The 112,952-nt window shown below is 40.7% G+C and overlaps 8 protein-coding genes across 15 annotated transcripts; 5 read left to right on the forward strand and 3 right to left on the reverse strand.

The window, feature by feature from the left end:
* The first annotated feature begins 210 nt into the window (after positions 1-210).
* Positions 211-25,026, forward strand: boc (BOC cell adhesion associated, oncogene regulated). The gene is made up of 18 exons (XM_004081272.5): positions 211-684; positions 12,501-12,629; positions 14,378-14,650; positions 17,461-17,607; positions 18,142-18,285; positions 18,556-18,849; positions 19,360-19,632; positions 19,716-19,984; positions 20,067-20,232; positions 21,152-21,220; positions 21,509-21,718; positions 22,053-22,228; positions 22,304-22,526; positions 22,629-22,814; positions 22,907-23,118; positions 23,195-23,283; positions 23,462-23,607; positions 23,990-25,026. The coding sequence occupies exons 2-18, from the start codon at positions 12,518-12,520 to the stop codon at positions 24,154-24,156; spliced, it is 3,156 nt and encodes a 1,051-aa protein (XP_004081320.1). The 5' UTR covers positions 211-684; positions 12,501-12,517; the 3' UTR covers positions 24,157-25,026.
* Positions 25,027-27,715: 2,689 nt separating this feature from the next.
* usf3 (upstream transcription factor family member 3) lies at positions 27,716-36,881 on the reverse strand. The gene is made up of 7 exons (XM_011488939.4): positions 36,745-36,881; positions 36,223-36,350; positions 36,067-36,098; positions 35,880-35,962; positions 35,447-35,543; positions 30,291-35,128; positions 27,716-29,915 (listed from the first exon to the last, which is right to left on the reverse strand). Exons 2-7 carry the CDS (start codon positions 36,267-36,269, stop codon positions 28,104-28,106), a joined length of 6,909 nt encoding a protein of 2,302 aa, XP_011487241.1. The 5' UTR covers positions 36,270-36,350; positions 36,745-36,881; the 3' UTR covers positions 27,716-28,103.
* A 175-nt stretch (positions 36,882-37,056) lies between these two features.
* On the reverse strand, positions 37,057-41,940 carry naa50 (N-alpha-acetyltransferase 50, NatE catalytic subunit). 3 transcript variants are annotated; one of them, XM_011488941.4, is made up of 5 exons: positions 41,739-41,940; positions 40,041-40,174; positions 38,699-38,818; positions 38,546-38,612; positions 37,057-38,353 (listed from the first exon to the last, which is right to left on the reverse strand). In XM_011488941.4, exons 1-5 carry the CDS (start codon positions 41,744-41,746, stop codon positions 38,176-38,178), a joined length of 507 nt encoding a protein of 168 aa, XP_011487243.1. In that variant the 5' UTR covers positions 41,747-41,940; the 3' UTR covers positions 37,057-38,175. The 3 variants fall into 3 exon arrangements, with proteins under 3 accessions (XP_011487243.1, XP_004081108.1, XP_078794362.1); XM_004081060.4 differs by having other exon boundaries at positions 40,041-40,177; XM_078938236.1 differs by lacking the exon at positions 41,739-41,940 and adding an exon at positions 40,990-41,126 and having other exon boundaries at positions 40,041-40,177.
* An 835-nt stretch (positions 41,941-42,775) lies between these two features.
* atp6v1ab (ATPase H+ transporting V1 subunit Ab) lies at positions 42,776-51,510 on the forward strand. The gene is made up of 15 exons (XM_023950213.2): positions 42,776-42,951; positions 44,930-45,032; positions 45,923-46,051; positions 46,200-46,414; positions 46,499-46,636; positions 46,717-46,868; positions 46,950-47,112; positions 47,187-47,295; positions 47,410-47,532; positions 48,029-48,143; positions 48,227-48,290; positions 49,891-50,094; positions 50,188-50,282; positions 50,439-50,610; positions 50,837-51,510. The coding sequence occupies exons 2-15, from the start codon at positions 44,951-44,953 to the stop codon at positions 50,927-50,929; spliced, it is 1,854 nt and encodes a 617-aa protein (XP_023805981.1). The 5' UTR covers positions 42,776-42,951; positions 44,930-44,950; the 3' UTR covers positions 50,930-51,510.
* A 387-nt stretch (positions 51,511-51,897) lies between these two features.
* Positions 51,898-70,316, forward strand: gramd1c (GRAM domain containing 1c). Of its 3 annotated transcripts, XM_078938231.1 has the most exons (19): positions 51,971-52,083; positions 52,903-52,963; positions 53,070-53,163; positions 53,617-53,740; positions 53,978-54,078; positions 54,330-54,425; positions 54,529-54,609; positions 64,475-64,593; positions 64,667-64,826; positions 64,903-65,062; positions 65,134-65,274; positions 65,358-65,476; positions 65,573-65,715; positions 65,789-65,892; positions 67,707-67,877; positions 68,356-68,413; positions 68,561-68,680; positions 68,903-69,008; positions 69,441-70,316. In XM_078938231.1, exons 3-19 carry the CDS (start codon positions 53,083-53,085, stop codon positions 69,507-69,509), a joined length of 1,953 nt encoding a protein of 650 aa, XP_078794357.1. In that variant the 5' UTR covers positions 51,971-52,083; positions 52,903-52,963; positions 53,070-53,082; the 3' UTR covers positions 69,510-70,316. The 3 variants fall into 3 exon arrangements, with proteins under 3 accessions (XP_023805980.1, XP_078794358.1, XP_078794357.1); XM_023950212.2 differs by lacking the exon at positions 52,903-52,963 and having other exon boundaries at positions 51,898-52,083; XM_078938232.1 differs by lacking the exon at positions 52,903-52,963 and having other exon boundaries at positions 51,920-52,083; positions 53,067-53,163.
* A 3,783-nt stretch (positions 70,317-74,099) lies between these two features.
* Positions 74,100-80,987, forward strand: zdhhc23b (zDHHC palmitoyltransferase 23b). 3 transcript variants are annotated; one of them, XM_078938235.1, is made up of 7 exons: positions 74,100-74,315; positions 75,477-75,631; positions 76,452-77,138; positions 77,409-77,576; positions 79,174-79,408; positions 80,142-80,329; positions 80,420-80,657. In XM_078938235.1, exons 2-6 carry the CDS (start codon positions 75,486-75,488, stop codon positions 80,289-80,291), a joined length of 1,386 nt encoding a protein of 461 aa, XP_078794361.1. In that variant the 5' UTR covers positions 74,100-74,315; positions 75,477-75,485; the 3' UTR covers positions 80,292-80,329; positions 80,420-80,657. The 3 variants fall into 3 exon arrangements, with proteins under 3 accessions (XP_078794361.1, XP_023805857.2, XP_078794360.1); XM_023950089.2 differs by having other exon boundaries at positions 80,142-80,987; XM_078938234.1 differs by having other exon boundaries at positions 74,304-74,448; positions 80,142-80,987.
* Positions 80,988-86,931: 5,944 nt separating this feature from the next.
* ccdc191 (coiled-coil domain containing 191) lies at positions 86,932-96,812 on the reverse strand. Its single transcript, XM_078938233.1, has 11 exons — positions 96,584-96,812; positions 95,857-95,898; positions 95,650-95,785; positions 94,867-95,019; positions 94,444-94,616; positions 94,108-94,331; positions 90,172-90,307; positions 89,375-89,565; positions 88,863-89,112; positions 87,932-88,311; positions 86,932-87,095 (listed from the first exon to the last, which is right to left on the reverse strand). Exons 1-11 carry the CDS (start codon positions 96,644-96,646, stop codon positions 87,062-87,064), a joined length of 1,782 nt encoding a protein of 593 aa, XP_078794359.1. The 5' UTR covers positions 96,647-96,812; the 3' UTR covers positions 86,932-87,061.
* A 311-nt stretch (positions 96,813-97,123) lies between these two features.
* qtrt2 (queuine tRNA-ribosyltransferase accessory subunit 2) lies at positions 97,124-112,167 on the forward strand. 2 transcript variants are annotated; one of them, XM_004081062.5, is made up of 9 exons: positions 97,124-97,330; positions 97,416-97,621; positions 98,217-98,272; positions 99,318-99,394; positions 99,590-99,799; positions 100,072-100,271; positions 102,344-102,513; positions 111,450-111,567; positions 111,705-112,167. In XM_004081062.5, the coding sequence occupies exons 2-9, from the start codon at positions 97,419-97,421 to the stop codon at positions 111,940-111,942; spliced, it is 1,272 nt and encodes a 423-aa protein (XP_004081110.1). In that variant the 5' UTR covers positions 97,124-97,330; positions 97,416-97,418; the 3' UTR covers positions 111,943-112,167. The 2 variants fall into 2 exon arrangements, with proteins under 2 accessions (XP_004081110.1, XP_020568044.1); XM_020712385.3 differs by having other exon boundaries at positions 102,344-102,495.
* Positions 112,168-112,952: the final 785 nt, after the last annotated feature.

The following is a 112,952-nucleotide window of genomic DNA, read 5'->3' on the forward strand; positions in this document are numbered from 1 at the left end:
TTAAAATGTGCCGATTGAAGTGAAGAGAATTCCAGGGTGTCCTATATTGGGGGGGGGGGTCCAAGCTGTGGTGGTTGTGCTGTGGTCCTGACTGGGTCGGTCCCAACCACAACAGCACGACGCACAGCTGCGCTGGAGGGCCTGCAGACCTCAATGGACGGGGGTCAATACAAACTCCTGTGGGGACCAGTGCATACCAAATCAAGGGGAACAGAGTCGGGGGAGGGGGAGGGGGCGCACTTTTCTCCTCCAGATCCAATCAGTTCAGAGGAATTTTAGTTTCAGGAACTTTTTGAAGTGTCAGTTTTGGATCTGAAACTCTAATTTGTGGAAAAAAGGTATCTCCCAAAAAGTCTTCTTGAAGGAGGAAAACGGCTCAAAACTGTTGACAGTTCCCAGCTCTGGGATTTTGGGAGCCAGTCCCTTTTGTTCAGATCCCTCCTCCTCCTTGGGAAGTGGGAGGACCCAAAAAGGCTTCGCAAAAGGGAGAATTGTTTGAGAGCTCAGTCATCCAAAAACGGCCTTTCAATGTGAGAAGTTGAGGAGCCGAAGAAAATGTCGGTGGCATCGCAGTAAATTACTAAAGCAGCGAGGCTTTAGAGGGAGAAACCAGAAGCGAAAACAAAGTTTGGAGGAGAAGAAGAGAGGCGAGAGGAAGAGCGTGCGAAGAAGAGCGAGCCTTTGGTGAGTTGAACTTTTACGCACGTCTCGTTGTTGCGGCGCTTTACTCAGTCATTCTTGTATTTTATTCTAATACACGATTATGCATCCACGCTTCACGTTCACGTTGGTGCCTGTTTGCTGGTCATCTGAACGTTTCCATGACTATTTTAGTGGTAATAAAGGGATTAACATTCAGTTCATAGTCATACGGCTGACTCCGAAAACCGCAGTTGTTTTTCCTTATTTTTCCTCTTTTTCTTCCACTTTAAGCTGTAAAAGTTCAGTTTTACGCATACTCGCGCTGGGTTTTGAACGCAAATCGCGCGTTCTGCTCCGCGTTTTCGGCTGTTTGTTATAAGAAGAGTTAACTTTGTTGTCGGACTTAGCCTGCTGCTGATTGGATGAACTCTTAGTCCATATTTCCCCAAACTTTTCCTTAATCTCCCGCACGTATCTGAGATCTGCTACAGGTCAACGGGCTATAAGTGAGTGTTTGGAGCCGTGCGTAAAGCCGCAGAGACTACTAGCTGGGATTATAGACGTTTTAATGCCTCTAAAGGGGATGATGCCTCCGGGTTTTACAGGCCTCAGCCTATAGCTGCTCCCATAGGGTAGGAGAAGGTTGACATGCTCCATAGGATAATGGGGGAGCACAACAAAGATAAGTTAGTCTGTTTTTGTAAGGCTTTTAAAAATATTTTGCATCTAAAAATACATGATTAAGATATTGGCAGTGTTTGTTGTTAAGTTTCTATCCACACAGAGCTACCTTATAACACCCCCATTGCCCCAAACTGAAGGTTTGGGGTCAGATTGTGCCCATTAAAGTGACAGCTGCAGGAGCATCCTTACAGAGAAGTATGTAAGTCATTCTCTTTCGAGGGGATGCCTGCTTGCCAGTCCCTTGGCTGTTAATGAGAGTTGGCCGGGTATCCTCTTGGAGGAGGCCTGCAGGAACAGCCGTTGGGGCTCAAGTTTCCAACCCCAGGTGTTGTTTAGTGATTTGGATTACATTTAGCCTCCGCTGCCTCCTCGCATGAAGGAACCTCAGCAATTCAGTGACAGACATGGCATCAGACAAGAGGAGCTGATTGTTCTCGCTGAATCAATGTCACTTGGATTAAAAGTCGAAACGAATGGCCTTGGCCTCCCCCAATTAGGCGCACAGCCTATATGCGAATTAATTGGTCTCAGTAAGAAGGAGCCTTGTTGTTCGGTTGTTGTTTTTGTTAATCATCTTTGACAGGCGGGCGGATCAAAGTTCAACTAAATGATTCCAGTCTGATTATCTCCTTGTTTCTCACTCAGCTTTGGCCTCTTTTAATTACATGAAGGGTTGAAAACCACAAGTTTATTGGCAAATTGGATGTTAAGTAATGTCCCTGTTTAAAGCTGAGTCCAAACTAACTGAGGTTAGGAAATGTTAAAAAAAAGTGCACCTTTTCTTACGTATATATAAACACTGTGATTTTCCCAGACTTTTTCAAACAATCGATTTGAAAGTTCAAGTTTCTCAAATGTGAAGATTAATCACGTTTTGTTCAGCTGTTCAGCTCTTTCTTAAACGGCACCATCAGGGACTTTGATCATTTTTCGCAGCTTTAGTCAACTAGTATCACATATTCAGAAATATTATTCACTCAAATTGGACTCAGTTAAGAATTAAAACCAAGTTTCACATTTAGACCTTCTTCAGGATCATAGAAACTTTTTTGCCAAAGGGTTAAGATTGCAAGAGGTTTGACTGACAAGAGTGTATTCAATTACTGAAAAACCCTGCGAGGCGTTTTGGGGCTATTACTGAGATCCTGCAGATCATGACAGGAAGCTGCTTTTATAGTATTTTCGTTCTAGTCTGGTGTGACATTTGCCAGCAGGACCTTTAAAACAGAGCTCTGAAATTAAATTTCATTGATCCTAATGATCGGCCAGGCAGACTGAGCACATTTTCCAGTGTCTTTCTTATGGCTACTTGGATTTTTTTTTTTTTTTCCATTTTCCTAAAGGGGCTGAATTTTCACTTATATCATAGCCAATAAAGAAACTACAGTGTGTTTTTGGGTCCTCAGCCAAAAAAAGGAGAGTTTTCTATTTAAATGATAAAAAAGTTGAAGGTTAAAAGAAAGATGAAGGAACTTACTCTACATATGGGAGTAAATCAAATTCTGCTGGGTTCTTTCAATGATTAGAAACAGCCAGCAGATTCATAAGGTCTCCAGTTGTTGCTTGAGTCTCGCTTATAGAAAGGCAACAGTTATGACTGTGGGGCTGGAAAGCAGCATTGTTATTGTAGTGGGTGTAACATTGGCGTTAATTGACAAAGGAAGAAAAAAAAACCTCCTTCCTGAGGGCACGCTTTCATCTCTCTGACAGCGGGTAGACTCATGCAGTCATAACAGCCTGCAGACAGAATCTGAGAGTCTTGGCTGCAAATGTGTGTGTTGTCAAATCAAGATCATCTCTCTGAGCTGGAATGCATCACTTGTCATTTGGGTCCATGAGTGGCCTCATCTGTGTGATTTTGGAATATTTCCATGAGCTCAAATTTGTAAAGCTACTTCATGATATCATGCACTTTTAGTTTTTTGGAGTTGACAGACTTTGACACAAAAAAAAAAACAGGTCACCAAATAAGCTTGCTTTATTTTCCAGCGTTGGACGTTATGGGTGTGTTGACATACGATGCATTAGCCCTCTGGCGTTGACAGATTGGAGGCCGGAGCTTGGGCTGTCGTGCCCCTATGGGGAGTTTCTGTGTCCAGTCAGACATCGGAGAACCAAAGAGGGCCACCTGGATTGGCAGGTGGCCAGGGTCCAAACCCCCTCCCCGGGGGCCGCATACCTCTCTTCCCCTGATCCTCCCAGGAGGAAAACAGAGGAATGCAGTATGCCCCCCCAAAACTGGGAAAAACTAAAGGAGAAAGTTCAGAAGCAAAGTGTTTAATGGATAAATGAAATAAATTCAGTGCTTTCACCAACATGTTTTGCCAGCTAATAGGAGTTATCTGAAGCAACTGGATTGATTTGTTCCATGAATTAAAACTTAAGAAGCTGCTGATTGGATAATGGAGTTCCTCCAGCCTTCCTTACTTACCTCCCTTTCGTTCAGACATGCAGACTTTCTGAGCATCATTAGGTCATTTATCAACTCCAGAGTGGAGTAGGAGAGTGAAGTGTGTGTCGACAAATAGTCTCGCGTGTGCAGAGCAAATTTGGACAAGATTAGGGGTTGTTTTCCTGAGCCAAAGGCAACCCCGATGCTCTAATAGATCATTCGTTTGCAGGCTAAAGATTGCATTCTGATTTTTTTTCTAGCCTTTATCCATCCCCTCATGCTTGTAAAAAATAAAATAAAAAAATTAACTCATTGTGGCTGGTTTTATGTGTGGCTACAAACCGTCCTGCAGTGTTTTCTGACTGCACATTGGTTTTGTTCTCCAACATGTGTGAGAGAAACAATAATGGCAGTCAAAAGACGTGTCAGGGAATCTGGGTCGTGTTCCAGGGCTGGAACCAGTAATCAGATTTATTATGTTTCACTCAAGAGAGAAAACTAATCATTGAAGAATGCCAGACTGGCAGCAGAAGACAGGATTCAACAGAATAAATCACTGGGCACCTGATTAGTACGTTATTAGGCCCCTGAGGTTATCAGAGCTGGAATTTTCCATCAACAGAGCGTCTCTGTTTGCCGTCCAAGTCATATCACCATGAAGTCTTATTTTATGATAATTCATGGCAGGATCATGCACATCTGTGGCTGTGAGTGACAGGGCAAATGGTAGCTGTGCAATGTGTCACAAGTCCAGCTCCTCAGACTGATTGCTCCCTTTGAAAGCGGCCTCCGCCAGCTGTTTCTTCTCTTAAGAAACTTTCATACCCAGCAGCTTTCACTTCAAACCAGCAGCTGGAGCTCCAACTTGAACATGCCTGACGCCCCACGGCCTCTCGGTTCAATTTCCTGCCTTTCTCGCCTCTGTTTTTGCTATTACTCCCCTTTTGGCTGTTCTATTTCGGTTTACAGCCTATCTTCATTCCATCATTTCTCTTCCTGTCTGCCTTATCTCCTTTTTTTCCAAATGCCTTCTTATGTCTGTTTTTCTTATAATCTTCCACTTGCTTTGCCCCCCCCCCCCCCCATCAGCTCCCACTGAGAGTTGCAGGGCCAGGTAGCCTCCTGCTCCCCCCGCTTTTATTTTTTTCCTCTGGGTTCCTGCTGAATAATGGGGAGAAATTGCTCTTGATTTATAATTGGTTCCATTCACTCTGATGCATGGGCTGCCAAAAGAGTTTGGGGGCCCCTTTAACCCACCCCACACACATATCCCCGGGTCTCAACCCTCCCTCCCAGTTAACACACAAGAGGCAGTAGTATACAGTATATATGTTGGCATGGGTAAAAGCTGTGGTACATGTACGGTATTCATTCTCTTTAGTTAGGGGGGGAAGGGGGGGGGGGAGAGTGGTAGCCGGTTTTCAAACCTGTTGGCATCTGTTTTGGAAAAACTTCCTGAGGTCTGCATATTTCTGTGCCTTTGTGAGTATACTTTCACAATCTTACAGGACTTTGTGGGATTGCCTGCTTTAATGTGTGTGTGTGTGTGTGTGTGTGTGTGTGTGTGTGCGGTCAAAGCATGGTTGTGGGTTGACGAAATATGTAACGGTGCTAATGTGAGTGCGTCTTTAAAGTTTACAGGCTTTCGGAAATCCTAAATATTGGTTTTCCAGACAATCTATGGAAATCTTTTAACCTAACAGAACTGCTTGGTGTATAGAAATCCATTTAACATGCAAATATTTAATGTTGCTAATGTTGCCATGGCAATGACTTCCTATAAAAGAGTCGAAATCAACGTTTTCCTCTTTTAGTAGGACATTTAAAGGACCTCCTCCAATAAAGATAGTTATTTTGGTGTTTTTTATACATTCTTGTAGCATTTTTTCTCATGATGGAGGGCATATATATATATAGAAAAAGTAAACCTAAATTTGTATTTCTGAGTATTCCTTTATTCAAATTTTTGTGAATCAGAAGCAGACAAAAAAGGTGTTTTAAAGAGCTTAGTTGTTACTTAAAATCTACAATCGGCAGGCCACAAGATCCATACTCCACTCAATTCTGATGCATTCACTTACATACAAATAACTCCATGTACGTCTTTGTTTTCCTCGTAATTCCTAATAATTTACAGTCCACTGGGAACGCTTTGATTGAGGTGGAACTTTAAAGACTTAAATCCATTATTTTTCTGCCAGTCACTAACTTATGCATGATATTGAATTTATGCTAAAATGCCAATATCAATATTTCATGCTTAAATCTTTGTTTTCATTTTAGTCAAGACAACTCAAATAAATCTGAATTTACTCTCACGGATGATGAAAAGTTCCCTTCCAGTCAACAACTCTTAAAATGGTCTTTATCTTTCTTAGTTTTTTCTTCTTTGCCTTTTTCCTTCCATCAACTAAACCCGATCCCAATTGCCTTTTTCCTTTTCTTTGGTTTCATGCCTTTTATCCTTTCATCCCTCTCCCTCCATCCTCCCATCTTCTCAGGTGCTCCTCTTTCCCCCAACGGCCTCAGTGATCCGGTTCTGTTCCCATGGCCAGGTGGATGGCATCCCAAGGAAGGAATGTGGGTGGATGTGTTCACCATAATTAGCTCTCTGTGGTTAATTCAGCTTCGTTATCTAAATTATGCAAATGCCATGGTGCCTAATTGATTAGACCCCCCCCCCCCCCCCCTCTAGATGGCAGGCCTGTCCAGATCCCTCTTGTTAATCCTCGAGACGCTCTGTAGCTCGTTAGTGCCGGGGTTTCGGGGAGTTTGAAGGAGGGCTTGGAGCTCGTTAATACTTGTGTGCGTGTGTGTGTTTGTGTGGGAGAGTATTATGAGGGAGGGATGGGGGGGGGGGGTTTGGATTCTCAGCCTCGTTAAGGATGCTTAGATGCTTTTGATGTGTGATTTTATGGCATGAGAACTAGTGATGTTTTGAGAGGAGGGTTGGGATCGGTCCACTCTCCACCTGTTAAGCGGGATTTTCGGACAAATAGTCTCTCTTCTTGTTCAGTGTGAGAGCTGCTGTGTGCCAAGATTTTTAAGTGTTTAAAGTAGAACTGAAAGGTCCTGAGACTGTCCCTGTCAACCTAAGCGGATGCTGACTTTCTCCATAGAGAATTCTGTCCATTTTGACTCTGAAACAGTAAATTGTTATCATGGATATTTAGCAAAAGTAACTACTAGTTTTAATTGCATTTCAGTAAATATAAAGGTGTCAATATTTTTTCTCTGAATTGCATTTTTGAACATTTCCTGGTGAACTGAACTGTGCACCGTGTTTTAGTTTTGCATACATCTCCAATTCAGCTGTTGTACTCATAGAGGGAATAAAATCTTCATTTCTTTTTAATTACCTGTTTTCCTTAAATTTGTATTAGTTATTGACAATCTTCTTGTGTAATAGTGTTTTCTCTGCTTAATAGTTTTACCATTTTCAAAAACTCCCACTCCAATATATTTTGGAGTTTTGCTTTGTTGTAATTTAGGACTAAGGTTTGGCGTTCACTCTCTATTCTGTTTATTTTATAATAGATTGATGATTGCTGATGGAAAAAATAAGGGTTCAGGTTAAATTTCCCAATATTTTTCTGCTGTTATGTTGATTTCTCATGCATTTTCCAACACGGCCACTAGGTGTCACTTATATAGAAAAAAATAATTAGTAGAACTACTGGTTTGGAGCAAATCTAAGAGATTTCTATTATTTTGTAAGGAATTCTGAGTGCAGTGTGTCGGCTGCTTTTGCCCATCCTAAAAACAGTTGGTAAAGGTTGTGAACCAGCGTCATATGATGATGTTACAGCTTAAGGACACAAACTTTAGTCAAAAATCAAGAGGGACCTGGCTGCAGACAAGATGGCGCCTGACATCATCAGCCGGAAGCGGAAATTATGCAAGTTGCCCTAACCCAAAAGAGTTCAGAATTACAGAATTTATTTTTATTAAAGCTTAAATGGGAAAAACTGTAACTGTCCAGGTTGCCAGTTTTGAGGGATATGGGGGGACCTCCAGTTCTGGTTGAGGACTTCCGATTCTGGATGTTGATGCTTTTTACATTTTTAGAGTTAAAAATCTGAAGGATATTTTTCTCAAATATATTGATCCAAAAATAAACACCTTTAGGTCTTGAATTTTTAAATTGACCAAAACAAAACTTCAAATGTGCTCAGTATTGTTGAATATTTGGCAACCTCCAGGTAAAATAGTTTCTTTGACGTCTGGATGCTGTGTTGTGCTGCTGATGCTGGCATAGTGAAGTGGATGTGGTTAGTGAAGCAGCCTCAGCTCTGTCCTCATCCAGCTCCACTCAGCAGAAAACCCCTAAGCCAGGCCAAGAGGCCATCCAGCAGATTGACGGAGTGAGGGCAAAATGTGTTGGAACATTCAGGGGCGCTCTCCCAAACACTCCCCTCGGTGAGGAGGCTCTGCTCTCTCCTCCTGCTCGCCTGCCAGTTGACATCCTCTTTATTAATCTGAGTCGCTGTTCAGCTTTCACAGTCAACTCTTCACTCCCGCCTCCTCCAGCTCCCGGCACAAACCCCAGTCGCTCATCTCACATCAATCTATAAAGGCCTTCTCCCCCCTTGCCTCCACAAGCTCTCTTCTCCCAAACCTCTTGGTCATTGAGCCCCCCCCCTCTTCTCTCTGGTCATTGAGCAGGGCCCATCAGCTCTTCCCCGGGCCCTTCAGAGTAGCGTCTCCCTTTTCTCCAAGGGTCTGCGGGGTCTTTGTCCGTGCAGCGGCTCACTGCTTTACAATGACTCTCCACTCTATTAAGGTGCGTTCTGCCTGTTAGCGTCGCCAGGGGCAACCGGCCTCCCGCATGGCAGCTATGCGGCACAGCATTGTGGGCTTCGGGCTGGAGCGGGGCAGTTGAACCCCCGGCACTCCTCACACTTGACACCACATGTGTTTATCTAAAGGGGGGGCTTTGTGGTGTTTGGAGGGCCTTGATTGAGGGAGGGGGGTGTAAAAAGACGTAAAACTGGAGGGAGGGCAGCGAAGAGGGGAATTTGGGGAGGTGATAAATATTCAACAGCTCAGCTCCTCTGAAGGAGTTGCTGCCCTGCGAGCCCTCCACCACGTCCTCCCTCTTGTGTGTCTTCTCCGTGCCAGAAAGCAGATGGAATGTGAGAGCTCGGGGAGGAGGCTCCATCCTAGTTTTATCCAATTAGCAGGGTTGTCAAAATGAATTTATCCACGGACACAGGGAGACAATGGGACTAGCAGTGGCCCGAAAAGACAGGGGCTTTGGTGTCTTTACTTTTACACGCTCACAATAAACTTCTGTCAAGTGACTCTCGCTCGCTGCGCATCGACACTCGCACTGCATGCCTGCACACAACCAACACAACCTCATGTTTGCTGTTCCTTCCTCACTGCCATTCCAGGGAGACCTCAGATACACCCCAAACACCTGCGTTCAGGTCTGTGGGGCCGTCTTTGAGCTGGATCCAGGTCAAGTCACAGGTCGTTCCGAACAAGTCTTAAGTTCCCAAAGAAGGGACCACAAGAAAAGGGAAGCCAAGATGGTTTCAAGCCTCTCCATCGAGACCATTTAATTAAGCCACTGAGACTACAGTTATCCTTTGAAGGATGTGCACTAAGCACAAATCCCTAAACTCCAAAGGTTTAGCTGACTAAATACTTTGTACTGAACTTGTTTTTTAATTTCTCAAACATTCAAGAAGCTTTTAAAAGGTTCCCGTGACTTAAAGTCCCACACCGATTATCTATGGCTCTTTATGATTATGCTGTTTTTAGCCAAAATGAAAAAAAAAAACATAGGACATAGTTTCTGCAGAGCGGCAGTAGTTGATTAGAAGTTCACACCTGTAGGTGGGGATTGTTGGAGCGATCCCGCCTCCCCTTCCCCTCCCTGTTGCTGAGAACTAAGAACAGGGAGCTTGTGGCCCGCCCAGTGTATTTTCTGCATCACAAAAAAGCTCTTTTCGAACAGCATTTTTTTATCTGCTCCTGATTCAGAATGATAAAGAAATACCCAGAAATGCAATTTTGAGCTTATTTTTCTTCATATATGTCCTCCATCATTAGAAAAATAGCTCAAAAACATGTTGAAGACACCCAAAATACAATTTTCATCAGAGTGGATCTTTAATGGACGCTTCTAGCCTTCTAACATTTATAACATCCTTTTTTTCAAATGTTGTGTGACACAAAAGTCAAAAAGCATCTTTTATTCCCCAAAAGTTAATAAAGCATCTTAGAAAATAAAAAAAACAGTTTTTCTTGTTTTTTTATTGTAACAAAAGTTTAATCTAAGTAAAAAAGATTATGAAGTTATGAGGAGGCTGAAGTACTGCCAGATTTGGAATGCCTAAAAGATTTCCGCAGGGTTTCAAGTTCGCACACAGACACACCGGCCTCTGGCAATTTAGGGTGGCTGTCTTGTTGCTGCTCTGTTTTTTATCAGCCTCGCTGATGCGTGGGAGGCTCTTCTCTCTACTCCTGTGGCTTCTCCGGGCAGGATGGATGGAAAAAGTTAGACGTAGATGTCAGGCCAACTTTTCATCTTGAGGCAGCGTGTCTGCAAAGCAAACAGGACCCGGCTGACCAATGAATCAGGCAGACAGGTTTGGAGGAGTAAAGCTGTTTTTTAGGGATAAATGATGCATGACGGGGGCAAGCTCATACAACCTCTCTCCTTATCTATTCCTCCTGTGTGCTTTGCAGAACCGGACAGGTATGAGGTAGCACTGACCGACTGGTGTGGTTTATGGGTAGCGACTCTCGCAGTTGGAGACAGGTGTTTGGGCACACGTGTGTTTTTTACGGGCAGCTGTCCTGGGTTGTGTCCATACGTCAAGCAGCCACAAAAGCCACAGACCTTCAGCTCTTCGGCTCCTGGAACCCCACAAGCCGACTGTTTGTTTACAGTGTGGGCCCGCTACTGATAGGCCAGTCTGTTTAGACCAGGGAGTAAATCAAACTGTACATGTCTGCAAGGCTCCTGCTAGAGCTGATATCCACAGTTTGCAACTTAATCATGCTATCTCTGCGAGTTTGTAAACGGACTAAGAAAAGTAGAAGACGTAAACATTAAAGAACTTAAAGTCTATTAAAAAAAAAGATCCTTCTTGACTGTGGATGGGTGTGTTTTGTGTATTCAAGCCCTTTGTTTTGGCTTTTGGGACTGTTACTTTTGGCTTCAGCTTGCACAGATTTTTTTTTTGTCCTGAATTGGAGATTTGGGATATTTATCAGCCTGAATGGTTAAAAAGCTCCCTTTTTTTTAGTCATAAATGGCAAAAATAAATAAAAGCTGCTTCAGCTCTGCTGATTGTTTAGTTTATCCCTAGGATATACTCCTGGTAAAAGCCTCCCTATGAGCTACACATCTCAGGTTCCCTGCTCTCCTCTGGTTAAATGCATATTGGCGTGCTGCAGAATCTTTCTAGGATTGATTGGCAGAGATACTCAACGTGAGACCGGTCTCTGCTGGCTTGTGTCTGTGTGACTCCGTCCAATATTCCAAGTTTTCTTCCCTCCTTGTATTTCCAGCTTCTGAACTGATCAGAACCCCCCCCCCCCTTTTTTTTTTTCAAAGCAGGCTCTTTTCAATTGATCCAATTAGTTATCCCTATGTTGGGTTTTTAAGCAAGAATTGCTTTAATGTCTTCAGAATTCATCATCTAAACTGTTTATGCAATCATAAATGCAATTAAAATGTGGTACAGCGATGTGTGGTCTTGTTTCACAGTTGCAGACGTTTTTCCATTAGCCTACTCCTTTACTCATTTTCAATAACTGTGCCAGGCAGCTAAACAAATTTTACTGCTGCTATTAGATGATGAAGGTGCGCTGTAAGAGTTTCCATTCTCTTTCTGTCCTGCTTCAGCCCTCCTGTGTGTGTGTGTGTTTATGTGCATGCGAGGGCGCTGCATTAATCATTCCTCTGAGCCATAATCGGGTCAGGACAAACATGTCTGTGAAAAAGCTGTGTTCTGGTTCCACATTTACACCACAGTCCATGCAGGACAGTTGAGCAGTGACAGGCCCGGCGTGCGTGAGAGAAAAGTGGGGGGTTCAGAATTTGCAGAACCGTCCTCCCCATCCTGAAGGGAAGTTGTTAGTTTAACCTGACAGGAAAGAATTCGGGAAACTTGGCGGCGAGAGACGAAGGAAAGAAAAACTCCCCCTCTCTGCATTAACTGTTAATATTCTGACCATCGTCTTCTCCTACAAAGGAGCTCCTCTCCTCTCTGCTGTGATATCCACTCCCCCCCCTCGGTTGTACTCTTTGTCCCATGTCTTGAATACAACCTCTTCTTCTCCCCCTTCCTCTTTTCCTCTCTGTACCTGTATCAGTTACACCTGAGCGGGAAAGCGGAGGGCTCAGGTTGCGGCCCGCAGAATGAGGGCGCCCCTTTGATGGGTGCGGATGTAGGCAGAGGGGATCAGTTCTGTGGGGAGATGGGGGCTGAGAGAAAAGAAAGGCTTTGTTTGTGCCAGGGGTTTGGCTGCTGAGGGTGCTGCAGAGCGCGTCACCTCACCTGGGTTGCGTTAATGGCGGTCTGTTTGCGCTCGTGTGCATGCATGCTGGATTAAAGCAGATGGCGAGGGGCTCCTGTGACTCTGGCTCTCACCTCTCGGCTGAAAGTTGCAGGCTTTCAAGTTGAGTTTGGACAGTTTTGTCATCCCTTCAAGTTTCGCTGTTTTTCTTTGAGTCAGTCAGCACAACCTCGCTGGTGCTGTTTGTTTTGAGAGCGCCAAACATGGTAATGACTCTCTAACCGTGTTCTGTTGTGTTTTTCAGGGGTTAGTGAATGGAAGATGTCTGGAAAGCGCTACTGGACTCCGTGGATGAGAAAGAAAAGGACTACAGTGGTTTTTGCACTGGGTGCAGTACTGTTGCTCTGCCTGCAGGGTGGCGCTTCACCCACTGGTGAGTAGACATCACAACATACCAGATTCATGCCATAATTGTCTTTTTAAATTGTATTTTCTAGTTTTATGGCCATTTTCCCCCCATATATTTGAAAGTCTGATTAAAAAAAAAAGTCTTGGCGTCAAAAAGGGCCTTTTTTTTAATCAATTTTTGTGGACACCTGGAGCAGAATAAATCCTGCCAGGGTCAATATAATGTGGGTCCAACACAGAAAGCGAAGTGTTTGGATGTCTGGCAGCAGTCTCTGCAGTTTGTTTGAAATAAATTTGAAGAAGTGAGCTGTTTGGATGAGCCATAGCTGCAGATGCACCGTGGGTGAACTGGAAAAGAATAGAAGCCTTGTTTGGGGAATTGCTGTAATGTACCAATTAATTCATTAATGAACTCATTGAAATAAAGGATTTAGGAGATAAATTTGCTTTAGACGAATTTGTGCAACATATTTCTTCATCCCTTTAAGACAGCAGTTGTCACCAATGACGCCTAAATCACACACACTCTTTGACTCTCCGACCGTTTACACAATCAACATAAACACGGCTTTTCATAACGCTTTGCAGCAAAATGCAACACATCACGATTGGCGCAAAGCCGCTTTTCTCCGCGGAAGAATCAGCTGATTTGCGGTGATTGTGTAAGCCCTTCACAACTGTAGAGTGTTGCATGTCAGCACAAGGCTGTTTTTCTGCGCTTCAGAATCCGCTGGAACTGCGTAAACGGTTGAAGAGTTACAGTAGTCGAAAGAATGTCAACACTGGGGCTAAAGCTTTGGTGTTAAACTGTCGATCCATGACTAGGGATTTATTTGTATCTTTTATCTTCTTTTATGAACATTTGTTGGCCTTTTACTATGTAAAGAAAATGAAAATAAAACATCCAGTGGTCTAGGCCTGCACAATAAATCGCAAATTTATCGTTATCGCGATATCAGACTGTGCAATACGCATATCGCAGAAGTCGCCAAAAATTGCAATAAATGGTAACCTTAGATGTGCTCAAACAATCTTATGGCAGTTTGAAGTATTTAACGAATCAAATAAATCACTTTATGGATTTGACCAATCAGATGGAGCCCTTCACGTTGCTGACCAATCGGGTGGACTCCTATTATGTTAGATGTTCTGTTATGTAGACAAAGGTCATTTGGAGTATAAATTAAGTTATGTTGACTCTTATTTAAATTAAGCTGTTGCAGTTAAATGGAGATTATGTACCGTATTTAGCTGTTTTGTTATTTGTTCATGTATCACAAGTTATATTATCATCGCAAAATTGATCCCTAATATTGCATATTGTGAGTTTTCCTCATATCATCGTACAGTGGTCTAAATTTCACCTCTGATCAACTATCAAACAGTTGATCAGACTGTTGGATACATGTAAATTCATTAAAAAAAAAAGATTAAAAAAAAGAAAATCAAAGGAATGCAGAAAGTTTGTGACTATTTTTTTGGTCAGCGGTTATTTTGGGGTAATAGCACCCCCGAATGAGATGGTGCTGTAACTACAGGGCATTTTCAGGGGGAAGTGTTCCCATCCAGTGCAGTGTGAAAGAAGACTAAACCAAATAAAAGTGTAAATAATTAGGTGCCATCTACCCTTTTGATTGATTATGAAAGAGAGCTTAGTTTCATGGAAAGTTGTTAAGATAGAATCATTAGATTCTTGTACTTAGGTCATAAAATAGCGATACAGTAAAGATCCTTTTAATTATTAAGCTGTCTAACTGTAACTCTCCTCCTCAGATGAAGTGCCATTTTTCGACGAAGAGCCTCAGTCTGTGGTGCAGAAGTTAGGAGGCGGCGTCACCTTACACTGCAGCGCCAGACCTGCCTCCGCCAAAGTCAGCTGGCGCCTCAACGGCGAGCCGTTGGCGAACGGAGACCTGGGCGTAGTGGTTGGCCACAACAGCCTGTTCATCCCCGCTCTCTCCAACCTAACGCTGGGCAGATACCAGTGTGTGGCCAGCACCGGTGCCGGAGCTTTGGCCAGTGTTCCTGCAAACGTCACCGCTGCCAGTGAGTAGCCACCCACACAAAGCTGTGACAAGTAAACACAAACACACAGACCTCTTTAAAGCCTTCGCTGGTTTGTCAGGAGATCCAAAGAGCGACTTGGTTTCATTTTCCTCAAGGGGAACAAAGACAATGAAGGGGTGGTATTTGTTTGCTTCGACTCTTTACCAATACAACACTGTAAACCTTGTAATTTTCCACTGCTTGCGGTTAGTCTGAATATAATTTCACAAAAGGCCCAGACCAGCTACAGTTTTGGTTCCTGCAGTGAGAATCTGCTGCACATTACTGGGAAGTGCAATAAGCAATTAGTGCTTGCAGACAAACAAAACAGCAATTTTTCTGCTGCGTCTTGTCGGTCTAATAGAGTTCATATCGACGACTCCTCATGCTGACACTTTTAGAGCTTTGCTGCTCTGTCTGTTATACTTGATACGCATCAAGGGACTGAAAGGGGGGCCCGAAACCGTGAAACCTGAGCTCCAGGAATGGAGTAGACCCAAGGGCCGGAGGCCAGCATGAGCGGGGAAGGAAGGACACCACCCCTTCGCCACCTACATTGGCCCCTCTGCTCCCCACAACACCACATTCCAATCCTTAGGGCCCGACAGCAGGGCCTGCCAAAAATTACGACCCCATTATTGGGTAGAGGGCTGAGGGGGAGATAAGGGTGTTGTGTGTCTGCGTGGGGGTGGATAGAGTGTATGGGTGGAGGCAACAGCAGAACATGCCATTAGGTGAGAAAAAAGCGTCTGTTGACAGTATTGTTTTACACGCAGTGATTTGATTGATGTATGAGGCTTTCTTCACCGGAGGAGCTGGAGGTGTTTTTAGGCCAGTTGGGACAAGATCCCCCCCCACAAGATGAGACGTGATGTCACATTCTCCTTCAGGCCCTGCGTAACCTCGCACTCACATCATTTTTTTCCCTTCACTTTCTCTCGACTTCTTTTTTGCCGTCTCCATTTTTCCCGCCCATTGGGCAGAGAGGCATGCTGAGATAACAAAATGCTCCTCTTCTTTAAAAAACATCTTTGATTTAATAATGGTTTCTCTCCGGCCACCCTGAAATTGCCTAAGGAATCACTCCGCTGGGAGTGTGTACGTGCTTGCGTTTCACGATCGGGGGATATGTTGATCAAAGCCCCTCCACACTATCTGACTGTGAAGTATCTGCGCTTTTTTGGCACCGAGTTAAAAAAGCTTCCTGCTTGAATTCCCGCACTGACAGTTGCCCTCCTGCGTATCGTAGCTGCACAGACTCGCCACGATTTGGAATAAGGCTCTCGAGCTGGGCTCTCCTACTGCTGCACATAAAGATGATGAATGCGTCATCTTCCTTGAAGCGGCGTGCTGCCCCAGTGCTCGGCTTTATGTGTTCAATCCGTTCCCCGTCCGCGTGGGACACACAAAGTGCGCACCTGAGAGGCGCACGTCCCACGCAGACGGAGATCGCACACACATTGTTGTGAAGAATGCGGGACATGGGGACTCTTGTGTATGTGTTAGGGCGGAGTTTGGAAGAGGGTTGTCTGTAAAAACACCACCTGATTGATTTAGCAAATGGAGCGCCAACGAGTCTCTTACACACACCACTAAAGCTTGACATGTCCTGGCTGGGATTCCCATCTTTCAAGCATCCGAGTCTGAGACGGAGTCATGTTGGGCGTCTGCACATGTGTGTGCGTGCTCCCCTTCTTCCCTGTTTCTCCCATCAACGCTCCTCCAGATGCAGACAGAGAGACTGATCCAGAGCTTGCGGGTGAATTAATCAGTGCTTTGAGTAAATTACTCCGGTGTCCCTATCGGAGGATAGAATGACGGAACTTTGCTTGTTGAATTAGATCTGTATACAAAGCCTAATCAGCTGACCGAATGTAAAAGCAGCGCGGTTTCTCTCTTTTTGTGCTGAACAGCGCTACCGTTCCAAGAAAAATACAGCAGTTGTAGCACCTCCTGAAAGAATGGAGGCTCTGTATTTGCTAAGAGTAAATCAACAAAAGCTGGTAGACGTTTATTGCGTTCCTGGAGAAGTTTTATTTATCTTTCATTTCACTCTTGGACTTCTACATGACGAATTTTTCAATTTCTCCCTCGCTGTTTTTCTTCCCTCACTCTCATTTCAGTTTCCTTCTGCTTCATATTAAGAAAATGACAACGTCTCTCCTGCTAAGGTTTTTTTTTTTAATGGGTTTTTTTGGTTTTTATTTTGGCCCCTCCGGCCTCCTATTTGAGAAGGGTTTTGCTGCTTCCTCTCAAAGCCGAACTGGATATCTTTCTCTGAAACCCCATCGGATGCTGCGCTCTCACCTTTAACCCGGAGCTCGGGCCTCTGGGCCGCTCATTCGAGGGGTTTAGGGGAAGTCAGAGGTCAGGTGAGAGTCGCTGCTCCGCAGACTCCATGTCTGCAGGACGCAGTTGGATCACATGGCCCCGGCAATCCCACTCCTCCGTTTCCCACAGACTCAACTGGATCCCAGTATAATGTTAGCAGGATTAATGACTTATTGCCAAACATTAAGGATAGCATATTTCCCACAGAGACATGAACAAAAAATAACTTAATTTTTTTTAAATCGATAAGCAGAAAGTTGACTTATGAGAAAACATTAGCGACACAGCGGAAATGTGGTTGCAACACAGCAGAGACAGGCTGATAGGAGGGAGGGTTGTTATCCATGTGTGGTATTATTGCTCAGAATATTGTGGTTTTCTTCTTGTAAACTTGAGAACTGGCTGTGTACTCGAGCACTCAGATGTGATTTATGCTGAATAAAGCTGCAGTTATGTGACAAATTTACTGTGTTTTTCAGAACTGCGAGACTTTGAGCCTGACGACCAGCAGGAAATCGAAGTGGATGAAGGCAACACGGCCGTCATTGAGTGTCACCTCCCTGAGAGTCAACCCAAGGCGCAGGTCCGCTACAGCGTCAAGCAGGAATGGCTGGAAACGTCAAAAGGTAGTGCTCTGCTGCCGAGGTCCATTTGGATCTAAAGATACCCAATCTCACCCTCATTGCTCTCCTAATTCCCGTATTATCTTCATAATTTACCGGAATGCTACAATCCTGTTATCTGAGTCTTCATAAAACTGGTGATAAGGCTATTATCTGGAGAATGTTGAAACATGGGAATGCGGTTGTTTATTTTTCAAAGTATTTACTTCCAAGTTGCCTGGAAGAGAAGAAAAGCTCCAGTGGTTTGTGGCCGGTATGTTGATGATGCCTGGGAGCTGTAGGTACGGCTATCTGCTGCTTATCTGTGAGGAAATGACCAGTGTTGGCTGAGCATGCTCAATCAGCCTCAAGAGCGCCACTCTGTGGCTCCTCCTGACTGCGCAGCCAACTGTTGAAATGGCAGATAGAGCTCGGATTACAAAGTCTTTCACAATACATTCTTCTTTTTTTGTCCAGCTCTTATTTTTCTGGGCAGTGTTTCCTAATATTTTCTCAACAATTCCTTGACTTTTTTTTCTTCTAATTTCTCATCTGTAGGAAACTACCTCATCATGCCATCAGGGAACCTGCAGATCGCTAATGCCACACAGGAAGATGAGGGACCGTATAAATGTGCTGCTTACAACCCCATCACTCAGGAGGTCAAAACCTCCATATCCACAGACCGTCTACGCATACGCCGTGAGTCTTTTGCTACTTTATTTTATTGTTTGTTGTAAATTAATAATACATTTTTTTAAGTACATTTGAGCTGCAACTGACATGTTTGGATATTCTATCATAGTTTGAATCATAAAACTGAGCATAAAGACTCGCTGATGTTTCTGCAGAACCTTGTGTTGCACATGTGAGATCTTCATCCCGCTCGCACGTTAACACGAATGCATTCCTCATCATCAAAGTCAGAGCATCCAGGCTTCATATTTTGGGTAACGTCCTCCTCTACTTCAGGTTCCACTTCCGAAGCGGCTCGAATCATTTACCCGCCGGCGCAGCGTTCCATCATGGTGACCAAAGGCCAGCGGCTCGTCCTGGAGTGCGTCGCCAGCGGCATCCCCACTCCGCAGGTGACGTGGACCAAGGATGACCATGACTTGCGCTCCCACAACAACACACACTTCCTGCTCAGCAACCTGCTAATCGACGCTGTGGATGAAGGAGACTCTGGCGTCTACATCTGCAAAGCGGGCAACATCATCAACTTTGACAGCCCTGCCACTGTGCGCTACGATGTGCACGTGTATGGTAAGGTGGTCGTTGTCTGTAAACACTTTTGCTAACTAAAATATTTGTTCATTTGAGTCAGTTTGGAGCAATTTTTTTTTTTTTTTCATGGGTTTTACAACCTTTCTGACTCCTGGTATAAGACAGGACTGCATGTGTGCAAAAGCATAGAGACAGAGATTTCTGTTACACACTAGCACTTGATTGAATGTGTCTAAGTAATGGATGACTGTTTTTACAGTGATTTTGTGTGCGTGTGCATGTGTGTGTATGAATACTCTGTCTCTCTGCAGCTGGCTCTAATTAAAGTCAGCCCGCTGCTGTAGCTTTAATGAGTTCTGTCTTTTCCCTCATTCACAAGCAGCCAACCATCAACTAGCTGGCCTGTCTGACTCTGCCCTCCTCCCCCCGTGTCAAATATCCTTGTGCACGCCTCTGTTTTTTTAAACTGAGATGACTCAATGCCTAAAAAGTAAGTCTGGTAATTGGGGGTCAGCTCATCTGCAGCCTCTTGGTTTCTTCGTCTTGCAGAGCCTCCTCGGGTGACAGTGGAGCTGCAGCAGCAAGAAGTTGTCTATGGAAGCACGGTGCGTTTCACCTGCGATGCCAGAGGTAAACCCACCCCTTCCGTGATGTGGCTCCACAATGCCCGACCGCTCAGCCCATCTCTTCGCCACCGCCTGACCTCGAATAAGCTGCGCGTTTCCAACGTGGGGTCTCAGGATGAAGGCCTGTACCAGTGTATGGTGGAGAATGGCGTGGGCAGCGCACAGGCCTTTGCTCGCCTCATCACTGTATCAACTGGTGAGTAGATTAGGTCTGGTGATACCTCTCTGATTTGATTTCTTTTTAATGACATTTAGATTTGGCCATTGATGTCTTTGTAGGGATTTTGTCTCGGGGGCGACTGCCGTCAATCTATCGTCCACTCAGTCCAGACAAAGTCCTGAGAGAGCAGCCTCCGATAAAGCCCGGGGTCTCTGGGGCCATGCTGCCTCTGGACTGCTCTGAGCTTACAGGACAGCTGGTGCCCGCAGAAGCCCCCATCATCCTCAGTCAGCCACGCACAGGCAAGGCCGACCACTACGATCTCATCTGGAGGCCACGGCACGAACACACCCCTCCTGTGCTGGAGTATGTGATTAAATACAAAAAGGTAAAACTGACACCTTTTGTTTTGCGACTGATAGAGTATGATTTTTACTTCTTGGTGCTGAGTTAACCTCTTTCTCCTTTAGGTGGGAGACGGTCTTGCGGACTGGACATCGAGGAGTATCTCCGGCTCTCTTCAGAAGCTGACTCTGGCTAAGCTGCAGCCAGACAGTCTGTATGAAGTGGAGATGACCGCTAAGAACTGCGCCGGTCTGGGACAGCCGGCCATGATGACCTTCAGGACGGGAAAAGGTACAACACTAATGCTGCGTTCATTCGCAGGGCAAATTTGCATCCGCTGCCTCTGGCTCAAATTTGCTACTGTCCAAAGTTTTCATATACAATGCGTGGAAGAAACAAATGATGTTGTGAGATCAGGTTTATTTATTTTAGAGATCTCTGAAAAAGCATTGGTAATAAAGTCTCCATGTCTGGGATAATTCAGAGACTCTCCCCATCTAGGTTCACCATTGACTGCAGGAGCTGTGTCTGAATGACTGCCACTTTCAGCAATACTTCTGTCTCTCTGTGACCCAGTTTGAGGACTTGCTGTCCTGCATTAGTCCAAGGAGGCAAAAAAATAAAAACAAGAATAAAATGAGAGGAACCTTTTATCAGTGTTGCATTACCATTAAGAGATTCTTGGTTTTGGACTCCACCCGCTGATCACATCAGCAACACATCATGGGCCAAAGCTCAGTCCCTGATTGGTTGATGTAACATAATTTCTTCACCAAAGTGCAGATATTTGAACTAGCATGGGCGTCAGAATTTTCGCGGTCTAAAAGGCATTGCTATCAAACTGCCACACTGTGACTGACAGTCAAATCGCGCCGCAGGACCTCTGATTGCATCTGTATGTTGACATTGAAACTGGATGCCCCTTCTGAGCCATACACATCTGATTTGCCCTCCTGAGAGTGAAACTCTCCTCAGTTTGTTGTGTGAAGATAGGACAACAAATCTTACACAAAGACCAAAGTCAGTTTTGAACGGCTGTCATCAAATTCAATATGGCTTTGCATTTGTGTAAGGTTGCCATTTATTTTTATTAGATGTGGATCCACAGTTAGTTGGTTTTCTCCAAGTAGCAGAAAAATGCTCAGAGATAACACCATTGTGTTTTCTTCTGGATAAACTTAAATGTGTTTTTGTTTTTTCCTGTCTCCAGGTCGGAAAGGTCCCAGTGGAGCAATCGATCCACCTAAGACTCCGGCTGTTCCTTCTCCAAGCCTCTCTCGTAAGCCCCCCTCCCCATCCCTGCTGGAACAGATCACCCTCTGATTAACCAAAACTAATAACACCTGAGCAATGATTAAGATGTCTACAGGATAGCAGTGTCCACCTCTTACAGTATGCTTACATTTCTGACTAACACTTCTCACTCTCTTTTGCATTTCTGTCTCTGAAGGATGAGCTAGCAGTAAGTGGTGAATGCGATGTGACTCGCTGAGATTTAGATGTCGGCAGCTGTGAGTTATGTCCGTGTTTGGCTGACACCATTCCTCCTCCTCTTCCTCTTCCGCAGCTCCCGAAGCTCCCGATAAGCCCACGGTCTCTACAGCCACAGAGACTTCGGCGTATGTGACTTGGATTCCTCGTGGCAATCGCGGCTTCCCCATCCAGTCATTTCGGGTGGAGTACAAGAAGGTGAAGAGGGCAGGCGAGGACTGGGTGACGGCGGTGGAGAACATTCCCCCGTCTAGGCTGTCCGTGGAAATCACAGGCCTGGAAAAAGGTCGGTCAACAAAACACACACAGTTTAAACTATTTTTTTTCCTTTTTTTCCAAGGGGGGGGGGGGTTGTAGAATGTCCCATATAATTGCAATGAAGATAACATGCATAATTACGTTCTCACGGTCTTTAAATTTATCACCATAATGAGTGTTGTTAGTCATTCCAGTGATTGCTGCCGTTCATCAAAACCATAACTGGGTCACAATTAACAAAACATTTGTTCAGAAAAGGAAGACGTAAAACAACATCATTACTCAACCTTTAAAATAGAACTGAGGGGGGGAGTTGACTGACCAGAAAGACGAGTCAAGCTAATTTTTTTCCCCCTCTGCAGGTACATCCTATAAGTTTCGGGTGGTGGCCGTGAACGTGATCGGCTCAAGCCCGCCCAGTGCGCCCTCAAAGGCCTACACGGTGGTGGGGGGCAGAACGCACGAGCGTCCCATCGATGGGCCCTACATCACTTACAACGAAGCAATCAACGAAACCACTATTATTCTGAAATGGACCGTGAGTGTTCTGAAAACAGAACTGCTTTTTTGTCAAGAGGATCCTATTTTAAGCTCCCTGTTTGTCCCTCAACAGTACACCCCTGTAAACAACACACCCATCTACGGTTTCTACATCTACTACCGCCCCACTGACAGTGATAATGACAGTGACTACAAGAAGGATGTGGTGGAGGGGGACCGTTACTGGCACTCCATCACTGACCTGCAGCCGGAGACGGCTTACGATATCAAGATGCAGAGTTTCAACGAGAAGGGAGAAAGCGAATTTGGCAATGTGGTGATCCTGGAAACGAAAGGTGAGGTCACTCTTCTGCAGCATTGGCGTATAGATGATTGATTTCTTTTTTTTATTTGGGCGTGGCAGAATCTCTCATTAGCTTACCTTTTGGTTTTCTCAGCTCGGCCCCACCATCCCAGACCTGTCCCGTCAGAGTCCCCAGACCCAGATCAGACGGCGCCCAGCAGGCTGGTGCCTAGACCCGGCGACCTGCCCTACCGCATAGTTTGTATCGTCCTTGGAGCATTCGTCTTCATCATTGTTGTCTTCATCTCTTTTTGCCTCTGGAGAGCGTGGGCCAAACAGAGTACGTGTCCTTCTCTGCTGTTTAAGCCTCTCCAAAAAAGTCTAGACTTTTTCCTGTCACACTTGTGATTCCTTTCTCTCTGTTTTCCATAGAACAAACATCCGATCTGTGTTTTCCTGCTGTGGTGACTCCGGTATCTTCATGTCAGTACACAATGGTTCCGCTTCAGGGGCTTGCTCTGGTGGGACACTGTCCGCTGGACGCCCACATGGCAGCTCAACACGGTGTTTACCCGGCTAATGGCGAGTTCCCTCAAAACGGCAAAGTTCAACACCCAAAACACTGTCTGCCAGGAATACAGCAGGTATAAGAAATCGCAGACTAATCCAAACTTTTAATTTCCTAGAGTTATTTTTGTAATGTTTCAATTTGCTTTACAGGATGAGGTGGACTGTGAATTGGAGTGCAACACATTGCTGCCACAGACACCATCAAATGGGCATTTGCCTGTCTACCAGCTCTCCAGCAGGTGTGGTTTAGATATATTATTCTTATCTAAAAACAAAAACTTTAAGAAACAAAAAAAGTATATTTTAGATCATCTTAATATCATTACTTTTTGTTTTGTCATTTTTTAGAAAAAAACCTCTAAAAAAATCAGGATTCTTTCACATTTTTATCATTAAATATGCCTTTTATTTTTGTAGCCCTGATCATCACGAGCAGACATGCTGTTTTCCTGACAGCTCCACCCATCAGCTCCTGGCATGCTCCCATCAACTCGTCAGCCCACAGGAAGCGGGAGGCAACTGCAGCTTGTGTGGTGGAGACGGAGCAGCGGAGTCTGCCCCGAGTATGTATAGAACAAGCACTAAAGATCTCTATAGAAAGAGCCAAATAAGGAAGTTGATTTTAAAGGGGTTTTTTTCCAAGCAAAAGGTGAATCTAAAAGTAAAAGACCTTGTTTAAAGAAAGTCTTTTTTTTTCTTGCAAGAAAAAAATTCTTATCAATCTTAGTTTGAGAAAACTGACCAGTTTTTTATTTCTTAAAATAAGAATTCTTGATGAGACCTTTTTTTCTTACCCCATTGTTAGACTATTTTTTTTTGCATATTTAAAGAAAATCGGCCAGTAGGTCAATAGTTTTTTGCTTGTTGTGAAGAGGTCTGTTTTTGAAGTGTTTCTGCTAAAGAAATATATTCCTGAGTAAGATTTCCTCCATTCTTACCCTCCAGAGCCAGCATCTCTGTATCTTCTGTCACTTGAAGATCAAGAAACCGTCTCTGCACAGTCTTCAGCAGCTGGAACACAACAATCCCAAGATACAATACAAGAAGAGGACATCATGTTGAATGAAGTGTCTCCAGAAAGCAAAGGGACATCTGACTCTACAGACGCATAAAAGACTGACAAAAACAAGAGAAAATATTTATTTTTGTATGACAGATATTTATATATTTATGGCTTTGTACATAGGTGTCTGATTATACTGTATATATGGTTATTTTCATATTGAAAAAAAGACTATTCCTCTTTCAGCTCACTTCACAGACTAAGGGAGTTGTGGCACTAAACTCTGCTCCCCTGGAGGGGCATTAAAACATCTCTCCTTCTCAGTTCAGCACTTCCCGTTTTGACTCTCTCCTCCTATTTTTTTCTTTTTGCTCCCCCTAAAACAAAACAAAACAAAAAAATCCCCTTAGGTACTTGTTTTTGGACACACAACAGAAATAAAGGGGCCACGCTAATCATTCTGATGCGGTTATCATGAGGTGCTCTCCTGCTCTTATCTCTGTTGTGTTTCCTCCGCATGAACTGTCATTTGTATAGCAGTAACACAAATGTATTATGCATTTCTCATCATTAACAAGCTATTAACAAAGTGTATGCAACATAAACCTTTTCAGTAGCATCCAAGAGATTATATATTGTATAGTTATTTATTTTTTTCTGTTTTTTTTTTTTAAATCACTGAATGGGAGAGATTCTGGAAAATAACTCAGTCATGGATAAGCTCGACTTACACTGCAGCCACTTCTATGTTTACCTATTTGCTGGTTACCAAATGACTGTCAGGATGAGGGTGCTGTGACAAGAGTGTCAGTATTATTCCTTCTTCACTGCTCAGCGCAAAAGTATTAGTCTTCAACAGAGACGTTTGTGATCAAAATGAAGGACATCTTGAATCTACACTCCCTGAAAAGTGCAGGCATGTCGCGCGGCTGAACATGCTGGAGCACTATTGCATGTAAATAAAAGCTTATGAAATCGATTTGCGTGTAATTTGTCTTTGTAAGACGTAAGTTAATTCTGTGTACAGTGGGGCAAAAAAGTATTTGGTCAGCCACCAATTGTACAAGTTCTTCCACTTAAAAAGTGATGTTTTGGTGCTATCGCTGGGACACAGAATTTCAACTCCGAAGGTTTTCTATGGGGTTGAGATCTGGAGACTGGCTAGGCCACTCCAGGACCCAGGCCCAGATGGAGGGAGATTATCATTGTGCTTGTATGTCTATCATTTCCTAATAATTGCTCCCGCAGTTGATTTCTTCACATCAAGCTGCTTACCTATTGCAGATTCAGTCTTCCCAGCCTGGTGCAGGTCAACAATTTGGTTTCTGGTGTCCTTAGACAGCTGTTTGGTCTTGGCCATAGTAGAGTTTGGAGTGTGACTGTATGAGGTTGTGAACAGGTGTCATTTATATAGATAACCAGTTCAAACAGGTTCAATTAATACAGAGGATCCTCTTACAGAAGACGTTACAGGTTTGTGAGAACCAGAAATCTTACTTGTTTGTAGGTGACCAAATACTTATCCACCATAATTTACAAATAAATTAATTAAAAATCAGACTCTTTGATTTTTTGGAATTGTTTTTTAATCTTGTCTCTCATAGTTAGCTATGATGAAAATTATAGGCCTCTCTCATCTTTTTAAGTGGGAGAACTTGCACAATTAGTGACTGAATAAATACTTTTTTGCCCAACTGTATTTACTCTAAACGTTTCATTAATGTTGCTATGGTAGTTTTTTTTTTTAATAAAATACAACTTTTAAGATTTTTTTAAAGATGCTAAATTGTTTGAGTTTTTGATTTAACCCTTGTGCTATCCCATGGGGTCAAGATGACCATTGACGTGTTATCCCTACCATGACAAAGGTGGAGAGGATTTCATGTAATCCATGGACACCAATGAGGATCACGAATCATTGAAGAAAAAAGTTCAGAGCACTGTCTAGTGGGTCTAGATGACCTCGCTCCCAATGTCAACACAAGGGATAACACAAGGGTTAAAGGTTTGACTGCAATAAGTGTCATATTTTCTATTTGTATGTAGAAACGCAAACAAATCTGGTATCAATTTCAATGGCACGCTTACCAGATGGAGGGGCAAAAAAGCCAAATATTTGTTCTCAAAGTACAGAACAATTCTGATTTTACTAAAAACTCTTGGAGACAAAACAAAAAAACAATCAAGTTAAAAAAAAGGAAAAATAAAAGCAAATCTGTGCTTAAAGTCTTTACGAAACAAAGCATAACTCCTATTACTTGAAAATGGGAGTTTCCACAATATCAGATTTTTGTTAGTATCGACACATCAATGTTTGTGTGGTTCTGCATCCTTTAATAAAATGCTTTTTTTTATTGTGTAAGCATTTGGACCTCTAGCATGTAATAAAATTTCTATTGTATTGCATATTTATTCGATTCTATTTCATTCCAAATGCTATGAATATTACAAACAAATTGACAACCAGACCATCCGATAATAATCGGATTACAAATTGGGTAACATTTTAACTAACCTAAATTGTTTTGAATAGCTAAATTAATCGATGTCAAGTAATCCCATTACACTATAAGTAATCTTATTAAAATGTAATTGTCATTGTTTTATTTAGTGACTTGGTTGCAGTCTGATGACATTTTAGGCAGTATAATGGCTAACAAAATTTAAAAGCAAGAAAAAGGTATGTATTATTTTTATCTTTTTCGGAAAAAAAAATGTCTGTGTTTTGACATTTTTCAGTGTTTACTTGATCTGTGAGCAAAAATCTTTTAACCCCACCCCCCAAAAAAAAACAACCCTTATCTTTTATGTTCATAGGAATAACTTAACCCTTGTGCAATCTTAGGCACTTTGCACACATTGGGAGTTGGGTCATCTAGACCCACTAGACAGTGCTCTGAGCCTTTTTTCTTCAATGATTTGTGATCTTCACTGGTGTCCATGGATTACATGAAATATTTCCACCTTTATCCACCTTTGTCATGGTAGAGATAACATGTCAATGTAAGGGTGGGGTCTTCTAAGATAGCACAAGGGGTTAATTGATGTATTGTGTTTTTGATAACCTCCATGTTATTTTTTGTAATCTTGTCAGAAAATCAAGGTTAGATATGCAGCAAGACTGGAGGATTAGTAGAAATCAAGACATATTTTTGTGACACTACTTTTTTATTGACAAATATATGTCAAGTAAAAGCTATATATTGTATTAAATTAAATTTTAAACTGAAAAGAGATATGTCAGGCATCCTTTATTTCTCTGTTAGATTGCAAGTAAATTATTATTTTTTTGGCGTTTCTTTGAAATAATACTGTATGTTTGTGTATACCTAAATAGAAATTAAACATGGCTTATGTTCTTTTTGCTAGCATGTATTTGCAAAGTCATTTTATAGCTTTCATCTTTTATAAACCAATTTAAGGGAATTTCTCTGGAAGCAATATCTGATCTACCAAAGAATCATTTTTCAGCTGTTATATTAGGATAGTATATAATCTTTTCATAATCTTATGGTTTCTTTAGCTGACTGGTTATGTATTTTGTTTATTTTTGTGTTGCTGCAATAACATGTAAAGCCCATCTGAGTGTTTGAGAGAATGTCACTACTGCTTCATAAGAATTAACTTATGCATGTTTTTTTATCTGGACAAAAACAATCCACCAGGTATAAGAAAAAGTCTCCTTATAAACTTTATCAATCAAATTTGTATTTACAAATAGATACACAATCTAACACATTTCATATGAAACATTGGTATTTACAAAATAGCTCTTGGGGGGAAAATGATTCTGTACAGTACGACCTGATAAGTTAGTAAATTTACATTAGCAACTGTGCAGCAGGCTTTCAGATGACCATACCAAAAATGTTCTAAACCTTCATCTTTATTACTTGTTGGTTTATAACCAACAATTCAACATATATTTTTTCTCCTTAGAAAAAAAATTACTTTTTAGTCACATTAAACTACATATTTTTAATTAAAAAGCTGCATCAAGTTCACCTGCTTTTTTCATGTAAAGGAATCCCTTAATTTCTGACAGAGGAGCAGGTCTCATATGGCTGAGCTGCCGTCATGGCCCAGAATGTGACTGATGTTATGAGCCGGGCGATTGGGCTGCTTGCTGGAATCAGCAGAGGAGGTGTTGGACAGAGACAGCAGAGGAGACATCGGCATGGCCGAGCCATCGGTGGACACGCCAGAGGCAATTTCAGGAAACAGAGAGGTGAAACTGAAGTTGGAGATGTGAGGGGTGATGGAGGAAGAATTGGCAATGGGCATGGGGGGGATGTCTGGAAGCAAAGGGAAGCTGGCCTGAGCAAAGCCAACAGGGCGGGGTGGGGAGAGGATGGAGCTGAAGCGGTTGTTGAGTGGAGGAGCGCTGCCCTTGTCAGCACTTGGACTTGTAAACATTTGGTTAGGAAAGTACTGCAGAGTGACGTCGCTGGAGAGGCTAGGGTGAGCAGCCGGAGAATAGGAGGGATAGAAAGAAGGTAGAGTGTTTTGGGGCTCCACCGGGAGAAGAGATGGTGTCCGGGAGGTGTTTGACTGGCTCACAGGAGGGATGAAAGTGGAGTTTGCATTGATGGGGGGCGGAGGATTCATGACTCCTTCATGTATGAGTGGGAAACCAAAGTTTTGTGCTAAATGTTGGTCAGCAACTAAATTGTTGTCGCTGGGAACCTGTGCTCCATCCGGCATAAAACGTACAATAGTGCTGCGGCGTGCTTCTCCTCCAGATTGAGAACGACTCAGCAGCACCCCGCCCCCAGAAGGCAGAGGGAGGTGGCTTTCTGGCTCAAAGGGGTTGGTGGATCTGAGAGGAGCCGATCGAAGCCTCTCCCCAGGTCTGGGTTTGGTAGACTGAGTGTCCCTGGTGATATGGCGAGATTGCTGGCTGACAGCGGTGAGCGGTCTGGAAGAAGCCGAGGATCGGCCGGGTTCAGAGCTGCTGTGCGGGGCTGAAGGGTGGGGGAGACCTGCTCGCACACCTGGTCCAGCGTGCAAATTACCACTGACCTGAGGAATGTGGCCTTTGTGGCCCTCTGCAAGCCGCATACCTGGAGCCTTCTGAGAGTGGGGAACGCTGGGGCTGGAAGCCTTGGCCTGAATGTCTCTTGAAGAGCTTCCGGGCACACAGCTATACTCCATGCTAACAGGCGGACAGCACTGCACTGTTCGTTGGTGGTTGGTCTGCTCAGGAAGGTGGGGGGACAGGAGGCTCTGCATAAAGCTCTGATGACAGCTTTCCTGCTCACGTGGCGCCGTCGCTCCAACTTGAATTCCCTGCGTCCCGAGATGAGACCCGTTGTAGCCACCACGATTTCTGCCATCTCCCGCAGGCCCAACACTCATCCTGAAGCCCCCTTGCTGTTGCCCTTGAGGGCCTCTCTGGGAGGGGGGAACAGACTTGGATGCCATCTCATTCCCACGAGACACCTGGGCCTCAAAACCACCAAGCTGATGTGTTCCTCCAGCCCCCATAACCTTAAAGGGCGGACACTCAGAAACACGCTGAACATCAGTGGGGCCTTGATGGTCAGATGGAAGGCGGTTCTGAGGATTGTGGGGGATGCTGGTCTTCCCTCTGGATGTGTCCAAGTAACCGCGGAGGTCTGGCTGCTCCTGACTGCCGCTGCGACCAGGCTGAAGATGGAGAGCCATTCGCTGCTGCTCACCGCTTGTGGATGTTTTACCAATGAGTGCCTCGGCGGAGTAGTTGGACACGCGATGGCGCTCCTGGCGAGATGAAGCACAGGCCAGATCAGATGAACGGGACACGGGATTGCTGGGAGAAGAAATAAGCTGCTGCTCCAGGCTCCTGGAATTCATCATCCTCTGCAAAGCATTATGGTCCTGGCCGGGCTGAGGAAGCACAAAGTTCAAATGTACACCATTAACACAAAAGTACAATGAAAAAGACAAACTATTTGATTAAAGTCTAATAAAAGATGTGTTCAAAACCAGGTTGGAAATATTAATTATGAATTATCAAAAAATCTATGTAAAAAAGAAAGCTGAACTGGTTGATTCTGACCTGATAAGTTATTTAAAAATGAAGTGTTTGATCAAAACAATTCAGAAAACTACAAATATTTCTCTACTAAAATGAAATTATGTGCAAGTCCCAAATGATTTCTGATAAGTACGGTTTTAGGTTATAAACTTTCTTTTAAATTATTTTATGGAGAGGGATTTAGAGGGTATATCATTTAAAAATGTAGTTTAGGCACAACCAACCTTCAGGTGTTCCTGCTGAGCCAGGTGGCTGCTGTGGTGGGCCCTGGATCCAGCTGCTTGGACTTCACAGCTCTTCTCTTGGTGTCTGAAGTGCTGCTGCTGCTGCTGCTGCTGGATCTGCTGCTGCAGGTGCTGCGAGTGTCTGGAGTGGGAGTTCTGCTGCTGCTGCTGTTGTTGTTGTTGGTGCTGCTGATGCTGCGCTTGAGGAGCTTGTTGGTGTCCCTGCGGCTGGTGCTGCTGGTGTTGAGGAGGCTGTTGGTGTTGGGTTGGTTGTTGATGCTGTTGTGATTGTTGGTGTGACTGCTGTTGCAGTTGCTGCGTCTGCGCGTGCTGTTGATGCTGAATCTGTTGCTGCTGTTGATGCGAGTGCTGCGCGACTCCAGACTTTTCCAGATGATGTTGCTTCTGCTGCTGCTGCTGCAGGCCAGCCGGTGAGCCAGTCTGATTGCCTCGTACGATTCCCCGCTTTTTCTGGACGTGCTGCTGCTGCTGCTCTTGCTGCTGTAGCACCCTCTGGTGTAGTGAGAGGCGCTGTGCAGGGTCTGGTTGTGTCAGCTGGTGTTGCAAATGATACAGATGGTGTCTTTGCTGTTCATGCTGCTGTTTCACGTAAAGGTTCCCTCCCAGGTGTTGACTCTGCTGGTTTCCTGTGTGCTGTGGATGACTCTGAGCCACATGAAGTACTGACTGGCTCTGGTCAGCAGATCCTTGCGGGGGACAGTGGCCGTCCGCGGGACGACCTGAGGGACTTGTGAATGGATTTGAGGAGAAAAGCGGGCCTCCACTTTCTGAAATAATCCTCGGCGTGACAGCGGCTGAAGTGGATGGCAGCTGGCCCATCATCTGATTGTGGTCTGACGCTTTCCCATCAATGTGATTTACTGCATTGCCAGGAGGAGGGCAAGGCTTTGGCCTTTTCCCAGTGTTTAACATGACCTCTTCTTGGGCCTGCCGCTTTGATATGATCTTCACCTGCCGCTCGACCATGCCCACTCCAGGCTGTGCTCTCATTAAAGTATTTTTTTTGTATTCATTGTCCTGGGAAGCCCCTGAACATGGCGATATGGCGTTGTTTATGGGTTGGGATATGTGGGCCGTGGTTGCCAGAGGAGATGGAACTGAACCCTGATGGCCAAGAATACTAGGAGAGCCAGGATAGCCCTGATGGCTGGATCTGATCAGATTGTTAATGCTAAGACTAGCTCCAGTTTCACTCTGGGATGAACTTTGGGTCTGGGCTTGAGGGAGAGATGGTGAGTGTGAGTATGCAACATTTTGTAGATGTCTACCACCATTTGGCACGCCGACAGCCCCCTCTATGATCTGTCCCCTGACATGCATGTCAGCAACAGGTTTATTTATTCCTGGATCCACAGATTTATTTGTTTTAGTCTGCTGCTCACCTAAACTCTGTTCTTTGCTGGTAGACGTTGAGAGAGTTTTAGTTGGATCCCATGAGACTGTGGTGGGGGTTGTTGAAGAGGTGTTGTCCCCAGAGCATCCACTAGTCCTCTTCCCAGAGTTGTCCTGCTCCAATATAGCCAAAGCCAGCATTTCAGCCTGCTCAGAAGTGAATGTAAATGGACCAAAGGAGCTTGTTGAGGCACCAAGACTGTGGCCCTGGGGAAGCATTGATGCCACAGAGAACACTCTGCCACCTCCAGAGCCCGTGGACAGGGGAGAATCTGTCTGTCTGTTGGACGACATGGGATGTTCAATAGCCTGTTCATCCAAGTTAGTGTACAGCTGTTCAGACAGGGCAAAGTCTTTTTTAGGAATAGCAGAAGTCACTGGAGCCAAAACGTCTTTCTCTACAGTAGAAGACAGTCTCCCTGCATGACTTTCTCTTTCACTTCTATTGGCCAGCGGTAGCTTCACTTCATCAGGTCGGCATGGTGGGGTGGGTATAGTCTCCTCATCTTGCTGTAATGGCGCTCTTGGAGCAGTGGACCTCTTCCTAAACTCTGCATTTGTTGCTGAGGCAGTAACAGTGCTGTGGGCAGCAGAGCACAATGAGGCCGAAGATGACAATCCTGCCCCTGTAGACCCAGAGGAACAAGTGGTGGACTGAGGTTTAGCACATGTTACTGGATCGGGGACTTCAGATCCTTGAGACGGACATGGATACACTGTTAGGGTAGTTGGATTTAAATAAATAGAAGCAGTTGCTGTAAGACCAGTCACAGAGACAGGAGTCGAACACGCGACTGAATCTGCAGCAGATGTGCACCCAGCCGCACCAGCAGCTGCAGAAGTATCTACTGAACTGTTTTGTTTCGAAACAGGAGTGGTGGTGGCTGACTCGTGCTGTAATGTGCAAACTGCTGCACTGGCAGTGACCTGTTTACTGTCTGGAACAGAGAGTTTGTTGGCAGCCAAGTTAGCGGTAGAACAAACAGGTGTTTCACTCTGAAATGCTATAGTCTCACTCCCTGAAGTCCTGACTAATGTTGCACTAACAGTGGTAGCTGTAGTTTTGATGGTACTGATGTCTTTTTGAGTAAATGTTGAGTCACTCTGAGATGAAGTGACAGAACTTTTCTCATGTGGAGGAGATGGGCTCAATATAACCACATTTTCTGATGAGCTGCACACTATTGTGTTCTGAGCTAAAGTAACAGCTTCCCTGCTACTACTAGTTGTGGAAACTGTTGTAGATACGGATAAATTGTCAGTTACTTTGAGAGCAGTGGACTGTATAACTTCAGGTTTTGCAGTCTGAGCCGCTTGGGACTCTCCTGCGACACACAGCTGTGCCTGATTAAGCTCTTTTCTCTTAACAGGTTTAGTCCTTTTAGCTGTTGCTCTCTTTGCATTTAAAGCTGTACGAAGTCTCTTTCCAGAAGGCTTTGGGGAAATACCCACAATCCCTGGTGTGACAGGCTTCATACAAGAGACCTGTAGCTTTTGGGGAGGTTGTTGATGTCCAGATCCAGAACTTGGCGCTGCAGCAAGAGGCTTTGGTTGTTGCTTCTGCTGCACTACTGCTAAGGAAGCCGGTGGAAGCTGACAACTGCTTTGGCTAGAAATGCTAAGAGGAAGACCCTGAGAGATGCTCTGGTTGAGACTGCAAAGGGCGCCTAAACTTTTAAGAGCCACATTAGTAGTTGGTTCCTCAGTGGTGGTTGGCTGGACAAGTTGGAGGGTACCTTGCCCACTCTGGGAGCTAGCTTTGTCAGAACACTTCATGGGCTGCAGGGCAAATACCTGACCATTAACAGTGATGGTCTGTGGGGTTGTAGAAACAGGCAGAGAAGAGGAAGTCTGGGTGGCCTGAGGCTGGGCAGGACGAGGCAGAATGTGCACAAGTTGCTTTCCTCCAACGCTCGGTAGGGTAGTGGTAGATGCAGAGCTGCTGATTGTGGATGTTTGAGTGGAGGCAGCAGGTACAGCAGTCGGCGCAATGCCGATTTGAGGATTCTGGGTTCCAGACGGAGCCTGATTAGGTGCTTGGATGATAACTATGTGTTGACATGGCGTTTGATTATTCAAGTCGTCTCTGAGAACTGGCTGGGAAGGACAAGCACCCGCCTGCTGCAGGATTACAACACTTGCATTGTTTGTGTTTTGAGATGCCGTTACTCGAGATGCTGGTGATCCAGAAGGATTGACCTGCAGCACCTGCATGGTTTGGAGAAGAGGGAGAACTGTGGCCTGTGGCTGCTGCACCAAGGTTGGTTGAGGGAGAGGCTGTGGCTGCGGTATAAGAGTCGCTGGAGGATGAGGGACAACTGAAGCTGGTTGAAGAACAGTAGGCTGGACCTGTGACACAACAGCTGGATGAGCGATCACTGCTGGCTGTGGTACTATGGCTGACTGGGGAAGAAGAGCGCATTGAGGTTGGGGGGATAGAACAGATTGAGACTGCGCCTGGTTTAGAACAGCTGCTTGCGATTGTGGTGTTTTTGGAAAAGACTGTGCTTGAGGGTGAGCTGTGATGGGTGCTTGCTGTATTCGCTGCATTTGAATCTGAATGGGATGAACTGATGGATTGCCATTCGCTGGACATGCAGTCACCTGCTGGACAGCCTTGGTGTTAGCACTGACCTCTGGAAATGTTAGACTCTGACAGACTGGTTGCACTGTATTTCCTGCCATCTGCAATGTTGTCCATGTAGTCTGGGTGCTGCCTGCAGCCCCTGTCCTAAGAAGAGCCTGGCTGCTTGGAACAGCAGAGTAACCTACAGTCCTGATGGAAGTGTCCTGTGTTGCTGAAGAGCAAACCTCTGAAGTAACCGTCTGCAATGGTGTAAGCAGTGCAGGGCTTTCAACGGGAAGCTGAGGGGCTGAAGTAGCTGCTATAGAAAGAGTCTGAAGGGCAGCAGGCTGCGTTTGCTGTGGCAGAGCCGTGGTGGCAGCAGGGATCTGGAGAGTGATGTAAGACACAGAAGGTGGTAGAGTGGGGCCTCCAGTTGCTCCCTCAACCACACATTGCTCTATCACTCTCAAACCTGGAGTAGACTGAGTGGGTGTGGCAGCTGATCCAGGGAGAAGTGCAGGAGTGGAAGAAGATGCGTCGACTTGCAGCAGAGTTCCATTAACCCTCAATCTGGCCTCAACTGCTGGCTGTACAATTAATGTTTCAGACGGGTGCTTTCTGAGACCAGTCTGTTTTCCTGGTAGGCACATTGCGTTGCCATTGGAATAGACAACAATCCCTTTATGGAGCTTGTGAGTGGGGGTCACTTTCGTCAATTTGGCACAGCGCTGCTTGCCTTTCCAGTGAATAGTAGGGTCCTCTAAAAAATCTATATCATGAGCTTTGAGAAGGTCGATGTAGTGAGCACTCTTCTTCCTCAGTTCCTCCAACTGACGCCTCAGTCGACGAATCTCTTCCGCTGCACAAACAGACACCATCATCAATCAATGCAATACAAAACATCTTGGCTACAACTGGATTTTTTTGAAATATATTTCATTTATGAAAAAAAATTATATTATCATCAAAAATGTGTTGTGTAAATACCTCCCTACCATTTTATAGCCACTACATAAAAAACACAGTGGCTGATGTTAGAATAATTTTGTAAACTCTTTTCAAAACTGACTGTATTATATATTATAAAAGTAAAAAGTACATTTTATATTGCTAGCAAGAACAAGGAAGGTTATTAACATGAACTACAACAACAAAGTCCTCGATATGAAAACTATACCTTGGGCTTTATCTCCACCTTCCAGTAGCATTGCATCATTTTGCTTCTTCAGTTCAGTGATGTAGCGAAAAGCTTGATCCAATATCATGTTCTTACTCTGTAGATGAAACAAAATTTTTTTTTTAAATAACTCATCAAAAAAAAAATGGAATTCTGGTTGTCAAAGTCCCACTCGATCATCTTTTGAGCTTTTGTAAAAATGTATGCCGTTTTTAGACAACATCCTAAAATTCTATGTCGTTTTCAAGGACATAGTTTCTGCAGAGAGGCAGGGGATAAATTCACCTCTGACTTGTAGACGGGACTGTTGTGCCACGCACTCTTCCATTTTCTTAAGCTTAATATTTTTTATGAATGTCCTTAATCATGACAAAAAATTCTATTTTCCTCAGAGTGGGTCTTTAACAAGGGGTAAAAGTGGACTATTTCTTACCTGTTTAAGTGACTGGCAACAAGGCAAGAGGTTTCCAATACGATTAATACCAGCATTAATTTTCTCCTTTCTGTGTCTTTCATCTGCAAACACAAACATTTAGAAATCAAATGTTTTCATTCAGTTGGAATTGATTTTTCTGTAATAATGTAATGTAACGCTGAAGAGAGGGATATATTTTTTTTACCTGCATTGTGAGATTCTTTGTTTTTCTTCCTTCTAAGAAACAAACGATTTACAATAACGAACATTTACAATTAAAAAGAAAATAGACATATTTACTAACCCCATGTCCAATTCTAATACCTCGGTAAAAGACACATATGAAGAAGACCTTTCTTACTTTGGTTTATGACCAAGTCGTGTTTGTGTTTCGGTCATCTCTGGCATCCAGTCCTAACAGTTGCCCTCATGAATAGCGACCGTGCAACACATTCAACAGCTGGACCTTGAACCCCTGCTGCACCCGTCCTGCAAACAAAAATTCCCAACATGTCCTTAAAATAAATGAGTGAAATATAAACAGACTACTACTACTATGCTAAACAACTACAGCACATTAACCTAGCAATAGTCACCCTCGAGCTAATAACCCTAAATTTAAGTTTATAATAGTGCAAACTAGATAAATTGCACTTGTACTAATTGGTTTTACATTTAAATTGAAGTGTCGATAGTAAAAGATTACATATCGCCTAAAAGGAAGAATTTATCCATCTAGCACATACCTAGCTAGGCAGCTAGCTTACTGTTAGCCAAAAACTAGCTTAGCACAGCATAAACTACTTTACTATTCACATAAACCGGGGTGTGATTTACGTACGCTATCTTAAAACATTGTAAATAGAAAGCAGTTTCTTCTAACCTTTCGTTGTGGCATTTTGAAGAATGCTGGGTCAAAAAAGTACTTAGACATTTGTAGCTAACTATTAGCTAGCAGAGCCCTCAACTCATCTCTCAAAACAATCCAAACCCGTGCAGAAAGGGGTGGGCTTTGCGTAGATATTAGCCAATAGGATTCTTGAATTTCAGATCCCAGCCAATCATAGAACAGCTAAGCTCAGTCAATGGGTGTTTAAGACAAAATGCACCCACAGCCACTGAGATTATAGGCAGAACTGTACATTTCCAACATGTTTGACATAAACACGAGGCAAAAAAAATAAATAAAAGAACATACTGCAAATAGTAATTTATTTAGACGTTAAAAAGTCTTACAATATAGAGCTCCAGAAAAGATAAAATTTGTCAAAGAAAAGAAAACATGCTGTATACTACAATGGAGAAGACATCTCTCCTATCATGCAGAGGGTTGGAGCTTCCTCTGGGTAACACCTGTAAGAAATGTCACCAAATTTTAATTGGTTCAGGTGACCTTAAAGAGAGAAATTAACCGATTACACTTTTTGGTAAAATGGCTACATGTGCACAAAAAGTGGTTCCATTTTTCTTTCTGAACCCTTTGTTTAGGTTTTCACAATTACACTCGGTAAATTACCACCCCAGAAGCCTAAATCCAATCTGTTTAGCCAATCAACTCATTTTGAATTCATATTTGAAAATTTCAAGTCTAAATAAATATTTTTGTTCCATCAATTAGTAGTGCACCCAGGAGAACCTCAAAACCCTTTTTCTTCCCAATGCAAAAAATAAAAACAGTTGAAGGGAATTAAATTAACAGACCAAAACCCAACATAATCTGAAAAACTAAATGGTGCCAACACATCACCTCCGATAAACCGTTCCACCTTACGTACGTCAATACTCTGGAGACATTTCTGGACTTCCATAGTGGAGATAAACTTGCCAAACTCAAATCCCATTCAAATAAAACTCGTTTCATTCAGGGAACAATTCCAATTACCACTCCAAGCTGGTCAGCTATGACTAGATCTTTCAAAGCAAAAAATGTCACCCCTTATAATAACCTTTCATTGAAGACATGTCCTTTTTCAGGTTTTAACTGCATAAAAACTACTCGAACAAAACATTATGATTTGAAACATCACATTCTTATCCTCCAATTCATCTACATCTGCCTGGTTTTGGCCTTTGCCATTGGGGGTAATTTAGGATACTGAGCTTGTTGGAATTTATAATTCCCTATGAGAAAGGGGAGAAGTAAAATAAGGAGAAGTTGCCTTTGAAACAAAATGCAGCAATTTTTTTATCATCAAAATGTGTTGTCTTTTTGTGTCCTTTGAAGAAACTTTTATATGCTTTGGCCACGGGGCGTTTGTCACAGTTCTGTTTCTGTGCTGGAGGGCACATTTGGGTCTTTCACAATCTTGTGCCCCTACTCGGTCTTCTGAAGCTCTCCGCTGGGTTGTGCACATGGGGAGCGCAGACTCTTCTGCAACACATGGGCATCTGCTGGCTCTATCCTTTTGTAGTAATTCTTTTTTGTCTCGATGATCTCAAAGCCAAACTTCTGGTAAAAGTCAATGGCTGATTCATTGCTGATTTGCACGTGACTGGGAAACAAGAGAGGAGAGCAAACATTTTGTTAGTTTAAATATCAATAAAATAATTGAAAAAAATATCCAACAAATCCATTCAAAATACACCAAAAAGAAAAAAAATCAAATTAAAGATGTATACAAATATAAGTTTAATTAAAAATATAAAAAAATGAAACTCTAAATGCTTTGGATAAAAATACTTACAGGTAAATGTTGTCAAATGTGCCATCCTTCTCGCATATGTTTAGCACATGGTTCAGCATCTTTGTACCTGCGGCAAAACAGAGCAACATTTTAAAAACAAGGCATCATTAAATTCCCCCAGAATCTATTCGGCAGAAAATAAACATAATTTACCAATTCCGAGTCTACGGTAGGGGGCTAGACACCCAAGTGTCATGATGTACAGTCTTTTCTGGTTCTGAGAGTGATCCACTCTGCAGCACACAGCCCCAACTGCAATGTCGTTAAAGTATGCTGCAAGAAATAAAAAGAGATCCTTACAGAATGAAAGGGATTTCTTACCTTAACCCTTCTATACATTATTTTGACTATCCTAACTCTTTAACTGTTGACGTAAATAATGCTATTCCGGCAGTTTCCGAAGCAGGGAAAAGCAGTGTCATGCTGATTTGAAACACTTTACAGTGGTGAAGTGCTTACGCAATCAATGGAAATCAGCCGATTCTATTGCGGAGAAAAAAGACTTGCGCCGATATCGGTACAAAACCGACTAAAGTATTGCGTCTCGGTGCAAAGCCGATATAAAAAGCTGCTTTTCTCCACATCAGAATCGGCCAATTCATGTCGATCAGGTAAACGGTCCAAGATTTAAGGTATGTCACAGAGCATGTTATTTAGGCGTCACCACAACAAATCTAGCGTTAAGAGTTAAATTATCAAAACAAGACATTAACTACTTTTAAATTTCTTCTATTTTTTTTCTGTATGCATCAGAATTTTCTTTAATAAGAAAAGCACTTTTTTAAAATTATCCAACTGTAATTTTTTGGGATTCTGTTCAGGAGTTGAACTGAGGTCTTAGAGAGATAAAAAGGATTTCTAGCTGGTTGTTGTATAGAAATATTTGCTAAACTGGATTGCTTTTTGCTTATTTATAGCTTAACTGCTGAGCTAACTTTGCCTCCAATCCTTTTTTAAATATTGTATTTTTATATTTCTAATTGTCAAAACTGAATTAGATGCATTCGTTTACCATTATCTTAATTTATAATTGTTTAAACAAAGGCAAAAGCAAAGAAAATATCAAAATATGATGTTAAAAATACCATGTCAAGTCCATTGACTATTTAAGAATCCAATAACTTGCTTGTACCCTTACAACAACAACAACATCTGTGCTTTAATTTCCAATGCAGAGCATAAATGTTATGAAGGATGTAAAACAGTGCCGATTTTTAAAGATGAATCCACATCCATCTTTGAAACAACCTGTAGGTTGTTTCAAATGCCCAATAATTAATTGGTTTTCCTTAATTTTTTTAATGATTTCATGTTGGCAAATTCAGTCATACATTTTGAAATTCTTATCTAAGGATAAGTGATAAATTCTTATCACTTATCCTATACTCTAGTTGCATCATGCTCCACATGATCCGTTTAAAATAAACTTCAGCAATGACTTGATGTTGTTTTAAGTTCTGAGTTGTGTTAAGTTACTACATGAGTCATCTCTCACCTAGCTTTGCAAGCTCTCCAACTTCCAGAACATCTTTGTAAAACTTGTCGTTGTAGCTGACAGGGAAGATGACTTGATTCAGCCGTTTCAACTGCTTAATGTTGTGAGGCGTAACGTCCCCCAACTCGATCCGGCTACTGGAACAAGAGCAAAACGGTCAAATCACAGACAAACAGGACAACTAAGCTAAACAAGCTACAAAATTAGATCAACTGAATAAGTTACGTAGTTTAAAAGTTATACTGTTTAGAATGCTGGACAAATAAAGAGGCTTTGGTAAAATAAGTACATACCGTATATTATTTTATGTACATTATAAAAATGCAATTTTTGACTCACCAAAGCCAAAAATGGCTTTTATTAAAGTAATTTATTTTATATTATACAAAGCCAAAAAAATATCAATAAAGAAATAATTCCAATTTAATTAATGAAGTTTCATCCCTATTCAGTTTAAAGGATAAAATATGTAATACTTTTTTTTCAACTTTTTTTACCACTTGATCAAAAGCCTGTATTTTAACAAAAAGTACAAAAGTTAAATGTTTCCTTACTACAACAAAAAATGGTAAAATACTGAAATTGAAGTTAAAAAAAAAGAACTGATTTGCGCAACAACTGAACACAAAGAAATCACTCTTCATTCAACATTTCCTCATTATTTCCTCTATTTTTTGGCATTCGATGCATTCATATTTTACATTATTTAAACAAAGGTAAATGCAAAAGCAAAGAAAATACTAAAATATCATGGAAAAAATACTAAGTCAAATAGAATATTTGTCATGAACGTCTACTGATTATTCACAGCTTTAAGAATTACAAAAATATTTCCAAAAGAAAATGTTTTAAAATAATATTTTCCATCTAAAAAGAGAAACCATGTTAAACTTTAAAAGCTTCAGCGTTACTAAGATTAAAATAAATTAATTTTATGTTCAAAACTTACATTAAAAGAAAAAATAGTCCTAATACAAAAGTCAACTTGACCTTTTGATGCGTTTCAAGAAGTATAAATAGGACAGCCAAGTGTCCACAAACAGCGGACAGACACGTGTGTTGCATTTCCAAGTACTATGTACAGTAACGTCTGAGTCTGAAATGCGTATTATTACTCAACTACGTATAAATTGAGAAGGTATCCAGACGCACATTTTCAAAAAACGCAGAGTGCTGCTGCATAACTGGCGGCGGTACTTTGACAGATCCAGTTGAGCCAAGCTCCTAAAGTTGCTGTTATGGCTGCTATGCTATCATTATGAACTTTTGACACAAAGCACAGACATGGGCTTATTTATCACGATAATGGTTGAATAATTAAAAGAAATTATACACAACGTAATTAAATTAAATGTATTCACAAGCACAACCAGAGATATCCTTGGTATATCTACTAAGGTTAGCTAAACTGAGTTTACTGACTCAGCTCAGTACTAGCAGCTAGCTGGTTAGCTTAGCTTTTAAGCCACAAATGAGCCGAAAGCGGCGAGGAGCAAAAGTAACAGTACTGACAGTGTTTTTCAAGTATAAATTTTTTTCTTCAATATATATAAACTTTTAGATAAATACGAAAATTAAGTAGCTTGGCACAATAACTAGCCCCGTCGTCCCCTCATCTTCTCCCCAACACAGTCAAGAAACTTTAGTCGTGCTAGTATTGCTACGCTACATTTTTGTGACCTAAAATACTACACTCACCCTTTCATTTTAAACAAATGGTGTCCCCTATTTTCGAGTAAGGTCTATCGTTCAGTCAGGTATAAGCTATGTCTATTAAAAGAGTTGGTATTCGGGATGCCTCCCGTTTTACTCTCCACATGTAGCTAGTTGCGGCAATTAAAGTTAGCTTAACCGCCACACTTCTACCACGATTGTGAGCGTCAACTCTGACCCCCGCATGCGCACAAACGCCATTATGCAGACTCAATAATTTTTCCTGAATTTTGCCTTTCAGGATTATAGTTGGTTTCTGTCATAAAAGATGTGTCAATGAGCCTGAGTAAATGAATAGTTGATTTGAGTTAAGTAATCAATAACGGTTTACGTAGACAAACTGGATTAAGCATCGTTAATGTTATTTCAACACGACTCACATGAGTAGATGGTCAATGATCTACGATAGTTGACTGACTACCTGTCGATACATGTTTCTTTAAACAAACGGCACGAAATATCGCATAAATAATTTAATTAATATGAAAACGTTTTATTTCAAGTTCAATTGCATACTTTTTCTTTTATCTCGATTTCTTTTTATTTTAAAAATATTTTTTTATCCTGTCTGTACATTGTGTCCCATTGTTTGTTTATTTTCTGTACATTGACTTATTGTTGATTGCCATTATTAATTTATTTTTTAAAGTTCTTATGTTGCAATAAAAAGAATGAAAAAAGTTACACTTTGTGGTTTCAGCCTAAACTGTATTTAAATTATTATTTTATCTTTTATTTTGTTTTTAATTATACTTATCTGTTTACCTTAAAAGGTTGTATTATACTGCTTTTCCGAACTTGCATTTGTTCTGGTATAATTCTATTAGTTCTATATTTTAGAAGCTAAATTAAGTCTTCTTTTAATGACAAAAAATATCCCAATGTTTTCAAAATCTCCATATTTTCTTTTTTTTAACTAAAACTTAATTAAGACTCATTTTTAAATTACCACGACGATTACACAAACAATATCAAGTGGGTTCGCAACATTTGTGGTGTGGTCGATCACTCTCTCTAACGATCTTTGCAGAAATCCCTGGGTAGACCCAAAATGGCGGCAGTTGCAAGGGCCCAGCAGTAAAACTGAAGCTGCGCGAGTGAATGAAGTCAGCTGACCTCAGCCTCCTGTCACGCACCGCACAATCTTGCGTTTTCTCGTTCGAGGAAAGACAGGGAACGGACACCTTACGACCAGACGGTAGGACCATTTATTATCCCACCGTGTTTAGTTGTTTTTAACGGCGATTTGCTCGCGAGCTGGAAATGAAAAGCGCTTACTTAGCAAGCTTTCTTGTGTTGCGGTAAAAATTATTGCAATTTCGGAACCAGGCCGAATGAACAGTCGTTTCCACGAAACAGACTTCCCTTCCCAGCCATCTTACGTTTTCTACATTGTGATGGATAAATGTTTAATTCCAGAAATGTAAATATACGCGCGATTTAGCAACAATAAATCAATATTAACTTAAGCTAGCTAGTTTTTCAATGTCAAAGAAATCTCTCTTAGCATTGACACTAGTATCGGTACAAATCCGTAGCTATCTTAATCGGACTGCCAACCTCACTCATCTGTCGTTACGTCTTCCTTAACGGTATTAAAGGTTTTGTCTTTTAAAAACAACATTCCTCATATATCTTATCTGGGCTCACGGGGTCTGCAGTTAGCATCAGCCCGTCAGGGGGGTTTGCTTGGTCATCTCACGAACATGCAACATTTTTTGTTGTTGCTTGTTTTTGTTCTCAGGGCATCTGCTGCCTCTCAAACCAGATTAGGAACCTCCAGTTATGCTACTTAAAGTGTTCTGGCTCATCCACAAACTCGTCCCCCCTTTTTTCTTTTTCGATTTTTCGAAAAGAGTGAGAAGCAGTTCATCGAAGATCTTTACTGCCGTCTCAAACGATCATTATCTGTAAACTGAAATAATCTTTGGTGGCTCGTGCTCTGTCTGTGGGTAGGTGGGATACCTATTCCACATTTTTTCCACATATATATTTTCACACTCATTTTTTTCTTTGTACTTCCCAGTTTTGCACCATGCCGCTTTTCCACTTCCTTAAAGATAGAGTTATGCCATTCAGTCATGTGCTACGATCATATGACCAAGCGTCCGAAACTTCATCAGAAGTTGTAATAAAATGTTCAGTTATTATATTCTAATGTCATTATTATAAAAGCGTATTTTGTAATATTGAGATGCCATAATGCCTTTTTAAAATAAACGATTTATTGGAGATGTTGGTTTCATCACTCTAATGCCTACCAATAAACCTTAATTTCTAACAATTCACATTATGTTGCTTAAAAACCCATAAAAAAGCCAACGTTAAAAAAAAATAACAGCTAAAAAGCCAAAAACGTTTTAATGAATTTCGTTCTGCAGTTCCTCCCTTGGCCACTAGATGGTTGCTTTACTAAAGCACACTTGTTTTGAGCGCAAACAGGAAGATTTCTACATCCGGGGGAAGGGCAAAAAAGGACACGCAGAGAATAAAAATAAACAAACGTGAAGATTGTATTTTGCACACAGTGGAGTTTTGTGTTTGGTATTTTGTATGTGCAATATATTGTTAATAAAGTTTATTTAAAAAAATAGAATAAAAATAAAGGTTGGAGGACCGTGTTGCAATATTTTCTAAATCTGCTGGGACTTCTGCATGCTGTTTGCCTTCATCTCTATGGGGGAAGAGGACACCAAAAAATGACAGCAGGAGCTTCAAGCGCAAAGCTTCTACACAACATAACCTAGCACGCAGGCAGATACATTTTTGGTTAGTAGCAGGGGTGGAAATGGTTAAATAGAAAGGCAATTTGCAGTTATAAATGAATATTTTGATTGAATGTTTTGCACTAGTAGAGTCAGATGTGTGCAAATCTGAAGGATGAGATGACAGATTGTTTACCCTTGAGAAATGAGGAGTAATGGCAATCTTTGTTTTAGAGAAAGAAGCAATAATTGAGGCTTACTAGTGTCAAACAAATATATATATTTTTATTTTAATTTATGTATTACTTGCTTTAAAAGAAGGGAAATACACTTGTTTACTATTATAACAGCTAATACTTCCCAGAATCATTGTTGAATCATTGAACTTGTGATTCAGCTGGAGCATAAATCTCAAGGTCTTTTTATGTTTCACTGAGTTCCTCACGCTTTTCTTTTCTTCTCTTCTTCCAGTTGGACTGCTAACCCGTAAAGATGGACATGTCCAAGCTGCCGAAAATCAGGGATGAGTACAGAGAGAGCGAGTTTGGATACGTTCATGGCGTCTCTGGACCAGGTCGGCCTTGGTCATGTGCACAAAAACACACGCATGAAAATATGTTTCTCACAGGAGAAATAAACATAAAAATACACAATTTCTGTCATAATAATATTAAGCAAAAATAACATTTTAGCAAGTCTAAATTAAAACTTTGTTGTATTTGTGTTGATTTTTGTAGCTGAAGTCTAATTTATTTTGAAAGACAGACTTTTTTTTAAAGAAAGATTGAAGAATCTGATTGTATTGGATTGATTGTGTTGGTTAAATGTCAGTAGCAGAACTCACATGAATTCACAATACTTTATACAACCGAGTTTGCCTTTTATGAGCAATTATATTCTTCCTGTTGCCAGTAAACATGCAACAACATATTTTCCCTACTTCCAGCATATTACATCTCAAACAGAAAAACAACCAGTTCTTTTCTTTTTTTTTTACAAAATTTGGTTGCTAGACCATTAAAGATCATCTTTTGAAGTTTATTTTAAAAGTGTTTTCAGTGGTCTTATAATTATGATTATGCCATTTATGCCCTTTATGCCATGTCCGTTTTCTAGGACATAGTATTTGCAGAGCGGCAGTTGTGGACGTTGGCGTGTAGAAGCCACACTCCCTCCCCTCATTGTTGAGAGCTCTCTGTTTACACTCTCCTGCTCGCTTACAACTCCCTAACCTAACATTAGTGGTGCAATAAAGATGGCAAGCAATACGATCTTTTTATGATTATTCAGAAATACTCAGAAATGCAATTTTAAGAACGTGTCAAAAACACATTTTTCAGTGGGTCTTTAATGAGTCTGCTGGTGTCACAAACAAAGGGAAGGGTCCACTATCTGTACGTAAGCGGCGAATACTGTCATGTAAACATGTGGTTTAGTGTGATTGTCTTCCGTTTGTGTTTTCAGTGGTGACAGCCACGGCCATGGCCGGAGCTGCCATGTACGAGCTGGTCCGTGTCGGCCACAGTGAGCTGGTGGGAGAGATCATCAGGCTGGAGGGAGACATGGCCACCATTCAGGTCTACGAGGAGACGTGTATCCTTACTGTGGAAAGGCCCGTTGAGACGATTGCTGCTATAGGACACTTTTGACGATAAAGCTTTTTAAAATCCCTCATAACAAGCTCACGCTATGAAGTGTTGCTCCATGAAACGTTGGTGGGTTTTCCTGACTACCGCTTCAGCTGGTGTGTCGGTGGGAGACCCCGTGCTCCGGACTGGAAAACCTCTCTCCGTGGAGCTGGGCCCAGGAATTATGGGATCCATTTTTGACGGGATCCAGCGACCCCTGAAGGACATCAATGATATCACACAGAGCATCTACATCCCCAGAGGAGTGAACATTGGAGCCCTCAACCGAGACTCCAAGTGGGAGTTTACCCCCATCAAGAGCCTGCGGGTATAAGCCGGTGCCAGCTTGATATGATGATCATCTTTTTTTTAAATGAAGTTTAATTTCTTTTATCATTGTCTTTCCCGTTAGGTCGGCAGTCACATTACAGGAGGGGACATCTATGGTATGGTGTTTGAAAACTCGCTCATAAAGCACAAAATCATGCTCCCTCCAAAGAACCGAGGCACGGTGACCTACGTGGCTCCGCCCGGAAACTACGACATCAGCGTGAGTTTGACGGCCTCCCGCTGCGGCCGCGCTTTCGGACAGCTGTTGTCCTGTGTTGACGCTGTGTCCTTCTGCGTCAGGATGTGGTGATGGAGCTGGAGTTTGAGGGTGTGAAGGAGAAATTCACCATGGTGCAGGTGTGGCCTGTCAGACAGGTGCGACCTGTCACGGAGAAGCTGCCTTCCAATCACCCGCTGCTGACAGGGCAAAGAGTGCTGGATGCCCTTTTCCCGTGAGTCTTGCGTCCTCCCTTTAACCTTTTCATCCAAAAACTTTGCAAAACATAGCGTCGGGGTTTTTTTTCTGTGTGAAGCTGCGTGCAAGGAGGAACCACCGCCATCCCAGGAGCTTTCGGCTGTGGGAAGACGGTCATCTCTCAGTCTCTGTCCAAGTACTCAAACAGTGACGTCATCATCTACGTGGGCTGTGGAGAGCGTGGAAATGAAATGTCTGAAGTACTGCGAGACTTCCCAGAGGTGAGTTTCCAGGAGCTGTGACGAAACTCCAACTGCTTCCTGGATCGGCTGACGGCCTTTTTTATCCTCATCAGCTGACGATGGAAGTGGACGGAAAGACTGAGAGCATCATGAAGAGAACGGCGCTGGTGGCCAATACCTCCAACATGCCTGTTGCTGCTAGAGAGGCCTCCATCTATACAGGTAAGCTGCACTGAATCTACCTTTCATCATGGCTAAGCATTGAGGAATAAACAACGAGTGCTTTCGTTAATCTCAATCTCGTCACCAGATCTCATAAATGTCTTTTTTCGACAGGAATTACACTATCTGAGTATTTCAGAGACATGGGATACAATGTGAGCATGATGGCTGACTCCACTTCCCGTTGGGCCGAGGCTCTCAGGGAGATTTCCGGACGTTTGGCTGAAATGCCTGCTGGTGAGTTAGCATTTGTAACGACTTTACAGTAAAAAGGTAAACTTTTGTTGTTCCTATAAATTATTCTGTCCATTAGGGATTTATATTATCATATGCTATATAGACTAGATCACTTTTTTAAATGCATTTGTTTATTTGAGTTCTCAGGACATTTATATCACACTTTCTGCCAACATTGTTGAAAACAGATTGAATTGGCAAAAACGGTTTTCTAATTGTGTCCTGAAGTACTACAAATTGATATTAGATTACCTCCTTTTTTTGTGTTTTCACCTTTGAAAGCTCTGAAATCCTTCTAATCGCATCATTTCTTTGACAAAACCGTTGAGGTTTTATTGTCATAAAATGGTTCAATTTTTATTTTTTTAATGTTTTTATTTTTATTTTATATGCACTGGATTGAAGTTTAAATGGAGGCTTTTTGTCTAATCCAAGCATATGAGTGTTTAAAGCAGTGACTCATAGGTGCAAATGCTTTTTTTTAATCTGCACACAGACAGCGGTTATCCTGCCTACCTGGGTGCCCGACTTGCCTCCTTTTATGAGCGTGCGGGACGAGTGAAATGTCTGGGAAACCCTGAAAGGGAGGGAAGCGTCAGCATCGTTGGAGCGTAAGTAGCCTTCTGCCACTAGAGGGAGACTTTACATATCCCTGTTTTTCTTCTTGTTTTACAATAAAACTGTTTCTTTGCAGTGTTTCGCCTCCTGGTGGTGACTTCTCTGATCCAGTTACCTCAGCCACACTCGGTATTGTTCAGGTAAAGTTCTCGTCCGGCTGATGCGCTTAACATTTATGTTTGGTTTAGTCTATTTTGTGGCGGATGTGTTCTTCGACATCTCCCTCCTGCGATAACGACTACCACCCGATTGCTCTCACCCCCATTCTCATGAAGTGCTTTGAGCGGCTAGTCATGCATCACATCAAGTCTACCCCCCCCCCCCCCCCACTCTGGATCCCTACCAGTTACCAGTTTGCATATCGGTCTAACTGATCAACCGATGATGCCATCTCCACAGCCCTCCATTCAGCCCTCACCCGCCTGGAAACAAAAGATTCTCATGTCAGAATGCTGTTCATCGACTTCAGCTCCGCCTTCAATACCGTCATCCACAAGCTGGACCAACTTGGACTCAACACCTCCCTGTGTAACTGGCTGCTGGACTTTCTGACAGGGAGACCACAGGGAGTTCGTGTCTGCAACAACACCTGCAGCACCATCACAATTAACACAGGGGTCCCCCAAGGATGTGTGCTGAGCCCCCTTCTCTTCCCTCTGCTGACTCAAGACTGCACCCCAACATCAAGCTCCAACCTCTTCATCAAGTTTGTGGATCACACAACAGTGGTGGGTCTCATCAACAACAACAATGAGACCACCTACAGAAGTGAGGTGAGCAGGCTGGCTCTGTGGTGCAAAGACAGCAATCTCCACCTGAATGTGGAGAAGACAAAGGAGATGGTTGTGGACTTCAGGAGAACTCCCACCCAGCACGCTCCACTGATCGTCAATGGTGCTGCTGTGGAAAGGGTGAGCTGCACCAAGTTCCTGGGGGTGCACATCTCTGACGACCTGTCTTGGAACCACAACATTGCATCCCTGGCCAAGAAAGCCCAACAACGCCTGTACTTCCTCCGCAAACTCAAGAGGGCCAGAGCGCCTCCCCCCCATCAGGCAGACTTTTCTACAGGGGCGCCATCGAGAGCATCCTGACCAGCTGCACCACTGTGTGTTACAGAGCCTGCACCACGTCCTGCCGGAAGACTCTGCAGCACATTGTGAAAACAGCTGAGAAGATCATCAGTGTCCCTCTCGCTGGCCTCTCGGACATTTATCACTCCGCCTCACCCGCAAAGCCATGAGGACTGCAGGGGACCCCTCCCACCCATCCCAGAGACACTTCCTCCTGCTGCCATCAGGGAGGAGACCGCAAAGTCTCCAGCCCAGAACCAGCAGACTCAAGGACAGTTTCCTCCACCAGGCAATAAGGAAGCTCAACTCCCCCCCCCTGTCCTACCCCCTCTGCCCCCACCACTCCCTGCTACAAACTCACACTGAAAAACGTTCACACCTGTTCAGAACATCATCTTCACCAAAGACTGCCATCACTGACTCATCTACTTACTGTTCTTAGCACTGTTGTCACTTTAAACTGTCACTTTAAGCATCTCATTGCTCTTTTGCACCGTTTAGATTGCTGTTATTCTTATTATTATTACTGTCATTTTATCTATTTTATTTTATTATTTTATCAGCTGCTTGCACTGTGGGGCGAGAGGAAAGGAATTTCATCTGTGCTCTATGTCTTGTGTATGCAGTACATTTGACAATAAAGCTGACTTTGACTTCGTTCCTTCAGGTCTTCTGGGGTCTGGATAAAAAACTGGCTCAGAGGAAGCACTTCCCTTCGGTCAACTGGCTGATCAGCTACAGTAAATACACCCGGGCTCTGGATGAGTACTACGACAAGCACTTCCCTGAGTTTGTGCCCCTGCGCACCAAGGCGAAGGAGATCCTTCAGGAGGAGGAGGACCTGGCTGAGATTGTGCAGCTTGTGGGAAAGGCAAGTGAGCGGTTGACACAAACATCCTGACAAAGGGTTAAAAAAAGAATCCCACATTTTCTATAAATAAACCTATATTTATCACCCTGACAGGCTTCATTAGCAGAAACTGATAAAATCACTCTGGAGGTTGCAAAATTGATTAAAGACGACTTCCTGCAGCAGAACGGCTACACTCCGTATGACAGGTAAATTACAGCCGACATGGCAGGTACTCCACCGCTTTACTAATCAGATTAAGGTTTTTGATTCTTTGTGAAAATTAAACCTGTATATTTTGGAGGAATTCATCTAATAAACAGTATTACTGTATCACTTTATGGTCATTTAATTCTTCTTCCCAGGTTTTGCCCTTTCTACAAGACGGTGGGCATACTGTCCAACATGATAGCCTTTTATGACATGGCACGGCATGCGGTGGAGACCACAGCTCAGAGTGACAATAAGATCACCTGGGCCATGATCAGAGAGCACATGGGAGAAATCCTCTACAGGATCAGCTCAATGAAATTCAAGGTTTGTTAGAAAACATCTTCAAAATGAGATTCCATTTGTGTTTCTGGGTATATAGTTAGTTTACCCTAACAGAATGGTGCTAAACGGTAAGTATTTGAAAAAGTTTTAGTCAGTTTTATGGGCCAAAACTTCTCTATTTGTGTGTCCAATATATAACTCTAAATGTATATACTGTATGTTTAGTTTTTTTCTGCAGTTTCTTTTACACATATATGTGTGTTTTTAGGACCCCGTGAAGGACGGCGAGGCCAAAATAAAGGCCGATTACGCCCAGCTGCTGGAGGACATGCAGAACGGTTTCCGTACCCTGGAGGAATAGGCCTCCACTTCCTTTCACTTTCCTTCTCTTGTCTCCCTCCAGTGCAGGATCACATTCCATGTATTCTTTGTGTGCTCCCGTGCTCCTTTGAGTGATTTTGTGCGAGTGCGTAAAAATAATGTGGAGGGGAAAGAGAAAGATGTACTGTACTCATTTTTTTTGTTGCCTCACGTAGGCATCCTCTCAATCCTCTGCATGGTCACCAATCGTATGTGTGCGTGCGTCCTGACAGATGGATGTCACCGGCCCCTTTGTTCCTTTCTCTGTTGACATGATTTCTGTGTGCAGCCGTGTTGCTCTTCCTAAAGAGGATTGTTCAGTTGATGTATTGTAATTCACAGCCCATCTGTACAGAAGAGTATTGAATATAAATTTAATAAGATCAGTCTATTTATTGCCAGCATTTTGATGTAGAGGCTTTCTGTTTGTTTTTATGGTCGTGTTTCATGCTGTTGCAGTGTTGTGCAGTTTGCTGTGTGAATGTATAAGAGTCAAACTCTTGACGCTTTCGCTGTCCAGCTGTTTCATCATGTTACTCCCAAAAATATAAAATAAAAAACGGGCAGAAAAAACAACAACAATGTGATGTGGGATTTTTTTCTTTGCTTTCTTATCCTCATTTTGTCTAATTAATGCTGCAGTTAATGCTGTTGAACTGGTCTCTCTGCATGTCAGTAACATCCGGTCCATTCTATATAACTTTTTGTCCCTTCAAAATAAAAGCTTCATTTTGTTCATTATTTGCATAAAAGAATCAAAGCATCAACTTTTATATTTAAGATTTTTAACGCCCCTATTTGATATACCTTTGTACAGAAAATGCATGAATTTCACTATTATTGGGGGTTCAAATACAGTTCATACTACAGAGGAAAAAAACCTTATTCATCCCCACATCCTGTTCAGGGCTGCTAAGTATAGATCAATTTCGAAGAAGGCCAATAGGCGTCATCAATGAAGTGACAACTCCCAACAGGTATGTTCCCCTACCGGATGAGAAGCACCTGCGACAATAAAGGCGCCGGAGGAGCGCGCCAACTCCTCAGCTGAGCGTCAGGGCTGTCTCCAAGAACAAGGGCTTCTTTGGGCCTTCATTCTGTTTTTATCTTAACTGTTGGACACAGAGCAGACACCCTGGGTCCTCTCCGTGAAAGGTGAGTGCCTGATAACTAACTTCACATCGGATAACTGAGGATGGGAATATTAAAACGCGTCTGTGCGTAATGTTTTTTTTTCTCCTTTTTTGACGCTCAGCCTGATTAGATTAATGACAACTGGTGGTTCTTATCATAAAACTTATCATTTCAGCAAACTAAAATGATAAAAATGTGTTTTATTACTTTCTTTAAGATAAAAGCAAACAAATTGGCTCCAGCGTGCTGTGCTTGACCAGACATATTTGTGCACATACTAATATAGCTCTCCAGTCAAACCAGTTCCTTTGCTGAACCCATTGTGAGACTTAATTCATAAAGAAGTAACACTGCAAGTTTCAAATCAAGCTTTTCAAGTTCCCCAAAGGAATTCTTGTTTTTATTTAAAAAAAAAAATGTTTTCAGGCCTAAACCTTTTTATAAATAAAGTCTAAGTGTGAGAACTGTCTGAGCTAATCCTGACAGAAAATCTTTGATCTCACTCATTCGTGTGGAAACACTAAAGGACATTCCTGCAGTTTATTGTCTTTCGTTTGGAAAGTAAAACTCTCCATCCTGCATATTGAAAGTGAGATGCTGCATAATTACTTTTCTGTTTTAAAAAGAAAGGATGACTTTTGACTTGATTTGAACATTTTATAAAAAGGTCAAACAGTCTGTTTCTCACTGAGGGGTTTTCAGGTGGCTGTGAACATAACTATTTAGATTATGGTATGATTGATGGCAAAAATACAACAATTTTTGGCCGGCAAACACAGGATATAATTCCAACCTTCCTGTAAACAGTGTAAGCTAAGATCTGGAACATGCTGATTGCAGGTCCACAGTAGTCTGAGTTTAAGAAGAATGTGAAAGTCTCCAAGATACAGACTTCGAAGGGGTGCAGATGATTTTCTTTTATTTGTAACTTTTCCTTGTCTTTTTTTTACCTTTTACCTTCATTTCTTGCTGTTTTCCAAAGTCTTAACCTGCTTGTTTCTAAGCAGCACAGCAGAGCCGATGGACCAGGTGACCAATGGAAGTGATGATGTTGCAGATGAAACAGAATCCCTGGACATCAAATTGAGCTCTGAAGAGGAGGTATCTTTATCAAACTTCAAACACGTCTCAGCTCAATCTAGGCTGTTTCATGATTCTTAATCTTGTGTATGCATTTTCTACCATCTCTTTTGATCCAACTGCGCAGCTCCATTACCATAAAAATGACCATAAATGCATCATTTTTAATGCCCTTGAGATAAGGCCAGGAAAGGATTCTCCATCTAAATGTAGTTAGCTGCTTTTTATTCTGTAAAAATATAAATGTGGTCATTTTACATTTGTTTGATCACTAAAATAGAAATTTAGATTATTCTCGTTTCTAAATCATTAACTTCAAGTCAGTTTATCATTTTCAATAAACTTTTTTTTTATTCAGGAAAAAACATCTAGAATCACTATAATTGAATGCAGCATCTTTTTCTTTTGTTCTGTTTTTAAACAAAAGACAACAACTGAAAAGCTAATATCTGGCTGTATAATGTCTTCTGGCAGATCCTTGACCCTCAGGGTCTGTTTATTGCAGCACCACAGACTCCTCTGTGGAACTACAAACAGAGGCTGGATGAATTTAAGAAGCTGTTCAGAGAGTTGCCTGAAACAGAGATACTTATAGTTGGTGAGTAGTGAAGCGTATAACTCTGTTCATGTTCAGCCACGAAGTCCTCTCAAAAAAACAAATTCTGGATCCCTCCAAAATGAAGTACTAAATTTATAAAACTAGCAGGATATAAATAAATAAAAACTTTATTTCCTTATTATTTGCATATGTTTATTTTCAGTCAATGCTGTAAACTGAAAGGTGCTGAATCACATTTCTGTGTGGAGGAGTTACCTGCTTTGTGTTTCTTGATAGACTATCCCTGCGCTCTCCAGAGGGACATCCTCCTGCAGGGACGCCTCTACCTCTCAGAGAACTGGATCTGTTTCCACAGCAATGTGTTTCGAGGCACAAAGGTAACGAATGTGTGTGGAAGGAAGGCACAGAGGAGGAGCAGTACACTGTGGAATCCCACGTAGATGCACATCAACTCACAAAAACAATGTGGGACACATATATGGGACAGCATTGAAAGTTAGTTTTTCAGCTGTTGAGTATTTTGCTACAGATATTGATATAATCCGATTCATTTCCAAATCCCAATGATTTAAAAAAAAAAGAATTCCAGTGTAAAGCAAATAATTTTTACATTTTTATCTGTTTTCAGATAATGCTGACTCTCAAAGACGTCATAACCATGAGCCGAGAGAAAACGGCTCGACTGATCCCCAATGCTATACAGATCTGCACAAGCACTGAAAAGGTATCTGGGCTTAAAAAGGAGAAATCCATCAGAATTTTTCTTTTTTGTGTGTTTAATCAACACAGAATCACAAATGTATTCCTCTTTTCTTTGCATCCCTCAGTTCTTCTTCACTTCCTTCTCTGCGAGAGAAAAAAGTTACATGGATGTCTTCCGGATGTGGCAAAACACGCTGATGGACAATGTAAGGCCCTACAGTAGTTTGTGGTTGAAAAAAAAAAAAGTATTTTTGAGGGGTAAAGATCACGCTGTTGGGGCTTGTTTACTTTTCTACAACATGTTTGAAATAATTACCTTGAGTGTGTTGGATTGAAGTTAAAAATAAACCTGCTGGATTTTTGCTTTCACCTTTTACACAGTTAAGTCCAAAAGAAAAGTCCAGATACACTAAATGTTTCTAATAATAAAAACAACGTATCTGTCCGAGGTAACTTGTTGACTTTGATTTAAACAGACGAGTTGTGGTTTCTGTAAATGTGCGTAAATGACAGTTAAATAACAGTTAAATCACTGAAAAGCAGAGTTAAAACACAAACCCAGAGTGTGTCACAGAGAAAACCAAGTTGAAATAATTTGCAGGAAAATTTTGGTGATTATTAACAGTAGAAAGATTAAATGTTAAACGTCTGGGCAATCTATCAGCTGTGGAAAGTGAAAAACTTGATCCATAAACACCAAAGGGACCAGTTGATCCCTAAAGAGACTGTTCTGTCTGCATGAGGAAGCTGAGTGAGCTTCTCTCTAACTACCTTTATCACAATCTGCCATGATCCAGTTTATGCCCTTCTCACTGCATAAACAACAGTTACCTTTGAAGTAATTATTAATATAATCTAAATACCTTTGGCAATAAAAAAACGTATGTAATAATGTTTAACATTGTGTAGCACTTGTGTCAAACTTAACCAGCAAAAGCTACACAAAGTTACTAGGTTCTATTTATGAAGAGAAGAAAAAACAACAATGTGTTTAAATAACAGAGGGCAGGTTTATTACATTACCTTTCACAACACAAAATAGAAAAACAACATAAACAATAATTTGTTCCTAAAACTGAATTCTTTTACAAAATAAATCAGCTTTATAAAAAATAGTATAAAATAAATTGTCCTTTGTCTCGTTTGTGCACTCAATTTGTTCTCTACCCGGGTAGGATAAATGAATGTGTATAGGAATATTCCTTATCTCTTGTCCTGTCAGATTGGGTTAAATCCTGTTGATGGGAATCAGTAACAGCTGGCCACACTGTACGTCAATCTTCAACAGGATACTCTCGTTCTACGCCTGGCTCGCCATCCACTTCCAACGAAGAATTGTAGTCCGAGCTACAATTGAGGGTCATCAAAACAATTCGGAGTTTCCAAGAATTCTTAAACACGACACGCGTTCACAACGTAGCCGCTCTGAAAATGTTCTTTCGGCACACAACGTAACCGATCTCAAAAAACAAAAAGTAGCTTCTTTTAATTCTTCAACTTATTTTTCTTCTTCCGTCTATAACACTGCCGATCTTTCTCTGCTGGTCACGCAGCTCCTTCTCTGCCTCGTGCTTGCAAGAAAAAAACACGCAGACACAAGATGGCACCCTCCACAGAGCCCTGCATGGTATGCCTGGAGGGCCAAACCATCTCTACCGCAAAGGAAAAATTAACCCTTTAATTGCCAGTAGGAAAATTAAATGCTTTTTCTAAGTGGGTTACACCCTCCCCCCCAAAAAATAACATGAGTCCCATCATGTTACATCGTGTCAATAACTATATCTCATACACTAGATGGTGATCAGTCTCGTGTATAGAATCAAGTGCGCGATTAAAACCTTCCAATAAACTCTGAGCAAAAGAAATCAGAGGCGTTCCAAGCTGCGGATAATGAAACCGACGTGGTGGTCTTTTTAACCGCTCAGACTTTCTTAGTGCTGTGTCATCGTCATTTAATTCCACCGTTTCCTCCCTTTTTTCGGTCTGTGTGACAACAGCTTCATCAACAGGGGGTGTTATATTCTGTCCCTGACTCAGCATATGCTCCACTGCATCTGTCAAACACTCGGTATGGCTGTTATCACTGCCTGGAATTGACTGCGTCTCATCCATGCCAGGGAACTGAGCTGCATTATCAACCTCCTCATTCCGGATATTTTCACAAATGTCATTTCCTGTCTCCCCTTCCAACATTTGCTGAGAATCACTTTCAGGGAGAAGTGAAGGGTTTTCAGGTGTAACCTGGTCACTGGGCATTTGACCTTCTGGAGCACTGGAAAGGACCCCTCCTTGGTTAATGTCATAAACTTTGGTAAAGGTCTCAGTGTTACTCAGCGGCTCACTATGTAGTACTTCATAATCCTCATCAGAATCAGAACATTCTTGTGCAGGATTCTGAGACTGAGTTTGTCTAGTTCTGGGTCGACAGGGAGGTTTTGGTATGTTACCCTCATTTTCGTCCATTTCAGATAAATTTCCACAAGGTAGTAGAAGATCCCTATGAAGGGTTCGAGCTGGAGCATCCCCATTCACTGGCTGAACCATGTACACTGGCAAATCTCCCATTTGCTTCAAAACATGATAGACTGTGGACTCCCACTTATCAGCCAGTTTGTGTTTGCTCCTCAAGCGCAAGTTTCTTACTAGAACTCTGTCCCCCACAGCAAGGGTGGATTCCCTAACACGTTTGTCAAAATGCTGCTTGTTTCTTTTTGCAACTTTCTCTGCGTTTGCAAAGGCATTTTGATAGCTCTCCTCCAGACGAGCTTTCAAGTTCCTGACGTACTGAGAGTGTGTCGGTGCTTGTGCCTCTTTGACTGGCAAGTTGAATGCAAGGTCAACAGGTAGTCTGGGTTGCCTGCCAAACATTAGCTCATAAGGACTGAATCCAGTGACTTCATTTTTCGTACAATTGTACGCATGAGCGAGAGTTTTGACGTAATCACGCCAGTGAGTTTTCTGCTCATTTGTCAACGTACCCAACATACTAAGAAGTGTGCGATTAAATCGCTCCACTGGATTACCTCTGGGATGATATGGACTTGTCCTTACTTTCCTGATACCAGTCAAACAACATAGTTCCTTAATCACCCGAGATTCAAAATCTCTACCTTGATCGCTATGGAGCCGCTCAGGAAACCCATAGTGCACAAGGAACTGTTCCCAAAGACATTTTGCAACTGTGGTTGCCTTTTGATTTCGCGTAGGCAAGGCCACTGCATATTTTGTGAAGTGGTCTGTTATTACCAAAATGTCCTTAGTATTTTTACTGTCAGGTTCCAATGATAAAAAATCCATACAAACCAATTCCATTGGTCGTGTTGTCCTGATATTGACAAGAGGTGCCGCCTTTTCAGGCGGGGACTTCCTTCTGACACATCGTCCACAGTTTTTTATCTTTGCTTCAACATCTGCAGCCATTTTTGGCCAATAAAATCTAGTTCTTACTAGATCTTGGGTCCGTTCTAAACCCATGTGTCCCATGTCATCATGGAGGCACCTGAGAACATCAGACCTCAAAGCCATTGGAAGTACAAGCTGATAAGTGGTCACCGTATCGCACTGCCTCCTTCTATACAGCAAACCATCTCTCAACTCAAGACGCTTCCACTCCTTCAGCATCAGTTTCATGCCAGGGGATCCATCTGTGATGTCACGAGGCACATTCACGCCTGCTTTTATCAACTGCATCACTTGACTGATGTCTGGATCCCTCTCTTGATGGGTTCTAATATCAGTGTCAGAAAAAATTGGAATTGCAATCTGAGCCAACAAATCATCATCACAAACATACCCATCTGGTACAGCGTCTGCATGTACTGCAAGAGACTCAACCAATGTGATAGAAGGTAAGTAGTCCTTGGTTACACTTAAAAGATGTTTGTAGCACACAGCAGCCACTCCATCAGGACTCAGTTCATGTTCTTCTTGCTCGCATGGTGATGGAGACAACAAATGGGAAGTGAACTGTTTTATGTGTTCTTCTTCCTCTTTTGAAGCAGGATCATCAGAAAGGCTATGATGAGGCCGACGAGAGAGCCCATCTGCATCTTGATTAGCCTTTCCAGCCCTGTATTTAAGATGAAAGTCAAAAGTAGAAAGAGCTGCCAACCACCGATAACTGGCTGCGTCTAACTTGGCAGAAGTGAGAATATAAGTTAAAGGGTTGTTGTCAGTTACCACCTGGAATGTATTGCCATAAAGATAGTCATGGAATTTTTCAACAATGGACCATTTCAGGGCCAAAAATTCCAGTTTGTGAGCTGGATATCTAGCCTCGCTTGGAGAAAGTCCTCTACTGGCATAAGCAATCACTTGCATTTTGCCATTTTGTTCCTGATACAAAGCAGCACCCAAGCCAGTGGTGCTAGCATCAGTGTGGAGAACATAGGGGAGTTTAGGGTTTGCAAACCCCAGTATCGGAGCAGAGGTCAATCTCTCTTTTATGCACTCAAAAGCTTCCTGACAAGAACCTGTCCATCGGTCTGCAAAAGGCTCTTTTGGATTTCGATATACTCTCTGGCAGGTGGTTCCTTTTTGTCCCTTCCGTAATGGAGGGTAACCTGCTGTTAGTTCATTCAAAGGTTTGACGATTTTGGAATAATCTTTTACAAAACGGCGATAGTAGCCTGCAAAGCCTAGAAAGGACTTCAACTGTTTTAGAGTTTGTGGTACTGGCCAAGTTTTTATAGCAGCAATCTTCTCAGGATCTGTCTCTACTCCATTTCTTGAGACAATATGTCCCAAGTATCGTACTGATGTTTGGAAGAACTTACATTTTTGTGGAGAAAGTTTCAGACCATTTTCTCTCAAGCGTTGGAGAACATGCTCGAGCCGCTTCTCATGCTCCTCCAAGGAATCAGAGAAGACAATCAAATCATCAAGGAAAACCAGAACTTCTTCCAAGTTGATGTCACCCATGCACCGCTCCATTAACCGCTGAAATGTACTTGGTGCATTTGTTATTCCCTGAGGCATTCGATTGAACTCCCAAAACCCTAAAGGGCAGACAAAAGCTGTTTTGGCCTTGTCACTCTCCTCCATTTCAATTTGGTAGTATCCGGACTTCAGGTCCATGACAGAAAACCATTTTGAACCGGACAGAGCTGAAAAACTTTCTTCAAGATTTGGCAATGCGTAGGCATCTTTAATTGTCTGCGCATTAAGTTTCCTATAATCAACACAAAGGCGAACATCGCCATTTTTTTTCTTCACAACAACAATAGGCGATGAATAAGGAGATTGCGACTCTCTAATCACACCAGCTTCCAATAGAGTTTCAAGATGTTTTCTTACTGCCTCATAATCACTGGGATGTATAGGCCTGGGTCTATGTTTAAATGGAGTCTCCTCTTTGAGCCTTATCTGATGTTTGACCTTTGTGGCATGGCCAAAATCAAGGTCATGGCTTGCAAAGACATCAGTGTATGCACTGAGTTTTTCTGTAACCCTTTCTTTCCATTCCTCAGACAAGGGTGAATCACTGAAATCAAATCTCAACTGGTTGTCTCCAAGCTGTGTAGAAGACAGAGATGAAATTCTGGAACAAACAGCAGAAGCAGATCCTCCAGTATCTGAGACTTGAGGGTCAAAAACTTGGTCAACAACATGTAGCTCAGCAAGAGCGCAATGTTTTGGAAATGTTACATCATGGTTAGTCTCATTTCTGATCCACACAGGAACCTTCTGTGGATTATGAAGTGGTACTGTGATTAGACAACAATCAACAAAGGTTCCCCCAGGTAAAATGGCTGTACTTGGTTGCTCGACAACAGCCATGTTGCCACTTACAGTAGCTTTGGCATTGAAATAGCCTTCCAGACAAACTTTTGATTTAGCTGGAATGACTTGTGATGCATTGCCTCTTAATGTTACAAGACCAATATTACCAGAATGATTTACCCTGTCTCGAAGTGCAAGAGTGCTCAAAATCTGCCTATAGCCATAGACAGTAGAAATGTCATATATAGCTTTGCTATGACAGTGCTCTTGGTACAATACATCAAGTGTGTTTGTACCAATTAAAACTGGCAAGTCTGTGCTGGATCTCAAATCAGGAACAACTAGTGCCAAGGTAGAAACATCAGGCTGTGTGGCAATGAAGTCCTTTGGGAAACAAATGTTAACTTTAACAAAGCCCAAATATGGAACAGCTTGTCCATTAGCACCTTCAACATCAAGAGAGTCAATGGGTTCAATGGGCTGATCTGACAAGTTCTCATTATAGAATGAGGCTGATATAGTAGTCACTTGGGACCCAGTGTCCAACAATGAGTTGCAGTTCACACCTCCTACAGTGACATTGGCTGTGCATTTTCTACCAACTAAACCTCTGGGTATTTTAAACTGATGCTTTGGTTTGGATGCATGACTCGTCATATTCAAGGCAGCTTTGTTTTTGGGACTCTCAACCACATCAGCTCCAATTTGCCCCACAACTGGAACTGAGATTAGTTTAAATCAAATTTATTTTGTTCATCCCAGAGTTTTTGTTTTTCCTTTAATTGCTTTCTCTTAGCATCAACAACTTGCGGGTTGGGGTCGTTGGAGCATGATGGAGCTATGTGTCCATCTTCCCCGCATCTAAAACAGTATCCAGCACGTGGTTTTTTACTACTGTTGCCAAAGTTGGTACTGAACTGTGGAAGGTTATCTGCACTCTCTTTCATCACACTTTTCTTTGCAGTTACTGCTTTAGTGTGTTGTTTTTTGTTTAAAGGCTCATTCATACTGGCCTTTAAGGAGCTTAGCTGCGCTTGAAGCTCTGCAATTTGCTTTTGTAACTTTTTTGTTACAGCTGGAGATGGATCATCAGATGATGATGATGCGGTTGCCCCTGTACCTGAGTACACATTCTGTGGGTGAGACTGAACTTTTAGCTTTGAGAGCCCAAGGTGCTGCTTCATCCGGCTGGACTTTGCAGATTGTTTATCCTCCTCCGTGCGCAATAAAAGTAGCAGCTCAGAAAACTGTGGTGGGTTAAGTTTCTTTTGTTCCAGTTGGAGGCTTGTAATTAAGCCATTATCCCAACATCCCCTGCAGAACTGTTTTAACAGTTGGCGATCAGAGTCACTAGAAGAAATGCCGCCACCTTTCACGATTTTACTCAGGGTTGCTTGAAGACGATGCAAATATATAGACGGCTTTTCACCAGCGTCTTGATTGGTGTTAAGAAACTTTGCAAAAAGCTCATCAACATCATCAACAGTGCCATAAGCTGAATCAAGAAGGCTCAAAAAATCTTGTGGCCTGGACAGAGGCCCAAGCTGTTTCACAATGCCACCAGCAGGGGGCAGGAGACTTTCTATAATTTTTCTGACAAGTTGCTTCTCAGAAATAGTTGGATCAGCAAGGTAAAATTCAACATGACCACGCCAAGTGTCATAATCAACTTCTAAATTAGGGCATGGAACCCTTCCAGAAAATGGCCTGAGTTTAGAAGACCCGTGAGGTGACTGTGGTATCTCGCTGCCTTTCACAACATGTTCAACCACAAGCCTCTGAACCTCAGGTGGACTGATCTGTTCGGATGTCAAAGCATAGGTAGGTTTCTCAGTGGAAGATGAAGCTTTAAAGTCAAGGTCTGCAATGACTGATTGTACATTGCGAAGGTTGGCTCCGATGGGATCAGCCGTCTGACTGGTCTGAGCAAGATTTGAGTCTACAATGGCGACATCATTGCCAGAGTCAGGAGAAAGGCTTTGAGATTCTGTGGGTTGAACAACAGAACCCAAGCTTTTCCCATTCGCAGATTTCTGGATTTTAGCAAGCTCTTCCAGCAATATTCGCTCATATTCTGTGCCACTCGTCTTTGCAACTCCCTTAAGATCTGCCAAATATGACTGAGTCAGATCAGAAGTTAGCTTGGTACTGTACAAGGTGGACAAAAGTTGAATACCATGAGAGACGTCTGGGTCAGAAGTGGGTCGCTGGCATGGTAACCTCTCTTGAAGTGCTTCAACAGCATGACCTGATTGAAACTCAACTATAGCAGTATTCTTAAAATCGGGGTCAGAACTACTAAGCTTCACTACTCTTGAAATTGGACCATACATCTGCAAAAACTCGATTACCTCATTGTCTGTCACTGCACCTGTTAATCCACTAACAAGCAGTGAGTTTGGTACTTTTACATTTTCAGCTGCTACAACCTCCATTGTGCAAGCAGGAATATCAGAAAAATTAAGGTTCTGTAATAAAACTGCCCAACTGTATTTGGATTTAACTCTAAAGATTTAAACACTTAAATCTCTCCTGGCTGGCTCGCCAAGTTTTATGTAGCACTTGTGTCAAACTTAACCAGCAAAAGCTACACAAAGTTACTAGGTTCTATTTATGAAGAGAAGAAAAAACAACAATGTGTTTAAATAACAGAGGGCAGGTTTATTACATTACCTTTCACAACACAAAATAGAAAAACAACATAAACAATAATTTGTTCCTAAAACTGAATTCTTTTACAAAATAAATCAGCTTTATAAAAAATAGTATAAAATAAATTGTCCTTTGTCTCGTTTGTGCACTCAATTTGTTCTCTACCCGGGTAGGATAAATGAATGTGTATAGGAATATTCCTTATCTCTTGTCCTGTCAGATTGGGTTAAATCCTGTTGATGGGAATCAGTAACAGCTGGCCACACTGTACGTCAATCTTCAACAGGATACTCTCGTTCTACGCCTGGCTCGCCATCCACTTCCAACGAAGAATTGTAGTCCGAGCTACAATTGAGGGTCATCAAAACAATTCGGAGTTTCCAAGAATTCTTAAACACGACACGCGTTCACAACGTAGCCGCTCTGAAAATGTTCTTTCGGCACACAACGTAACCGATCTCAAAAAACAAAAAGTAGCTTCTTTTAATTCTTCAACTTATTTTTCTTCTTCCGTCTATAACACTGCCGATCTTTCTCTGCTGGTCACGCAGCTCCTTCTCTGCCTCGTGCTTGCAAGAAAAAAACACGCAGACACAAGATGGCACCCTCCACAGAGCCCTGCATGGTATGCCTGGAGGGCCAAACCATCTCTACCGCAAAGGAAAAATTAACCCTTTAATTGCCAGTAGGAAAATTAAATGCTTTTTCTAAGTGGGTTACAATTGCATTTTATAGCATCTTTGAAATGATATGTAAATAAAGAGAAAGCAGGTGAAGGTTTTATACGTGCAATAGGATTGGTTTTATATGAAAAATATTTTTATTTTTGTCAGATAATCAAAATTATACAGCTTTAAAAAAAAACAACAATTTTTAAACAGGCCATCAAAAAAATCCTAAGACATGAAAATGGAAAATGGATATTAAAGGAAACTATAACCAGCAGCCTTGCTTTCTATTGGCAGCCATATGGAGTTTAACACCCGAATAACCAAATCTCTGGCCTGGTTTTGACAGGCTGGCGCCGCAGCAGCGCCCTCACAGGTGTGTGTCTGCTGGGACCTTCTGCAGTAAACACCTGTGGAAAACAAAAGTTCATTGACCCCCTGCAGGAGGGGCTCTGACGCCTCATTTGCGTAAACGTCGTGCCTCCGAGTAGCCGCGCAGGGCGCACTTTACGCGCAGCTGGTGTTGGAGCGGAAACGGTCTCCAGAGCTGTTTATGGACCGTAATTTAGACAGGTAGCCTTTGAGCTTTTGAATATTAATCTTCGATGTTGAAACCTGGGCGGTTCTCTATCAAATCCAGGACTTCCGCAGTCAGGGCGCGCTTGGGTAGCAGGTTACCGTGGGACAGGCAGGTAGCGCTCACAGCTGCGGGATATGCGCTCTGACAGGTGAGAATTAAGACTTAAAACTTAACATTTCACGATGAAAAGGGAGCTGAAAACGCTTTTGAATTTCACTTTAGTAAAAAAAAGAACTTGTTGTCCTCAAGTTAACATTTCTGCTTTCTCCACCTTATCTGTGTGCTCTGTTTGATATAACCAGTTGTACAGAGAAGCTTCTGGTTTCTGGTTGTTTTCCTTGCAAGATTTTGTCAGAGGTCACATGCTTCTGTGTTGTGAAAGAGGAAACAATTTTGGTTTGTCATAAAAAAACGTACATCTGAGGCTTTCATGTTGTCTTACACCCCTAGCCTCTTACCAGTGCAGAGCTGTGGCAGATGGTTAAACAGCACTACGGCCAGGATCTTGGTCTGAGCCTCGAAGAGATGGAAAGTTTACAGCTGTCAGCAGAAACAAGCATGCAGACCAGGTAAAAAATGTACTCTACTGAACTCCAATTTTGAGTTTATTGCTTTGTTTTAATTCACCCCCGCCTTCCACAGCCTCAACCTTCCACAGAAACCTGCCACTAATGAAGTCGTTGGGAAATTGGAGCGCCCCCACTCCCTTCGCCTTTCTGGAGTGGAACTTGCGCCTTTGCAGAGTTCCACACCTCAAGGAGAGGAAATGCCCTCCCAGTTAAGCTCACCAGGCTCTAACAAGGTACCAACAGTTGACTTTTACTTATTTTTTTATTTTTGTACATGGGGATAAACTCTTTGTGTCATATTTCCTTCAGGAAGAGTCCCGAAGTACGCCTACTCAGCAGCGCAGTCCGGCTTTATCCCTGAAGCGTCACGTTCCAGAACGTCTCTCCAAATGCTCCTCAAACTCTCTGGATCTTAACGCCAACAAGAATTCCGCATTAGACCAAAGTGGATCTGAGAGCGTTGAAGAAGGTGACGTCCAACCTCCACTTCCTCTGTCAGATTTGACTTCTTGGTTTAACCGTTTGTTCTTCTTGCTCCAGAGGAGCGGATGAGCTTTTCCCAGGTTCCAGGTCGACTTTATCTCAACAAGGTTTTTCACATCAGTGCAGACAAAATGTTTGAGCTGCTTTTCACAGACTCCGCCTTCACTCGCAGGTTTAAAGACATTCGTAAGATATCAAGTAAGGCACTTTATTTATTTTCCTCACTTCTCTGAGAAACTCGCTCAAACACTCCATTAAGAGAAAGTTCTACCCACTTTTAGATGCCAGTTCTACCCCCTGGCAGAAAGAGCCGTCTGGAAATTTAAGGCGGTCTCTGAACTACACCATAACAATCACTAATCCTCTGGTTGGAAAGTCATCCACTGCAACAGAAAACCAGGTGTGTTTACATTTGTGTGAAGGGTGGCTTTTGCACTTGATTGGATGAGTAAACTGTGAATTATAGCTTCTTGCTTATTTTCTCTTCTATTCTCAGACGCTTTACAAAGAGTCCAGGGAAGGTCAGTATTACCTGGTGGACTCGGATGTCTACACCCATGATGTTCCTTATCACGATTACTTTTACACATCAAACCGGTACTATATAATAAGTCACTCAAAGCGAAAGTGTCGACTGAGGTAAAGTATAACTTAATTACTATTATTTTTTTACTTTTAACTATAGAGAATAAAACTTCAAATTCCCTGTTAGAGTCCACTCTGATGTGAAGTACAGGAGGCAGCCTTGGGGCTTGGTCAAGTCTTTCATCACCAAAAACTCCTGGAGTGGTATTGAAGACTATTTCAAGCATTTGGGTAGGAAGACACAATTATTTTCATTAAAAAAGAACTGTTCTCTCTTTTCTCCTCAAGCTGGGATTGATCTTGTTATAATCTGATCAGATACCAGTCGGTTCCTCTAAAGTCCCCTATCACATCACAGATGAGTCACATTACTGCTGCGTCAGCAAGCTAGGGCACCAGGCAATATTGCTCTTATCAACTGCTTTGAGAGCACACAATTAAATCCTTATTCATTGTTTAATAAAGAAAAACAATTTGTTTTGGTGGCAAACACTTAAATGTGAGGTTTACATGTCTGTTACTTTAGTTTGACTTGGTTGGATCTTAAAATTAAATGTTTTTCAACAGGTTCCAAATCTGAACTGTTTGACCTAAATTGATAAAAATGAAGCAAAGATGTGTTAATCTGACACTGATAACTTTTCACAGTAATCTGAGATGTAGTGCTTCTAAATAACCCACTGTCCTAACTTTTATCAGTATTTTAAACATTTTTCTTGGGACAAATGAACTAGTGTAAAACAAAGAAAAGATGTGGAAACTGACTGTATAGATCAAAATAAAAGCATCACCCAGCTGTGATGAGAAGCTCTATTTTGATTTTACTATGATTTATAACAACTTGTACTCTCAATTATTTAAAGTATTTTCGTACAAGTATCTTAATTATTCTGGACTGTGGCCTTTGTGTTACTTTTGCACGAAAGGTGGGTTGTAAATGGAATATACTTGTATAGCGCTTTACTACCTAGAACAGGGGTTCTCAAAGTTTTTGTAGCGGAGGGCCAAATTAAGAACTCGACATTAGACTGGGGGCCAATTATGGTGGAAAAAAAAAGGCTAAACAGAAAAAGTTGTTTTTAATTACCAAGTGTCTTTTGTACAATTAACCAGGGCCTCTAGATGTTTTCCCGGAGGTTGCTGTCCAGAACTTCTACTCGTCTAGTAATTGTATCATTTGATAGACTTATTTCTTCAAACTTTTTCCTTTGCTCCAGGCAAACAATGTCAGCGACTTTCAGCATACATTCTTTTTACAAACTCCCCGTCACTGAAGGGCTTGCTTTGCTGGGCATTTGCTGCCATTTCCAAAGCCACAAAGTAGCTTTGGACACAGCTTCACTGGATTTAACCATTTTTGTAAATATTCTCTGCTGTGCAGCATAGCCTCGTAGTTGTTGGAGCTTATTGTTGCGCTCCTCGCAGGTAAATTTGTCATAGTTTTTATGATCGGAACAGTGACGATTTATATTGAATACTTTGAGCATTGCATTTACCTGCTTGTAAAATAGGCACAGGACTTTATCCAGCCCATGAGGTACGACAAATTTGCTCACTTAGCTTGAAAGCGCCTTTTCTTCTCACCAACACAATGTTTTCCCTCAAAGGAACCTGCTCTGGCTCTCTTTTATTGAGGGCCACAAAAAATCTTCCTGCGGTCCGCCATTGGCCCCTGGGCCGCACTTTGAGAACCCCTGATCCAGAAAGTCCAAACCACAATACAGTCACATTCCCATTCACTCGCTCATTGTGGCGCCGCTGTTGAATACTGGGACCTATGACCATCCTGAGCAATGTGGGGTTCTGTGTCTTGCACTACAAACCAAACCTGCAATCTTCCGATCAGAGGACAAAGAAAAATCCAAAATAAATTGTGAACCTAACATATCAGAGCACTTTGCATTGCCTGAATGTTAGATAGATAGATAGAAATAAAAAAAAGTATCTATATAGATATATATTATATAGATAGATGTATAAATATTAGAGAAATATATTGATTATTGAGGAAATGTTTGAACTTTAATGTTGCTATGGCAATGCAGAAGCAGAACTGCTAGAGGAGGAAGCGGAGCTAAACCAGCCAAATGGAGAGGCTGGGATGATGGGTGGACTACGCAGGAGGAGGCGAACCTACAGCCGGACTCTGCCGGAGCACATGAAGTCCAACAAGCCGTATGGGCAGGACTCTGACATGCATCGAGATGGCAATATAGGTAACAAAATATTGTAACATTCTTCAGTAATTCTTCAGTAGCATGATGGCTCCATTTAAAAAATAAATAAATAATTAAAAATAAAAAAGACGTGTATTAGTTTATTGCCATTTGTACATATTAAGCACGTTGGAATTTTCTTTTGGCAGCTCCTGAGTCATGACGATGACATGCAAGAAAAACAATGACTTAAAAAGAAAAGAAAGTTTGCTAATTTATAAAAAGTTGGATTATTAATTTGTAAAGAAGAGTCATGTTGTAAATCACAACTTTACAATAAGCAATAAAACCAAACGTCGCCATCTTACTTTCCCCAAATCCAATTTACTAGAATTTAAAAACTGACATTAACAGATTTGCTTTTACTTGAGATTTTGCAAAGTCATTTTATGGAGAAGTTAAAAGTTGCATTGTCAAAAGATGTTTTTTGTTTTCTGTCATTGTTTACTTGAATATAATTGTCTTTTCTTTTTAAAAGGCTCCACAGACTCGTACAGAGTGAACACCACTATGATCGTTGCTGGCATGAGTCTGATGTGAGTTAAATAAACGTAGTTTCTTTTTTTTTTTTTTTTTTTAAATTGATCCTTTTCTCACCAAAGTCAAACATTTTAAAAACATCAATGTTCTTCTGAGTTACTGCCTTTTTTTGTGGTGCTGATTCTAAGCTTTTTTCGTCTCAGTTTGCTGATTTTGACATTGCTGAATCTGGGCCTGCTTTTGAAACTTTGGGCCATGGAGGATGTGGCTAACCGCATGTACCTAACCACTAAACACCGACTTAGGGAGAGGAGTGAAGCCAGGTAAGACGACTCATGGAATGTACTGAGCTCTGTTTTGCCAATTGTCTATCTTTAAAGGTAGTCTTTTTGTGAGGAGAGAAGAGAAAGATGGTTTTTGTAACATTTTTTTTGTGTCATTTGAAAGCAGCATCATATGCCTCCTTGCAATTTCTTCTCTTTTAGCAAAACCGCTAAACATGTTGGAACTAATGGCCTGAATAAGCTTGTTTTCTCCATTTACAGTTTTGCACCTGAATATGGTTCCAAACCGGGATCAGGATACAGGAACAATGAAGAAATGAGCCTACTGAAAACAGTACTGCAGGACTCCATTAACCTTTTAGAACAGGTGGGATAGTTAAACTGGGAAAAACATCATGTCTGATTATACAAACTATTTTGGGAAGCCTATAGAAATTACCCTTTCAATTTTTTTTATGTTGCGTAATAGATTTATGCTAACTGCAATAAGTTTTTCTTAAACACAAAGTAAATAAATGATGTATAATTATAAGTTAATTAACAAACTTTCATCTGTAAATCATCTTACTCTTTCACAACCAGTTTTACAGTCAGTTTAGTTTTTTTTAAATCTCTAACCTTTTTTTCCTTCATTGTAGGACTATTGTGTAAGTAATCAAAAGAGGACGAAAGAAATTTAAAATTATTTTGATGATAAGCTTGTTAAGGAAAGCTTCATAAATCACAATGATGGAGATATGTATATTTTAAAAGCCTAAAATTATGCTCAAGCAGCTGTTGTTTTTTTTTTTCTCCACAGCTGCGTGCTTCTTTGATAATGCTTCAACGCAACTTTCCTTTGACCAACTTAACGGAAGCATCGCAGTAATACAGGATTAGGACTGCGAGTGTCCATGGAGACAACAGAAGCTCCAAAGCATCAAAATGTCTCCGGGGGAAACTTGTATCCACAGGATGCTGCCTTGTATCCAGGGGTTACGGGTCAGGTGCCAAAGCAGGCACTGATTGGACTTATGGTGCTGTTTTCACCTCCTGAATACTGTTTCTTTTTAAAGCTTTTTTAAAATGTACCTCACTAAAAGTTTAATATATGGTCAACATAAATTATTTTAAATATAATTCTTTTTAATTTGGTGTTTCAATTGATATTTAAAGTGATCTTTTGGGGTATTTTTATTTTTACAAATGGTTTGTGAGCAAGGCTGATTTTTATTTTTTTTAACCTGAGGAATTGCAATGTTTATTATGAAAATCAGACACAAATGTGAAATTGTATCTTTTTAATTGCAGTCCTAAAAATCCTCTTGGCATTTTTTTCAGGCTCACAGAAAAAATGCACGTTATTTTTTAATATTAGTCTTTATGATTGTTAGAAACACTTCTTGTGTCAAAGATGAAGGGCTAGTTTTTCCACCCTTGTGCTGTTTTACTGCAAACATTTTTGGGTTTGAGACACTAGTTTTATTTTTTGCAGCCATTAGTTATGGCTAAATACTACAGAGTTTTTAAGTCTTGTGAACTTTGCAAATTTGTATTTTATTTTTTATGAAACAATAGTTAACATATTGCACATCTTTATTTAGCAGACGTTTCTTCCCATTCTATATACATAAAAACCCTGTTATCCTCTCATTTGGTATGTCTTATCTTAATAAACACAATATTTCTGACCAGACATTGCATTCTTTTTTTAATACATTTTTTCCCCACATTTTTAGCCTTCAGTATGTATTTAAGCACAATATTTGGTATTGACAAACTATTACTCCTGTCTTTTATTGCTGGTCAAAGTACCAAAATGCTCTCTTGGCTGAAAAGATGAAATTGCAGAAACAGCTCAGGCCTGGATTTAGTCAGCCCCACTACAGGCAGCTCAGAGTTTGGGATAACATATCCCTCTGAACCCCTAACCTGCACAGAAAACTATGCTATCATGTTATTTATCTATTTATATATCTATCTTCTCCTTTGATCTATTAGATATGTTTGATAGGTTTTATGTTAAACCCTCTGCTTTTACCGGGCTTTTAACCAGCACAAGAAATGCACTGGATCGGGCCCTGTTGAGGCTGCATTTATCTTTTTTTTCCCCATGGGTCTGTCATTTTTTTGTATGTTATTTAGAATTTTTATTTATTTTTTGTGATTTATTTTTTATTATTTATTTGTGGCAGACATCACATTTTTGGGGGGAGTTATGGCATGCCTATTCCTAAATCTTGACTTGAACCAGCTGATGTTTCACTGCTCTCCTCTCTTAAGATGAAATACAACTCAACTGTTACTTTAATTATTTACCAAACTGCAAATGTTAATTCCAAAGAGAATATTCCACAGCTTTTTTGTTTTTGTGTCCTGACTTTATTTTTACATCACTGTTAATGTTACCGGTAGAGGAGCTATCTTATCAGATATTAAATCAAATATAACATAATAAAAGTGTCACAGTGGGTCTACTGTTTAACACTTGTGAGGTCATAATTTATGCTTCCATTTTGGCACACTGCAAATAAGTTTATTTGACTGTAATGTACATTCTTATGAATCTTATCAAGCTGAGAGTGCAAAACAAGGCTTTGAGGTAATTTCAAATAGGACTTTTTTTTCACTTAAGTTTTTTTTTTTTTTTGTAATTAAGACAATAATATTAAACAGTAGTTTTACATGGAGCGGCTATAAAAAGGCTATAATCCACGCTAAAGTGCTGGATTTCTGTACAGAAAGAGACGGCATGTGGGAGTGGCGGAAAAAGTCACCCCTGTCTGACGTCAAAAAGAAAAGTCCTCGCGCTGCTGGAACATTTCTAACTATTGTGATTTTTACCAGAAACTTTATAGCTCTAACTTTTGTCAGGTTTCAGCAGATGCCTTCATAGATTCGTTAACAGTCAAGACCATCACTGAAAGTGAAAGGGAGCAATGTGAAAGCATGATAACACTTGAGGAAGTACAAAAGGCCATAGAACAACTTAAATCTAAAAAATCACCAGGGGCAGATGGGCTGACTTCAGAGTTTTATAAATGTTTTGCTGAGGATCTGTTTCCCTTTTTACATCAAATGTTTCTAGAAAGTATAGATAAAGAACTTATTCCTACGACATTGACTCAAGGCTTGATGACATTAATTCCGAAATCTGGAAAAGACACGTCATTCTTAGATAACTGGCGTCCAATATCGCTACTAAACAATGATTATAAGATCTTCGCAACAATCTTGGCTAAGAGACTAAAACTGACACTGGACTCAGTAATTGATGAGACCCAGTCTGGCTTTATGTCAGGAAGACATATAATGAATAATATCAGGCTAGTTTTGGACATTCTTGATCATCCAGACATTATAAATGATAATGGTTTTATTTTATTTCTGGATTTTTACAAAGCATTTGATACCGTAGACCATAAATTCATTTTGCATTGTCTTCAAAAAATTTGGTTTTGGAGAATACTTTTATTCAGCTATTGTTACATTATACAAAAACTGTAACACCTCTGTTAAATTAGCAGGTGGCACCTCTCCCAGATTTAATCTAGAGAGAGGAATTAGACAAGGTTGTCCTGTTTCTCCATATCTTTTCCTTTTAGTTTCTCAACTGTTAACAGATCACATTAAATCCAGTGCAGTTGAAGGCATCAATCTCATTGACAAAGAACTAATTATTACTCAACTTGCAGATGACACTACACTTTTTCTAAAAAATGAAAAGCAAATTCCTGTTGCTTTTGACGTAATTGGGACATTTTTAAAGGCGTCCGGTCTTTGTTTGAATGTGAATAAATGCGAATTAATTGCAATTAAAGAATGTGCTGCTACTACTTTGTATAATCTTCCAATTAAATCTGAAGTGAAATATTTAGGTATTTTAATAACAAAAGACCAACATGCAAGAAGCTCCCTAAATTTTAACCCAATAATCGAAAAAACACAAAGGAAATTGAATCAGTGGCTCTCCAGAGATTTATCTTTGAGAGGAAGGATTTTACTCAGCAAAGCAGAAGGTATTTCCCGCTTAACATACACAGCTTGGGCTTTACATGTTGATGATAAAATTATCAAAGAAATTGACAAAATGCTTTTTAATTTCATCTGGAAAAATAGAACCCATTACTTAAAAAAAATGTTCTCATGAACTCCTATGACAAAGGTGGCCTCAATTTTCTCGATTTTTCTACCTTGAATAACACATTTAAAATTAATTGGCTGAAACAACTTTTTAGAAATCCCAGCTCCATTTAGAACACTATATCTCTTCATGTTTTATCTAAAATTGGTGGTGTTGATTTCTTTCTCATGTGTGATTATGATGTATGTAAAATCCCACTGAAGTTATCTGCATTTTACCGCCAAGCCTTCCTTTCATGGTCCCTTGTATACAAACACAACTTTTCACCTCACAAATATTCTATCTGGAATGACAGGGACATTTTATATAAACGCAAATCACTCTTCATAGAACATTGGTTTCGAAATAAGATTATTTTTGTGTATCAATTATTTAACAACCAGGGCTTACTTTTAACTTATGAGGAGTTTCTCTCTAAATTTAACCTCCCTGTTCCCCCTTTAGAATATGCTAGAGTGTTTGGAGCTATTCCCTCTGGTGTCTGCATGCTGTTTAAATTCCAACACAGAGTTAATATTGAGGAGCCTTTTCTACTCTCTCCCATAAATACTCCTGTGGGGAAAATATGTCTGACCGGTTATCCCAGGAAAAACAACAAAGCAATACGAACATTATTTCAAACAAACATTGTTTCACTACCTCGTAGCATGTCTTATTGGAACGTGTTTGTTGAAGATATTGCACCCAATAAATTTTTAATCACTAATAAGGTTAAAGACGTTTCTTTTAAGATTATCCGTAGAATTTACCCAGCTAAAATGTTTATTCAAAACAGATTTAAATTAAACATTGACACACTGTGTAGTTTTGGTTGTAATTCCCCTGAAACAGTTATCCATCTTTTTTGGCATTGTCCCAAAGTTAAGGTGTTTTGGCAGAAGATATGTGATTTTATTAATGATAAAATTCATTTTTGTTTTGTCTTATCTTGGAAAGATGTTTTGTTGGGTTTAATATCAAAAAATATGCAAAAGGACTCTGCTTTTCTTTTAAATCTTTTACTAATTTTGGCTAAATTCCATGTTCATAAATGTAAATTTTCTGGTAGAAAACCTTGTTTCACTGTATTCCTTTCTGAATTAAATCAGTATATCAACAGTATTCGAAATTCAGAGAAGCAAAAAGCAATCTGAACATTGTCTGTATGTGATAGTTTCAGTATTCTCTCGTAGAGTTTAACCCCCTGGCCTATTTCTCTCTATTCTTGTTCTTCTGTTTGTTACAGTTGTGTATTTGATATTTGCAGTTGTGTTTTTTATTGCATACCTAAAAGTACATCTTTGTAAAATGACATAATGTGCAATAAAGTTGATTAAAAAAAACGTGAAGAAAAAAAAACCCCAACCGGAGTACCGGAACAGGTCTGCAGTCCCATGGAAGGCTACAAGTGTCTCCTTCATTGGAGCCACTTTCGTTCTAGTATCTCCCGCGGCAAAACCGACGACTAAAGCGGGGAGAAAAAACACCGGATACGCCGAGACTGATACTTCCGCTGACAAGCCCTGCGGGGGGAAATTGTTTCGGCGTTTCTGGAAGAATGGGCACGTCCAGGTACGGTAACGCGACCGCTGCTTTGTTGTTTTCCCGAAGCTGAGACGATACGGTCAACATTAACGACAGTTTTACGTTATTTTGACCTTTTTTACGGCAAACAATCGAACAAAAAGTGCATCCTAAACTGACAGTGAGTCCTAAAGCTTTTCGTGGCTACTTTATTGAAATCCATCAGATCCCGGAAAACCTCGTATTTTTCCTACTTTAATCCTATGTTGTTTAAATAAATAATTGATTTTGATAAAAGTAAACTCGGGAGTTTAATATAAATTTCAATTTATGTGGAAAACTATTATTTGTCGTCAAATGTCAATATATACATATATATATATATATATATATATATATATATATATATATATATATATATATATATATATATATATATATATACACGTTGTTTAACACCTGTAGCAGCTGCAGGTCAATAATGTATTTCAGTCACCATCAGAAAACAGCTGAGACTGAGACTTGCTATGGCTCTATGAATCATCTCAGTAGTGTTTTTGGTTTTCGTCAGGAAGCAGATGTGCTGTTTGATGCCATTGCACTCTTTAGTCAGTTCATCCGTCCCAGTCTAACATCTCTTAAGGGCTTTGCATCGAGTTTGCCACAACCAAAAGCTGGTTTTGGTATTTTAACATTTACACATTGATGAGAGGATCATTCAGGCCCTCTCAGCATAGTCAGATCTCCCAACCCAAAGATCGGCATTGACTCATCTAAAGGACCAACCACACCGACCTACTTGTACTTCACCAGTGTGTGATTGAGAGACTCTGAGGGGTTTTGATTGTATCAAACAACGACAACACCTTAACTTAAACCGAAATCCATCTGTGCTATATATAAGCCTACATATTGCTTGGGTGGGAGGGCTCTTTTGCTGTAAATCACAAAGCATGGCAGATGTGTGACAGATGTGTTGGAAGCAGATGGATTGGGTTGGGTCAGATGTGTGGGGTCTGCTCTGCATTCTGCACAATAAAGTCAGTTTCCATCATGTAAAACGCATGCAAATGGATGGTAATCTGCTGACGGCAAAATGGGCTTTAAGACGGATTTTTGCTGTCCATCCACTACCAAGCTGTGGCTCCAATCTGTAACCCAAACAAATTAAATGAGTAAAAAACACTCTTTTTTTTTTTTTTTTGACAGGTGCCTGGTATGAAGAAACAAACCCACAAGGTGTTGAAGAGGGGGGAAGAGGAGGAGAGCTTGTGTTGCTGTGAGTACGTGAACAGACATGGGGAGCGCAGTCACATAGCCGCCTGCTGTTGTGACTGTGAGGATCTGGACGATGCCTGTGACAGGTAGGAGAAGTTACTGTCATAGGACACTCCATCATTCTCTTTGTAGAGTAATTTGCACATCTCAACAGCTGAGCTACAAAACATTGCTTTCTAATATAAATCAGCTGTTAAATCGTACAGCCCCAAAACCGTCTTTTATGTGTTTATAAGGTGTTTTTAAGAGAAAAAAAAAGGTTTGTTAAAAGGCTGACAAAATAGTCGACGTGTTTAACAGTTTGCTATTTATTCTATTTAGTACAATTTTCCTGCAAATTACAGAAGCTTAAAGAGTTTTTAGACTGTGTGGAAAATATCTATCAAATGTATAAATAAAACAAACATTTAACCATTATTATATTAATAAATAAATAAAGTTTTAGTGTTTAAAATGAGTGGAATATTTTCTTATTTCTTCAGTTTTTTTTTACAAACTTTTTAAACAAGAAAATAGTGTTAACTTAAAGATTTACATTATAATAAAGATTTACATTTTTATTGACTGTCACATCTAAAGGCATAAATCTCAAAACATAAAATATAGATAATGCATATATACATTTTTTATTTATAATGCAAAAATCAGGCGAGATACATTTTCTTGAGCTGGAAATCATGTTTGAATTTTATCAAATTAATTTACTTCACAGAAGCTGAAAATATACTATTTTAATGTGTTTTTAATGAAGAATCATTATTGATGACAACAAAAATAAAAACATATTCAACAAAAAAACAAGAGATTGACCTAATAACAACAAATCTTAAATTGCATCAGCAATTTCATAAAACTATATGCTTTTTAGATTTAACGGGTATAACATTATGTTTCCTGTTCTATCAGGTTTTTTAAGAGGGATTCTCAGAAACCTGACTCCCTGTCTCAAGTGGCTGCAGTCATCTCTGACCGGATCCGTGTGCCCTGGCTGTGGGGCGGAGCTCAAAAGCTGGACCTGTCCATTGTCCCTCCTCTTATTCTCCTCCCTGCCATGCTGCACCTCGCTGCTCTCCACTTCCTGCTCGGTCTAGTGGTTCTGACCGCTCTGCCCGGTTTGGTGCTGTGGTACTACTACTTCACCCATCGAAAGAAAGGACAAACTCTCTTCTTCCTCAGCCTGGCTCTCTTCTCCTTGGCGTACATGTATTATTTGTTCATCGCCGAGGTGTTTCCCCGTGGAGATGTTGGTCCCGTTGAGCTGGCTGCTGTGACAGTGGGGGTCTCCCTCACTGTACTGGTGCTTTTCCACTCAAAGAGAAATCCCGGCGTTGTTCGGACAAGCAGAGAGGCGATCCACAGCACAGTGACGTACTACAGTCCCTCAGCAGACAGGGATTCCCTCCTCAATGGACGCAGGCAAGATGTCCTGTTGACCGCCGCCAGCCAGACGGGGTTTACAGAGCCGGACGGGCCCGAGCTGAAGGAAAGTAACCGGAACTGGTGCAGCGTGTGCCAGGTGGTGAGGCCTCCGAGGGCTGGACACTGCCGGATCTGTGGTGTCTGTGTGCTGCGTCTCGACCACCACTGTGTCTGGTGGGTTCCATTAAAATCTTTCTTTTGTTTTGTTGGCACAAAACACTCAAAATCATTTAGCGTTGGATAGTTAAATGAGATGTTTTTGTATTGTTAAACTCCATCACGCCCCCTTTTTTATGTCGTGTTATCACTCCTTCACCGCCATCAACCAGTTTTATTGTGTGTTCCTGTTTGTGTGCTGTTTCGTAACCCTGGAGTCTCAGTACAATGTTTTGGTCTGCTTGTGTTTGTGTGTCCGTGCGTCTGCTCCTGTCTGTGCGAGGGCAGGATAAATAGCTGTGTGGGGCAGGCCAACCACCGCAGCTTCCTGCTCACTCTTGTCCTCTTCTTGCTGACGTCGCTGTACGGCATCGGCCTGGTGCTGCGCAGCGTGTGTCCGCAGCAGCTCCTCCTCACGGCCTTGCTCTACTGCCCTGGAGTTTACAACCAGTTCAGGTACAGAGAACCGCTTATTATAACTGACAAAGACGAGTCCTCAGCTGTTATTCCCTCAAAAGCCACTTAAAAACGCCTCATCTGACAAACTCAACATTATTATAGAAGATATAAAAACTTAAAAACATTTTAAGTGATAAATTAGAAGCTTTTTTTTTACTGACCATCTTTGCTCATCTACAATCCTATTCAGGTCTGCCATTTATTCACTGCAGCTTTATGATTTTTTTTACACAAATTGTTCCTTCTCTTCATAGTATCACTTAGTTCTAAAGTCTATTTTTAATGCCAGAGCTTTTTAAAAATTATGATCTGTCACAGAAGCAATTTTCTGAAGTCTTTTTTGACTATCAATCTAGATGATGGGAAATATTTAGGGACTATAGTTTGTTGCTGTGTCAAAATTTAAAAAATCTGTCTTTTAATATATTTTATACTTTTATTAATGTTGAATGTGTATTAAAGCAGGATAGTTTAGGATTTAAAGTCATCACATTTTTTTATTTACTTTTTTGCCTGGGGTCACAACTCTGGGAAATTTAGAGAATGAAAAACGAAATCAGTTATTTTTTGCTGTATTTCTTTTTTTAAACTAAGCCTAAGTACATTTTTTTAAGACACTGAGCTGCAAATAAGTTAATTTGGTATTTTATAGATTTAGTCAAAGAATGATAGTTTTTTTTAATAATTAACCCTTGTGCTATCCTAGGTACTTTAACGTTGGGAGTTGGGTCATCTAGACCCACTAGACAGTGCGCTGAACCTTTTTTCTTCAATGATTTGTGAACGTCACTGGTGTCCATGGATTACATGAAATCTTTCTACCTTTATCCACCTTTGTCATGGTAGGGAGAACACGTCAAAGTAAGGGTGGGGTCATCTAAGATAGCACAAGGGTTACACACCCCAAATTAACTCAAGATACCACTGTTATAATAGTATATGTAGTTTTTTTCATGCATTACAGATTGGTGTACAATTGAAGGGGTCATAGTTAAGCTTTGATTGCAAATCCCAAAACCTGTTTAACATTCAGGGAAAAAATAAGCTATTTATTTGTAACAGACTTTTGTAAAACTTCTGCCAAACTTTGCAGAAATGAACTTAGATAAATCCTGCAGCCATTGTTTAAAAGGAGGAAATCATCAAAAAACTTTAAAACAATTAAAAGTATGGATAAGCACATGTTTATTTGTTCAATTAGTTTAAAAAATAAAATAAAAATCAAGTTCTCAGACTTTAAAATAAGGTTTTCTGTTGTTTGAAATAAGTCATATCAAAAATACAACCTCAGTTCCAGAAACATTTAAGCTTTTTTTAAAATGAAAAACAGGAAGCAAACAAATTATTTTACAGACCTTATCTGGTTTTATATTTTCTATAGCAGAGTGAGAAGATGCCTTTACTGAGAAACCAACATTTTCAAATCCGAAATTTATTTCAGAATATAAAAATCTTCTGCTGAAGACTATCAACTAACATCTTATATTTTTAAAATATAAATATTGGTTGTTTTTGAGAACTAATGGTGTCAGAAATAAGGCACAGGGCTTTACATTAAGACTGAGCTCCTTCTCTCCTTGTTTTTGTGTTGCAGCACTGCACTTTGCTTCACCTGTGTGTGGTACTGCAGCATTGTGTCAGCTGGTGTTCTTCACCTGCTGGTGGTGCAAGTCGTCAACATAAGCTGCAATGTGACAGAGCGCGAGGCCAGAGCTGCCCTCCGCGAGAAAAGCGCCCGCAGCTCCTGCTGGGGGCTGGTGGTGGAAACGGGGGTTTACTCCAGAGGCTTCAGCGGCAACTGGTCCGAGTTCATGAGCATGGGAGACAAAGTGAGCCCCCCCTCTCCTGCTCATTTGGTGTGACCTTTCTGTCCTTTGGGAATTGACGCTGCTGTTTCCACGTCATCCACTGGATGGCAGCATGGTCCTATTACTGATCGGGTCTTTAGCTGGGGACAGCAAATTGAAACTGAGAGCTTAGCAACGATCTGGACTTTCTCTGTCTGGCAATAAGAACCTAAAACCTCAAAGATTTACTGCCGTTAACTTGACCGACAGCTCGCCTCCCATCTATGCAGAATCCACTTGAATGTGTTGCTGCATGACAACCACCCTCCTCCATTCTGGATCTTTTCCCTCTGATCTGATGGGGGCAAAAATATCAATGGGTGGGTGGGTGGTTTGTACGTGGCAGTTCTTCCATCCTCCTTAACTGCACTTCGCACAGATAAATGAAGCGTGAAGCTAATGTAAAGTACACGAGCAATAGATTCCCAGTAACATATTTCTAGTTGCTTTGACTTAACTTGCAACTAGAATAAACAGAAAAAAAAATGAAGCTGCATGCTTCATTGCACATCTGGTTTTCAATCCTAGATGGAATTTCATTGTTTTGTGTCAAAATAGTTATGAAGTATTGTCCATTTCGGTCCTTTCTGTAGCTACTTGAATATTTTAAGTAATTGAAGTATGCCTCTGTTTGCTACAGTGACACTTTGATGTTTGCACGGTTGTCTGTGTGGGTGAATAGTTTTTCGGCCTCGCTGACACTTCTCTCCTAAAGGCTTTCATAAAGGATGGGAGTGGAAGTCGGGCAGAACTTCTGCCACTCTCCGGATCAGCTTCTCTCGCCGAGCATTCCTCTCTCTCTCCCTGCGCATCACACATGGAAGCTGCCTCCAGGCCAGGAAACATCTCTGCTGCACCCGTCTGAAATACAAACAGATGGAAGGACAGACGGGAAAAGAGCAAGTGAGCAATAGCAAACTGGATTAGAAGGACCTCCAGCTTGACGACATCTAATTACGTTTTTTTTGCGTGCTATTTGGGGTGTGTTCACAGAGGCAGGTGGGCAGCTGTTGAGTGTTGACTTGGCTTGTGGTCCATTAGCAGATCTAACCTCCCAGGTGAAACATGTTAATGCTTTATAGTGAATGTATCTGAAGGAGAACTTCATTTGAGAAGTGTTACCTATGCAAAAAGTTGATTTTATAAATACTGAATGTGAAGTTTTTTTCAAAAAGGGCCAGCCTGGTGTCAATGGCAAAATAAATCAGTAAATAAAGCACACTGGAAATCCTATTTGCTTTCAGGTTTTTCCCCCGTCCTTCTTAAATCCATGAGCACAGTGTAGAAAATCTGAAACCACGGTTCACAAACGGAGGGCACATTTTAGAAACTGAAAATAAAGGATTTTCACGGAGCTCTATTTTTAATCACAGCTGCCATGGAGGAGGGGGTGGGGGGGTCCATTCATGTTTCCCATAGAATGAACTTTGCTGACTATGACCCACTTGTGGAGTTTGTGGATTATTTAACAAATATGTGAATATGTGCAAAATGGGAAATATGTTTCTTTTCCTTGTTTTAATGTCTTGTTTTATATTAAAGATAAAAAATAAAGTAAGAATGTTTTTGGTTGATAGTTGCAAAAACAAATCAGTCATTGTTGGAGTTGAGAATTATACAGGTCTCTATGATGTGTTCAGTAAAAAAAGAAAAGAAACTTAAGATTGTTTTCAGGTATTTAAAAAAAATTCTTTGTTATATAAAAAAATATATTTTGAAAAAGTTCAATATTGCAAATATCTGGATAATAAAGTCTAAATTTGGTTTTCAACTTGAAGTGCATAAAATACTGTTGAACCAAGACAAGTTGCATTAAAAAATACCTCCATCTAAATTAAAAGTCCCCCCCCCCAAATTAGATAATTTTTTTTAACATGTTTTTAGCTACAGTATAAATCATTTCAAATATATCTAGAAGGGCCAAGTGGAATTATTTTATTTAAAATAAAACCACCTTACAGAAATAAAGCTTTACTTATTTCTTTATATTTCCATTTGGGTTCTAAAAAAGCAAAAATATGCAAAAGCACATATTCCAGCAAATGTTCTTATTTTTCATGGAGACATGGTTAAACGCTAATGATTTGGTTAATGTGCGACAGAGCCAGAGATCTAACATTAGAAGCCAGATTGCTGTTTGCTTGCATTCAGGAATTGCTGAACATTTTCTCTACATGTCAGTGCAACACCTGTCAGCCACTTCTATTACTGCAGCCATGCGATGAGCATATGGCAAAGGTTGTGGTAGCAGACCTGTTATTGTGTCCCTGAGCCAGCTCCTGACGTTCCCACTCCACCAGCCTCTCCTGGGTCACATAATCCAGCAGCGTGTGCAGAAACCTCCTCAGAGTGTGTCTGCGATAAAAACGTTCAGCTCGCTCTTCCTGAACCACCTGCAGGTCTCTCAGCTGAAACAGTCCCAGAGGAGAGTGCTCAGTGAAGCTTTAGCCAGCAGTGTATTCAATGTGAAGAGGATTTATCATAGATCAGGAAGAAATGCAGCTAACCAATGTCAACCATGCTTTCTGTAATACATCTCTAAAGGGTTGCAGTAATTTTATGCTGGGTAAAACACGCATTTACATACTTTCATCCAACATCTAAAGCCTCTCCGCAGTATAAAGTGCTGCTGCAGAAGATCTGCACGAGCGTTTCTCTCCGACATGGACTCTCTTGCTGATTGCTGCCATTGCAGAGTGCAGCGCCTCAGGAGAAGGAGCTTGTGATGATTCTCAGCCAGCTGGTGGAGAGCAGAAAAAGCAGTCATTCATGAGGAGCCAGGTAGAAACACTTTGAGTGCTCCTTTGCTTTAGGCATGCATGTCCCAAGAATAATGGGCATATGAAGGATTTTATCTCGGCTCTGTTAATTTTTCTCATCGCTTACAGCTATCACCAGATTGAGGAGGTTAGGTGGTGTATTCTTTAGTGTTTTTTTTTGGTAGTTTTCAAACAGGAAATATGTCACTATACTCTTGCATTTTAATGCCAATCTTGTATTTGTGGACAGGTATTTATGCAGCTGAAATGGTATTGCTTTCTATTTAACACATATTGTGTACCCCGTTCATGAAAGGAACAAACTCAAAAGTCAAAAACAGCTCAGGTAATACAGAAGAAACACTTATTTTATTGAACCACTTAGGGATTTTGTTAGGTTTATAGAAGGTTTAACGGATAAATTCTCTGATATCTAGGTGGCCTTAAAGTTAAACTTTATTTCAAACATAAAACCTTGACTTTAGACTAAATAAGTCTATAGAGCCAAGACTAAAAGAATCACTCCAATCATCTTTTGATGTATTTTAAAAGTGTTCCCACAAGTCTCTTAATTATTAAAAACTGGTGCTTTTATTAAAAATAAATAAATAAATAAATAAATTCCACCCCTCACGCCTCCAACTTAACGGTAACGGTGCAACAAAAATAGCGAGCAATATTGAAGCTATCCCGCCGTACAGTTTGGAGCTAGATGCCAGCTAAGACGAGGAAAAACAAAGACGTACGTGGATCTAGTGGTCTAAAAGTGGATGCATCAGGATGGAGCGGAGCAGAGACATCGAAGCCCGCCCAGCTTATTTTCTACCTAACAAATACCATCTTTTTCCAACAGCATTTTTTCATCTGCTCTTATTATTTCTAAAAAGAAATACTAAAAAATACAAATTTGAGCCCAAGTTTCTCTATACAGAAAATATCCTCTATATCAGCAAAATGCCACAACAAAATGTTAAAAACACGATTTTCACCTGAGTGGGTCTTTAAGGAATGACAGACTAGTGTAACCTAACTTTTTCAAAGTCTCAAAGCTACAGCATGTGCTCCTAACCCCAGAGAATCCACAGGGTCAGAATTTGATGTTTTTTTTTCTTTCTTTCTGTTTTTATAAGATTTAAATAAGATTGATTTTTTTTGACTACTGTTTATTGCTGCTTCCCAAAATGAACAAACAAAAGAATGATCTAAAATTGACTTGTTGTTCTGGGGTTCTCCAGCTGCCTTTAGCCAAACGAGCTTTAAATGTGTTGAAACTCATGTTACACACGTGACCTCTATGATAAACCCCTCACATTTTAATACTTTTTATTCATAATCCTACAGAGATAAAAAGCTCCAAACAGTTTGCTTTACAAAACTTGATGTGCTGCAGTTTGACAATGTTAAAGTGGCAGCTGCTTAGGGCAGGACAGGGCATTTACCTCCTTGTTGACTTTTAGGAACTGAATGAAGCGTTTCCATGGCACCAGGCCTCGCTGTAGCAACAAGGTCTTGTTACAGTGTTGATGGGCAAGTCTTGCAAGCTCTTGTTGCCTTTTCAGCTGCCTCTGTTTTTCCTCTTCTCTCTGTGCAGACGCAGGTGAGACGTGGTTTAAATCCCGTGTCACATGTTCCTGACAGGAATTAACCGCCTGGATGTCATTAAATGTGAAATACGGGTCACCTCTCTTTCCAGCCTCTTTTCCTCCCTGCGTTTTTCCAACGCCTGGCGTTTCTCCTCCTCTTCCTCCTGCTGCCTGCGCTCCTCAGCAGCCTTCATCTCGGCCTGGAAAGGCCATTCAAATTGGTGCTAAGATTGTTCAAGGCTGCCTTCATACCCAGACCTTTTATTATAATAACTTTAACTTTCCCATCTCACCAACTTTTGCTCCTCTTTCTTTTTCTTGACTTCCTCAATCTCCTTCCTTCGCTCTGCACGCTGGCGTGCACGGGCCTCCATCGCTAAGAAAAGCAGTGCACGTCTTTACTTTGTACAATAAAATAACGTTTTATCTACTACTTACTTTTCCACTGCCTAATTCCAAGCATTAAAACATGAGTGAACTAATAAGTAGAACAAAAAACATAAATGTTGAACTTTAAGGGGTTTTAATTTCAAAAGAAAGTTGCTCTAAAGTGTAACCCAGATATAATTATTGCCAAGCTTTTGATCAACTTTAATTAATACCTCAAATAGCATGAAACTTTCTTAAGCTTCATGTTTTCTCGTGACCTAAATTAAAAAAACAAAGATGGTTTCACTCCAATTTAGTAGAAGCACTGATTCCAGAAGTCCACAATGCAGTCATTAAATCTTTGGAAAACATGTTGAAATGGTTCATAATATTATCAGCTGACATAAAACTGTTGTTTTGAGAATGTAAAAGGAAAAAAAAGTCTAAGGAGAGCTTTTAAATGCAGGTATCAAACATTTAAATGAAAAAAGTAAATGTTCTTGATGACATGAAAAGATCTGGTAGCCTGGAACTATGCAGGCCTCTCAGCCGTCTGATGCTTTTTATTTACTACAATCCAAAAAACAATCTTTATTTATTTATTATTTTTTAACCAGATGACATATTTTTCTGGCCTTTTTATGATTTTTTTTAATAATTATTTATTAACAGTTGGGCTTTCCTGATATTCCATTACAGTGATACAGTCTAGTATACCAGAGATAAAGCGATTAGCAGAAACGTCTGGAGATGTGAGCTTGTGAGTGGCTGCCAAAAAAAAAATTAAAAAACGACACATGAAACGGAGAACTAAAAATGTTGGACCGCTCTCCAAGAACCATCTAACAAGAATCATATGGCAATAACCCCTCTTGTTAAAATAAAATATGTCCAACACAATAGGCCCTCAGCTCTCATCTGTTTGCCTAGCTGTTGGACAGGACAAGTTAAAAAAAAAAAAAAAAAAAAAGAATCATATGGCACAATGGATGGATACCCCTTAGCAAAAAGTATCATACTTAAGAAATTACATTTCAAGCTTAAGTACAGCAAATATCCTACAGGTCATGTACGTAACTGAATACTTCTTCAGTCCAAAATAATATATAGACAGTATATGAAAAATTAAACTTTAAGTATACTGCCTCACTTTTAGTATAGACTAAGGATGCTTGTACACTTCAATAGGCTACTTTTTTGTTAAAGGACACTTCTACTTCTTGTTCCCAATTGTTTCAATAAAATTACAAACATTTGTTTTGAATCTGTTTTGTTCATGTGTTTCCAACTAATAAGATTTTTTTTAAATCCTCTTTGGAGATGTGACTTTTTATTTCTTTTCGTTTCTTTTAAGGAACTTTGGTATGAATAACAAAAAGGCCAGCTTTGGTCAAAGGTCAGAAGTTGGTGCTGCACACTCCACACTGCGTCCACGAAGGGAAATTGATCGATGTGGTTGGAAATGGAGCAGGTAATTTGTTTCCCACCAGGCTGTAGCAGTATTGATGGTGTCAAATTTAAACCAGCGGTGAGTCTTAAGTGATTTACGACTGAATACAATGTGCTGAATAAGGAGATTGATACAGATGGTTTGTCAGTATCAAAGCTGCAGTTGTTTGTCAAGGGTTGCATCCAGAGGATCCTGGGAGATGAAATATTAAACTTTTATGCATTTACACTAAAATCCATAAAAACAGAGAATCGGCCCAGACTAACATTCTCATATAAACAGAATTAGGTGAAAGTGATGTGCTGGCAAAGTTAATCCTGTTTGAATTTTCTTTTTTTTTTTTAATCATATAGAGAGTAATAAACATTTTTTGGATATTCTAAAAAGGAACAGCTGATATCCATTAGTCTGTCTTGTTGGTTTACTGCCTCAAGAAGTAATAAACAAAGAAAAGTTCAAAATGAAAGGTATTTTAAGGTTGAACTGTAGAAAAGCAGCATCTGTGGAAAAGGTTTTCAGGTTATTCTGAAGGTCAACCGACACAAAGAACGACTGGCATTGAAGAGAGTCAGCAATGCGGCCTGACATAAACCTTACAAACTGTAAAGTTCCATTGGAAGAGTGGAGGAAATGCCAGCAGACTGCAGCAAAATGACCATTTTACATATTTAGAAGCTGTTATGGCTGCCAAGTGTTCTGCACTCCTAGTGAGGAGTGACAGGTGATCATTACCTGGATTTTTATTTGTACTCACATCACCGTCCTGCTTGTTTTATTGCTGCTTGCTTAACAGGCTAAAACAGTCATGTTTCTGGAACATTCCTTGTACGCATGCACAGATCCTAGCTTGCCTGCTTGAAATTTAGGGGTCGTTTGCGTCCAGTTGTGTGTTTGTGCTTGTAATGTGCTGTTAAACTTCCAGACCGAGGGGTTGTTCAAACTGACCTGATACAATGGGGTGGGGGTACGCCTGCCGAGTGACAGCTTTCCTTGAAGGTGCACTCTGACTGCCAGCTTCTCCAGCAGGTGCCCTGCAACAAATATGATCACAGGCACACACACAAAAAGGTCCCGTCATGGCTGTCTGCATTCTGATGTAGGGCTGATTTTTTCCTGACAGTGTTTGATTCTGGACAAAAAAAGTACTTAATTTGGGTTAAATTTAGTTAAATAACAAAGTGTTTAGTGATTGAGTTGAATGAAAAAGCGACGTCTTGTTAGTATTTAGCATAAAAGGAATAGTGAGCCATTAGTCATCCCTTCAAATGGTTTTGGAACCGTCTGGGGAGTTTTAATTATGAGCCAGAATAATGGAGCAGACGGGCATGTTAACGCACAGACTGCTCTGCGGTGAGTCTTAGGACATCCTTTGTCCTGAGAGCTTCCACCTCTTTATCTCCTTCCAACAGCAGTGGTAATTGAATCATGGGCCTCGCACTTTGATCTTGTTCTGTTTATGAGGGAGACGCAGCAGTCAGAACCACTCTTTTGTCGCCGTCATTTTACTTCTTTAACATGCAAAAAAAGGAGACAAAAATACACAGAGGTGTAATATTTGAAGCCTTTTGCTGGAAGACTTATGCAAATGTCCAAATGTAGATATTGCCTGATTTGCAAATGCAAACATGTATTTTCATGTCTGCCATTAACTTATCGACCTTAAGTGTCTCCTTTTATTTCCCCAGATTATATCAGTTCAGCTTCATTTGAAGTCCGCCCTCGTCACTGTGTGCATTCATCTGGACTGTGTGATTCTGGCCCTGACTGACAGAAGCAGACTGTGAAAAACGTAAAAAAAAAAAAAGTCTAAATGTCAGCTTTCAAGTGAAACTAATATGGACCCAATGGTCACCGCTCTCTGACCGCCACGAGATGAAACGACTGCAGTCAGAATGTACGCCCGTTAGGAGGACGGCCGCTTGCCTATCAGGTTGTGATGCACGTTTTTGGCTTCTCTCTGTCCTCCTCCAGCATTCAGACCTAATGGATGGTTTAATCGGTGACTTTGGGGGGAAACTGCATCTGGATGTCCAGCTGCTTGGCAGCAGTTCTGCAGCTATTAATGTTATTCAAATTGATGATATATTAACACAAAGCCTGGCTTCATCAAATGTGATCCTAATATTCAAACAATAAATCCCAAACTGCTTGACAAATATATTTTTAGTGGAATTTATTTAGAAAGACAAGCAGATTTGATTGAAAGTAAATAAAACTGTTGACTTTTATTACCAGCTGGGAGATTCAATCTGTAAATAAGTTTGTTAAAATATGTAATGGGAAATATATTTGGTAAATTAATGAATAGTATTGGGATGTGGAAAATCTACTACAGAGTGCCTACCTTTGCTCTGGTGCATAGTGCCTAGTTTTCTCCATTTCCTCTGCAGTTTTCTCCATCTCCAGCCTCAGATCCTTCATGTTCTGCTCTTCCTTCAGCCGGGCGATCTGCTCCTGCTGCTCCTTCAGCAGCTTCCTCTGCTGTGTGATAATCTGCTGCTGGACCGCATGTCTGCCTTCAAACCTGCTGCCTGTTGACGCCGTGGAGCTGGTAAAGTCTTCCACCCACTGCCGCGCCTTGTGGAAGTCTTCAGCAGTGGGTGCTGTGTGGCGTCGGGTCACCTGCCAAGGCTGCAAAGGCCCGGAAACAGTTCTTGTTGCATTTTTACCCTGATGGATCATGGAGCCCCCAGGAGATGAAGGGTCTGAACTGTTTTGATCCTTCTGGAGAATACATAAAAGATAAAGTGGGGATTATGCAATGGCTGGACCAAACCAGGCAAGTCTACAGAGAGCTGAGGGGTCCAAGCCAATCTATTAGGACTGTCTAGCTTCAGTAATTGTGATATATAGACTACAGAGGTCCTTCTTAAGCATCAAAGTCACGAAACTTCAATTTTATCTCCTATTTTCCTGTCCCTCCGGCCCCTTTCACACCTTTTTTCGTGCTACTCGTGATATCAGAATCTGAGAAGAGGGAAAAGAAAGCAGGACAATTATAAAAGTTCTAGACACACAAAAAACCTCAAAGAATACATTCTTAATATTTTAGCCTCAGAAAAATGTTCAGGTTGTCTTCTGTTAGGTAAAGACTCAAAGCAGAATATTATTTTTTAAGTTTTGTTCCTAAACTTCTATATTTTTTAGGTATTTGGAATAGCAGGGTTGGTGTTTTAGTCATGTCTGATCTTATTTAAATATAAATAATAACTTTGTTTAATATGGGGGGAAAAAAATAAAAAATTAGAGCTGTTGAGAATTTGTCCGCCTCTCACCTTCGCTGAGGTCTCAGATTGGTTTCCCAGCTCTGGTTGAATCACTTGTTGCTGATTTGCAATAGTTATTTTGGTTTTAAGATGGCCTTTAACCGCAGCACTGAGTAAGGCAGCCATCTTGCGTTTGGTTTCCTGCTGCTGGGCCAAAATGCACCGTTGTTCCCTCATGATCCGACACCATACTTGCCACTCATAAAGGCAACGCCGTAAAAGCCGCCGTCGGTCACTTTCCACAGCCAGCTGGTGTTTTCTGAAGGGGAAAAATAATATTAACATATTTTAATCATCTCAGTTACAAAAAGACAACATAACTTTTAATTAGTGGGTGGCCAATTGGGATATTTAATTTACAGTCTATTAATGAATGTCAGCGGTCTGCCACTGAATGTGTTGATGGCAAACAGCTAATATGAAATGATGCAATCCAACTTTCACTGTGACCTTTAAGGTGCAAAAATACATGAAAACCAGCTCAGAACTTCAGAATATTTTAGAATTCAGATGAGTTATGCCTGTTTTCTGTTCGTAGTTCCTCCTTTGTCTTTGCCACATCCCGATGCCTTCGCTCTGCACAAACAACTGCTCGCCACGCTCTCCACGCTCTCAGCTGCCTCCTCCAGGAAAAAAAGGCCGTGGCCTTACTCATCTGCAGCTGTCGCTCCAACACCGCTGAATGCCACCCACAGAAATGCCTCTGTACACACTAGAAGTGTGCACAAACAGGACAATGAGGAGGAAAAAGGTTTAAAGTCATATCAAAAAATTCTTACCAGAATAATTGTCTAATGTCTACACAAATTAACTTACTTTATTACTATAAGGCATGGTGACTTACAAACAAACATCACTAATAGAATGACTTATTTAAAAGAAGAAAAGCATCTTAAACTGCAAATATAGCATTTGGGATTTTGGCTTTTTAATCTGCTTGTTATTAATTATTTGCCTCTTTGATTTGTTTTTTTTTTATAGCAATGAAAATTGGTTTTATTTAGGATTCACTGTTTTAAAACTATAGAGGCCGTGTCCTGACATTAAAAAACTAAAATATATCTTGTTCCCGTATAAAAAAAAATTCATTCTCAGCTAAAAAATGATCTGTCAAGTGATTCTCTCTTATATCAAGTGTACTAATTTAAGAAAGACTTAGACAAATATTATTTTACTGTACTGTATTTTTGCAGACAGTATCACCTTCATACTTAAAGGCTGGGGGGGGGGGGGGGGGGGGGGGGGGGGGGATGTCCAAACCACAGACCGCAGGACAGAAAGCCTTGAGCAGTTCTGAGGCACCAGGGACCACACCAACCTTAAAGTTACTTGTGTGAACCTTTGCTTGAATCCACTCTTCTCGACGGAGCTGCTCGATGTTCTGCTGTTGCTTTGTGAGATGGGCTGGAGTTGTTTGGGTGTTTGCTGCTGCCTGATGCAATTCTGATCTTTTTCTGTAACAGAAAAGCCCAACTCACAATGTCTTCCTTTCTGTGTGAGCAGATTCAGTTCAGACAAAAAATTGTGCAAAAACATGTGACTTTTGAATTACAGGACAGCTACATGCTTCAATTAAAAACTTGCAAAGCTGTGTGACTTTAAAGTATACAACAAAACAAGAATGACTCTAGAGAAACTTTTACAAATGATTTTTAGCAACAAGTAAATAAACTGACTATAAAAAGGGAATTAAAGGAAGATGAGTCTATAAGTAGGAAGGAGATGAAGAGGAACTCAGAACTCTTGAATGGCTGTTGCATTTTCAGTCCCCCCTTTAAAATAAAGTTTTTTTTATTACAAATTTTCAAAGATTTTTTTGTCAGTATGCATGACTTTAGTGTTCATGTTATTAGAATATTGTATTACAAAAAAAAAAAAACTTCTGTAACATAACACAAATTTTAAAACAGCTTTGATCTACTTTTGAATGTGCTCCAGATAAATAGGTAAGACTTGGACAATGTGATGGTGCATCCATAAACCCCACTAACGAGACCAACATGTAAAGACAAAAACAGAGCTCCATGAACTTAAATCTAACAGCTAAAAGTGCCAATCAACTACAAGCCTTGATGTTAAAAAAGTTTAAGCAAGAACTAAATTGCAAGCAGACAAAAAAATGGGTGCAAAAATACAATATCATAAAAACAAAAACCGCCTGTTCTGTTTTATGCCAGTTTTGAAGAGTTTCATTTCAATGATCTCATTCATCATTAGGAATTTACAATAGAAGTTAAACCACTGACTTTGATGAAGCAGTGCATGATTAAAAATAAGGAAAAATCCCATTAATAAAAGCAATAAACTCTTACTCAAAAGTCTTTGTTACGTTTGGGTGAATGCAGTTTGGCTGCCAATTATAAAGATAAGAAAATCTGAAGCTTTCAGTTCTTTTGCTTCATGGCTGAATAGATTTCAATTACGGAAACTTGTTTTTGTGATTGGTCAATGATGTGTTGAAGGGCCGCTATCGCATTGAGAAGCAACTCTACGCCTACATTTTTGTGTGACACCAGTTTCCTACAAGTCGCACCGCCTTAACCCCCCCCATTGACTTACACTTTTGTCCCCTTTTAAAATTTGCAGGCTTATTAAGTTCATGCAAATGAGATGGATTACAAGGAAAATGCATATAATGATGTAAAGATATGCAACTAAAGATCTTCATTTCCTATTTTTAACTATAACTGTTATTTTCTATAGTTTAAGATTTTCATCAGTTGATTCAAAACATAAAAACTACAATTTACTTTTTCTTTGTCCAAACAACATTTCTGAAAAAAAAATGGAACATGTTATGTTTAGAGCATATCTAGAGCAACTCTGAAATGAATAATTTTTTGAAGTACAGTCAGGAGCATAAATATTTGGACAGAGACACAGTCTAATTTTGTTTCTGTACATTACCACAATAAATTTTAAATAAAACAACTCAGATGCCATTGAAGTGCAGACTTTCAGCTTTCATCCCATGGGTTGAACAAAAAGATTGCATAAAAATGTGAAAAACTAAAGCATTTTTTAAACACAATCCCTCACAGTCAGAAATTGGACGATTGACTTCCATGCTATTGCATGGGCAGGTGTGGGCATTTCCCTTGTTATGTCATTATGAGTGAAGCAGATAAAAGGCCAGGAGTTGGTTGGAGGACTCGTGCTTGCAATTTGAAGATTTTGCTGTGAACAGACAACATGCGGTCAAAGGAGCTCTCCATGCAGGTGAAAGGAGCCATCATTAAGCTGAGAAAACAGGACAAAAACATGCGAGAAATTGCTACAGTTTTAGGAGTGGCAAGATCAACAGTGTGGTACATCCTGAGAAAAAAAGAAAGCACTGGTGAACTTAGCAACGCAAAAAGACCTGGACGTCCACGTAAGACAAACAGTGGTGGATGATGGCAGAATCATTTCCATGGTGAAGAGGAACCCGTTGACAACAGCCAATCAAGTGAAAAACACTCTCCAGGAGGTAGGCGTATCAATATCCAAGTCTACCATAAAAAGAAGACTGCATTAAAGTAGATACAGAGGGTACACTGCAATATGCAAGCCCACATAAGCCTCAAGAATAGGAAGGCTAGATTGGACTATACTAAAAAGAATATAAAAAAGCCAGCACAGTTCTGGAAAGACATTCTTTGGACAGATGAAACCAAAATCAACCTCTACCAGAATGATGGCAAGAGAAAAGCATGGAGAAGGCGTGGAGATAACTCATGATCCAAAGCACACTACATCATCAGTAAAACACTGTGGAGGCAGTGTGATGGCCTGGGCGTGCATGGCTGCTAGTGGCACTGGGACACTAGTGTTTATTGATGACGTGACACAGGACAGAAGCAGCCCAATGAATTCTGAAGTGTTCAGAGACAGACTGTCTGCGCAGATCCAGGTGAATGCAGCCAAACTGATTGGGCGTCGTTTCATAATACAGATGGACAATGACCCAAAACATTCAGCCAAAGCAACTCAAGAGTTTATTAAAGCAAACAAGTGGAATATTCTTGAATGGCCAAGTCAGTCACCTGATGTCAATTGAGCAGCATTTCACTTGTTGAAGACTAAACTTCAGACAGAAAGGCCCACAAATAAACAGCAACTGAAAGCCACTGCAATAAAGGCCTGGGAGAGCATTCAGAAGGAGAAAACCCAGCATCTGGTGATGTCTATGAGTTCAAGACTTCAGGCTGTCATTGCCAACAAAGGGTTTTCAACCAAATATTAGTAATGACCATTTTGTTTTCAGTTATTTCATTTGTCCAATTACTTATGAGCCCATGAAATGAAGGGATTTTGTTTAAAAATTGTTTAGTTTTTCACATTTTTATGCAATCTTTTTGTTCAACCCATGGAATAAAAGCTGAAAGTCTGCACTTCAATGGTATCTGAGTTGTTTTATTTAAAATTTACTATGGTAATGCACAGAAACAAAATTAGAATGTGTCTCTGTCCAAATATTTATGCTCCTGACTGTAGTTTTGTAGCAAAACACATATGGTTCAAGTAAACTTTAAATTTTTTTAATTAAACTTTATTGTTACAAAAAACTGAATGTTTATTGGTTCATTTTTATTCAATTTAAAAAAACCATTCCGTGTATTTGTGGCATTTTTCTGATGATGGAAGCCAAATTGTAAATTAGGAAAATGAAGCTTAAATTTGCATTTCTGAATATTTCTTTTTTCAAATTGTTGTGAATCAGGAGCAGACAAAAAAAGCTGTTTGTGCGCTAAAAAATTAAGCTCTTTTCCAAGCTCCCTGCTCTGCTCCATTCCGATGGATCCACTTATAAACGACTAGATCCATGTAGGACTTGTCTTGAGCTGACATTTGTCTCAAAACTGTACATCTGGATAGCTCCAATATTGGTCGCCATTTTTGTTGCGACAGTAATTTTAGGTTGGGGATGTGAAGGAGAGGCAGGAGAGAGTGTAAACAGAGAGGTCTCAGGAACAGAAGGGAAGGGAGGTCAGGTTGTCCTCTGAGCAAACAGTTCCACCCCTAACTAGGACCCCTAACTGGGGCAAATTTCTACTGCTACTGCCTCTCTGCAGAAACTATGTCCTAGAAAATGACAGGTTTTTAAATTTGGGCTAAAAACGTCATAATTAATAGATCCCTGTGAACGCTTTGAAAATAGATCAAAAGATGATCAGGGTTGGATTTTAACACAGTTTTTTTATAATGTCAGTAAACTATGTAGTTGCAGCAGACTGGTTTTACATGAAGCGGCTGCCTGCTGTGAAAACAATACCTCTGTCGAGGAAGCTGCTCCTGAGCCCTCCTCTGCTCCATCTCACGTCGCAGTCTCACCAGCTCCTGCTGCATCAGCTCCTCTTGCTTGTGTTGCTCCTGCTTCCTCCTCATCTCCCGTTCTCTCTCCCTTCTTTTAGCCTCCTGTCTGACAGCCTGGCGAGCCTCCTTCTCCCTGTGCTGCCTCTCCTTCTCAGCCTCCCGCTGCAATCTGTTTTCTCGCACCTTCGGGAGAAGGTAAAGACAGTATTACTCATTTACACTTGTGTGTTTTTCTGTGTACTTAACACAAAGTATTCACAACTTTAATCTGAGAAAAATGTTATCTTGCACAAACTTGTCTGTGTCGAGCTTCCATAGTGAGGACCGGGTCTGTGAACTTCTTGGGTGTTGTTTCATCATCGAGTACCAGTTTCTCCATCATCACAGTGTCCAGCACCTCTCGCTTCTTTAGCTCTTGTAAAATGTTGTTCACACCTGATTGTTTTTCTTCATCACTCAGGCAAAAATCTAAAAACATTTTTTACAAAACGTTAAAAAATATCAACCAAAAAGAGTTTTTTGGTTTTGACAGAACACAACAATTCATCTTAATCTTCAGATTATCATTGCAAAAATTGAAGTTGTTAGCCAATTTTTCATATGCAGTTTACCTTTAGGAAATTTTCAATTAAAAAGCATTTTTCCTTGTTTCAGAAAATATGATTTAACATGTATATTTAATTGCATGGCCTTACAGTTAAACCTAACAGGATCATACCATCAAAAATGCCGTGAGAGAATGTAGCAGTCAGGTTTGCAGCAGTGGCAGCAGAAGGTCTCCCTTCATCAGGACACATCAGGTCATCCTCATCTTCGATTTCCAGGTCAATTCGTAACTTACTGCTCAACCAGTTACTCAAAAGAGTCTGAGCTGCAACATGAACCAAATATGTCAAAAGGTTTGTGACAAATGATCTTTTCCAAAACCAAACTCATCTCATTAGAAGCAATAAATACATTCTCCTTTTTTTTCTTTTCTTGTCATGTCCATGCCATTATTAGCAAACCGCTGACAGGCTGCAATGTTATTTTTAGAGAGCGGTGACTTTCTTAATCGCAGTTCTGCCCTGCTGTATTGCTGTTCCCTTAATGGCCCTGTTCACATTGTCGACTCTTGCTTAAAAAAAAAAAAGTTGGTTTTGTGACTTTGAATACTCCCATTGTCCTTCTGCAAGTACAAATGTTTGACTCATTTATTTAAAAAAAGTCAGTTAAAATCAATTTAGTGCTAATTGACATTTGCCGCAAGTTTTAGTGATTGTGTTTTTTCTATTAGAGATTTTTTAACCATGTCCGCCCAAATGAAGAGTTTTTCTTCTGACAAACTCTCAAAATCCCTTTCAATGTGATTCCTGTGCTCTGAAAATAAAGCTATACCCACGCATTGCAGAGTGGTGGTTAATGAAATTTCCTAACTGCTCAGTAGAAAGTGCAGTACCGCTGTGCAGCCTTCTTTCACACACACCCATTTGTTATCATTATGTTTTATAGACCAGCTTACCTTCACTGTAATCCTCATCATGATCCCTTAACTGTTCCGTGCTGTGCATTTGTGTGGCTAACCCCCTGGTTCCCAAATGAGGCTTTTTATTTGCAAAAACTTGAGAAACTGCAAACTCAGAAGCCATCTCGACTCGCTGAAAGAGACAAACAGCTGACCAAAATGTAACTGATAAAATAAATCCTGACCAATAAATACTTTTCTAACCTTCTTCCAGAGATCATTTCCACCATTCTTGTCAGGTTTCTGCTTTTAGAAGAACAAATATTTAAGGTGAAAGCTGCTTCCATTGCAAAGAAAGCGTAAAGCTCTCAAAGTAATATAGGTCGTATGGTCACTTTTGCCTGTTGGAAAATCCCCAGACTAGTTTAGTGACACCTTGAGCTGTGGAAACAGTTTTGAAAGGGGGGTGTCTGAGCCAAGAGCCTGATATCTGCAGATTTTTTCCACAGAAAAGCTTAGCTATTGCCTTAAATCCACAGATTACCTCAGAATCATTTCCCAGACTTCAAAAAGTCATTGCTCACCAGCAGCGATTCGGCTATCTTAGTCTCATACTGCAGGGGTGTACAGCTGCAAGCACAAGAGTATCAAAGAAAGAACTGTGTGTGCGGTTTAATCTACTGACATAAGCTATACTTCCATATGCTGCGTGAAAAATCTGACTCTCCTTCATTTAAATATGCAATTTCAGCATGCAACTACAATTTCGTTTATATTTTTTATCTTTTATCGCTGCTGAAAGATCTGGGAGGTTAAAGAGGGCTGAGAAAGGATTTAAGATTTTCAATTTAGATAGAATTTATCTGACCACCTATCATTTATTTTGAGAAGCATTAGGTGACTTTTTTTAATTGCTTTTTTTCAGTAGAAAGAAATGATTACAGACAGTCGATTCTTTCGATTGACCAATTTAACAGCAGTCCAAACTTACCTTGGTTGCAGAACTAAGCCTTTTCCACCTGAACAGGTGAGGATTGTTGCCAGAGAACGCCATCACAAGTTCTACACCTGTAGATCTAAAACTCCCTAAACCTCATATGTATTACCTTTTTTTTTAGTTTGGTCAGTAAAAAGACACATTTAATCAAAAGGACTGTCTATTTCTTAAGTGGAAAGTGTTCGAAAGTTATGCCGAAGTACAGAGAGCTCAAGTCAACACCATCTAATAACACAGGACTATGGGTAATGTAGTAGATTAACAGTTTTTCTTGGTGAAAAGTATCAAATAAGGAAAAAAAAACTACATGTCCCACAAAAGCCGTACGTTTGAAAGGTGATCAGTAACCATGACAACCCCATTCCCTTCTGCAAACTTGACGACAGTCTTCTAATTCGTGACATTTTGTTCTTTTTGTTAAGGTATCTGTTAAATAAGAAGAAACCCCACGCATTTTTTGAATTTTGACATTTTAAGTAAAAGAAAAAGTAGAAGCCCGGACTGTGAAAGTTTTTGTCAGTCGTCGCTCGTGATGACGACATATTTAAGCGACTTGTAGTTCATATCCTGCACAAGTTTTTAGCTAAAGGAACAACAACAAAAAAACAACAACGATTATCTTGTTTAGTAAATGCAACGTTTAATACCTTAAAAAGGCAAATTTATAAGTCGTTGCAAAACGTTTGACCTCAGGGGATAAAACTACTTTAAACAGCAAAAGATTTGTTAGCACTGTAGCACGTGAGTACAAATGCTAGTTTAGCTAGCCACGCTGCTAGCCCCCACGTTCATTGAGACTAAGCCGAATGTTTTGTCGAACTGCAAGGTGATGAAGCTGGAGCTTTCCCGTGTGATACAAGGAGGCGCTCGTTTGGGTGTTCTGCAGGGAATCGGGAGGACTGGTCAGCACTCTCTTAAGGTCCCGGGATGTTTGCTGTACACACACTTTGGCACCGTCCCGCACCTCACTCAGGACACGCTACAAACTGTCAACAACCTCCCTTCTGTCACCCAGGTCACTTTGTCTAACATGTAAGAGAAACCCATGCTCATGAAAACCTATTTGCACTCCAAAAAAATTTGATCGTTGTCTGACTCCTTCATTTTTTTAAAGATTATTTTTGCTATTTAAATTCAATATCCTTAAATATAATAAAAACAAACAGAGAACTGGGGGAAAACTTTGATAAATATAGACAAGAAAATCTAATTACTGGAAAATGTTGGCATGGCACTGAAAGCTTTATTGGTGAAATAACTTCAGAGTTCTTGACTTATTTCTGGAGTATTCCATACTAAAGAGACAGCAAAGAGGAAATCCCCTTGTAACGGAGTTAGAAAAATCCAAACACTACATTTGGAGTACTGCCTGTTTTTTGGATCTAATAACTTTGTAGGATGGTTGCGACACAAAAGATGTGTAAAAAAACAATAAAAGCAACTAAGTTTGAGCTTTTAGATCCCTACACTTTTAAAGAAATCAAAATATTGACTTAGTCCCATCCATTTTTAAACTATTCAATTCCTGAAGTGCATGTAAACCTGTCAAATCCTATTGGTTCAGCAAAAAGTCTTATTGCCTGGCTGAGCCTGTTTTAACCTGCATCTCCATCACGTGTCTCACCAGAGCAGAGCACCAAGAGGTGCTGGAGGAGTTTAAGGAAGGATTCAAGGCGTTTGCAGGTACTAGCCATGATTAGTTTCTTCACTTGACTTGACTTGACTTCACTTCACTTTTCTTCACTCCATTTTAACAATATTTATCTGACTGACCGTACATGAAAATGAAAGACAAACAATATTTAATAGACATAAAGAGATGCCTTGTTTAAAAAAAAATAACTATTTCTACCTCTGTGGGGCTGACATGCATTTGTTAAGAATAAATTTATACCATGTAAACAATAACAAAATACTTTTTTTGAAAATCTACTTTGATATAAACTTTTTAATAACGTGATCTTGCTCTTTTTATTTCAAATAATATGTGGTGTTTTGAATTGTATAGTTATTTTTTCCCCCCAAAAGTGTGTTTGTTAGTCTGGTTAAGTGATGTGCATACAATGGGTTTTAAAATTGGTGGCATCTTACTTTCTTTTTGCTAATTTTATTGAACTCTTATCTGTCTTTTATGTATTTTATTGCCTTTTTTTCTATTGTTTTTTTTTTATTTTTGTTCTTTATCTGCTCAATTTAAATATTCTTTTAATTTTTTTTATTGCAAATCTCATTTTTACACTGGTGGAATTCTAAAGACCTATAGAAGTAAAGTTTCATTCATATCCGTATATGTTTCCATTTTTTTAAGCAAAGAATGTTTTAAATCGCAAAATGATGCAACAACAGGTTTTAGGAGCAGTTTATTTACAGCAGAAATACAAGTTTTTCCTAGTTGTATTTATTTGCATTTATTTAAATAATCATCGGGGCTGTTAAATCTTTGTCTCTAGACCTCAGAGGTTGAAATTTACTATACATTTTATTATGAAAACACAACCTGTCCCATACATGAGGAATGAAATTTAAACGTACAATGTTTTTGACTGAACATTAAAAAGTTTTTAAAGCTTTACATGAAAATGCTATCAACATTGTCATCATGTCTGAGGACCAGTTTTCTGTGTTTACTCATAGAAAAGCAGCACTTCTCTTCTATTTTTATTTTGTCTTCACCCGCCACACGTACTTTTTCCATGTTGTGACCATAATGTACTGATTCTCTTGTCAGGGCTCCACAATACAGTACTTTACTGCTCACTGCATGACCCTGCAACACGCAGCCCGACGGGTTACGCCACCAACAAGGTGAGCTGCAGCTCCCCCTGACGTGTTTGCCTTTGCACACACATCCTCTCTCACTCGGCTGTAGTTTCAAGCACAGTTAATGCGAAAATATACAAAAAGAAATCCTGATCTCAGTTTTGAACAACAATGTTTTATTTGTTGTGACACTCCATGGCAGCATGTCTCCTAACTTGATATTTCTGCTGTCTCACACAGACGGTGTCCGTGTGGGGCAGTGGTGGGCGGATAGAGCTGACAGCGTCCAAGTTCATGGCTCTCCTGAAGACGGTGAAGCCCGACTGGTATCAGAGCATGGCAGATGGAGAGACCTGGCAGACCAACACTTCTCGAAAAAGGATCCGGAAGTCTGTGGATCGAACTTTGGCTTACTTGGATGAATGCCTGTTGGTGCACCAGAAATCCCAGGTACACACATTCACTAAATGCGTACATCCTTGAGCAGTCCTCCTTTTGAGATCCATACTGAGTAATGTCTGGGTGCTGACACAGCCACTTTATTCAGACTAGCATGAATATGTTAGTGGATAAAGACGCAGGAACAAGCCTCAGTAATGAAAAGGATGCTTTTCTTCCTTTATAGATTGTCTAGTCAGCCTTTTTGTCGTCACGTTTGGTATACATTCTGAAACATTTTTTTTTCTTCGTTTTTTATCACCACTCTGTCTGCCTCGTTCCAGGACCTGGATGGAGTTGAGTTGTTTGGGGTGGTGGAGGGAGGAGACGTCATGGAAGAAAGAGTCCGCTCAGCCAGGGAGACGGCGAAGAGGCCTGTGGCAGGATTCTGCTTGGATGGGCTCCAAACAGGCTCTGTGGACCAGGCTCTGAGGACGCAGCTTATCACTTCTATGACCACGGAGCTGCCTGAGGACAAACCAAGGTTTGCTCGCTTCAGCATCGGTGTGGAAAAACACAACGTTTTTTTAATTAAAGTGATTTTTTTTCCTGAAAAAGAAATTTAAATATTTAACAAAAAACAGATGAAAAGATGTGGATCGAAACTCTGAGTGATTCGGTTCCTTTTTTTTGGTAGAAGTAAAAGTAAAAAAGATGTTTGTGAACAAAAAAAAAAAGAAAGAAAAACATGATTTGCTCTAAAGACAAGAAAACTCAAACAAACATGTTGTTCCATCAGTTGTTTCCATAATTCACTTCCTGATTAGATTTCTTAGTTTTTTTTTAGTCATAATTAAAGTCAAAGTCATAATTAGTAAGGTTAAAATGACAAATATTTCTCTGGTAAATACATCCAATGATAATGACTGAGCATTAGGGCCAACATGGAAAAAAAATGCATAAATATGTGAGAATAAAGTTGTATTATTTTAAGAGAAGAGTCAAAATATTACGAGAATGGTTTTACAATAAAAAAAATACTATTTGTGAGAATAAAGTTGTAAATGTGGGGCTCCAAAAGTTGTAATTTTACAAATAGAAAGGCTTGCTTTTTCTAAATGAAATTAATTACATTTAACTTTTAAAATGTTTTGACAAAGATAATTGCACATTACCTGTTCAATTTATGTTACAGACAATTCAGAGAAATTGGATGAACGTCACACTGGTCAGGAATTATAACCTACTTTACTTAGTTTCTCAATGTACAAATTTGTTGTCATGAAACAACTTTGTTTTCGAAAAAGCGTTCTTTAAAACATACATTTATGATGGTTTTCTTGCAAAAATTGGACAACTTTTTTCTAAGAATTGTATAACTATTCTTGTTAAAATTTGAATCTTTTCTTATAATTTTTCAACTTTATTCATATATTTATTATTAGATAATAGATTTATCTAGAAAATCTTTCTGGAAGATGCTCTTAATAAAAGTTAAATGTATTAATAAACCAGTAAATTATTGTAACTAGTGTGATTTTACTACTACTAATAATTACTATTTTGTTTTTATATTCTTTTTCCTTTTTAAGACTTTGTGTTGCAAAGAAATATCAACTTGTCGTGTAACAGAGGCAAACTCTTACATAAATTTAGTAATAAAAAAAACAAAAGCAAATCCTGGACTTTAGTTTTATTTTCTACTGTCCTCATTCGGGCTTTCTGGAATTCCTATCCTGGCTGTTATTTATCCAGATTTGATGACTCCAGAAACTCAAAAAAAATTGTCTGATGCAGCAGAATGTACTTTTTCATGTCTTGTTGAAGGACTTCAGAAAGCTCATAGCCTGACTGTTGGCTGAATTCCTATATAAAGCAAGGTCAGAGATAGAAATGATCACCATAAATCAGCCATGAGTAATCAGACAAAAGTTGCGTCCCTGGACAGGCAATATGATAAAAAAATAAATAACTTTGACGTGAAGAAAATGGGATCCAGTTTTACATAGCATAAAAAGGTTATGGAGTGATGAAAAAGTGCTAGTCTTCATCCTCATAATAGCCTTAAATATTTCTTTCAAAGACACAAGGGCAAACCTCTGCTGGAAGTTGTTTACTCCAGATTAAATTAGCATGTCAGATACTTCTGTCTGGAGGCTGCCTGACATGAGCACTTCTCTGCTGGAGGCGATGGAGGAGCTTCTCTAGCTGTTAGCGGCTTTCTCTGTTTTAGTAGAGCAGGGAAAGTGTTAGTCTCGTAGCGGAAACACCCCTGGAAGCTTTGCTTGGCTAGTCTATAGACCGTGGGGCATCTACTCCTGCTGGTTTTCCAAGCTGGGAGGAGGTGTAGCTTCCATGCAGAAACTCGGGAAGAGTCATTATCCAATGCTAAATTGAGCTTGACCTTGATGCCTGCAGGCAGTGAGAGACAGCTAGTTAACTGGAAGCTGAAACACCCAAGGGTGCACATGTTGTTGAGAGCTCTGCTGATGTTTCCGTGCACTGTTTGTCTGGCAGTGCTGAGTTGAAGACATGTTGTATTAATGTTTAATGCATCCTGCTGTGTTGTGTGTTTGCCTTTTTTTTTTTTTTTTTGGATGTGCACGTCGTTATTAGGCTGCTGCAGGGCGTGGGGCGACCGGATGAAGTGCTGGCATGCGTGGAGGCAGGCGTGGACTTGTTTGAGGGTTTCTTCCCATTCCAGGTGACGGAGCGAGGATGTGCTCTCTGCTTCAATTACGACGTCTCACCGGACCCAGAGTGCGCAGGTAGAGCGCCCCAGACAGGTGTGGTAAAGAGCCGTACATGAACTAGCTGAAACTTTGTTAAGATTGAGGTCTGGACACACATGGTAGCAGATTGGGGTTGATGGATAGATCTCACACTGGGAAAATCTGGCAGAATAGGCCTGATTTGTGTGTTTTTTTGATTGATTTTTTTTCACACTGCACTCTTGAGTGTGACAAAACCATCCTGTGACAGCAAAACAACATACATGCTTTGAACTACTGTAACTCTTTGACTGTTAATGGAATTTAGGCCTGGGCGAAAAATCGATTGAATTAATTTATTCAAATTTTTTGTTATGGGCGATTTAAAAAAAAAAGAACTATATCGAGTTTTTGTGTAATGGCGCATATTTGACTCCCCAGAGCTTCCTTAGCCTTAGTTTTACACGGCAGTATGGCAAGCGACAAACAACAACATCATAGCACACACGAAAGCGCAAGGTGAGAGTAGGAAGTTTGTTCCCAAGGAATAAAATCATCTGTTGTTTGGAACTGGTATGGGTTTGCTGCCACAGACGTGGAGGAAGAGACCCCACGCTGCAACATTTGCCTAAAGCCCATCACAGTCAAAGGCAGCAGCACCACAAACCCGTTCCAATACCTGGGGGAAACCTTTTGTACTGTTCTCCTTCACTCTGTAACACTAAACATGAACGCGACCCCCAACACACTTGTTCACGCTCTCACTCGCTCTCGCGTGGCAGGTGCTTCTTCCTCTTACACAAGCAGCGTGCTGACACACATACTCATTCTACAACACCTATATAGTTAGTTCATTAGTTAGATAGTTAGTAGTTGGTTGTTACAGTTTTTTGTTAATAAAAAATACTGCGTTGTAATTATGTATTCATTTGCGACGCGGCCATCTGGGGATTTTGTGTTCGGCAATGTGGGCGGGGGGGGTGGGTTTGACGTTGACCGCGACTCCAGCTGTTTCATCACAGTGGTGATCAAAAATCCCACACCGTCACTAGGGATGGGTATCGTTAAGTTTTTAACGGTACTACTACTCTTATCGATACTGCTTATCGATCCGGTATTTTAACGGTACTCTTATCGATACTTTATGAAGACGAAAAATAAATAAATAACAAATTAAGAACATAAAGTGTTTTATTTCCTCATTTTGCAACAACATTGTTTTTTTAACAAAACATTTTACTTTATATATGAGAATTTACCAGAAAGGATATTTATTTAATTATTTAAACTAATTATTTTTATTCTTTATGAGCGTGATGTTTCCTATGATCTTTTGTCCATTTTCCACAACCTTGAATAGACTTTTCTGTCTGTCAAACACCCAGAGTTAAGTTAAGTTAAGTGAGATGATGGAAACAAATTCACCTTTAATACAGACTCCTTTCTGTTTCTTTATTTTTCTTTAAATCCAGTAAACCCAATAAATTATATTAATTTTATGGATGAAGAATATCATTAGTTATTAATTATTATCAAGTGTTAGGAAGCAGCCGTTAGTTTGTTGCGGGTCTGGAACCATAAGCGGTGAGTCTTAAGGCCTGTTCACACCGGGACGAATTTCGTCGGCGATTTTCGCCGACGTTTAACGCCTCGTGACTAAACAAAGGGCCCCAATGAGAGTGTGCACACCGACGCGAAAAAACGCCAGGCGTTAAAGCGTCAAAAAAAAAACGCCTCGGGTTCGTTTTTTTTTTCGACGCGTCGCGTCGAAATCTACTCGACCAATGAGAACGGCGCTTTTGCTCACGTGTCTGGAGCTTCTGAAGTTACAGTAAAACACAACTTGGGGGCGCTCAAACAAAACTGCCTTGCTGAGCACACATACCAGCGAAGAAGATAGACGCCAAGTAGCGTCTACACACAGCCGCGAAGCAATAATGACGGACATTCTAAAATATCCCCGAACCAAGCACCAGTTGGAGCTACTGGTGCTTGAAATATTCACGTTTTCTTTGTTTGATTCTGACAAGCGTGTAAATACTTGCTCTCTTCTTCTGAGTGAAAAGCGACTTTCAGAAGCGTAAAGTTGCGCAGCGCCACCTTGTGTACAGGAGTATTTCTGTTTTACATTAAGCGCCATCTAATGTCAGGGAATGAAATTGCATGTTCACTCCACTCATCGTCAGCGAAAATCGCCTGGGTGTGAACACAAAAAACGTGGCGAAAAACGCTGGCGAATAACGCCTGGCGAATATTCGTCCCGGTGTGTACGGCCCGCCTTTCTACCTGTTCGTTGTTTGCTCCGCGTGTAGCCCCCCTCCCTCCCCCCCTCCCTCGCGCGCGCAGCGTGTTCACAGACAGCGCAACATACGGTCATCGTAGCAGCAAGGTGACAGGATGGTAGGGACTCCTTGACGCAAACTTCATTAATTTACACGGAAATGGGTGTTCTTAGTATATAGGGGGATAAAAGGATTATTTTCAGGGGGCGCTCATGTGTCCCCTACGAGATCACTACGGACTGCTGGTGCGCTGACTTGCCTTGTGTGCGTGCGCGCCGCGCGTACTGTCTGAACAGCCCCGCCCCCCGTGCACACAAATAGCAAACAGACCTTTCCTGTTCAGCGAAAACAGCGAAATTTACATCATCATTAATTAAAGGAAAATTGACTGACTTGATGAGTTAACTATGACAGATAATGTTTTTATTTTGTGCGACACACACAAAAAAAGCGACTTCTCCAGTACCGATAGCAGAACCGTTCAGGTCAGTTCTTAACGATACTGCGGTCTTGAAGAATGCGGCCCCGGGGCTGGTTCAATACCGGGGCTTGATACCCATCCCTAACTGTCACAGCTCTAGTTTATGTTTTGTGGGACACAACAAAAACACGACTTCTCCAGTACCGATAGCAGAACCGTTGAGGTCAGATCTTACGAATACTGCGGTCTTGAAGAATGTTTGCTCGTCCAATACCTGGGCTCGGTACCCATCCCTAGGAAAGGGCACGGTGGAGAACAATCACTGAAGCGGTCGCTTTGCATACAGCCAAAGACACGGTACCCATATATACCGTGGAGAAGACGGGGTTTATTCATTTAATTCAAACCTTAGACCCCAGATATGAGCTGTATTGTTAATCGTTTAGAAAATGGTGCTACTCTCAAGATAAATGTTTGTCTCCTTTTAGTCTAGACTACAAAGTGTGGCATAAAACACAGCTGGGGCTTTGATTCCAAGAGTGTGTTCATTTATTTATTATTTATCCCAGAAATGGGGGTTACATTTGTCTTGTGTTTGATTAAATAAAAGCAAAATTTGCTTTAAGTTGTCTGCCGTTTGTACTTATTGCTTTACTTAAGTGGGGGGGGGGGGGGGGGGGGGGTCGGGAAAAAAATCGGAAATCGAATTAAAAAAAATAAAATCTGTGATTTTTAGGCCATATCGCCCAGCCCTTATGCAATTTACAAAATCTAACAGATTTGGTATTTCAATGAACGTCAACACTGTAGCTAAAGCACTGGTGTTAAAGCGTTAACATAGGAATTAATAGAGAATTGCTCCCTTCTGCAGTCTGTCTCTAGTGGTCTTTGGTGGAACTGCAAAATGTGGTACCTACTGGTTGCACTTGACTAGGGAAGGTGGGGTCTTGGTCTGCTCCACAGAGCTCAACCACACAACCAAAATGCATAAATTGAAGATGTGCTATATGAAGTAAAGAGGTTCTGCTTAGGCGTCAAATCTGAGCTGACTGTGTCCACATCTATAGAAATCAAAGTGACCTGACTGGCAGTTGGGTAACCCACTTCTACATAAAAGTAGTTCTTTAAATCAAACTCTTGTTAAACAACCCAGTTTCTTAATTTTCTTTACTGCATCAACACGAACTTCCTGCTTCTTTAAATTCCTTTTTTGTTTCATGTCAATCTTTATAATAAATGATTTGTGTCATTGGAGACAGAATTTTTCATGGACCCATTCTCCTGTTCCCATTAAAGAGCAATCTGTAACTGTCACTCCTATTTGGAAAGCTGAAGGTGAAAATTACTTTTGAATTTTGGCAGCATTTTCATTTTGACTGTGATTTTTTTTTTTGTTTTCATTCAAGCAAATGACCTTTCAAAGCTACTTTGACCAAAACCAGATAATTACTTTTTTAATGAAACGTGCGATGAAAGAAATGAGCCTCAAATGATGGGAAGCCTTAGCAGCTTGTAAATGCGCTGGGGCAAACATAAATGAGTCATTTAGAAGTTTGTGTATGAAGTCTCTCTTCCAATAATTATGACTCTTAAATAAAATGTGATCTTCATGGAAAATTTGATCCTCTTGCACAAAATACTTGAATTAGTTGGATATCTGTACATTAGAGAGATACGGTTAGCCCAGTGAGACAAGCGTGCCGTTTATAAATATGCTTACAGCCTTTTAGAAGTGGAAATGGGCTTTGATGTTTTTTAATTGTGCAGAATTGCATTTGACTGATTATACTGACTTGATGATTGAATAATGAGCCTGGCAGGGATTGTTAATTTCTGTTGGAAGAGCCTCTGATGTTGAGTTAAAAATGCATGTAAAGTTAATTTTTTTTTGGATTTTCATGTAAGCTGAAAAGAAGTTTGTCACACTTTTGCTTGAAGTTGCACCATCAGGAGACCTACACACTGAACTAAACTGTTGGTACTCCATTGGTGATAGAACTATGTCTATGAAGGGAACGCACAGGTCCTTGAAATGACTTGTACTGAACTTGAAGCAATAACAAACAAAGATGGAGTAATTATCAGTTGAAGAAAATTATTAATTTAAATTTTTTTTGTGAAAGAAATGTTTTTACAAATATGATGATGGTAGTCCTGAAAATACGGGAAAATACTTTGACCAAATGGAAATGCTAAAGGAAAGTTTAGGTAAATTTGCTAAAGTAAGTGTGGACGACATAAAGTGAAGAACGTTTTCATGAGAGATTAGACACAAAGAACAAATCGCTCTAGCAGCTTAATGATGGAGAATTGATGACAAATGAAAGACTGAGGAAGAAAGAGGACTAAAAAGAGTCCAGAATGACTTCCAAAGGCGATAAAGATTAACTCCACACTGCAAAAACAAGCTCTTAAATTATTACCCTATTGGCAGATTTTCTGCAAATAAAAAAAATCGGATTCAATTTTTACAGTGCAATGTCAAGAGCAATAGGAGGTGATTGAGCCAAATTGGAGTCATAAAAAAAATCAGATTGTAATTTAGCATAGTGGTACAAGTTGCAAAGCTTCTTAAAGAATGTCTTTGGACTGAAGAAACCACAAAGAAATATCTGGTACGGCCCATCAGCTGCAAAAACACTGTCCCTACTGTAAAGCACGGGGGAGGCTCAGTTATGGTCTGGGATTGTTTTTCTGCATCTGGCACAGGTTGTCTTGAGATTTATTATACCCTGCCTATGCCACAAAATATTAAGTTAATGCATAAATTCTTTTCCAAACCAATTTTATGAATATGCTTTATATTGATTCTCACATCAAAGCAGAACCTGCTTTCCCTGTTCTTTCAATATTTCTATGAATTATTACTTCTTTAAGTTTCATTTTCTTTCAGTGACCTTTCTGGGTTTTTCTTTCATTAGCAAAAAGGTAGCAACAATTTGATCCACATGTCTCTAAGTGATTCAGTGTGAAGAGCCTCCACTTTGTGGTCAATAAATGGCTAACCCTCCGCTTCAAGTGGCACTTTTCTCATCATGAAAGCAAAATTAGAGTTTGTGTTTGTTGTCAGGCCTTGGAAGAAGCGGAGGACAATTGGTGACATAAATCATTGGAGTATCTCTTAGCAGATTAAGCAAGAAGCGGTTAAGAGCAGGTCTTTGTTGTGATTGTTGTTTTAAGAGCTTAAGAAGTGCTGCATGAAGAGGTGTGGAACAAGCACCAGGCAGGACTGCTGGCCGGTTTGTGGTTAATTAGAAAATTGTGATAAAGTCACCTGACAGAGGGACGTTTGGCTATCAGGGAGCATGTCATGTCAGGGCGGACTAACTGATTCTCCACAGGGCGCACAATGGAGTTCAGGTGAGGTGAGTTCCCAGTTGGAGTCAAACCCAGAGTGCAATTTTAATTTCCCTGCAGGCCAATTACAAAAACATTTTGGAAGATGGGTTAGCACCTTTACGCTTAGGTTAAGATTCTTCTTGATTGCTCAGGTCTTCGTTTATTCCTGCTGGTTTTTCTCAGTCAAACTTTAATGTCGAAGTAAAGTCATGGCATTCATTTTCTGCTTTTTCCTGAAATAAACACAAGTGCTCTATTGTACTAATTTGCGTGGAATCTGTCTAAACGAGTCTTTTTTAAATCTCCTTGTCACTAAATAAGTAGAAAAAAATAATCAGAATAATTTGATCAGTGTAAGTTTGAGTCAGAGAGAGAAATGAGCACCTCTGTGTAAAGGTAAAGGAGAAATATATTAGAAAATAAGAGCATTTTGCAAGAAACAATGTCTTTTGATTGATGTGTCCTAGAATTGTATCTGAAATGAGTAATTTTTTTTTGCTTGGTATAGCAGGTGTTTTCTGAAAATCCTCTCCTGAGTTCTGCAATAGAATGAAAACCCTGATATATGAAAATATCAGTTGTTCACTTTGTGTCAAAAGAACGATTCCCTTTCACACCAAACGTCTATTTCAAGCTTCTGTATGTCTCAGGTATGTGTTGCATAACTCCAAAAACAAGAATTAGTATGCAAACTCTTTTTTATTTTTTAATTTTATTTCATATGAACTGTTTACATCAGTCTGGTGTTATAGATTACAGTTGCAATGAAATCAGTTTTTTCTTTTGTCTTCCATTTAGAGTTTTTACCATTTATCAGACAAATTTGAATTAGGTAAAGACATTATTATTTTGGCATCTTTTCACTGCTTGCCTGCCATCAGCTGTTTGTGATGGGCGTGGCGTGCCCTATCCAAATAACCACGCCCCTTTCATTCAATAAGGAAAATATGAAATAGGAGCCTTCCCACTGGATCAATACTGTATGGAGGATTTTGTTTCTGCTGGCAACAAGCAGACGGACGTGGAAAGATTGCTTCAGAAGTAGAAAATTACTAACAAGAAAAAAAAAACATATTGGGAGATTGCTGAAGTTGGATAAAAAAAAATGTTTGCCTCATTAACAACTGGAAGGATTGAGGATTACCATTATTTAATAAGAAACATACTTAAATTATTGTGATTGGTAATCATTAAAACATTTCCACACACTCAACTCAATAAAGAAACCAAGAGTTTTGGGATGAAATGGCAATTCAAGTTAAAGAAATCCACTTTTATCTGGGTAATTGTGGGAAATAGGGTTTGCATTTGTTAAAGAACATAAAGCTTGAAAGAAGAGACCAAATTTCCCCTGATGAAGAGTAGTGGGCTGATCTGAATAAAAGAGACACACGGAATGATGGATTCATTCTGTTATGTACAAACTATAATTGGAAGGCCACAACCTCTCTGCTCTGCTCCATTCCAATCCCTCGTCTGCTAGCGGGAGAAACTGTAAACAAAGGGTTGATGGGATATCAGGCTTACTCTGCGACAACTGCCCCGCCCACAAATATGAGGTGAATTTCTGATAAACTCCTGCCGCTCTGCAGAAACTATGTTTTATAACGACAGTTTTTTTTTATTTTGACTAAAAACAACATAATCATAATTAAAAGACCACTAAGAATGCTTTACATAAGATCAAAAGATGATCAAAGTGGGACATTTATGCTGTAAATGCTTTTATTGTCGCCTCCCTTCCGATCGATGAATCAAACGGCCCACACGGATGTGTCGGTCAAATTCAAGAGTTTGATTCATTTTAGCTGTGAGAGGCCTCGCTTTAACAGACTGTCAGATTTGAAATGCATGAAAATGTTTTTGTCACACTGGCTGTGATTTGTAACGTTTGTGATATTTTTGCAGCTTGCCTTATGTTAAGTTGAAAATCAATCTCTGTTAAATTGCAATATTTGTGGCTAATCTCAGAGAAACGCTCACGTTAGGTTGATGGATTGGTTCTATGTCATGTTGACTGAGAGTGTGGCTCTGCTGTGAGGACGGCGGGGTAGATGTGAATTTCTTCTTCCTGTGGTTTTCCAAAGGTTTTGACAGGAAAAAGCGTTTGGAGCTGTGCACCCGGAGCCTTCCTTGCTTTTTACCCTTAAAGGAGGAGATCTGGATATGCCCATAAAATTGAATTGGCTCTCACCTTTGGCCCCAAGTTTAATGAATATCTGCTTTTGGGTGTAATTCTGAAAGGAGCAAAGCTGAAAACAGTCTCTCTGCGGTTTAACAGACGTACAATGACGCTCCTTTTCTGTCTATTTCAGAGCATTTCCTTTCCTCCTGGCTTTAATAAATGTTGTTGATGCCCCTTGCTTTTTTTAAATGCTGAATCTTATCTTTTGCACCTTGTTTGGCCTTTTCCATGGTCAGACGTCATTTTTTCCTATTCTTGTGCTTATCTCCTCTCAGCTCCATGCTGCATAAAGACCCCATGAAAATTTTTCCTTTGCAGGTTCTTTTTTGGTGTGTTGCTTGCTGCTTGACCTTGTTCAGCTTCCATTAAACCCATTCGCTCCTCTGTTGCCCTTTAATCTCAGCCTATGAATGTATGCATCACTATGGACCACTTTGGTTGTTTTTTTCCTCCTCCTCTTCATCCTCTTCCCCCTCCTCACATCCCCTTGTGTCTGCCGCTGGCCAAAGAGAAGATCTTCAAGTGAAAAATATTCCTGACTTTGAGGACGAGTTGTCTTCTGCGTAGAACTTTGAATGAAAACAATTATTGGGGTGTAAAGTATCACGCATGAAATGGGTTTTAACATCCACAGCATAGACAGGAAGCATCCGTTTAGAGAACGACTGTCATGAGATGCTTAATTTTTTTCTGCTTGGTGTCTAAATGGTGATTTAATTTTCAAGAAAGAGTGAAATTGCAGCGTTTGGGTTGGAATTAATGAGGCGTGTTTGTGTCTTGACAGTGTTGGAGCTGAATGAAGAAAAGCACTCAGCGGGGGACAACATGCAACCAAAAGGCGATCTCAACTGCGAGGATCAAACACAGATGACGAGCTTTGAAATGAATCTGAAAGACAAAAGGTTTGCAGAAGCCTCGCTCAAATCCCCCTGGGCTTTCAGAAGTGCTCGCCGCTTGCAAAACCTCCACTTTCATGTGTTTGATTAACATTTACAGCGACTGTTTGTGAAGCTTAAACTTTAACTGAACCACTTTCCAGGTATCAGGATGATTTCAAATCCCTGGTGGAGGGGTGTGGCTGCTACTGCTGCAAGAACCACCAGAGGGCGTATCTGCACCACCTGCTAGTGACCAATGAGCTGCTGGCTGGAGTGCTACTGATGATCCACAACATGACCCACTATCAGAATTTCTTCGGTGCCGTGAGAGAAGCTTTGGCCACCGATAAAATGGATCTCCTAAAGAAAAGAGTGCATGGAGAAACCAGGAACACGTGAAGGCGACTCTGCTCTTTGAGTGACATGTCTGCAGGAAACTCTATATTTTAATGTCTGTAAAAAAATGGAAGTAAAAATTGGTTTAATGTGAGGAAGAGGATTCAGGAGAAATCTGATCATGTAGGAACTGAAACTAAATGGATTCATTGATGGACGATAAATTTTTTGTAAACTCTGGCGAAAAATCAGTTACGACAAATAAAAAAAACATGGAATCAATGCTAATATCCTTCTCGTTTTCCTTCTTTTTAACTCTGCATTTTGATTCTGTGTATCTCATGTTTGTTGATCCAGTAAAGCGTTCCTTCTAATGCCGACTCTCTCTAACCAGCATGCATGATTTGTGTGCTTTGCCTTGAGGAAATGCTTTAACTTCTACCTGGTTAACAGGACCTGAGAGCTGACAGCTCCGCCCTTCCTGCTGCTGAGAAAGGATGGAGATCAGATACAGATAGAGTTCTCTGCTGACTCTCTTGAGGTGGTGAGGCGAGGCTGGTTTTGAAGGTGAGATGATATAATTGACTGCCAACCCTGTGCATGACTGTTGGGGAAAGGGGGCACACTGAGGGGGAGGCAAGGGTGACAGATTTGTGGAACAGCAATGGAATTTCTCCCCCACCTCCCTCCACCCAGGGTTATCTTAACTGCAGTGAGCATTATGAAGAAGTAGGTTGGAGGATTTGCTGTCATCAGTGGGTGTGCGCTGTGCATAAATGTTTCAAGAAATAAAAGTTAAATAAATCGGCAGTAGATGGAAACTGACACAGAGATGGTTATAAAGGCAATCTCCCAGATCAGTAGGTAAAAATAGAAAGCAGTGATTGGCTGTTGCCCTCTTTTTTCCTGCGTGACTGCAGCATGTCTTTTTTTTTTCCTCTGAAGCAGCTGTTTCCAGCAGCAAACACAACAGCTGCTTCTTTTGTTAGTTTGTGAGAAATTTGAATGAAAGTCTGCTCAGCTGATCTGCAATCAGTAAACAAGCCATTAAAAAGGCAAAGCATTGAAATTAA

Source organism: Oryzias latipes, chromosome 20 (genome assembly GCF_053564925.1).
Source record: "Oryzias latipes strain Hd-rR chromosome 20, Olatipes_Hd-rR_3.1".
Classification (NCBI taxonomy): domain Eukaryota; kingdom Metazoa; phylum Chordata; class Actinopteri; order Beloniformes; family Adrianichthyidae; genus Oryzias; species Oryzias latipes.

Bases quoted from the DNA above. Each gene is read 5' to 3' on its own strand.
- boc (XM_004081272.5), top strand. From the start codon at position 12,518: ATGTCTGGAAAGCGCTACTGGACTCCGTGGATGAGAAAGAAAAGGACT. The intron at 18,286-18,555 runs GTGAGTCTTTTG...CCTCTACTTCAG, and splicing joins AGACCGTCTACGCATACGCC to GTTCCACTTCCGAAGCGGCT. The intron at 22,229-22,303 runs GTGAGTGTTCTG...GTCCCTCAACAG, and splicing joins CTATTATTCTGAAATGGACC to TACACCCCTGTAAACAACAC.
- usf3 (XM_011488939.4), bottom strand. From the start codon at position 36,269: ATGCCAGAGATGACCGAAACACAAACACGACTTGGTCATAAACCAAA. The intron at 35,129-35,446 runs GTATAGTTTTCA...CTGTTTGTGCAG, and splicing joins AGGTGGAGATAAAGCCCAAG to CGGAAGAGATTCGTCGACTG. The intron at 29,916-30,290 runs GTTGGTTGTGCC...GTGCTTCCTCAG, and splicing joins CTCAGCAGGAACACCTGAAG to CCCGGCCAGGACCATAATGC.
- naa50 (XM_078938236.1), bottom strand. From the start codon at position 41,105: ATGCAACACACGTGTCTGTCCGCTGTTTGTGGACACTTGGCTGTCCTA. The intron at 40,178-40,989 runs GTAAGTTTTGAA...CTCTTGTTCCAG, and splicing joins GGACTATTTTTTCTTTTAAT to TAGCCGGATCGAGTTGGGGG. The intron at 38,613-38,698 runs GTAAATTATGTT...GTTTTGCCGCAG, and splicing joins CTACCGTAGACTCGGAATTG to GTACAAAGATGCTGAACCAT.
- atp6v1ab (XM_023950213.2), top strand. From the start codon at position 44,951: ATGGACATGTCCAAGCTGCCGAAAATCAGGGATGAGTACAGAGAGAGC. The intron at 46,052-46,199 runs GTATCCTTACTG...CTACCGCTTCAG, and splicing joins TCAGGTCTACGAGGAGACGT to CTGGTGTGTCGGTGGGAGAC. The intron at 46,415-46,498 runs GTATAAGCCGGT...CTTTCCCGTTAG, and splicing joins CCCCCATCAAGAGCCTGCGG to GTCGGCAGTCACATTACAGG.
- gramd1c (XM_023950212.2), top strand. From the start codon at position 53,083: ATGGACCAGGTGACCAATGGAAGTGATGATGTTGCAGATGAAACAGAA. The intron at 53,164-53,616 runs GTATCTTTATCA...GTCTTCTGGCAG, and splicing joins AATTGAGCTCTGAAGAGGAG to ATCCTTGACCCTCAGGGTCT. The intron at 68,414-68,560 runs GTGAGTTAAATA...TTTTCGTCTCAG, and splicing joins GTTGCTGGCATGAGTCTGAT to TTTGCTGATTTTGACATTGC.
- zdhhc23b (XM_023950089.2), top strand. From the start codon at position 75,486: ATGAAGAAACAAACCCACAAGGTGTTGAAGAGGGGGGAAGAGGAGGAG. The intron at 77,139-77,408 runs GTGGGTTCCATT...GTGCGAGGGCAG, and splicing joins CTCGACCACCACTGTGTCTG to GATAAATAGCTGTGTGGGGC. The intron at 77,577-79,173 runs GTACAGAGAACC...TTTGTGTTGCAG, and splicing joins GGAGTTTACAACCAGTTCAG to CACTGCACTTTGCTTCACCT.
- ccdc191 (XM_078938233.1), bottom strand. From the start codon at position 96,646: ATGGCGTTCTCTGGCAACAATCCTCACCTGTTCAGGTGGAAAAGGCTT. The intron at 95,899-96,583 runs GTAAGTTTGGAC...TTCTTCTAAAAG, and splicing joins GGCTTAGTTCTGCAACCAAG to CAGAAACCTGACAAGAATGG. The intron at 89,113-89,374 runs GCATAACTCATC...TTTCCCCTTCAG, and splicing joins GAACTACGAACAGAAAACAG to AAAACACCAGCTGGCTGTGG.
- qtrt2 (XM_004081062.5), top strand. From the start codon at position 97,419: ATGAAGCTGGAGCTTTCCCGTGTGATACAAGGAGGCGCTCGTTTGGGT. The intron at 99,395-99,589 runs GTGAGCTGCAGC...TGTCTCACACAG, and splicing joins CGGGTTACGCCACCAACAAG to ACGGTGTCCGTGTGGGGCAG. The intron at 111,568-111,704 runs GTTTGCAGAAGC...ACCACTTTCCAG, and splicing joins ATGAATCTGAAAGACAAAAG to GTATCAGGATGATTTCAAAT.